This window comes from Candoia aspera, chromosome 3 (genome assembly GCF_035149785.1).
Source record: "Candoia aspera isolate rCanAsp1 chromosome 3, rCanAsp1.hap2, whole genome shotgun sequence".
NCBI lineage: Eukaryota > Metazoa > Chordata > Lepidosauria > Squamata > Boidae > Candoia > Candoia aspera.
The window spans coordinates 108902601-109025343 of NC_086155.1; the positions used below are offsets into that span (position 1 = coordinate 108902601).

The following is a 122743-nucleotide window of genomic DNA, read 5'->3' on the forward strand; positions in this document are numbered from 1 at the left end:
CAAAATTGTGATGAAATGAAGAATTGTTGGGCTTTTTGAAGATAATTGTATTGTATTTCAAGAAATATAAAGTGATATGATGGCTATTATGATAGAAAAATGGTGGAAATATACTCTTTGGATCACCTGTTGAGATGGAAATCTGAAAATAAGCTATTAATGGGAGATTGGCCTAAACAATTAAGAGAGTGAAAGTTGGCAATTTGAAGTAAAAAAGAAGAGGCTAGTCTTACTCTAGTCTTATTATTTGATAGGCTTTGTGGGAATAACAAAGATTACCATTTTTAAATGAACAGTTACATATTTTGTTGCAAGTCCACTGCAGCTCTGTTAAAATATATTCCCACATATCTAGGGCTAAACTTTAATAGCAGTCACAGGTATAAGTACCTTGGTATACTGTAGTTGAAGATACTGGATTATAGAAGAGAATGCTGGAATAGAAAGCTAACATAATACAATAGTTAAACTGAGTGATCCACAAATGCCTTTGCCTTAAGCAAGCTTAAGATCGACTGGCACAGCTCCTGCATGGAGCTGCATTCTTTGAGATCCCTTTTCTATCAGTCTCTTCTAAAGTGGTGAATTCTCTCTCCCTCATCAAAACTCTCCAGAGGATTTCAGTAAGATTGAGATAGTTTACAATAAAGATCTGGAAGAAATAAATAGGTCAAAAAAAGCACTGGTGGTCTAGTGATATACAACCCCTTCATCCTCACTCTCCTTTTATTGTTAATAAGTTGTTTTGGTTATGTGTGCTTGGATTTGATTTATTAAATTCATATTTTTTTATAATTGACTGTACAGGGGGTCACTGATGGCCAGTCCCTTAAACAGTGCATATCAGCAAGTCTTGGCCATCAATTTTCTGTAATAATTTTAAACCTGGAATGTGCACCGTGATTCTCTCTTTTGCCCAGAGAAGCAAAGTCTTGTAACTGAAATAGTTGCTGGCAGCCCACCGATGAAAAGCTATACTACTGCACCAGGACACTCCCCTTTGGGTACCCTTATATAACATTCTATTGATCCAGGTTAAAATATATGACATGGGACCTTTGTTGGCCAACCCATGTGCTCAGGCTATCGTACTGGAGTCAAAAGAAGTCTCTTGTTAGTTTTTAATGCAGCCCAGCACTGGGTATTTGTTTATGAATAAGATCTGTTGGCTCAACTGTACCTACTCGTAGGATTTTGGACTCTGGTAGAAACCCAGGAGGTGAGTATGGAGAATGTGACCATCTATTCTGTGGAGCAAATCTGGTTTCAATCCTTTTTCCTTATATATTCCCACAAGCTCAAAGATTTTACTTCGGAAGTTACATTTACCATCTAAATCTTTACCACGGCAGATTAGGTAGATGAAGAGATTATACCAACAAGATATGGCCATGTGTTTTTGATGGGCTTTTATAGTGGCCTTGGAAATACACTGTTTCAGAACCTAAGCAGATTAACTTTTGGAAATGAGGTATTAGTACCTTTCCAACAACTCAGTGGGGAAAGAAATAAAAATGGGAAGTCATTGCCTTGTTATTCATCACATATAGGGCCTTGTAAAATGATAGGATTCTACAACCTGTTTTGGGGAAATGTTTGAAGGGGCATTCCAAGAAGATCCATTGCCTGTGGGAGGAGCAATACTTACTGCCTGAGGCAAGAGAAAGATCCATAATTTCCCTATTGCTGCTCCCACCTCTCTTGCATTCACCTTCCTCAGTGGCAATAGAATTATTATTGACTCTCCAACTAGCAGTTAGTTAGCCACTGTACACAAGTCCAACTGAGGGGAAATCTCAGAATAATGTATTGTTACATTGCCAATTGCCAGTGTTCTAATGACTGTCTCAATCAGTGCTTATAGAGTAGCTGGCAGGCCATCAAGCTCCTCCAGAGATCTATATGCCTCATGGACAATGAAATTAATGCTTTGGGGACTAGGTCAGGAGGGCAGTATGTAGAAGACTTGGTTCCAATGTGTTGCCTGTACTAAAGGAGGTGTTTACTCTGCCTAGTAGTAAAGCTAGCTCAGAATGCTTAAATGTAGTAGGAGACTGTGCATTTTTAATCTTAAGAAATGGTATTCATGCCTTTGCAGGAATCTGCCACAGAAGTAGAAGGAAGCCTTTGACTAAGCATTTATAACCATAAATAAAGCAACCTAAACCTCATATTGTTGAAGTACTTTATTACTGGTATTGTTGTAACATTTAGGAAGATTCTAAACAGCTGGGGTTTTGACAATGGATCCAGGACTCTCATCAGGAGCTATTAAAGACATTTTAGACATGGGAATATAAACATCGTAAGGAAATACAATGGACCATAAGGAAGGCTGAGATAAGGAAGATAGATGCTTTTGAACTGTGGTGTTGGAGGAAAATTCTGAGAGTGCCTTGGACTGCAAGAAGATCAAACCAGTCCATCCTCCAGGAAATAAAGCCAGACTGCTCACTTGAGGGAATGATATTAAAGGCAAAACTGAAATACTTGGGCCACATAATGAGAAGACAGGACACCCTGGAGAAGATGCTGATGCTAGGGGGAGTGGAGGGCAAAAGGAAGAAGGGCCGACCAAGGGCAAGGTGGATGGATGATATTCTAGAGGTGACGGACTCATCCCTGGGGGAGCTGGGGATGTTGATGACCGACAGGAAGCTCTGGCGTGGGCTGGTCCATGAAGTCACAAAGAGTCGGAAGCGACTAAACGAATAAACAACAACAATGAGGAATGTGTGATATGTATGGTGATAATACATCCTTTATTATAAAGGACAGCCCCTTATTTCAGAAAGCTGTCCTTTAGATTTATTTTAGTTATTTATTTTCTTGGTTTTGCTCTTTGAAATTTGTAAAGCAAAGTTATAAACATAAACTTTTTTTTTAATCCTTATGAACCTCTTTCAGAATTGCTCCTTTTTCAGGTTTGTCCTTTATTTTTTTCTAAGAAAATATGGTCACTACAGTGATATATGATTTGAACTGTACTCTGGATTTAACTCTATGCTGTATGCATTCTGAAATGACTCCTGATCTATATAAACTCTGTCTTTTGAGCTATGATCCTCTGGTCCTCTCACTTTTTTCTTTTTCTGTTGCTTGGATCATACATATGATATATCCAATCTTTTCTCAGTTTTGCTGTCACCTGGGTGTCTTTCTCAAAAGAAACTTACACCTATTGAGGAGTATGGTATCCTCCTTTTCCTGGAAAAGATGCAGCTTCTCAGAAAATTTTGGGTTCAAATACATACAACAATAGAAAGAATTTTAAAGACTAATATTCAGCTAAAACCAGAACATTTTTTGGCTGGGACTAATGGACAGACAAGTAGAAAACCTGTGGAGTCCTTTGCAGACGTTTACCCAACTAGGTAACATCATCAGTGTGAGTGAGTGTGGAGTTTGATCCTTGTTTATATACAGTAGCTTGCTCTGCCAGTTTTGGTGGGGGTGTGGTTTTCTCCTTGGTAGTCTCTTGATTAGGGTATTGTTTTCTGTTTGATTGTTTGCCTGATGTTAATCCCTGCTTATCTGGGTGTTGGCTGCTGGAAAGGATGTGTTCTGGTCTTTTTGTTTCCTTCTTAGCTTTTTATTTTCTCTTCTCTTTTTATATTCTTTTCTCTTCTATTGGAATTAGAAAAGAACTGCGAAAGATTATTTTTATATATGATCACCACTGAGAGCTTATTATATGCACAAAAATGGAAAGGCTCTGAAATAGCCACAACGGGAACTTCCAGGGGAGGTATGGCAAACTGAAAACGGCTCTGCGAAAGCAAAGCCAATGACTGTGGCAAAGACCAAGGAATCAGTGAGTAGACCAGTCCCTTAGAACCTCTCTGGATAAGGAGAGGATGGCAGATTGCCCACATGTGCTCCAGATGGCTGTTCCTTGTGAGGAGACCGCAGGACAGCAGTTTTCCACAGGTTTGAATGCCAGGAGACGATGGGATCATCTTGCTCACAACTGCGGTGGAGCCTTTTAAAGGACACTAAGTTCACAAACCTCACTTTTTAATCACTTTCAGAAATTCAGAAACTACCTATTAACTATCTTAAAGCTATTGGAGACCTTCGGAATGACAAGTTTGAAAAATCTTCATCGGGTGAGTTTATCTTCAACTCTGAATAAAAGAAAAATTAATTACAAGCTTAAGAACTTAAAGAATTTGAAATAAACAGCAAAAAGATAAATAAGATTTTGATCTAAGAAAGTTATAAAGAGATTAAGAATCCAGATAAATTTGGAATATTGACTTATACTATAAGACTTTGGAATTAACTATAAAAAAATAAGCTTCTCGTGGGAAACAGACTTATTTTGGCTATCCTGGTTATTACAAGTCATAACAAATAAGTGATGATTTTAGAAACTGGACACTAGAGAGGACTAAAGATTTTAAGCAGAAGAAAAAAAAATACAAGCTTGATGTCAGTTAATACTGGGACTTACAAAATGATACAAAATGTTATAACATCGGAAATATTAAAGGAGAACTTTGAAGAATGGAGCCAGAAGTTGGTAACTACAATATCAACACTGTGAGTAATGATGTGTGCTTCTATGGATAGACTATGTCTAAAAGATGTTTGTTTGTTTGTTTATTTTTCAAATTTCTATCACCGCCCATCTCTCCTGAAAAGGGGACTCTGGGCAGTTAATGAAGGAATAACAGATGTGGAACCAATTTGATCTGACAGGATAGAGAAAGTATAGATTGTGGAACTACAAGTGACAGGCCAAGAGAATGATTTGTAAAAGGACACTTTACTGGATATACAAAAGAAACTGGCTGAAGTTTTAACCTTTAACCTTTATGATGTAACCTTATAGAGAGGGGTAAAATATACATGTACTTATAACTGCTGTTAAGAAGATCAGAAGCCACTTCTTTATTTTTCTTTCTTTCTTTCTTTCTTTCTTTCTTTCTTTCTTTCTTTCTTTCTTTCTTTCTTTCTTTCTTTTTCTTTCTTTTCTATTTGTTCTCTTTTATTTCTTTTTCACTTTCTTATTACTTTTCCCTATTCTTCTTCAATTCAAAATTTGTATTGTTTTTATTCTGTTGAAAACTTATTTAGTAAAAATTATAAAAAAAAGAAAAGATGCAGCTTCTTTTGCTTTGAGGTCCACTGAACATGCCTACCCTGGATCACAAGACCTTTCCCACTTTGGATCCAAATAGCTGCACATCCCTATTTATTAAATATTACTTTAAGCTTAGGAGATGCCCAAATTGGAGGGGGGGGGGTAGAAGGAGGAGCAAAGAAGCCAGCCTAGAGGAACCCAGGCAGAATCCTGAAGTGAAACCCACCCCATTCTTACAGCAGTGCTCTACCTAGTGAAGGTGTTTCCCACTGGCTCAAACCATATTGAACCATGAACCCAAAAGAAAATTAACTCCGATCTTAACGTCACCTTACTTCCAAAAGAATTTTAAAGTGCTATCCTGGCACATAGCCTAGTCTATAATATGAAATAAAGGTTCAAACTGATTTTAAAAAAATACCTAAAAGCCAACCTTACCATTAATTTTTCCTGAAGATCTTAAGAAAGCCTAACCCTAACCCTAATTCCAGCCTTATGCCAATATAAAGTTTTGACTGTAAAACTTACCCTTCTTTAAAAAAAAACACCTCCCAATAAGCATAAAAAGTTGGCCTGAAGCTTACTTTCACACTAAACTGAACCAGAGCTCAAGGAAACTTAATGCTAACCTGACTTCACCCTATTGCCAACAGTTTTTTTTTAATCTGAAAAGTTACCCTGGGATATAATCCACTCTGTAGCACAAAGGTGAAATTACAACTAAGTGGTAGGCACCAGTATTGCAACTGAAAACTCTCCTCACAACCCGAGTTCGATCCCAGAAGGTCGACTCAGCCTTCCATCCTTCTGAGGTTGGTAAAATGAGCACCCAGCTTGCTGGGGAAGGTGACGACTGGGGAAGGCAATGGCAAACCACCCCGCTATAGTCTGCCAAGAAAATGTCGCAAAAGCAGCATCCCCCCAAAGGGTCAGACATGACTTGGTGCTTGCACAGGGAACCTTTCACCTTTCACATAAATGTCACCGAAAAGCTAACCCTATAATGCTATTTTACCATTGAACTGACAAAACTCTAGCCCTAACTTCACCATACTCTCAATAGCCATTCCATCCCAAAATGTTACTCTAGTGTGTAATCCATTCCATAACTTGAAGGTAAGACTCCCACTGAGTTTAAAAATTCACCTAAAAGCTGACTCTGTCATCAAGTTAGGGTTCAGTTTCCTCGAGGTCTTACTTTTATATTATGGAATGGATTGCTTTTCTGAATAATTTTTCAGGTTAAAAATTGTACTGGCAGTAGAGTGAAGTTAGTAACTTCACTCTACTTCCAGTACAGTGTTTTAGCTTATTATTTACCTTAGCTAACAATCCCCTCTTTATTTATTTATATACATTCATGCGTGTGCGCACACACACAAACATGCCACTAAGCATAAAAAGTCACATGAACATGTGAAATGGAAGCACCAATCCTTAATCCTAACATCACCTTAGTGTCTTTTTTTTTGCCCAAGATGGCAAGATACCACCATGAGCCATCTTATTTCCTCCCCTTTCAGTCTTTTTTAAAACTTGTATTTTGTCTTTTATTTCATGTTGTCCTTCATTTTGTGTTTAACTTGCTGATTGATTTCTTACCAGTCTTGATTGGTTTTGTTTTATCTTAAATATCCTTAAATCTAATGGGGAAGAAGAGGAGGATTTGGACAAGCACCTGGCAAATGACCCCAAGAAAAGCCCTGAAACAATTAAAAATAGACAACTTGGGTTCTAGAATTGGACTGTGTGCCACTAAGTGTGGAAGATTCATTCACTTTAAACCACGGCTGTGAACTTCTCCATCATTAACAAGTGGGGTCACTCATGAGGCAGAGGTAGAGATAGAAGCAACAAATACGGTATGAGAGGATGGGATGTGCCTGCCTCCCTCCCTTTACAAGAAAATGCTTTGCTGAATTAATAGATAAGCAGCCCCCCAAATAACAGTGCATTCGGTACTCTGCTGATAGGTTCTTCTCAGGTTAATTTTATGGCAAATCAATGTCCCATTATTGCTGACAAGAGTCTCCCAGTCAGATTTGGATCTAAATGCCATCAGTGAAAAAATTGGACTCTCTCCTACGTCTTTTAAGACATCCCCCAAAAGACATTCCAATAGATAGGGAAATCAGCCCAACTTATTTTCCCAAGATGAATCCATCTCTGTTATGAGCAACCAGCTCAAATCCATCCAAAATAGCAAAGGGAACATCTATAAATGGGACTGTGAAAAAGCAGCTATTTCCACATCACATTTAATATCTCTATAGTTCTATCTATGTTAATCATAATGAGGAACTATCTGGCTGCTTTTCAGATTTCTCCTAAGGAAGTCTTCAGAGACATGACAACTAAGCCTATGCTAGCGCCTTCTGTTTCTGGCTCATTGCTAAGAGCAGAACTGGTGGAAAAGACATAGATAAGGCCCTGACCCCTATTCCAGAGTGGCTGACCTCCGAAAGACAAAAACATGATCCATGCCAGGATGAATAACCCCCTCTTCCTCTCCTGCTCTGACCAAAGGGATGGGAGCCAGGAACTCCTTTTGCTCTTCAGAGGTTAGAAAGCTTAAGGCAAGAGCTAGCTAACCTGCTTCTCAATGGCTTTACAGGTATTGTTCCAGCAAATCTGAGCCTGCCTTCTAATAAGCACAAAGGGAGCTTGATCTGAGCAGCATTGTAATGGCAACACAGCTACTCGCACTTGCAGTTTACTAAGAGCAACATCTTTTTCCCAGTCAGCAGACCCCTTCTCCATCCCATCTATTCTGCAGGGAAGACCTTCTGAGACCAACTGCTCTTGAGCATCTACTACTACATCCCACAGATTCTAATACAGTGGCCCTACCTGTGGATACCTCTGTATGGACTCCTGCTTCTCTGTCTCAGCAGATATTTATCTTCATGGGCCTAAAACACAGACCATAAGTCCTTTGACAAAAATCATCATACACGTCCCTGTTCCCTGTCAGCTCAGATCCCATCTGATGTTCCAGATTCAGTCCCTACTAATGTTTTATTTTTTGCCACATGTGCTGTCTCTCCAAAATGTCTATTTTCCTCCACCCCCACCATACAACTTTTTTCCTGGAACGTCGTGGATTGGTACTCTAAATAATCCAGCCCGGTATGGGTGGACTATTTAAGATGCTATGAGAATTTATTCCTGCAAGTGACCTTGGACACAGAGCCTCTACACCTTAATGGGCATATTTTCTTTCTCCCTCTTGGCTGGTTCTAGTCAAAAGGGTAGCCAACTGCTTGGAGGAGTTAGTATTTTAGTCTCTGCAATGCTGCATGCCCACATACCACCCAGTATTTGTTGTTATCAACTTTTTAAAAATTGTTCAATTGTGTCCAATTCTCAGAGGCTGCCTGGACAAGTTTTCCTGGCAAGGTTTTTCAGAAGTGGTTTGCCATTGCCTCCTTCCTAGGGCTGAGAGAGAGTGACTGGCCCAAGGTCATTATAGCTATTCCCTAAAAGTTAGTGTAACTAGTTTTCTCTTGATAATATCTCCCAGAGAGCCAGTCTGGTATTGTGATTAAGGCACCAGGCTAGAAACCAGGAGACTGTGAGTTCTAGTCCTTCCTTAGGCACAAAGCCAGCTGGGTGACCTTGGGCCAGTCACACTCTCTCAGCCCTAGGAAGGAGGCCAGGGCAAATCACTTCTGAAAAATCATGCCAAGAAAACTGCAGGGACTTGTCCAGGCAGTCACCAAGAGTCAACACTGACTTGAAGCCCACCCCCTCTAGCAAAATCTCCCAACCTAGAGCCTCTTGAATTAACAGTGGATGGGATTACCTTGAATCCTGGCTCCTAGACTTAATCCCCCAGTTCCCAAATTCAGCAGTAATACTCACTGGTGACTTTGACACTAGGATGGGAACTAATTATGAGGTTCTTTTCCAGCATTACAAATGCCATGCTCTCCCTCAATTGGGATGACTTTATAGAAACCTAAAAATATTGGTATTAATATAGCAGGTGGAGATATTTTTACTCTCAATAAAAGTTGATCTGAAGGTATTTAATGGATTTATGCCAGGTGATTCTGAGGGTGAACTAACCCTTTGGGGTCCTAGAAGGGCATCTACATTATTGCAGATAGCAATTCTCACTGAAACATGACTTTAAGGCTAACCCTAACTATAAAAACTCACTCTAAAGCTAATCATCACACCAAACTGTATTACAGACCTCAACAAAGCTTGGGTTAGCTCAACCAACCCTAACCCTAACTTCAGTCTTTTGTTTCAGGCTGAGCATGCACATACCAACTTGATTTACAAATAGGTTACTAGTGAGTAGGAAGCAGTCACACACAAAGCAGGCCAAAGAAATAGCCACAACCACAAGCTACCACAAACACAAAAAAGGATTCAAATATACATAGAATTTAGTAAAATAAGTAATCCTTATTGCCTGTCCACTTATCCTGAGGTTCACATGACAATTGTATGGAATGTAAGAGAATGCAAAATTTTTGCATGAGACTTTTGAGATTTGTGCACTGTCACCTGAGGTAACTAAACTGTTGCAGGATTTTGTGATCTTGCAAGATTCTAGCTGATGTTGGGAGATTTAAACCAGGCCATAGCTGAGCTTGCATGAAGGTGCCCAGCCTTAAGGTTGTAATTTTATTTATCTGTATGAGAATAATATGGCTGGTTAACAAATTGTATCCATACTTAAATGAAATATGTTGAATTTGCTAACCAAATCACTAAGTTGAATAAAGGGGGACAACCCACTTTCCTCACTGATCACAGGCCAGGGAAAAAGGGCAATTCCCAGCCACGGGAAGCAAAAGTTATCTCAAATTACTGTTAGCCATCTATAAACCATTGTTGTGAACTCTTCCTCCTGAACTGAAGGGAGGGAGTATGACTAAAGCAGAGAATTCCGGACTGTGACAATGCAAGAGAGCCAGACAGATTGGAGACTGTCTATACTAATGCCTATACTATCCTAAACTCCCTGGTGACTGACTGATGGGAATCATTGAATTATTACCTTCTGTTAAATGTCACACATGGCAAGAACATCTCCCAAGCTTAGAAAAAGGAAAGCAAATATTTCCGCATCATCTTTGCATTCATCAAAGAATCATTTCTAGGGGGAAAAAAATTAACAGGGCGTATTTAAATTCATCTTTATTATACACAAAAGAGTAATTTGTTAATTTGTTGTACCAAAAACCGTTTAAGAAACACTTTCTTAAACACACAGGAAGAGCTGCCATTTCTTTCTGCTCTTCCATTGTTATCCCGCTCTTTCTGGAAATAATAAAAAGAAGTTTCCTTTTCCATATATCCAAATTTTGTTCAGAGCAGGAAAAGCACTTTTCTGGGACTCCAAGGAATTTACAGCCTAAATCGTTCCTAGTTTCAAAAAAGAGGAGCCTTTTTTTTCTGGAAAGCAAACTGATGTTAACAAATGAAAGTTATGCCATTAGAGATCACTACAGATTGGATAAACATTTGTCGAAGATGCTTTAGTAGATCTAGTGCTTAGCAAGGGATAGACTAGATTATCCCTACGGTCCCTTCTAACTCTTATGATTTCATGAAGCTGATTGTTCATTTGAAGTTTATTTATGCTCCTAGACCAATCATTAAAAATACATCAAATACGGCAGATGAAACGGATATTAAAAAAAATCGTAAGACAGGCTTGAAGAAATCAGTGATATGAAGAGGGCATCAGAAGGCTTCTATAAGCTATAGCTATAGATAAAAATTTTGCAACCTTCTTGGAGGTAACTGAAAACTGGTTGCAAAAAAGGAGAATGGTCACCTCATGGTCACAAAAGGAACCAAGTTTTCTAACAATAGGTAGTGCAAGATCTGTTTGCCATTGTGTATAAAGTGGGCATTTTAATAATACATGTGGTAAAGTTTCAACCGCTGTATCTGAGCATACACAAGTGCAATTTTCACAAGGGAGGCTGGTATAGTTGCCTATTGTCATCTGAATAGGCAATGCATTGATTCAGGCTAGGTGTCAGGCTCTGCCTGCTACTCAGTAAAACACAGACACTAGTGTAGGCTTTAGGTTCTGGTTTTATTAGAGTATAGAATGCATGCCCTAGGAAAAGCTGAGAGTGAGTGGAACGCGCCAGAACGGGATTTAAATAGCCCGCGCCGGTCAGCGCTCCACCCCTCCTTCTCCGAGTGTCCCCGAGCCCCGTTGCCGGTAGGTGAGGGGTTGAGCAGCCCCTCCTGTGCCTCGGGTGTCTCCTTAATTGGTTTTCTCCGGCCGGTGATGGGCCATTGCCGGGCGATCCGGTTCGTAAGCTTTCTGACAGCTCGGGCGTGCCTCGTGGTCGGGTGTTGTCAATTATTTATCTTGCAACATTGTATCTCTTCCTTCCGTGCCTCTGGCTAGGATCGATACTTTGTTGCCAGCACCTGTTGCTTGCTTTTGTTAGTTGGTTGCCTTATCCCTTAATCCGCCCGGTGCTCATTTCTTTGTATTGTTATGTGAGCCATTGTGATGTTACAAGCATCGCAACGGTGATCATGACATGCTGCCCCCCTTCCGAAAGGTTAAGCCGCGGGTTTGGAGGGGTAGGTGGTGTGGTAGGTGCAGATCAGGTCCAGGGGGAGCCTGGACGTCATGGGCAGCGACCCACTCAGGATGTGGAAAGTGTTTCCACTTCACGAGGTATTGGAGGGAGCCCCGCCGCTTCTGGGAGTCAAGCACCTCTTTTACCTCAAAGTGTTGCTGTCCGTCTATCATCACTGGTGGGGGGGGGCGCGCGTGGGTGCCACCAGAAGGGGTCACTTGCCGGCTTGAGTAAGCTGCAGTGAAATACCGGGTGCAGTCTTTTAAGATTATGGGGCAGGTCCAAGCGCACCGTGACTGGGCTTACTATTTGTGTTACCCGGAACGGTCCAATAAACTTGGGGCCCAGCTTTTTTGACGGTTGTGGCGATTTTATGAATCTGGTGGATAAATAGACCATGTCTCCCACCTGAAATGTTGGTTGCTGGCACCGGTGTTTGTCCGCTTGGGATTTGTATGCTGTTTGTGCCTCTTTAAGCGTGTCCTTGATGACCGGCCAGGAAGCTGCAATTTTCTCACCCCAGTCACAAGCAGCCACTGTTGGAGACGGAGGCTGAGGTAGTTCAGGGATGGGGACGAACTCCTGGCCCGACACCACCCCGAATGGGGTTTTTCCGGTGCTCTGGTGTATCGCGTTGTTGTATGCGACCTCTGCAAACGGGAGGAGGTCTACCCAGTCGTCTTGGTGATAGTTTATATAGGAGCGGAGGAATTGCTCCAGTGTGGCATTAAGGATCTCTGTGGATCCGTCCATCTGAGGATACCAGGAGGTTGACAGGGCTTGCTGGGTACCTATCAGCTTCAAAAAAGCCTACCAAAACCTCGAGGTAAATTGTGTGCCCCTATTGGTCACCAAGTGGGAGGGGCATCCGTGTAGGCGGTACACATGAACTAGGAACAGTTTTGCCAGCTGTTGGGCTGACGGGATCGAGGCGCAGGGGATGAAATGCGCTTGTTTTGAAAGTAGTCTTTTACCACCCAAATGACCATTTTCTTTTGGCTGGGCGGTAAGTCGACTATGAAGTCCATTGAAATTTCATCCCAAGGGCGGGAGGGTTCAGCCACGGGTTGCAGCAGCCCCTGGGGTTTGCCAGCCGGTCGCTTGGCCATAGCGCACACTGGGCAGGATGCCACATACGTCTTGACGTCTTTCCTCAGCGAGGGCCACCAAAATTGCCTCCGAGTTAGGTGTAGGGTCTTCAAGAACCTGAAATGACCAGCCTGTTTGCTGTCATGCGATCTGTTGAGGATCGCCTGCCATTGTGAGTCGGGTACATATAGCCTTCCTTCTGCCCATGCGAGATCCTGGTCCATGGTGACCTTGCTGGGGTTGGTGAGGAGCCAGGGGTCAGTTTTCGATGCCGTTATGAAGTCTGCCCATAGCCCGCCCGGTATTTGAGGTTGTCTGCATCTGGGGGCAGGTGGCGTTGTAGTTGTTTGTGAGGGGGGGCCAGGCTGTCCCCAAGCGCGAGCCCGGGTGACTGCTGCCATACCCAGCTGGGAGTCAGAAAGGACCGTCCCTACGATGTCGGAGATAGGCTCCGCATCCTGGGGTAGTCGGGAGAGTGCGTCTGCCAGGAAGTTCTTTTTGCCTGGTATGAACTTCAGTTGGAAGTTGAACTGGCTGAAGAACTGTGCCCAGCGTATTTGTTTGGGGCTGAGGCGTCGGGGCATACGGAGCGCCTCGAGGTTGCGGTGGTCTGTCCAGACCTCAAACAGGCAAGTCGTCCCTTCCAAAAGGTGCCGCCAAGCCTCCAGTGCTGCTTTAACTGCAAACGCCTCCTTCTCCCATACGTGCCACCGCCTCTCAGTCTCCGAGAATTTCCTTGAGAGGTAGGTGCATGGCTTAAGGATTCCTGCGGAGTCCTTTTGCAGTAGGATGGCGCCTATTGAAAAGTCAGAGGCGTCCACCTGCACCACAAAAGGTCATTCGGGGTCCAGGTGAGCTAGGATTGGCTCCGCTATGAACAGCGCTTTCAGCCTGTCAAGCGCAGTTTGACAGGTGGGAGTCCAATTAAATACGCCCCCTGGGTTTTTAACCTTGGCGGTCTCCCCGATGCCCTTGGTCTTAAGTAGATTGGTTAATGGTAGGACTATTTCTGCGAACCCCCTCGCGAAGGACCTATAGAAATTCGCGAATCCAAGGAAGCTTTGAAGCTGGCGCCTGGTGCGTGGGCATTCCCAGCTCAAAACTGCCTGGACCTTCGCGGGGTCCATTTCTACACCTTTGTCAGAGATTCTGTACCCTAGGTAGTCCAAGCGCGATTTGTGGAATTCGCACTTGGACAGCTTAGCGTAGAGTTTGGCTTTTCGTAGTTTGGCGAGGACTTGCCTCACCAACCTTTCGTGTTCTCTCTGCGTCCTCGTGTAGATGAGGACATCATCCAGGTACACCAGCACGCCCTTGAATAGGTGTTCATGCAGCACCTCGTTTATGAGTTGCATGAAGACCCTCGGAGCCCCCACAAGGCCGAATGGCAGTACCTTATATTGGAAGGAGCCCAAGGGACAGTTGAATGCTGTTTTCCACTCGTCCCCTTCCCTGATGTGGATTCTGTAATATGCTTCGCAGAGATCGAGTTTGGAAAACACCCTACCCTTTGACAGATGTGCTAGCATGTCCTTTACAAGGGGTAGTGGGTATTTATTGGATAGGGAAGTGGAATTTAATCCGCGGTAATCGGTGCATAGTCTTAGGGTGCCGTCCTTCTTTTCTCGAAATAGGACGGGTGCTCTGACCGGCGAGTTCGCTGGTTCTATGAAGCCCCTGGAAAGGTTTTTATCCAAGAATTCCCGCAGCACTGCTAATTCTCTCTGGGTCATGGGGTAGATCTTGGGTTTGGGTAATGGGATGTCTGGGAGCAGCTCAATTGTGCAGTCTGTCTTGCGGTGGGAGGGGTAATTGGTCCGCCTCCTCTTCTCCGAAGACATCTGCAAAGTCTGCATATTGCTCTGGCAGTCCTTCTGGGGGGGGGGGGTGTCGTTGTTGTGGACGACGGCTTCTGCCCTCCCCACTGTCGGAGTAGGTGGTTTGTCCGGTGTCGGTGCCTGGTAGACCCCGTCTTTGAACTTGATGGAGCGTGTCCTCCAGTCGATGTGTGGGTTGTTGCGTGTTAGCCATGGGATCCCCAAGACTATTATGGGTTTCCCTATCTGGGTCACCACGAAGTTTATTGATTCCTTGTGGGTGCCCATTGTCAGGGTGACCACTTTGGTCCTCTGGGTGGCCGGTCTCCCCCCTGCTGTAGAACTGTCTAGTTGGTGGAACGCCAGCGGTTCAGGGAGGGGGGCACAGGGCAGTTCGAGTGCGGTGACAATGTTCGGGTGGATCAGATTTCTGGAGCATCCAGAATCCACCATAGCTTCGGCCGCAATGACTCTGGGGCCGTAAGCGAGTTTGATTGTCCCTGCCAGGATGGAGCAGTTGTCACTCACCCTGGGGTTGTTGCACCCCTTCTTCACCACCTGCCCAGTGGCGCTGCTTAGAGCAGGTGGGGAGTGTTTCCCGCTGGCTGTTCTTGGGCGTCGATCGCGTCCCCTGCGAGGTAGGCGTCCGTATCCTCGTCCGGGGTTGCTAACGCTCCTGTCAGCCATCTGGGGGGGGGGGTGTTGGATGGTTTGTGTGGCGTCTTCGGTGTGGGTCTGGGCGGGCAATCCGTTGCTCTGTTCGTGAAGCAATCTGCCGCTCGGTGGCCCGTTTTCCCGCACTTGGTGCACTGTCCGCGGGCAAGCCTCCGTTGTTGGTCTGCATGCCAGGTTGGCCCCATCTGTGGGACTGGTCCTCTTGTGCTGGGCAGGATTTTGTCTTCTGCGGTTGCGAGCAGGAACGTGCGCTGCGCGTGCTCTGCTTTGCCGGCTAGATAAATCCACCCGTGAAGGGAGGCTGGGTCGTCCCTGTAGAGTGCCCATTGGAGCACCTCCCGGTTGAGGCCACACTTGAACATGTCGATGAGGGTGGCCTCCAACCATTCTGTGATTTTGCCCGCGAGGACCTTGAATTCGAGGGTGTAGTCGGCCACCATTCTCTTGCCCTGCCGCAGTGTGCACTTTGCCCTTTCCTTCGCCAAGGGGTCCTCAAAGTAATGTTTCAGCTTGGCGAGGAAGTCATGGAAGTTGGTCAAAGCTGGGGCTCCAGACTCGTACATTTGTACGTACCAGTTCGCAGCCCTATCCTGGAGTCTGGTGGCCACCGCCGAGATTTTGGCGGCTTCTGTGTTGAAGTAATGGCCGTATTGGGCCATGTAGCCCCTCGTGTTAGTTAAAAAGAAGGGCAGTTTCGTGGGGTTCCCATCAAATTGCACGGTGAAATCTTTTGCGAACCTCCCGTGTTGCGGGTCCCCAACCCGTGGGTGTTGAAGGATGGCTCCCACTGGCCTGGGGGTGCGAATCTCTGCGGTAGAGTCTTGAGCTTGGCCCCTCCCGCTCGGGGTTGTAGACGGGGTGGGTATGTTGCCCCGGTCCCCTCTTACCCCCTGTGTTGCCTCAGTCTTGGAGCGCTCACTGACGATTGTTGCCAGGGACTGGAGCATGTGTTCCAGGTCTCGTACCTTGGCTTTCAGGGTCGTGTCCTCATCTGCCACTGGCGGGGACAGGAGCAGGTGCTCAAGGTATCGTACTCTGGCTTCTAGAGCTGTGACCCTGTCTGGTGTGCCCTGGTCGTCTGACGTCGGTGCTGCCAGATGCTGTCTGGTACACAGTCTTGTGCCTTCCTGCTCAGGCGTTTCGGGGTAGCAGAGCCTCCAGCTGGGGTAGGGTGTTCCCGTCTGGGATCCAACTCCGTTGGAGTTGTTGGTCCCCGACCTCGTCTTCTGTCGGGGTTCTCCCGTCTGGGTTGGGGCTCCAGGTCTGGAACTGGGGAGCAGTGTGGGCAGGGAGGGTGTCCGCGTCTCCTGTGGGGTGCGCCGCCTCCAGCCGCCGTCGGGTCACCTCTGCCTCTTGCAGGCCATCCTTCACGCCTCTGGTGCGAAGTGCTGGCTCCATCGCTGTCCCCGGTTCCGTTTCTCGCCAGTTGGTCTCTCCCGCGGAAAAATTTTCATCCAGTGGAGCTTGGCGATTTTTGGTTTGGTGCCTCTCAGCTTTATGTCAGGCTCTGCCTGCTACTCAGTAAAACACAGATGCTAGTGTAGGCTTTAGGTTCTGGTTTTATTAGAGTATAGAATGCATGCCCTAGGAAAAGCTGAGAGTGAGTGGAACGCGCCGGAACGGGATTTAAATAGCCCGCACCGGTCAGCGCTCCACCCCTCCTTCTCCGAGTGTCCCCGAGCCCCGTTGCCGGTAGGTGAGGGGTCGAGCAGCCCCTCCTGTGCCTCGGGTGTCTCCTTAATTGGTTTTCTCCGGCCGGTGATGGGCCATTGCCGGGCGATCCGGTTCGTAAGCTTTCTGACAGCTCGGGCGTGCCTTGTGGTCGGGTGTTGTCAATTATTTCTCTTGCAACATTGTATCTCTTCCTTCCATGCCTCTGGCTAGGATCGATACTTTGTTGCCAGCACCTGTTGCTTGCTTTTGTTAGTTGGTTGCCTTATCCCTTAATCCGCCCGGTGCTCATTTCTTTGTATTGTTATGTGAGCCATTGTGATGTTACAAGCATCACAACGGTGATCATGACACTAGGGAGAAAAATCTCCTGTGTGGGGCGTGTAAAATGTTTTTTAAAAATTTAGGGATAATCGAAAAGGGAGGGAAATTGCATTACAATGAAGGTGGGAAACACTGGCTCTCTCCAACTGGAAGACTTGGTCACAAATCCTCTGCCTTATTTTGGCCAAAGTTTTATAAAGGCCAAGAGTGGATATTGCTAGGACTGAAACGCTGCAGTATGCAAAATCATAATTTATTTGTCTTTTTAACGAATACCCACATGCATTACAGATAAAATGGCTGCATCATCAGCATATAGGAGATCAGCGATGGGGCAGTGAGCAAGAGATGGAAGATGATGTTCTGGCTTAGCAAAGACATTAACAATATTATTAATATATAAATTAAACCATAGCATCCTTGTTTTATAGCCTTTTGAATAAGTTTGGTTAAATTATTGCAATTGCCCTTTCTTTGAGTGGTGGTGCCAAGATGCAATGCTATTATCAGTTTAAGGAAGCATCGACCAATCAATGTGGCAGCTAGTTTCCTACAAAGTCTTCCATGTGGTTTTGAATCAAAGGGTGCCCTTAAATCAATGACAGCAACATAGAAGGTACCTTTTGGTAGGCTAGAGGATTTCTCAGCCAAATCATGATACATTGGTCCATTGTTGAATGTTCAGGCCTGAATCCAGCCTGCTCAGGGGCCAGAATTTTCTCTGGCTGTATCCAATCCAATTGTGTATAATATAGGAATCTGGTGTATAAATTGCTAATTACAGAGAGACTAATTGGTCAATAATTAGTGGGATCAGACTTATCACCTTTTTTGTATATTGGGATGTGATAGAATTAAGCCAATCTTTGGTGATACCGAAAGAGTGGATAGGACAGATGCCCACAGGTGGGATTTATTTTTAGAAATTCTGGTAAGATTAGATCTTTACTTGGAGCTTTAAGGACAGTAAAACTGGGAGGATACTAGTTGAGAGAAGCATGTGTTGCTCTTGGTGGAGGTAGCTATGAAGTCATTGTGGTAGCTGCTTTCTTGGATGTGCTGGGGCCGTTGCTGTGAAGCTGTTGGGAAGCAGGTTATACTCTGCCTCACACTTTCTAGCATCGAAGTAAAGAAACTTGTTCATTCCTAGATAGCAAGACAAAAAAGTTCCTGACTTCCATCTCTGCTGTCAAGGCAGGAAAGCATGAGGGGTTAACTCATCCAGGAGAGAGTTCTGCTTGTGTCATCTCAAGGCAACCTCAATAAAATACGGACCAGGTTCTTATCCGTATCTTTTCTATAAATTCTGCTCTTGACAACATATCCAGAGTTGGAGGGTGCTAATAGAGGCTTGATTGTCAGGTCTTTGAAAATTTGGTTGAGGAAGGTTTTAAAGGAATCCAGATAGAAACATAAACGTAAAATAATGGCAACAACTGACTCAGGTTGTTACTATACATCCATTTGTTCAAAAGCTGTTTTAAAAAGTAAAATTGAATTCGAATTTGAAAAGATTAAATAAATATTCAAGATTCTGGTAATTTCTCTGGACCATAATAGGCATGAAAGCCGGCTGGGTGACTTTGGGCCAGTCACACTCTCTCAGCCCAACTCACCTCACAGGGTGGTTGTTGTGGGGCAAATAGGAGGAGGAGGAGTATTAGGTATGTTCAGCCCCTTGAGTTATTTATAAAAATAATAAAGGCAGGATAAAAAAAGTCTAAAATAAAAATAAAATAATATCAGAAGAAAGCATTTTATGATTTCCTGCTACTGGAAATTTGTTCTCTGCTTGTTAACTGACAGCATCTAGCCAATCTTGGCTGATCTCAAAAAGCTAAGCAAGGTTGCACATGGTTATTATTTGGATGAAAGACCACAAGGAAGTCCCAGGATTGCAGACTAGACTGGGAATTAAAAAAAAAAAAATCCCAGAAGGCAATGGCAAACTGCTACATTGTTGCCAAGAAAATTCCTGGATGTACCTAGGACATCACCTGGAGTTAAGCTGACTCATGGGAGATTGATGTAAGTGAAATCTAGCTATAAATATCAGGGAGAAAAAAATGCAGTTTGATGAGAAGAAATCTGGAATTGGTATAATTGTTTGTGTGTACATGTGTCAGTGTATAATTTTTAACACCAGCACATGCTTCTCTAGTTTTGATAAGCTTGCAAGGAAAAATATAATTTGTTGGAAGTTTTTTAAAATGTTACAGTAATATTTTTTCTGGCTTATCAACAGACAAAGTCTTGCTTGGCCATGCACAGGAAAGGTATTTCTGAGCCCAAAGCCAACCATCTGGTGGAGTTTCCTTCCTTCTTGGAACTCCACTGATGAATTTTTCCAGTGGAATTACTACAAGTCATTTTCAGAGTTCCAGTCAACAAAGTGAAGTCTTAAACTAAGCAGCGCCCAACAAGGAAAGTAAAATTAATACAACCTTTAAAATGCACAAGTGAGTTTTCAGAAGTTCGACGTAGCACTTCATTAGAAAAAAATCCTGGTAAAAATTATGATGTGGAATCCCTAACTGAACATTATACTTGTGAATGTGTGATGCAAGAGTTAAAGAAGATTCCGCAATTATTGCTTAGCATTTATATATCACCCTCCCTCAGAGGCAACCTAAATATCATATGGAAACCTGTGTTAAGGTTTGGTTAAGGTGTTGGGTTAGGGCTGGCAAGACCAGGTTCAAGACAGGGTGACTTTGGGCCTGTCAGACTCTCTCGACTTAATCCACTTCACGGGGTTGTTGTTGTGGGGAAAAATTGGAGGAGCAAGTGCTATGTATGACACCTTGAGTTCCTGGAGGGATATGAATCTAGCAAATAATAAATAAGCCCCTAAAAGCAGTTTCAGAAGAGATTGAGTTTATCATGAATTCTAGAAGAAAAGTGTATGCCCTCTACATATTATTCATCCACTGAAAAGTCACATTCTCCTTTTCCTCAAAGCAGGAACTTGGGATAGGGTTCAGAGAAAAAAACAATTTTCTAAAGGAAGGAAGGACATGAGAGAAAGTCAGACAAATATTGGGATGCACAGTAGAGGAATACAGTAATAGGAAATAATACCAAGTTTGCATGCTATGTGTAGACTGTTATGTTCAAAGCGTGCATGACTTACAGCAGCAGTGCCTGTAGAGGAAATGAAATTGAACGAGATGGCAGATGTGGCATCATGTCTGTGCTCCCACACTGATGCATGTACATAGAGACAGTGCTCACATTGCAGTACCGTATCAACCACCGTGTCTATTTGGACTCCCCTGCAGACACAGAACCATGGAATCAAACAGTTGGAAGGGACCTTAGAGATCATCCACTCCAACCCCTGCGCAGAAGGGAGGGGCTGCTTAGCATGGCTTGTGTGGTGAGATGTATACTTTGTGTCAGTATCTGAATAGGGCTTCTGTATTGGTTCATTCTAGAAGTGTCTCTTGCTAGGAAGCTGCTCCTACGGTTCCATATGTATATCTGTTATCTTTTTCAAAACTTAGGGACCTCTTTTCTTAAGGCCAATTTCAGTAAAAGCATGTAAACTGAATCTGTGGGAACTGCATTTTAATGATCCAGCTCCACCATTTTTGTTAGAAGGCATCATCAGGATGGCAGTAAATTTATATCAATGACACATTCTGCTAGTGCAATAAAATGGTTTTTAGGAATAGCCCCCGTCAGGTTCAGCAGAAATTAGAACTCATTCAAAACCATCCAGAGATAGTACACCTCATTTGCAGTATTAAATAACATTTATAGTACTGTAAGGCCTTTACACTTGAAAGGGGATAGCAAGACAGAAATCTTTTCCTGCATGTGATGTGAATATGAAATGTTAGAAAAAGTTTGGAGTAACATTTTTAGGGTATGCTAAAAATACTACAATGAAACAGACTATACAGTCCAAAAACTGTTTTTCTCTGTATCCAGGGTGGGAATTCAAATAGTGGTGAGCTGCATGATTATTGGTGAACAGATGCTGACAGTTAAAATTTTTCTGGAAGAGCGCAGGTTCTACCCCTCTGTATTTGACTGCCAAATGAGAACCATAAAGAAATGTTAAGAATTTATGTCTGTAACTGCAGGGGAAATTTTAGAAGAAAATTGGAAAACAGTAGGCACAGTCAATTCTGAAATATAACCTTTGAAGAAAAAAGTATGCCCCTAAGAGTGGTAAAACCAAGAAGCGAAGAACTTTAAAGGAAATTCTGTACTGTTTTGTTAACCATACCAAGAAAAAGGCCAAAAACAGTATTACTAAGCATACACAACATACTGGTAAGAAGCTTTCAGATATTCTCAAATTATTGAAAAATTCCCCTGTGAACAGACTGAAAATCCTTATGAGCTTCATTTCAAATGAGATCAGCTATAAGTCTTGCAATATTATTTGCTATAGTTATAAATTATAATACATTTGTGGAAAAAAAAAAGAGAAATTAAGTTATTATATCTTTCATTCAAATCATAAAAATATTATTATAGTGTTAGGCCATGGCTAGCCTTAGAACAGGAAATCCTTAAATCTGAGTATATGATCCTGCACATGGGGAGGCAATAGATCCTGACTGTGTCTGGAATTACAAAAACAAAGTTCCAAAATCACTATGGGGGCAGCGGTCAAGGTAGTGACTAGAATCAGGGACAGATAATTTCAGGTACTGTACACACAGCCACAGTTACTTACTGGATGAATATGAGTCAGGCCCTATCTCTCAAACCTAACCTATCTCACAGGGTTTTATGAAGTTAAAATTAGAGGGGGGGGGGCTATTTTTACTGCCCTGAGTTCCTAGAGGAAAGGATGGATGGGTGGATTGGGGGACTTATAAAAAAGGAATGACTCCACCTCCATAATTAAACAGAAAAAGAATTGTTGAAAAACAAATCCTTGAAATGAGTTCTTTTGTTAACTGCATTTACACATATCACTATTCGTCATTCACTTCTGCCAATGGTAGGCAAATTCCTTAAAGCTGCCATGAAAGAACTCCACATTTTTTTCTTTTCAAGGAGGTGCTGACGGTCCTTTCCATCTCTTCATCTGAATCAAAGAAATGCCCATGAAGATATTTCTTCCATTTGGGGAAAAGTTGGCACCAATTCTGGACTGTATGGCATTTGGGGTAAGATAGTGAGACTTTATAATTGCCTCTTGAGTAGCTTGTGGAGTGTGAGGACTAGCATTGTCATGTTGCAGCAAAATTTCTTTCTTGTGCTTCCAAACTCTGCTTAATCAATATTTCAAAGTTTTGAGTGTTGCAGTGTAATGCTCTCAGTTGACAATGGTGCCAGGTTCAAGGAAATCCATGTGAATAACACTATCTGCGTGCCCAAAGCCTGTAACCATGAATTTTCCCGCTGAAGCTTTATCTTATCTTATCTTATCTTATCTTATCTTATCTTATCTTATCTTATCTTATCTTATCTTATCTTATCTTATCTTATCTTATCTTATCTATCTTATCTTATCTTGCTGTATTTATTTTTTGCCACAGGTGAAAGTTGGTAATGATTTTTTCTTACTTTTCATTCAACCCTGATGATAGCTAGCTAGCTAGCTAGATATGAGAGAGATAGAGGGGGAGGGAAGGAGGGAGGGAGGGGGAGAGACATTTGAATGAGAGAAGGGGTCTAGTTACAAATTTAGGTTACTTTTACCATAGATTAGATTCTGAAAGGATCCAATGTTTCAAACAATTATTCATTACATGCACCAATTCAACATGTCAGGTTATTATAAAATATAGTTCTATTTATTCTAAGGTATTGACTGAAGCATACAACTTTCACCTGGGTATCGGAGAGCTACAAGATAGATGTAGATGTAGATGTAGATAGAACATTTCCCCCCCAAAGTTCTGGAACTATCTATACAAATATTTTAAAAAATGATTTTAATGCAAATGAAATAAGTATACATTATGTGTAAATTTAGTTCACTGGAATAACTTATTTTAATTATAAAATTTGAGTTTTCTTATTACAGTAATATTCTTTATTTTTATGTAAGGATAAGCCCAGTTCCCCGAATAGCTCCATCAACTAAGAAATTTGAGCGCATCATTTTTTTTTAACAAGGATTAATTAAAATAAACATTTGCGTCCAGGAATTCAAATCAGATATTCATCAAGACGAATGTTTTCAAACGGAAAAGACAGGGAGGCGGTCTCAGTGCTTTTAACAGCACAGATATTCCAAGGAGATTTTTTTTCTACTGAGGGAAATTCTCACTTTCTTCCTGGTAATATCCTGTGGGATGTGTCACGGGATTTCCAAAGAGGCAGGAGAAGTGGGACTCCTATATTAGGCTGTGGGCTGAGCAATAAGCCGACAATCAACAAGTGAAAGCTGTAAACTGTGTCATCCTAAAGCCTGAAGTCCTGAGTTTGCAGAGGAGACAACTACTTTGCTGAACTATTTAGAACTAAGATTTCACATTCCACAGTCGCCTTTGGTAAGTAAAAAAACTTTGAAAGCTTTTTTTAATTTTCAAAAGATGCCAGAGGGAAAGTTGAATAGAAAAAGGCCATGTGAGTTAATGACAGCATTCATTCTGTCTTAAAACTACAGTTTGCTTAATTTCTTTTAGAAAATATATTTACATTGCAGGATCAAAGAAATGAATATATTATTTATATTATTAAATATATATTACTTTTCACATTAATCTGCCTTTTAAAATTAAACTATAAATTCAACAGAGAACCAATGCCAATATATGTTCCCTTAAAAATATACAAGTCTAACATACAGTTTGTAGGCCTCACTTTGTAATGTTCATATTTTATATTCTTAGATATTTCCAGAAAGTGATCTTCTCCTAATGTTTGGAATTGCAATTCCCAGAATTCCCAGCCAGCATGGCTAATTCCCATTCAATATAGCCAAATGCCAATCTAGCTGGAAATTGTCACTTCAGTGCATTTGGAAGGCAGGTTAAGGAGAAAGGGGAATAAACTGTTTTAACTCTACACTTAAAAAAAGTATGCATGCAGAATACTGGCCGTGTTTCCTCCAGTCTTTCTAGCCCCAGTTCTGTATTTACAGCACCCAGCCTTATCTTGAAAGTGTTTCAAACAGATTCAGTCTAACTCTCCTGAAAATGATCAGGGAAAGAGGATCAGTCATCTCTCTAAGCAATTTGTTACTGACAACTGGGGTGAGGGGAATGTTTAAGAGGGGGGAAAAAAGAGTTTTGTATGTCAGAAGGCAGGTGAGTTTTAACTGCTACTTTTGTTTTGATTTCAACTTTAATGTTTATTAACTGCATCTGAATTGTATGATTTTATTTGTACACACACACACTTGAGAAAACCCATTACTTCTTTTATCAGTTTACAACTATCTACTATTTTAATTATTTTTTTTATCCAGCTCAAACTTCAGTACAGCCAACAAGAGACTAAAGAGAGGCTTTTAAGATTGTTTCTGCCGTGATGAATACCTTTTACTTTCTCTCCATCCTTAGCTATGGTAAGTGAGTGTTTCAGAGTAGGCAACCTTCTAGACTAGGATGGAAACAACATTTCTTATTGTGGGTTTCTTTTCAATGAAACAGGAATCTTATTTTGCAGTTTTTTTTAAAAAAAACTACACTAAAAATACAAACTAGAAAAAATATTTTGACTAAAAACAGAGAGCAAATTAATGTAGAAAGTACAGGATATTTTGTGTATTTATGTTTGTGTGAGGATGAATTGCATAAAAAATCTACCAGGTTCTCCTTCATGAAGTTCCCTCCTAGTAGTCTGCAAAGTCTCAGAAGGAGAAAGTTATCACCAGGTTCATTTGCCTCTTCATTTTCATTATTCTGAAAACTCAGACCATCATTCTTGTCTGTTCCCTCTTTCCATCTTTTCTAGAGTACTTGTTACATTGCGTCCACTGTCTTGTTATTCCATTTTCTGAATCAAGTCCTTTGGATTCCACTAAAAAAGCATTAGGTTCCATTCCATACTAGAAGACCATTCCGGGCATATGGCTGGTAGCTTTGTGCTCTCTTCCTTTTTCAGCCAGTTCGTAGGAAGGCATGGTTGTCTCTCATCCCATTTTTAAACCATACCATTCCTCCCCGCTTAGTTATCCTCTTAAGTTAGCCCTCTGCCTTTATTTCTGCCTTCTTTTAGCATGAACCACATTTCTGGCCTCTAGGTCTTATGTTTCGCTCAGGTAGCTCAATCCTAATACAGCAATTTGTTGTTATCTCTTGTTTTAGGGCTTTTATCATTTAAGGACAGCAACGGCTGGACGTACCACTCTTCAGAGGAAGACATGGATTACCAAAATGCAGAGAAATGGTGTAAAACCCATTTTACCCAGCTGGTTGCTATTCAGAATAAAGAGGAAATTCAGTACTTAAATGCAACGTTTCCTAGAAATTCAAATTATTACTGGATTGGAATCCGAAAAATTGAGAATGAATGGAAATGGGTTGGAACAAACAAGCCACTGACTGAAGAAGCTAAAAACTGGGCTGCAGGTGAACCAAACAACCAGAAGAAGAATGAGGACTGTGTGGAAATCTATATAAAACGAACCAAAGATTCAGGAAAGTGGAATGATGAACCATGTCATAAAACTAAAAGAGCTTTGTGCTATAATGGTATGGATAGATATCAATTTGGTTAATATTTATGCAACTAAAAGATTTCCTAAGACTGCCTTTTCTGTAGGACTATTTTTAGGACTGTTGTGAAGATTGAAAAATAAGGGGTTAGATCCAGATTGAATCATATTTGATGTAAACCAACTAGTAAGTCTCAATGGGCCTTTTGTAAGAATATGACTATATTTGGAATAATTTCATTGTATGGAAACTGCTTCTAATATTCCAAAGAGCTATATTAATATTTTTTAAAATGTCAGATGTAATAATTGTTGGTGGCTATAAATGGAAGTCCAGTCAAATTAACATAGGACAGTTATGTTCAGATGTATCCTGTGATGTGCAATGATATGGGGTTAATATGGAGAAGTCATATGAAAGAAATTGTGGAAAGAGTTTTGCATAAAAGCAAGAAATTGGAAAAACCCTTGTAATTTATGAAAATGGCTGTTTCTCTCCTGTTTTTTGTTTTTGCATTGTGGAAAATGTTTCCATTGAAATTTATACAATATAGCAGAGAACTTTAAAAAAAGAAAAAAGAGCACCAAAAGGATAAAAAGCCAAAAAGAGGAAAATGAATCTTCAAGATAGAAGCATAGTTTTCCTCCTTCCTTCCAAAAGGGAAAATACCTTATTCTACTATCCTGTTATAATAGAAAATGTTGTGCCATAATATCATTATTGTATCATTTTCATAATATAATCTGTTTTATTGTCTTGTAGCATCTTGTACTCCAAATTCCTGCAGCAGTCGTGGTGAATGTATAGAGACAATTAACAATTACACCTGCCAGTGCAACAAAGGGTTCTATGGGCGTGACTGTGAACATGGTATGATTAATTAGTCATTTATTTTTGCAAACTCATTGTGGATTTTTAATTCTGTCCATTTAATATATTAGCTTTGGAACAAGTCCCTTATCCAAACTCTTCTGTTCTTTTGCAGTAATTACTTGCAATCAACTGGAAGACCCAGATCAAGGTATCTTTACGTGCAAACATCCAGTACAGGATTTCAGCTTTAATTCTTCTTGTGATGTTCAGTGCAAGGAAGGTTACAAACCAACTGGGACAGAATCAATCACATGTACCTATTCTGGAAAATGGTCTGCACCATCTCCATCCTGTAAAGGTAAGTAAATTCGACCACTGAAAACGCAGTGAAAATCAATGAGAATCATCTAACTCGGTGCTGTTGAATTAGAAGCATTTCATTGAGAGATCAAAATCATTTTGTGCTATTTTCAGTTGAAATCATAAGAATGTGTCTCAGGACACTCTGAACCATCCTCTCATTCACCAAAGGTGGATTTTATTTTGCCACTACACTGAGGTTTCTCAATATTTTCAATTTAGCAAAAATAAAGCTTTGGGAAAGGTGGGGCAGAGAACAGACACCCACCTCCACTCAGTGACTGTATCCCAGAGACTAAGCATATTCATTGTCCAGGCTGTCTGGTTGAAAACTGAGAATGGGGGAGGGAAGGGAAGGGAACTGAGTATCTTTGGAAAAGGCATCATTGGCTACCTGAAGAAAAGCAAGCAAAAATACAAAAGCATTCTATGTTGAAACATTGTTAGTTAGCTAGCTGGTTATTTCTGTAAGTTAGTTATTTCTGTTAGTCATCAGAGTGGAAAGATTATCATGTTAGATTAACATGGGAAGCTAGTAACATAAATTACGTTCCATCATCTGTCACTTACTGCAATCATTATTATTGCAATAAATGATAGATAATGGAATGTAAATTTCCTCAGTACTGTGATGAAGAATTCACAGTTTTAGTTTAACTTCAGCCGTTATACATCTTGTTGACCGAGGAAGATGCCAAAATCTAATATAGTACAATTCTGGTTTTAGTTGTGGAATGTCGTGTACTGCAGAAGCCTGCTCATGGTTTCTTCAACTGCTCCAGCCCCTCTGAAAATTATGCCTGGAATTCTTCTTGCAATTTTTCTTGCAAAGAAGGTTTCTTTTTGAAAGGCTCCAATAAGCTCCAGTGTGGTGCATCTGGGGAATGGGATGGCCAGGAGCCCACGTGTGAAGGTAAAGGTTTGATCTTATTGGCTTACCTGCACTCACACGCAGTTCATTCTTTGGACTTCCTTGACCATGTATGGAATGACTTACAGCATGATCTGCCTCTCTTCCAGTGGTGAAATGTAAAGCAGTACCTCAGTCAGAAGGAAGCATTGTGAATTGTTCCCATAATGACACAGAACTGAAGTATGAGTCAACCTGTGATTTTGCTTGTGCAAAGGGCTACACTTTAAGAGGGTCACCACAGATTCAGTGCTCGTCAGGTGGACACTGGACACAGCCAATTCCTGTTTGTGAAGGTAAGAGACAGAAATCAGACTATTCAGTAATATATTTTGGTTACTGGTGTCAGGTGCATCCCTGGATTCATTGTCCATATTTATTGTGGTGACAGGGATTTTACTAGGATTTTATGAAATAAGCACCTTTTTGATGTGGAATTATTGTATTTATAATTTCTAACCCTTTGAAGCATGACTACATGAAAGTCAGTAACTTCCTTTCCCACTTATACAATCTTAACCCCAAACTCATCGTTATGTGTATACTTATATATATTCTGGAAATATAACACACACCATATTTTTCACTCTAAGTCATAATCCAAACTCTGTCATTTACAGCTGTGCATTGCAGTGAACTACAGCCTCCAGCTAATGGCTCCATGAACTGCTCTGGTCCTTCTGCAAACTTTGCCTGGAATTCAACCTGTAAATTTGCTTGTGAAGAAGGGTTTAAACTGAATGGATCCAGTGAACTCCAGTGTGGTGCTTCTGGACACTGGGATGAATCACAGCCAGAATGTGAAGGTACCGTCTATCTTAGTTCCTAGTATGGTTTTCCCATGGGATTCATTTTTAAATTTATAGAATTGTCCCATTTATTATCAGAGTTAATTGTAGTGTGGGCTGTGTTTATTTCCAGCAGTAAAATGTGCAGCAGTTCAGCCGCCTGAAATGGGAGAAGCCAAACATTCCTCTGCTGATACAGATCCAATTTACAACTCAGTCTACGAATTCAGTTGCATGGAGGGTTACACCTTGAAAGGATCATCCCGGATTCATTGTTCATCAAATGGTGAATGGTCTGATCCAGTTCCTAAATGTGAAGGTAAAATTTAAAAGCATTGAGAACATGCCATTTTTCTCCTCAATACATTTGCTCAAATTAGAGAATACCGTATAAAAAAAATGTATTATCAAGCAGCATTGTATGATTTCTTTGATTCAGGCTGACTCTATACAACAGTGGGTACATATGAAAAATGTTTATAAAGAACCAGAACCTTTGAATTTTGTACCCTTTTTTAGGAAAGAATGTGCAAATAAGATATAGAATGTAGTATTTCAAGGGTTATATTTTCAGCATGGAAAAAAGTATCTTACAGTTTAAACTAGACAATTCCCTTTGATTCCACTGATAGATCATCCCTTAGATTATTATGAATTTCAAAGCATTGGAACTATCAAAAAAAGACATTGGAATTTAAGACTTTTTATGGGGAATTTATCCCAAAATCTAAAACAGCAAGAGAAATCTTGTTAGAATACAATTTATATTGGCTGCAGTAAGCACAACTGAACTATGCTGCCCTGAAGTTAAGTCTCAAGCTCTTCAGTTTATAACTCTTTTTGAGGAAATTTTGTTTATTCGTTTAGTCACTTCCGACTCTTCGTGACTTCATGGACCAGCCCACGCCAGAACTTCCTGTCAGTTGTCAACACCCCCAGCTCCCCCAGGGACGAGTCCGTCACCTCTAGAATATCATCCATCCATCTTGCCCTTGGTCGGCCCCTCTTCCTTTTGCCTTCCACTCTCCCTAGCATCAGCATCTTCGCCAGGGTGTCCTGTCTTCTCATTATGTGGCCAAAGTATTTCAGTTTTGCCTTTAATATCATTCCCTCAAGTGAGCAGTCTGGCTTTATTTCCTGGAGGATGGACTGGTTTGATCTTCTGGCAGTCCAAGGCACTCTCAGAATTTTCCTCCAACACCACAGTTCAAAAGCATCGATCTTCCTTCTCTCAGCCTTCCTTGCTCTCGCAGCCATATGTTACTATGGGGAACACCATTGCTTTAACTATGTGGGCCTTTGTTGTCAGTGTGAGGTCTCTGCTCTTGACTATTTTATCGAGATTTGTAATTGCTCTTCTCCCAAGAATTAAGCGTCTTCTGATTTCCTGACTGCAGTCAGCATCTGCAGTAATCTTTGCACCTAGAAATACAAAGTCTTTCACTGCTTCTACATTTTCTCCCTCTATTTGCCAGTGATCAATCAAGCTGGTTGCCATAATCTTGGTTTTTTTTGAGGTTTAGCTGCAAGCCAGCTTTTGCACTTTCTTCTTTCACCTTCATCATAAGGCTCCTCAGTTCCTCTTCACTTTCAGCCATCAAAGTGGTATCATCTGCATATCTGAGATTGTTAATGTTTCTTCCAGCGATTTTAACTCCAGCCTTGGATTCCTCAAGCCCAGCATGTCTCATGATGTGTTCTGTGTACAAGTTGAATAGGTAGGGTGAGAGTATACAGCCCTGCCGTACTCCTTTCCCAATCTTAAACCAGTCCGTTGTTCCATGGTCTGTTCTTACTGTTGCTAATTGGTCGTTATACAGATTCTTCAGGAGGCAGACAAGATGACTTGGTATCCCCATACCACTAAGAACTTGACACAATTTGTTATGGTTCACATAGTCAAAGGCTTTAGAATAGCCAATAAAACAGAAATAGATGTTTTTCTGAAACTCCCTGGCTTTTTCCATTATCCAGCGGATATTGGCAATTTGGTCCCTAGTTCCTCTGCCTTTTCTAAAGCCAGCTTGTACATCTGGCAATTCTCGCTCCATGAATTGCTGAAGTCTACCTTGCAGGATCTTGAGCATTACCTTACTGGCATGTGAAATGAGTGCCACTGTTCGATAGTTTGAACATTCTTTAGTGTTTCCCTTTTTTGGTATGGGGATATAAGTTGATTTTTTCCAATCTGATGGCCATTCTTGTGTTTTCCAAATTTGCTGGCATATAGCATGCATTACCTTGACAGCATCATCTCGCAAGATTTTGAACAGTTCAGCTGGGATGCTGTCGTCTCCTGCTGCCTTGTGATTAGCAATGCTTCTTAAGGCCCATTCAACCTCATTCTTCAGGATGTCTGGCTCTAGCTCACTGACCACACCGTCAAAGCTATCCCCGATATTGTTATCCTTCCTATACAGGTCTTCTGTATATTCTTGCCATCTTTTCTTGATCTCTTCTTCTTCTGTTAGGTCCTTACCATCTTTGTTTTTGATCATACCCATTTTTGCTTGGAGTTTACCTCCGATGTTTCTAATTTTCTGGAAGAGGTCTCTTGTCCTTCCTATTCTATTGTCTTCTTCCACTTCCACGCATTGCTTGTTTAAAAATAATTCCTTATCTCTTCTGGCTAACCTCTGGAATTTTGCATTTAATTAGGCATATCTCCCCCTATCACTGTTGCCTTTTGCTTTCTTTCTTTCTTGGGCTACTTCTAGTGTCTCAGCAGACAGCCATTTTGCCTTCTTGTTTTTCTCTTTCTTTGGGATGTATTTTGTTGCTGCCTCCTGAACAATGTTGCAAACTTCTGTCCATAGTTCTTCTGGGACCCTATCTACGAAGTCCAGTCCCTTAAATCTATTCTTCACCTCCACTGCATATTCCTTAGGAATATTAGTGAACTCATAACTAGCTGATCTGTGGGGCTAGTTGAACTCATCCTCTGTTCCTCCCCAGTAGCATTCTGACCATCTTCCGACCTGGGGGTCTCATCTTCCGATGGTATACCGACATATCTCTGGTTGTACTGATCCATTTAGTTTTCATGGCAAGAATACTGGGGTGGGTTGCCATTACCTTCCCCAGGGATCGCATTTAGTCTGACCTCTCTGTCATGACCTTCCCGTCTTGGGTGGCCCTTCACGGTTTAGCTCATGGCATCATTGAGGTGCTCAAGCTCCAGCACCATGACAAGGTAACAATCCTTTGCTGAAGGAGGAAATAGTAAATTCTTATTTAACAATGTCCTAGGGTATCCAGAAAAATTATACATATTGATACTAGACTTTGAAACAGACAATAAATAATTAATTGGGAGGAGAGTTCAGGAGTTTGGAAGGTGACAGGTCCCCTATGCAAGCACCTAGTCATGTCTGACCCTTTGGGGGGACGCCGCTTTTGTGACATTTTCTTGGCAGACTATAGCTGGGTGGTTTGCATCTGAAAATTATAAGGCAGCCATTTTGCCTTGTAAATCCTCCCCAAATGCAAAAAGCAATCCAAAGCTCTGGTTTTTCACAACACTTACTTTGGACTGGCTTCCCAGAACAGAAGAGGTTGCTGATGGGCCACAATTTTTGCATCCATGCTCCTAGGGAAGATACATGAATTTTGGAAGATCAATCTCATACAGTAAACAGAAGTTTGTCTACTAGAATAATATACATAGTTCCAAGTAAATTGTTGCTGTGGGGGAATGCCATCAAAAAGTAAGGGGAAGCAAAACAGATTTGTTTAGAGAAATAGATGCAAAGTAAGCAGATGGGATTTGTATAGCCTCCTAATTTATTCCAATTTTAAAATTTTAGCTTCTCCAGCACTTGGGAGTTTCTTAGCAATTGGTACATCAGTCATTGGAGTCTCTGTCCTGTCCGTGGTATCATTCATCATCTGGATCCTAAAGCATCTTCAAAGAAAAAGTAAGACATTTTCACATCTGTTGTTGCAAGGTAATACCCAACTGAATTTATAACTGCAAATACCATGCAGAAATGGCCAAATTAAGGGATAAATCTCTCAGCCTAATCCACCTCAGCATAACCCACATCACAGGGTTGTTGTTGTGGGGAAAATAGGAGGAGGAAGGAGTATTAGGTGTGTTCATCACCTTGAGTGTTTGTGTGTATAAATAAAGGTGGGATAAAAATCTAATAACAGTAACAATAATGAATGTGCATTAAAATGTAATGTGTCTGCTTTAAACAAATACAAATAATATAAATTGTTACATGCAGCAGACATAAAGGAAAAATTGAACTTTTTTTTCACTCTTGCTGCAATTTTGTGGAAAGTTTCCCCTCTGAAATTGGTGCAGTATGTGCATATAGACAAAATCTCTGTTGGAACCAATGGGAGATTTCTTCAAATTGTAGCAAGCAATGGAAGGATTAAATTTCACCTTCATGATGGGTGCAATCCCAGTTAATATCTGCCCAGGAACAATTAGGCTAATAATAACTGGGATTATTATCTATTTTTTAGAAATCTCTATATTAAATATAAATTAAATTAGTAACTAAAGTACTAACACATCTAACTCTTTGAGTGAGTGTTATGAGAATGGATTTTCACCTTGATAACACATGAGAGGAAAGTTAATTTAAAAAGTGAATTATGAGAATACTTTTGATATATATTCTTATACATTACAGAATGTAAGAGGACAGCTCAGATATGTTTATATTAACAACTGCTAAGAAATGGGAATCTTGACGCCTTACTAATTTTCTCTTTTTCTTTCTCTCTGTTTCTTCATTGTCCTTTTCTCTTGCAGAAAAGACATTCACTCCTGCAAGGTATGTTCCTTTTCCAGATTCTTGAAAATTCCAATGCAATTTTTGGCTGTCAGCACATTGTTTTAGGGCCCAGTAACTTATATTATTTTTCCTATATTTTTCAGCAGTTTCCCCAGCCTTGATTTAGAAGATAGTTTCCAAGCTCAGTTGGTTTAATCAAGTAAGTTATGAAGAAAGCTACAGTAGTTTATTTCTTTTAATGGTACACAGAATGGTGGATCATTGCTGGAGGCCAAGAGCACAGTGCAGTGGTAGAGTGCTTACTATATAATGTGAAAACAGCCAAGAGAAGATGCTAACATTTCCAGTAAGGAATGTTAAGTAGTAAGGCTGAAAAAAGAAGCTTTGCCTGAGGCCCAGAGAGCTTCTAGTCACCAAAGTAGACTGCATGTATTTTATGTTAAAGCGCATGTTTCAGTAAAAAGGTGAACTTTTTTTTTTTAAATAATGCTTGAAGATTTTACTTCATGGCTGGATATTGATTTATGAAATAGTTATATATTGCTTTCCCATCAAGTGGCAAGGTTGACTAAGAAAGTATTACACTATTTAAGGGACATTTAAGTTAAAGCCATGAGCCCTTAGAAAGTAGTCTGGAGCTTTTAGTATTCCATGGGATAGATTTTTCTACCTTCATTCAGGAAGGACCAGAGCAATGTGGGGTACAATGGGCTGATCTGTTCCATTTATGATGCTTTATTTAAATGATTTATACAATTTTAGATTCCATTTAAGCCTATACCTATTTCTCCAGGAGTACAGGTAGTCCTCACTTAGCGACTACAATTTGGACCAGCAATTCCATTGCTAAGTGACACAGTCGCTAAGTGAAACATCATATGACCATGACAGACTTACAATGTCACTTTCCATTTGGATGTTAAGTGAATCATCACAAGTCGTTAAGTGAGACATCACATGACCATGACTTGCAATTTTACTGCCAGCTTCTCCATTGTCAGAAGCCGGTTGTGAAGCATGCAAATGACGATCATGTGACCATAGGATGCTGTGATGGTCATAAATGCCCGCTGGTTGCAAAGTGCCTGAATGTTGTTCACATGACTGCAGGGATGCTGCGACAGTCGTAAATAGGAGGACTGGTCATAAAGTTACTTTTTCAGTGCTGTTGTAACTTCAAACAATCGCTAAACAGGGCAGTTGTTAAGTGAGGTCTACCTATATGTGTGCAGAACTCAATGAGCATCTACAGAACTGCACTAACAAATAATGGAGATTTTTTTTTCTAAAATAGGTACATGTCTGATATTTTAGAAATCTGGCTGTTACTCTGAGTTCTAACTGGTAGTGTTCAAAACCCTGTTTACTTGACTCACTTTTGTTATTTATCCTCACCCCATGATAGCTTTTCCCATTGCATGTTCACCATCATGTCTGAAGAAAGAAAGGATAAATAATAGCTAATTCATTAATTATTCTAGTAATCTGCCTAATATTGCAGAGTTCTTTCGGCAGATTTCAAAATTAGTCAAAATATTAAAAATAGTAGAAAGGATAAAATAATAAAATACCTTAATAAGTAGTGCAGGAAAGATACAATAAAAAAATTGAGTTAAGTATCCCTAGTTAAGTTAATAAAATTGTCTGAGCATTAAAATAACATTAAAAATACTTGTGGCACAAATTCATATGTGCTTAGTCATACAGAAGTTTTTTCGTTTTCAGAAAACCACATCCAGGAACAGATGCTTTAAGTAGTGACGAAGGGTGGAAATTGACCTAAATAGAGGTCAAAAATAGTCTGCAGAACAGAATAATTTGACATTATTATGTCAAATAATACTGTGTCATACTAGCCACAGAAATATTTGGATTAAAAAACATGCAAAGTTTCTCCTGAATTCAACTTTTAAAAACAGCAAATACAATATGGTTGTAGCCATAGGATTTTGATCTCTTCTTACCAATATTTGGAATATCTAAGGAAGGAAATTGAAAGGAGGAGCATCCAAAGCTGTTATGTTTTGCTATTTTTCAGCCAGTAAAACTGGACATCCAGCCACTCTATGGACTGAGATAAGCTGCCTCTGGAGAAGCCTTTCCGACGTGGATGAGGAGAAGGTCGCTTGACTTGAGAAGAGGCATCCTGTTCCACCACAACAATCCTATTCCTCTAGTGGCAACACATCAAAGAAGAATACAAGCCATCCAAGCAGCATGGAATATCTTCCAGCCTTGCACACAGTCTGCATGGAATATCTCCTGCCCTCTGATATTTTGAGCTCTGATAGCTCCCTTTCATGTTTGTGAATCTAGTACAAAGATGGTGGCCCTTTATTCAATATTCAAGATGTCAAATGAGTTATTTGTAAAGTGGTTAAAGGTGTATGTAGACATTTTCATGTAGCATTTTGCATTTTGACATTTGTGACCATGTTTTGAGAAGAGACTTCTTGTTTCAGCCCAGAATCATAACTGTTAGTCATCAGGGAGTAACTAACTAGTCTGGTACAAAATTTAAAGTTTTTATAATCATAAACCATATTTATCTACAATACTTTTAGGAAACAGTTCTCTTTTGACGTAGAAAAGGCAGGTGTTAATTGTTTTGGTATAATTTCTACAGTTCTTGACATTATCAAAGTAACGCTGAAATTAATTTCAGAATGAGAGAATTCATTATTTCTGTCAAATCCTAAACTTGCAGATATGTACTAAAATGTAGTCCTCTAATGTCATTAGTGTGTTTCTTGAAATGAGTCAAGATTTTTAAATGTTTCATCCCTATGGGATTTAGCACTGTATTATCTAAATTATTGATAGTATTTATTTCTTGGATAATTGTGTGCAATTTTGTGTGAATCAAAGATGACTGAACCTGTTCTGGAAGCAAAGTGTAGGTAAAACAATTCTTTAAAAAATCCCTAAAATAAACCCAGAACTATCTTTTAAAAAAAATAAATATGGAAATTTGTTTGGAAGTATTTATACATCAGATGAAGAAATAACTTAATTAATAATGCAGAAATATCTCTAATTATTAATTTAGGCCCATAGTTAAATGCTCCTGCGGGATTGACACTTCCCTCCTGAGAAAAACTGCAAATCTGTAGATGTAATCTAGAATTTCTGTTCATTTTACAGTTCTGTAATTTTGGTTATTTCAATTGTGTGACTGGTTTCACACATTGCTCTAAGCAATCAAATGGTTTATTTGGCTTAACATGAAATGTTTTAGAAAAATATGAGTGTCTAAGCCCACAGTGGCTTGTATTTTCCTTATTTTTAAATAACAGTTTATTTAAAGGAGATTTAATATGAAACATAATAAAATTGTGTTTTAATATGATATATATGTATTTAATTTATTTAAAATTAATTAATTCCAGTGATGTTTTGTGCTTTAAACTGTAAATGTTTAGATAATAAAATCATTCTAGAGCTAAATAATGTTGGAATTTTGTATCATTAAATCTGAATGTATGAGTTGTCTTACACTGTCATGACCAATCGAGACTTGGTTTATATCATTTTGCTCATCTGCTCTAAACTCCAGTTCAAAATGAGCACTTTCCTATGATAGGGGCCAGAGATACTGAAGGCTCTTTTGTGGATGATGCACTTGACTGATTAATAGGAAGAAAAGACAGTGGCCAGCAGATGGCGCCATTTAGAAATAGCTACTCATTGGTTAGCTTAGCACTTTGTGCTGGGATGCTTTTAAGGGTACAGCATAGTATTCAGTAAAGGTGAAAGCACTGGACATCACAAAATCTGACACTAGATCAGTGAGATGCCAGGCTATAGTCAGTCTTTCAGGTGGGGCTTTACAGAAGCTTGTAATGAGGCCTTTATGGTACTTCTTGGATTCATTCCACAACTCTACTGAAGATCCATTGATTGCCTCCTTTCTTTCCTTCAAATGAAGTGAAAAGAATGAAGGGATCTTTTTTCCTTTCCCCTTCACTAATTTGGGGATTTTTTCCCCCCAGCAGAAATGGCAGGATTACTAAATTGGACTTTCCTTTGTCAATCCAGCAAAACTCCTTTGCACACTGCTCCAAGTTTTTCTGACCTCCCTTTACACTTTGAAAATTTACACTTTGAAAATTTGACTACTTTGAAAATCAGTCCAGTAGTCAAATTTTCAAAGTGTAAAGTGTATTGAGTCTGTAGCTTCACCTACTACAATGTATCATAAAGTACTTACTTTATGTACATACGTACTTACTTTAAAGTACATACTTGCTCCATTCACATAACACACTATGCTAAAATTGGTTGCTTAGCTTGTGATCCAAATACAAACCAGCATGCGTGAATGTAAGCATACATCTCTGTTTCCATCTTTGTCTACATGTCTGTTAGAGAATTGAGCCTCTTTTAAAATGTCATCCTAAAAGCTAAAACAAAGGATAAAAGGGGGACACATACTGTATCTTTGCCAGAAGTTGGACATCGACCTGAAAAAAATAGGAAGGGAGAGACAGATCACAAGCTGATTACAGCTGATGGAAAACAAATTATCCTACAATCCTTGCTATGGGAATTTGAGGTTTAAAAAAATGTTCATCTCCTCCTCACTCACTCAACCAGCAATATGGAAAGCTAATGTCTCCTTCAAGTAGAATGCAACTTCTGGTGATCACATAGACATGTCCATGCTGTTTTCTTAGTGACAGTATGGACATGGTCCACTACTACTTTCTCCTGAGAAGTTTTTTCAATTTCCCAGTCTAGTTTACAATCCCAGGTTTTCCTGGCAGGTCCTCCTCCATGCACTAACTACTTCTGTCCCTGCTTAGCTTTTTCGAAACCAGCCATTCTGAGGCTGGTCTCAAACTGGGGGTACCTCTCCAACTTGTGGGCAGGATCAGGACAAAGAAGGGAGGACCACTAGGAACAAAAAGTAAATGTGAAGAGTAAATCACATTTCAGCTTTAAACTGAATTGAATTAATACTGTTCATCTGATTGATCTCCACACCTTTAGCAATGTTCTTCTTCTGCCACATTCTTGGATGGAGCAGTGGAAGGAGCAGTGCCGTGGCAACCTGGCAATTTGATTCATGCTTTGGAATATTTAACTGCACATACCACCTCTGCAGGAGGGTCCTGCAGCGACAACCCTATTTTGGGTGGAATAACTATGATTTCCTTCACATTAAATTGGGGCTCATTGTTTCCCCATTGTAGATTAAGGGGAAACTTGTAGACCTTTGTCAATAAGTAAGTCTTCCAGGAGCAGGAGTTACATTTTGGTGAGAAGTTGGTTCTTGGGTTACCACAGGAAGCATTTTCTTCCTCGCTCTTCCACTCATCCTATAGAATGACCTTTTGAAATGTGCTCCTTTCAAGCTTCCCTGTCCCCGGTGAAAGCATCATTTCTGAAACCAAAGTTGTTTGGCATATGAATGCTTTTGGCAGCCCAACTCCAACTGCCTCTCCATATTTGGAAACCTCAGACTGTTGCTGTAGAAATAAAAGTAAAAACTCTGAGTCTAGTCAAGAACTGAGCTTTATGGAACAAGCCAGGATGGGGTGGGGTGGGGGGACTTTTGAACTAACCTTCCAGATCAAACAAGCTTCTTATTTCCAAAAGTACTCAGTCCATGGACCATTCATTTGCAGAATACAAATAATCCTCACATCAAGTGTATCCTCTCTTCAGCCTCAAAGGAATTTGAGTTATGTGCCAATGGCTTCTTGAACTTTTCTATCCTATAGGTGGGTGGAGAAATGGGAGAAATTTCCCCCCTTAAATTTCATTTTTGCTTGTTTGTTTCTTTCACCAATTTCTGTGCCAGTACCTAGCCACTATTGTTCACTCTCAGTAATACTTTGAACTTGGCATTTTTCTAAAGCATGGGGTGGGGAGGGAATGATAGCCACCACGAATATTCTAGAAAGTGGCTTTTTATTCCTTGAGAAAGGGAAAAAAATAAAAAAAAATTGCTGTAGTCCATCCAACAGTATTTGCATAATTTTCTATATATAAACATTTCATGCTTATTCCAAAGATCGGGAGGAATGAAGGAGAATGGAGAAACGTTTGTATTTTAATCTGAATTTACAAAATTTATCAAAACATTGTTATGTTTCAGTATTTACTTATTTTCCAAGTTTTGCAGTGAAGTTCACCAATACAAATTTAATCTAATGTATGTATTATCAATAAATTTGCATAATTAAAGAAATGTGCACAAAATGTATATTAGAAAATAATGTACAGATTTGTGAAAATAATATGGATTATATATTATGGAACAATATTTCATATTAGAAAAATTATTTGAAGAAATGCAAGTAGGTAGAAGAATATGTAAAATTAACTTTCCCGTACAAAAACAATCCCACAAAGGCTGGTGAGAGTTGGGTTCATATACTCTTTCTGCATATTCACTTAACCTTCATGAGAAATCACAGAACTCCCAGGGTTAGCACTGGGTGCTGCCTCCAGATTTCCTGGCTAAATGTAGGGGTGCACTCATGGAGAGCTCTTATATTCCCCCTTTTCATTACAGTTCCTTGGGGGGCGGGAGTGGGGTGGGGAGATGGCAGCAACCCTGGGCTTAGAGTTTAAGCTGCTCCTGTCCTGTGCTCATGCCAGATTGACTCTAAACCAGATTAAGCAAATCCTGTCTGGACTCAGACACTTTGGCAAGAGCCGGCAAAGTATTCAGTCTGAACTGCAGGTTACTCTGCCCTCTCAGTGGGCAATTCCTCTGTTGCTGTGCCCTCCCACCTCTCTGTTCCATGAAGCCTTCCTGAGGGTGAGTCTTCCTGGATGTATAAAATTTTATACATTACACACACACACACACACACACTACGACAGTTAGTTAAATTTGTATATACTGAGCTAAAGAATCAAATGCACATATATGCATAAACACACAACCACCACCTTTAAAATAAAAATCCCTTTCTTGTAGCTTATTTGCACTTCAATAAGATCTAGACCTTCACTCAGCATAGTTAAAGTAGCATAGTAGTGAAGAATTTTGCTTTGTACGTAAGAGGTTGCTGGTTCAAAAGCCAAAAAAAACCTTTTTTAAACAGCTGATTTCTCTTTTTTCACCTACCTAGCTTTCCCTAGCTGGCTGAGGGCTTTTTCAGATGATTAAGTGCAGGCTTCCAGTGTTTCATTATTTTTTCAGTCACTTGAGGTAATTTCACACTTCTGCTAGGTTTTGAACAGAAGAAGGGGGAGGGGGAGGGGGAGGGGGAGGGAGAGAAGAAGAAGAAGAAGAAGAAGAAGAAGAAGAAGAAGAAGAAGAAGAAGAAGAAGAAGAAGAAGAAGAAGAAGAAGAAGAAGAAGAAGAAGAAGAAGAAGAAGAAGAAGAAGAAGAAGTTGTTTTAGAAGCTCATCTGTTAGGACAACTGTTGCCTCCTCATTCCTTCATCTGCAAAGTAGTCAGTGAACTGCTATAAGGAAGGAAAGTAGTCCAGCCATAACCGACAAGAGCACTGGAGGCAATGTAGACTGAAAAGACTAGTTTCAAACCACAGCAGGAAAACACGCCGGAAAGTTGAATTTGTGATGAGAGGGAGATGAGTAGAGGACTGACGTCATCCATTTTTGCTCTCTCATTCAGGGCAGCTTGGCAGGGTGATTAAACCCTAAGTCTTCTATTTCAGTCGCTGTAAAATTTAGAGGCTTAAATTGATTATTTAAGATAAATGATCCCCACTTGATGAGGAAGGTCCATAGCTGAAATTAACTCAACAATCCTAGTTGTTTCTAAGGTTTCCTGGGGCTTGGATCTCCAGAAATAGTTTGTGTTGTCTTCTCCCTCCTCATTAAGATAGTTTGCAAAGTACCCTCAGAATATAATTCTACAAGCGAAACCTAAAAAGAAAAGATATGGCTAACTAAAAGTAGCTAACAACTAAATTAAAAAATGAAAAAGAATTGTATAAAATATAATGCACTAAGTAAAAATAACTTGGTATGCTGGAAAGAGCTAAGCCTGCTGCTGCTTCCATGCCATCAGGGAAAAGACAGGAAAAAACTCAGGTGTTTTTGAAATGATTGCTGGAATTGGGGAGGTGATGTGTGAGAGAGGTGTGTGTGCACGTATGTCTGTGTGCGTGTGCTTAATTCTTTCCCTGTTCCAACTTGCCCCAAGTGACTCTCTTCCTCCATGGCCTTCCAAATATGATTGAAATGTTGGGGGGGGGGAGGTTGGATTTGGAAAATAAAAATAGTGCTGAAGCACCTTCCCCCCACTCTCCTCCAGTTCCCAAAGTGTCTTTGCCATTTGAAGTATTGGGATGGTGATAACATGCATGTCTCATTTGCCCCTAAGTATCTATCTAATTGATTCTGCTGTAGGGCATTGCATTTCAGATGTTACGTTATTCATGCTTTGGATTTCTAATAACCCATTCACATAAATAAAATGTAATGAGTCAAGTGATGAATATGCATATATGAATGAGATGTCCAGTGTACCCCTAATGACTACATGCTGGTAAAAAGAGAAGTGCCAAGATATAAATGACTTTTACGTCCAATTCTGCCTTTTTAAAAGTAAAGGTTTGTGTTTAGGCTCTTGGGTGTTCCTTTTTTTCTGAAGGAAACTGGTTGAATTCTATTTGGGCCTTCTTTCCTTCTCTCCTCCCTTCCCTCCCTATTTTCTATTCATCTGTCCTGTTGCCTCTTACTGTTATTGTTGCTCTTGTCCTCTTTTGCGGCACTTGTTAATTTCCTTGGGTGTTTATTATATTTACATCCTGCCTTTCCTTCAGGGGCTCAAGGCAGCAAACATAGCACTGCTTCCTCCTTTGCCTTTTCACACTACAACAACCCTGTGAAGTAGGTTGGGTGGAAGGACAGTGACAGGCCCAAAGCCACTCTGTGAGCTTCTTATGGCTAAGGGTAGACTTGAATCTGCATCTCCCCAGTGTCAGTCTAATACCTTAACCCAGTGTTTCTCAACCTTGGCAGCTTTCAGATGTGTGGACTTCAACTCCCAGAATTCTGGGAGTTGAAGTCCACACATCTGAAAGCTGCCAAGATTGAGAAACACTGCCTTAACCATTACACCGCACTGGCTACTGGGTGTTGTAGTTCAGCAAACCATTTCACCGAGGCAGGGAGAAAAGTCCCTCACCTCTGGCTTACCACGTCCCATCCCTCCCCCTCAGTTCCTCGAGCTCCTTCCTTAGACAAGCGCCTACAGAGGTACCCAAAGCGAGGATGGGAGGGAATTCCTCCCCTCCATGATAAAAGAAGAAACCCATTTTCTTTAAGGTTGGATTGTGTGTGCAAGCTTGATGGATAGGCTTAATTTGGGTTTCTTATGATGGTAGCCATTAATGAACACGTTCAAAAATATGTAAAGAATAGAATTCTAATAGGATACAATTGCAGCATCTGCTGGTGTGTGTGTGTAAAAAAGGGCTAAGATGGTAGTTGTGGCAATGTGATTAAAGCCAAATCCTTTTGTCTGAACTTCAACGTCACACCCGTGTACAAAGGGGCAGGGCTTCAATCATGCGCTCACAACTGCCCTCTTAATTTTTTTATCCCCCCTCCTCTCCCCATAGTGCCACTGGACACAACCTTATATATATAAAAAAACAACAACTAAGGACAAAAAAAGAGAACTACTTAACATGACTACCCAAAATTGTCTCTGACTGGAGCCCTTGCTGTAGTTAAATACCCTTTTTTCTTTTCAGAGCAGAACTTACTACCTTTTTTGGTTTGCTAACCTTTTTTCATAATCCAAAATATTGCCAATTCTCAACAGTTACTCTTTTTATTTCAGAACTTTCCCACCCTCTTCCAGTTGAGACAGTGAGGTAGAACAAGCATTATTCTTTTATTGGTTCCAATGATCATCTCTCATCAGTCAGGTCTTTTTAACATTCCCCAAATCTAAAAGATTTGCCTAACCATATAGGAGATAAAGAATTGGAGAAATTAGTGTATATTCACCATATGGGAATTGTCTATATTGTATATACCACTTTCAATTTCTTTAAAAATACACCATCTGACTCCTTGTACTGGCAGAAAAGTATATTAACATAATCTGTGTTGCCCTCATGGCTTTTATTTTTCTTGCTGTTCTATGGTGTCCAATTCTCAGCAGCTGCATGGGCTAGCCCCTGCAGTTTCCTTGCAAGGTTTTTCAGAAGTGGTTTGCCATTGCCTGCTTCCTAGGGCTGAGAGAAAGTGACTGGCCCAAGGTCACCAAGCTGGCTTTGTGCCTCAGGAGGGAGCTAGAACTCACGGTCTCCCAGCTTCTAGCCTGGTACCTTCACCACCAGACCAAACTGGCTCTCTCATGGCCTTCAATATGGGACAATTTCAGGGCAGCAATTGGAGGATTCCCTGGCTTCTTTTCCCTCCCATGTAGCATCACTGATGGCAGGAAAAACAGTCATCGATCACTCTGTCTAATGTGTGACAAGGAAAGGTTTGGGACTCTGGCTGCTCCCTCCCATTACATCACATTCCCCTCCTATACCCCACCATCTAAGCAGTTAGAAGGAAGGATGGATGGTGGATGGATGGACAGACAGCCAGGCACCTACCTTCACACCATAGGACTATGGATCTCACAGGAAAAAAAGACCTTTCAGTTACAGGCTCGTCAATAACAGTTGAGTCTATTACTGAACTCTTTTCTGTTGGTCAGAAATAAACAGAAGATTGGTATTAAAGTCCATGTCCAGAAGGAGCCTACTTGAGCACACCTGCACAAAACAGTTCTGCAAAGCAAAAGCATCAGGCAGCATTCTAGCCATCTGTCAAAACCTGCCTTCTCCCCACATTAAGAACAGCAATTGGTGGATGCTTTTCCATCAGCTGGTGATGTTTAGTGCAAATGAAGCCAGGGAAATCCACCAATCCCTTTCCTTAACTTGTCCCACATCAACACTGTAAGGAGAGCACCAATCTCCGGCCTTGCTACTGAGGCAAAATAGGCTTAGCAATGAGAGCAGGGCAAAATGTTTCTACTGAGTCAAGGACTGGAAGGAAGCACTTTAATACAGGCATAAGGAAGAGTCCTGTATTTGCACACTTTACTCATGGTTTACTTCACTATGGTTCACTGATCTAATCCAGTTATTTGGGTTCATATAACATAATAAACTATACATTTACCTCACTTGCATGGGTTTCACAATACAACACGCTCTGAAGCACAAGCCAGCCAACTCCATTCTGCTTAACATGTTGTGCAAATCATTCTCCAAATGGTGACTGCAGTCAATGAAAGACTAACCTGGCAGTGGCCGCTGGCCAGAGCAAGAAGAAACAGCCTTCCCAACTCTTTCCTATCCAACCACCCCTTGAAGAAATGAGGGGAATTTTAGCCTCTCCTCCTCCACTTTCATCCCAACAGGAATATCAGAAATATAAGTTCAGCTTGAACCCAACTACAGCATGTAAAAATATACCTTAAAACTCTTTGCTTTCCTGAAACCTTTGCACTGATCTCCCTTCTTGTTTAGTCCCTCTGCTTTCCTTTCCTTGCACTGCAAATTTTGATGGTGAAATCTAGAATGCAGCCTGCCTCTCAGGAATCTGCTTTTTCTCCCTCTTTGTGCTAACTCAGGGCATTAGGGGAGGTGTTTTTATGAAACGTTGATAATCTGGTTCTCCAAACAAGCCCTATAAAAGACATGTGAGGTCTAGCGTATTCTTCCAACAGCAGAAGTTAAATGAATAATTTAAAATGTGCTTTACATTCTGTCTTGCTGACTGGAAGATGTTATGGCGCTGTCTGGACTCCCTCCTTGATCTTGCTTTGCCCAAAGTTCTCTCGCAGGCCTGGGTTGTGCAATTTCCCATGCCCACGCCTGGAGGACTCTCACCCAGCCCATGCCCCCCTCTGAAGACCAAGAAGTAGAGGCTCCTTTTCAGAGATCTCGCTTGGCTATTTCTCCTCCTCTTTCTCAGGGAACGTTTGCCTCATGCTTTTCCATTACGTGCCTGATTCTGACCTTTCCTCTCTGGCAAGGAAGACTTAGCCAAGCACATAGGCTCTGATTCTTCTGCTCACACAAAAGATTGAATTGTTGGCAGCCTGTGGCACAGAGAGCATCTAATTGACTCAACTTTCCCTGCCTGGGCTCTGAATGTGTTTTCTGCCTCAGGATATATCTCAGCATTATAGTGGTTCTCTTTTCTCCCCCTCCCCTCTTTCACGCAATTAGGAGAAAAAGTGCATTGTTGAACCAGAGACTGAAACTGAATGAATGTGCAGGCAGCCTCTTGAATAACTCCGATCATATTCGGAACAAATCTCTCTCACACAGTGCTGGAAAGCAAAACACAGAGAAGTCTAAGTGAACAAAAAGCATTGAATTAAGAACTTGGATGAAAGAGAAAATCCCAAAAAGTCCATTACCTTTCCTCCTGCTCAAATAGCATGAATGTCAAGAAGTTGGAATAGAATGCAGCTACAAACAGTGCAAATATCTTTTTGAGGAAAAAAATCATACTGGGGTGGTGGGGAGCAGGGAGTTGGTTCTAAATAATTCCCTGAATCTCATGTAGCTCTTTTTCAAAACAGCAGCACCTGGGCAACCTCTATTCTTTCCCTTAGAAACATAATAATCAATCATAATATTGCATTCAAATGTTTTTCAATAAATTGATTAAATGAAATAAATAGTGTGACATGGAGGCATTTTGGAGACTGGGGGGATTACCAACATTACCATTACCTGAGGTAAGTTTTGTGTTCTGATATTGCCACATCCAAGAAAAATTACAAAGATACTTCCCTACTATTGCTTGCAAATGAATGATAAAAATGGGGGCCAGCATTATCTATCTATCTATCTATCTATCTATCTATCTATCTATCTATCTATCTATCTATCAAATTTGTCACTGCCCATCTACTCCGACCAGAGGGACTCTGGGCAGTTTAAATATAAAATAATAAATATATCATAAAATTCCAATAAAATATCCTCTAAAACAATTTCTCAACTACCAAATATAATAAAATCCAGATGGCTGTGGTCTCATTCAGTCATTATGTAGGAGGGGCACTTCAAGGCAATAGCCAACCCCAAGTATGATGATTCTCCTCTCTGCCCTAAGCCCAGGGCTAATCTCTGCCCTAAGCAATGGGGCTAATCTCACCTCCAGGGGCAGCATGTTCCACAGGGAGGGAGCTACTGCAGAGAAGGCCTGCCTCCTGGACCCCGCCAAATGAAGTTGTCTTAAAGACGGGGTCCGCAGCATGCCCTCTTTGCACGATTATGGTTTATTATAGCTGAAACTCAGGGATGTTTTGCACCCAAAATTTCAGAGGATTGGTTTCCAACAGCTGACCTAACTTTTGCTTGATATTTTTTCAGTTGAAAAAGTTAGGTCAGCTTTTTTACTCTGAGATTGCTAACCTTTCCATTTTGCATATTTCTTACATATAAGGTGATTAAAGAATGCTGCTGCTCAGTTTGTCTCCCCCTGAGTAATCAGCAGTGAAAGTGGTGAGCAGGAGAGGTGAACCTCTGCCCAATCTACCACTTGCTGGACTCATACTGTTCATGCTGAAAGTGCTAACACTGAGGATGACACTGTGGAATAACCTTTGTGTCTTGCGGATTGTCTTGGGTACATGCTGAGAAGAAGTGAAATCAAAGTGGTATTTCTCAATTTCCATGCAAGAATTGGTTCCTTTTATGTTGTGGATATTTTCAACATGACATTGCCATAGGTGTTAGATTTTTTTGACGGGTGGAGGAGAGAATGAGTGTTAGATTTGCTGAGCAAGTTCTTTGTAGTACAAAATACTGTACTTTTCTTCTCTGAAAGTACATGCTCCTAACTAAGCTACAATCATGATGTGGCACCAATATTAGCTAGCTGCCAGCAGAATGGGGCCACTGGACTATTCTGCCTCTTGACTAATTACGCGGATGTACATAAAAGAAGGGGGAAAATTATAAACATAATTGTGGAAACTGGACATAATGTAATTCTAACCACAAGAAGAAGATTGTAAGAATGGTAAGTTACTATCTATCATTTAATCTGAAAGAAGGAAGGAAAGAGTTGCAATCCTAATTATTAGGACTCATATCTTTGTATGATAGTAATATGTTAATATAATAATATGAGTCCTAATATTAGTCCTAATATTATTATGACTCATTGTAGAGCTTCAGCAGTGATAGGGAGTGAAAAGTAAACACTGAATATGCAGTGGTACAAAACAATTAAGCTGCCTCTTTTTTTACCCACTCTGTGTTAGGAGTACTATCATCTGTGACCCATGATGGAGGCAGTTTACAAGGAAAAATAGGCAGCAGACCTATCATAAAGTACATCTGTTGAAGCTTCTTAAGTAGGTATAAGATGACTCAGTGATGCTACTCATTAGTGTCCAGTCTCATTAAGGTCTTAGCACTAAAGATATTTATTTATTTATTTTGTATCACTGCCCATCTCCCCCCAAAGGAGGGACTCTGGGTTGTTAGATATAACTAACTGAAGATCTCTTGAGGTTTAAATACCCTCTGAACTGGCTTGCTTGCTGGGGACAGATTGCTCTGGAAATGCATTTTCTAAGGTAGGAAACTTTTAACATCTCCCTAGGATGTTATTTTATTTATGTATTTATAGCTGGAGATATTTGTTCTAAACTAGGAAGAGCAAAATAGGATGAGCTATCTTAGTAAAGATATGCTTTAGCAGATGAGTACTTGGGGAGAAGTATATTCTGCAAGTGTTCTTAGGATGTCACGTTTAACTGCTGCTGTTGGTAATTGAATTAGTTGCTGGAGTTTCTGGTGATAATTTCATTAATATTTTCAGCAGGTATCTATTTAACATCCATGTTCTAGATACCTTAAGTGGAAGGAAGAAGCAGGCTCCTTTGAAATCAAACTAAAATATACATATTAAATCCTAGACTCCATCCACTGCCCCACTTACATTTTGTTTCTGTGCTTTTGCAACAGATAAATTTGGTGGCAGAAACAGGTAGCACATAAACACTTCCCTTTCAGTTTTGCTCTTCTACATAATCAAGGACATACCATTTTAATACAGGTATTTAATATTTCCTCTTACCAGCAAGTGTCAGCACCTGGTTTAGCTGCTCTGGGCCAGAAACCACACTGGTTTGGCCTGCTGGGCAACTGAATGGGGGACTATGAGGAAATCTAGAGCCATGGGCTTGACAGGGAAGTCCAAAACATCCTGAAAGCAATAATGGCAAACCACTTTTTTTGGAAAGAGAAAGAATGCAAAGAAGAACAAGAAAGATGGCAAGGGGCTTGAAAGCTAAATCTTACAAAGCATAGTTAAAGAAATTTTGTACATTTAGCCTAAAGAAGAGAAGGGTGTGGGAAGACATGATAGCAGTCTTCTAATAACTGATGGGCTGTCACAGGGAAGAGAGTGTGGATTTATTCTCCAGAGCTCCTGAGGGTAAGACAAGAACCAACAGGTGGAAGCTTAACAGAAAGAGATCCAAATTTGAAATAAGGAGGAATTTCTTCACTGTGACAGCTATTAAGCAGTGGAACAACCTGCCTCCTGAAGTCATGGGTGTTCCATCACTGGAGGTTTTCAAGGAAAGATTAGACAGCCATTTGTCTGGGATGGTATGCTAGTATGAGGATTCCTGCCCTGAATAGGCGGTTGGACTAGAAGACCTCCAATGTCCCTTCCAACCCTATGATTCTATAATTCTATGATTGTTGCTGCAAAAACTATGTGGATGTGTCAGTAGAGCTGAAGTCAAATTTATTACCCCAAACCATATTTACATATTCAATTTTCCTTATTAGGTTCTTCTGTTATAAAAGCAGTTTGAAAGTAGACTTCCTTCTAGCATACTTACAAGATACTCACTTCTTACCAGGTCCTCCAATATACTTTGGTGATCTGTGGTTCTGTGCTTTTTATTGAGGTTTTCTTGTTTAGTTGCTAAGACATAAGGCTGGATGGGGCAGATGATATTAGTGATGGGAAGAGATAATTCTCAAAAACAGTAATAAATTCTGTAGCCAAATGGCTGAGCCCCTAAAGTGGACAGCTAGAGGTTTAAAATATCCCCTCTCAGAAGCCCCCTGGGTCTTCATAGCTTGGCTATGCCTCTTGATTTGGATGGCAGGTTGGTAATTCCTGCTGCCATCACCTATTTTCCAGGGTGTGCCTCACCTGATATACTGTGCTTAGGTTTCTCACGCCCTGTGCTACCTTCCTGGCAATTAAAAAAATAAACCACTAAAAACTGGAAATATTTATTTATTTATTTTATCAAATTTATCACCGCCCATCTCCCCCCAAAGGAGGGACTCTGGGCAGTTAAACAATTGTTATAGTGCAGTCTCCTGGCTGTGCAGCTTAGAGTTGTGTGGCTGGAGGATTCTCCCTTTCTTGGGAGATAATTCAATCTAAAAAGAAATAAAGAAAATCAAATGTTTCTTTAAAGATAAGATAAAATACAAAACTCCTTTTTAACTCTGACTGTTTCAGGTTTAATATTTAATGTTAGTAATGATAAAGCTGTTCCAGTGAGGGCCAGCAGTGTAAAAAAGAGTTATAGAATAAAATGCAATACTTCAGGGAAATCACAAGATGATGCTGGTTTGCTACAAATATCTCAGTTCCAGCCAGAATCTTTCTATAAAAGAGACTGAAGAAGGTTCAGAATATAATTACACATCCTAAGAAGTTTGTAGAGAACACAATAGATCTTCTTCAACATACCTGAGGTTTGTTTCAGGGCTGACTTAAAACCCAATTTTCTCTTTGCACAGGCAAATAGACACAAGTAGACTTACAGTAACTTAGTCCCACAAACACACAAAAAAAGATAGAATGCACATTCCTTGTTTGACTTGGTTACCTCTTTCTCAAAGGTAATGCTACCTGAAGCATCTGCTCCTCTGCTTCACTTCTATGCTTCAGACTTTCTCCAGGATTACCTGTCCCCCACCAGGCCCTTCAAGTCTTCCAAATGTCTTACCTAAACCTAATAAAAAATGGATCTTATGGACTCATATAGAACAATAACATTAATTAACAAAAATGTCCACATTTTTGCAAGCATATTAGCAAAATTTACTTCCCAAATATATTCATGAAGACCAAACAGGATTTATTAAAAGCAGATTAATTGCACATCTGATATGGAAAATTCTTAATGCAATCTATCCGGCTAATAATCAAAATAAGCAATTATTATAGTTGGATGCAACAAAGGGATTTGTTGGTCATTTTCATTTTCTACCTTAGAATACATGAATTGTGGAGATCAGTTTTCTAGAATAATTCAAAATAGATATCAAAATAGATATAAGAGTTAATGGTTGATTGATTGATTGATTGATTGATTGATTGATTATGTTCCATCAAGTTGGTGTTGGCTCTTAGTGACTACATAGATAGACCTTCTCCAGGGTGATCTGTCCCCAACCTTGCTATTCAGGTTTTCCAGTGGTCTACCCATTGCTGCTGGCTCTCATAAAATATACTAGACAACAGGAAAATATCATTTAATTTAAAAAGTGAAGCTAAAAACCCCTGGCACGAAACAGAAAGCATATATGTAAAAAGTGATTAACTATGTCCAATAAGTTATTACAAAGGAGCTTGTGCTCCCTGTTCTGTTCAGGGTGCTCTTCTTTGGCAACTGGCATGGCCACAGAGAAGTGGGACAATCCTAGTAAATCTTAGATCCCAGCTGCCCAGCTAAAGCAAACAGGTACCTATATTGGGCAGCAGAAGTATAGGAAGATGATGCAGATGGGTGATAACTTTAATGACAATGGCAAAGGCATTAATTCATATTGCATGGGAGAAGGCAATGGTAAACCATTCCTGTGTTTTAACAAGAAAATCACATGGATAGACAAGATAAAGTGATGGATGATACAGAGCCAGATGTTAGCTCCTCAGGTTGGATGATACAAAGCATGTTCTGCAAGTTCCAGGTTAAGGTAAAGTGGAAGAAGAGACCAACCAGTTTTCATGATATAGTCTTGAGCATATAACGACCATTTTCAGAGGGAATATCAGGAATCACTATGAAGTCCTGAACTGATTACAGTGGCAATGGGTGCACTGTTGGGAGACTTGAAGGGCCAGGTTGGGGACAAATCAACCTGGAGAAGATCTATCTAAGTGGTCACTAAGAATCAACACCAACTTGAAGGTACCTAATCAATCAAGAAATTCAACAGGTCTGCCTCTTCTAAATATGCAGGTGCAGATTGTGATGGAAAAACATTTACTTGTTAGTTGCTGTTCTTTCTTGTTAGACAGAGAAGTCCAACTAACAAATGCTGGCAGTGCTAAAATAGTCACAATCATAGCGTTCACAAATCACAAAAAGCTCCCTATAAGGTAATTGATAATATTGTCTAATTTGTATCTCACTGAGATCAGCACAGAAACATGTAACTTTAGCTATATGTCATTATTACCTACTCCACACAGCACTGACCCTTTTTAAAAAATGAGGACATCAAACAATGCCCAATCCACTCTTATTCTCACTGAATTCCCCCAGCTTTTGATTTGTGACCTATACCAGTATTGTGATACACTGACTGGTCTTCTCACTGATGAATTCAGCTACCAGGATAGCACAGAGTGAGAATCAAGCTCCATTCAAGGGAGATTTTAAGTTTGCTGCAAGCAGAGGAAGGGAGGGGGAGCAGCTCCAACTGTTTCCAACCAGTTAGCCAGTAGCTGCTCTTGCTGTCTTGTGGTTAAGCAGGATATGCTTCCACATAATTTCTTCTCTGCTTGAGGAGGCTGCTGTACCCTGGAATTGCTGGAAATCACTGTCTTTGGGTCAGGTTTGATCAGGAGAAGAGAACATTTTAAGGATTTTTGAAGCTGGAGACACTGTTGCTGTCCTAGTGAGGTGATGGATTGAAGATTAAACATGTACGGGAATCATCCACACTTCATGAAGTTTCACACAGACTTTGTGAGTAAGTATTTCATGCACAATTCCAGATTTCAGGTTTTCAACACAAATAGTGAGTTAGGAGCCTGTGCACAGATGAATGCAAGGTGGGAGGATGGGAAACAGGCACTGGATTTATGTTCCTGTTGAGGAAAAGCAAATCAAGTTTCTACACCTACCAGGGTACTTTCTCATTGGGAAGATGCTTCTTCATCATTATATTACTGGAGCTCAGGAGATCAGTGGGCTTTTTAAAAAAATGCAAGGTGCTGCTTTTAGTTGGTATATTGTAAGTTTATTTTTCAAATTTCAGTTGAATTATGTTTCACTATAATCTTAAAATCTCATAGGAATTCTGTCACGGAATTCTGTCACATAGTTTTCAGAAATGCATGAATAAAAGTCATTGCTTGCTTTTTTTTACCTCATCCAAACCCTTTTTCTCTAACCCTTGTACGCCTGCTTTCAGCATTTATAGAGCCTATAGTTTATCACTGCATTGTTAAATGGGTGCGTCTTATTGTATAGGATGCACGCCTTCTCTATTTCTCTCTCTCTCTCTCTCCCTCTCAGACACACACACACACACACACCTATCGGAACAAAAGAAAAAGTTAGTTTTTCATCTGGAAGGCCTCATTCATTTTATGGGTGAGTATTCAATCTTATGAGCTTGAAGTAGGGTAGCCCACACAGTGGTATAGCTCCTCAGTAAAGGCCCAAGAATGCAAGCAAAGGAAGAGAATAGCATGACTTTGTTTGGCTTAAATTTACCAAGATAGGACAATGGGCTGTATGAGTATGCAACTTGCTTGCCTCAGAAAACAAAGCTCAGCCTAAGCATTGTGTGCATTGTGTGTAAGAGTTGGAAACTGACAACACACATGGACTGTTGGATGGAGATATCAAAGATTTTGGCCCAATGTTGGATCTAAAAAGGTAGCTTAATAATTGAGGGGCTTGGACTGACCTCTCCACTATGTCTCTCTGCCCCTTCTTCCTTGAAAATGGAAGATGTACTCCATGTCATGACAGCATGCAATTAACAGGGACAACAACAATAAAGTGATATTGTCACATCTTGTACTTATCCTAATTTTATGAGGATGAAGCCTGGAGATACCTTGAATGGTGGCAGATCTGCATATTTCATAACATCTAATTAAGTAGCTATCTTGGCTCAGTCTTACTCATCTTCAGACTATAAACCTGAAAAGCTATAAAATGGGAGTGCCAATCACCTATCTCACATGATTTTCCACTTTAGAAAAATTACATACAATTACACCATTATTTTTGTCAGTGGTGAAGACTGGGAGCTATGTGAGGCAGACAAGGCATAGTTTTTGGAAACAGTTGCAGTAAGTACTATGGTGAGCAGCTGGTAGCTAGGAGGAGCTAGATTTCACCAGATTACTTCTGCAAGAAATTGACCCAAACTGTTATGGTCCTAATCACAACAGGTAATCTAATTAGACAATGGTGTATTTAAAAAGTATTACTGTTGATAGTTGAGCCTAAAAGGCAGAAGCTATCCACCACTTCAGTGCCTTCACTGTCAATTCTAAGGTTGGTTGCTTTACCTGTTGCAATTAGTTTGGCCTTTATATTTAGGCATAGTCCCCATTTTTCTATTGTGTTCCTTTACCTTCATTACTAAAGCTTGGAGTTCATTTCCATTTTCAGCTTTTAGAGTAGTGTCATCAGCATAATGCAGGTTATTGATATTTCTTCCTTCAATTTTAAAACTACACTCATCTTCTTCCTGTTGGAAGTCCTGGCAAATCCAGCATGCCTCATTTGCATGTGAATTAGCATGTAAATTGAGTTGTCCCACAATGCAAAGCTGTTTGTTGCCGCTCCCACTTCCTCTTTCTCTCTCTCTCCTCCTTTCACCCAGGGAGAAGCAAGCATGCTGCTCTGCTCTCCATTCATCAGGACCATGTGCTTGGGCCTTGATGATGAATTCTGCCCCTTTCTTCCACACAGCTCTTGGCAGCTGTAGGGCTGAGAGTTTAGGGCAAAACTAAGTATTTAGAAAGAAAAGAAGAACAAAGGAACTTCATCTTTTCCACCAAGATGGATGTAGCAGAAGCAACAAAGAATAAAGTCAGTAAGATTCTTTTTTCTTGTTAACCTAATGTGTCTAAGAGTGTGATTCTTTATGCTTGGGAGGGCTGAATGTGTAAGATCAATAACCTGTGTTTCTCTGGCATGCTCATTGAAGCTATCTAAGATAATTTTCTTTTTTCTGGGCCAGTTTCGCAGTTGTGTTATAAGCTCTGCTCCATTTCAGTGGTTCTAGCAGGCCACTAAATTGGCTTCACTTCCAATCCAATTTCTCTCAATAAATATTCATAGGTTTAATAAACAGGGAGGGATTATACACCTTGTGTCACTCCTTTGCCAACCTGTAGCTAGTCTGTTTTGCCATGTTCTGTCCATGCTTCCTGACCTCTGTCTAGGTTTCACATAAGGAGAACGAGAAGTTATGGCATTCTTATTTTACTATAGACATTCCACAGCTTTACACAATCAAGGCCTTTCTGTAATCAGTGAAGCACATGTTGATTTATTTGGGGTATGCTTTGGCTTTTCAATTATCCAGCTTGCATCAGCAATAATGCCTCTTGTTCCTTGGCTTTTCCTAAAACCAACTTGAACACTGGCATTTTTCTTTCAATGTAGGGCCTGTTGTGTGTTGGATAATCCTAAACATTATTTTGCTAGCATGTGAAATTAAAGATATTGTGCAGTAGTTTGCATGGTCTGTTAAGTCTCCTTTCTTCACTATTGGTAGGTAGATTGACCTTTTCCAATCTGTTGGCCACTAAGTCATTCTTCAGATTTGCTGTCATAGCTTAGTTAGAATCCTTACTGATTCTTCTTCTGATGCTTGTCATATTTCTGTAGATACAATCAATTCCTGTTGCTTTCTGACTTGGTAATAGCTGGAGTGCTATTCTTGGGAATCAGTTATTCTCTGTCCATTGGTGTCTTTCAAGGCTGGAAACTCCTTCTGAGTTCAGAGATCTTTTGGAAGACTTTCCTTGTTTTTTCATGTCTGTTTCCATCTTCAATGTCTTTATAGTTTTTTAATTAATTTTATTGCTTTTTAATTAATAGCAAAAAAAAAACAAATCACAAAAATAAAAATATTAAGATACACTATCAAAACCCCCCCATAAAAAGTGCTATTACAAAAAAGTGAAGAAATATAATGAAAGAAAAAAAACTTGTCATAGTATATAGTTATAGTTATAAATCTATATATATACTTATCTAATGTAAATATTCAAATGCATATATATTTCTAATACATTTATATATATAATATATATGTATATTATACATATAGGTAATGGTAAAGGTTTCCCTTGACATTAAGTCCAGTTGTGTCCGACTCTAGGGGGCGGTGCTCATCTCCGTTTCAAAGCCGAAGAGCCAGCGTTTGTCTGTAGACACTTCCGAGGTCATGTGGCCAGCATGACTAAACGGAACGCCATTACCTGCCCACCAAAGTGGTACCTATTAATCTACTCACATTTGCATGTTTTCGAACTGCTAGGTTGGCAGGAGCTGGGACTAGCAACGGGAGCTCACCCCGTCACGCGGATTCGAACCGCCGACCTTCCGATCGGCAAGCTCAGCAGCTCAGCGGTTTAACCAGCAGCACCACCGTGTCCCTATATATTATATTATATTATATTATATTATATTATATTATATTATATTATATTATATTATATTATATTATATTATATTATATTATATTATATTATATATCCTACTGTATTTTGTATAAATGAGTCCCATATTTCATTATACTTGTCCATACAAAATCTACGTCAATGTAGATGTTGTTGTAGTACTGCTCTTTGTCTCTTTCTGAAAGTTTGTTCTTTCTTGGTTTTGGCTTCTCTTCTTGGAAATTTCCACAGTTTCTTCTAATATCCAGTTTACTTTTTTCTATTTCTCTTTTCTGTAGTCTCTTTTCACATTCATCCTTTACAACTTCTTTAAATTAATTCCACAGTTCCTCTGTCCATGAGGTTCAGGACTTCAAAGTGATTCCTGATGTTCTCCCTGAAAATGACGGATATTTGCTCAAGATTATATTGAGAAAACTGGTTGGCTTTCTTCTTCCACTTTAGCTTGACGTGGAACTTGTACATGAGCAGCCCCTGGCCACGTCTTTACTGTCATAACTGAGCTCTTCTGTTTCCTTGTACCAGTAATATACTGTAGTCAGTTTGATTTCTGTGTGTTCCACCTGGTGATGTCATCTATACAGGCATTGTTTTGGTTGTTTGAAGACTGCTAATAGCACTGAAGAAATCACTGGATTAGCAGAAAATGATAAGACATTCTCCTGCTTCATTTTGGTTTCCTAGGCTATATAACCTTCAGCAAAGGATCATTACCTTGTCGTGGTGCTGGAGCTTGAGCACCTCAATGATGCCATGAGCTAAACCGTGAAGGGCCACCCAAGACGGGAAGGTCATGACAGAGAGGTCAGACTAAATGCGATCCCTGGGGAAGGTAATGGCAACCCACCCCAGTATTCTTGCCGTGAAAACTAAATGGATCAGTACAACCAGAGATATGTCGGTATACCATCGGAAGATGAGACCCCCAGGTCGGAAGATGGTCAAAATGCTACTGGGGAGGAACAGAGGATGAGCTCAACTAGCCCCAGACGTGATGACGCAGCTAGCTCAAAGCCGAAAGGACGGCTAGCGGCCGACGGTGCTGGTGGTGAACGGCGAATCCGATGTTCTAAGGATCAACACACCATCGGAACCTGGAATGTAAGATCTATGAGCCAGGGCAAATTGGATGTGGTTATTGGTGAGATGTCAAGATTAAAGATAGACATTTTGGGCATCAGTGAACTGAAATGGACTGGAATGGGCCACTTCACATCAAATGACCACCAGATCTACTACTGCGGACAAGAGGACCACAGAAGAAATGGAGTAGCCTTCATAATTAATAGTAAAGTGGCTAAAGCAGTGCTTGGATACAACCCAAAAAACGACAGAATGATCTCAATTCGAATTCAGGGCAAGCCATCTAACATCACAGTGATCCAAATATACGCCCCAACCACAAATGCTGAAGAAGCTGAAGTAGAGCAGTTCTATGAGGATCTGCAGCACCTACTGGACAACACGCCTAAAAGAGATGTTATTTTCATCACAGGAGACTGGAATGCTAAGGTGGGCAGTCAAATGACACCTCGAATTACAGGTAAGTATGGCCTGGGTGAACAAAACGAAGCAGGACACAGGCTGATAGAATTTTGCCAAGACAATTCACTCTGCATAACAAACACTCTCTTCCAACAACCTAAGAGACGGCTTTATACATGGACTTCACCAGATGGACAACACCGAAATCAGATTGATTACATCCTTTGCAGCCAAAGGTGGCGGACATCTGTACAGTCGGTAAAAACAAGGCCTGGAGCTGACTGTAGTTCAGATCACAAACTTCTTCTTGCACAATTTAGGATCAGACTAAAGAGATTAGGGAAGACCCACAGATCAGCTAGATATGAGCTCACTAATATTCCTAAGGAATATGCAGTGGAGGTGAAGAATAGATTTAAGGGACTGGACTTAGTAGATAGGGTCCCGGAAGAACTCTGGACAGAAGTTGGCAGCATTGTTCAGGAGGCGGCAACAAAATTCATCCCAAAGAAAGAGAAAACCAAGAAGGCAAAATGGCTGTCTGCTGAGACACTAGAAGTAGCCCAAGAAAGAAGGAAAGCAAAAGGCAACAGTGATAGGGGGAGATATGCCCAATTAAATGCAAAATTCCAGAGGTTAGCCAGAAGAGATAAGGGATTATTTTTAAACAAGCAATGCGCGGAAGTGGAAGAAGACAATAGAATAGGAAGGACAAGAGACCTCTTCCAGAAAATTAGAAACATTGGAGGTAAATTCCAGGCAAAAATGGGCATGATCAAAAACAAAGATGGCAAGGACCTAACAGAAGAAGAAGAGATCAAGAAAAGGTGGCAAGAATATACAGAAAACCTGTATAGGAAGGATAACAATATCGGGGATAGCTTTGACGGTGTGGTCAGTGAGCTAGAGCCAGACATCCTGAAGAGTGAGGTTGAATGGGCCTTAAGAAGCATTGCTAATAACAAGGCAGCAGGAGATGATGGCATCCCAGCTGAACTGTTCAAAATCTTGCAAGATGATGCTGTCAAGGTAATGCATGCTATATGCCAGCAAATTTGGAAAACACAAGAATGGCCATCAGACTGGAAAAAATCAACTTATATCCCCATAAGAATGTTCAAACTATCGAACAGTGGCACTCATTTCACATGCCAGTAAGGTAATGCTCAAGATCCTGCAAGGTAGACTTCAGCAGTTCATGGAGCGAGAATTGCCAGATGTACAAGCTGGCTTTAGAAAAGGCAGAGGAACTAGGGACCAAATTGCCAATATCCACTGGATAATGGAAAAAGCCAGGGAGTTTCAGAAAAACATCTATTTCTGTTTTATTGACTATTCTAAAGCCTTTGACTGTGTGGACTATAACAAATTGTGGCAAGTTCTTAGTGGTATGGGGATACCAAGTCATCTTGTATGCCTCCTGAAGAATCTGTATAACGACCAAGCAGCAACAGTAAGAACAGACCACGGAACAACAGACTGGTTTAAGATTGGGAAAGGAGTATGGCAGGGCTGTATACTCTCACCCTACCTATTCAACTTGTATGCAGAACACATCATGCGACAAGCTGGCCTTGAGGAATCCAAGGCTGGAGTTAAAATCTCTGGAAGAAACATTAACAATCTCAGATATGCAGATGATACCACTTTGATGGCTGAAAGTGAAGAGGAACTGAGGAGCCTTATGATGAAGGTGAAAGAAGAAAGTGCAAAAGCTGGCTTGCAGCTAAACCTCAAAAAAACCAAGATTATGGCAACCAGCTTGATTGATAACTGGCAAATAGAGGGAGAAAATGTAGAAGCAGTGAAAGACTTTGTATTCCTAGGTGCAAAGATTACTGCAGATGCTGACTGCAGTCAGAAGACGCTTAATCCTTGGAAGAAGAGCAATGACAAATCTCAATAAAATAGTTAAGAGCAGAGACATCACACTGACAACAAAGGCCCGCATAGTTAAAGCAATGGTGTTCCCTGTAGTAACATATGGCTGCGAGAGCTGGACCATAAGGAAGGCTGAGCGAAGGAAGATCGATGCTTTTGAACTGTGGTGTTGGAGAAAAATTCTGAGAGTGCCTTGGACTGCCAGAAGATCCAACCAGTCCATCCTCCAGGAAATAAAGCCAGACTGCTCACTTGAGGGAATGATATTAAAGGCAAAACTGAAATACTTTGGCCACATAATGAGAAGACAGGACACCCTGGAGAAGATGCTGATGCTAGGGAGAGTGGAAGGCAAAAGGAAGAGGGGCCGACCAAGGGCAAGGTGGATGGATGATATTCTAGAGATGACGGACTCGTCCCTGGGGGAGCTGGGGGTATTGACGACCGACAGGAAGCTCTGGCGTGGGCTGGTCCATGAAGTCACGAAGTGTCGGAAGCGACTAAACGAATAAACAACAACAAGGCTATATAACCCTGCTACATTTTTTCCTTAATATTTCCAGTTTTTACATTCTCATCTCCAACCACAGGCAGAACATCTTGCTTCCACGTTCTATCAATTTCAAATTGAAAATTGAGCCACTACCAAGGCAACAGTGAGATAAGTAGAATTTGAACCCAGGTCAAGAAACTAATGTGAGAAAACATCTCAGAAAAGCCCCTCCCTAGGTTACACAAAGATAAAGTGAGGGAGGGGAGAAGCACATTCAGATTTGCGCGATTCTGTTACTATAACTCTTACAATAAAAGTATTTCTGACCCATAGGGCATTGGTTTTAGTCTGGTCAACCTTGTAGGGCTGACACTAGGTCACTGAAGCTACTGAGCCCTCCCACTATGTCTGGTTAGCAATCCTTTAGAGATTAGTATGAAGCATAGGATCAACATTTAAAATTAGGACCATACAAAGCTTTGGTGGACTTTTTCAATTAATAAGCAATTGTATCAAAGCAGATCTGCAAGGTGGCACCCAGTTTTCCTTGCTTTGGCTCCTTAATTTTGGCCAGTTTTTTTTTTATTATCCCTTTGGTGATCTATATCTATAGCTGGCATATGAGCAAAAGTCATCCATCTTGAAAGAAAGAGGTCTGTCGAGACAAATTGCCTCCTTCCTAATACTTCACAAGGCAGAGAGTACATTTTTCTTGATGCCTCAAGTGAAGTGCCAAAGCAGATAGTGCCCAGTCTATTCTAAAAATCCTTCTGAATCTTGACAGGCTCTGGGTCCAATCCACACAACCTTGTGACAGAGGAGTGAGGAAAAGAATTACATTTTCAGTGGAGTCTGTTGCAACATTATTTGCTATATATGACAGTTTTGGTAAACTGGTAAACAGAATGTTTCCAAATAGTGAAACAGCTTTGTGTTTTGTTTTGTTTTGTTTTGTTTTGTTTTGTTTTGTTTTGTTTTGTTTTGTTTTGTTTTGTTTTGTTTTGTTTTGTTTTGTTTTGTTTTGTCATCATGGCAGCAGATGGCAATTCCATCTCAACCCATAAGAACATTTGCTGTTACCCAGACATCAGTATAATTTATACTAAAAAAATCACTTCAAGGACAGAAATGATCCATGAAGGGCATAATCCAAAAATATCCTTCTACCATAGCCAAGGGAAAGGCATTGAAACAATCCAAGATGTAGGTCCTTCTGGGTTTGGAACTTCAGAATTTGATAGGAAGCAGATACTACCCATATTTTTTGCTAATAGGAAGTTTTGGCAGTCTAGCCACGTCAGACTGACACTCTACATTCACTATATGTTATTTTCTGAGAGCTGTAGCCTAGTCATATCAAAGTAAATGTTGTAAAGCAGTCCATGGTCAATAGTGGATTGGCCTTCACTGAAACCAGTTTGTTCCTCTGCTAAAATATTTTCTTGATCCCACCAGTTCTTCCATTTCCAAACTAGCTGTCTGGCCTAAAGTTTACTGATTGGGCTGAGTGGCCCAATAGGCCTATAATTTGCATGCTGTCCCTTCTTTGCTGTAACAAAGAATTAACCCTCCTTTGCTTTTCTACCAAAATACTGCAGCCTGGCAATTCTCACAATTTAATCAGCCATAGTAAACTTTCTTAGCCATATAAAATGTTGATTTTGGAATTAGTCTTTAGCCTATGATGGTGCCTGGGCTTTAGGTAAGGCAATGCCAGGAAAACAAAAAAGGTTCAGTGTTCAAAATGCACTCCCATAGCTATGGTGTGAGACAGCAGGCTGTGTATTGCAGTGCCAAACTGAGTAGCGGCTCTGCCTGCCTGCTTGGTCTGGACCATCTCAGCATGATGTCCTGATAGCTGCCAGTCTCCCCAAGCCAGAACCAAGGGCATCTTCATGGGGAAAGAGGAAAAGCCCAAGGGGTTGCCACTATCCCTGAGCCCCACCATAAACCACTTTCTGTAGACCACACTTGTAATAGTAGGCAGCCATGAAGCTTCTCTTCTTCCCTGGAGAGTCAGGCTGAATGGTAACTCTAACTCTTAGACATTTGAAATTGGTATAAGGTTGCTATTTTTGTTTGCTTACAAATACTAATAACTAAGGCTGCAGAGGGTAGGGGAGGCATTTCATTATTTTTGAAACTGCAGAATTTGGTGTCTTCAGTCTTTGTGAATTTCCATACAAATATTGTGTTGTCTACCAAGTGACCTGGGAAACATAGGCAGATGTAAGGTGAAGAAGTTCTGTATAGCCAAATATCAGCCTAGATTGGCTGGCTATGTAGAGCTATATGAAAAAGTCCATTTGTGTTCAGAGCTTCAGTGCTCCACAGTGCATAAAGGCCATGTCAAATGATCTTAGACTGGTTTCATGACTGAGAAAGTATATAGATGATGTGCATTTCTCAAAATGTTGGGACAACAAAAATTATGGGTGGAAATGAGGTCCACTGAATCCTGAACTGAATTTGGCTGAAGAGGGATGCTTACAAAGCAGACCAGATCTAACTTTGAGCCTCCAAACATGTATAGTGATTTAGAACATGAAGGAATATAGCAATTCCCTGTCTGCAAACTTTGCCATATTTCCTTCTCAGCTGTCCATGTAGGGAAAATGCCAGGGAAAGGGGTTGGGAGAAGAGGAGGTATAATGTTGAGGTCAACAGCTCTATATTTTCATGATAGTAAACATCATCATTTGGATTCTCTGAGGAAGAGATGTGAAATATTGCAGAACTGTGTTGATGTTCAGTAATTTTTATTAATTATTTCCTAAGGGCATAAATGTTTTTTAAAAATGGTGTAATCTGTTGAACCTGAGAAAATGGAGCATTGGGTGCTTGCTTAGAAAATGCTAGAAGAGGCTTTTGCCTCTTGTCAGTGTTTTGTTTCACAGTTTTTTTTACACTTTTTGTTTTACACTTCTACCCTTTTGGTGATTGAGCAGAATGCATGTTTTGAATATTCATTTCATAGCAACAGGTAGGAATGTGTTTCAATAAATTTATCTCTGAATTGTCTTAGAAATTATGTTAGCAAACATAAACAGCATAATCCTTCCAAGCTGTTCCTCTCAGGAAACAATGTGTATGTCTACTTCAAAAAATAAAAATCACTTTACAATTTCTATAATTTAAAATCTTGGATACAGAATGTTTCCAATGATGTTTACATGAAATCTAAAAGAAGTATAATCAAGGAACATGACAACACCAACTGGCCATGCCTTCAGTGTTTGCACACCAGTGCCTGTGAGAAGGAGGCCTACATGAGTGCAGGCTTGTGTGTGTGTGTATGCATGTGCTTGTGCATGTGCATGTGCACATGTGTACAGGTTTCCTTTAGATAATTCTTAGGATGCTGTTGCTTACGTAGAAGGGTCTTCTGCTGATGTTCAAGCGTGGCTGCCCAAAGTTGTTGGTGGTAGAGCTCATTCCCTTCTTGCCTGTGTAACAGAGGTCTGCTCTACACCAAAAGCATACAGCCATTCTATACAGTGAAAGCCATACCCCATTAGGACAATTAAGAAGTTATTTGGAGGGGAATTTTGCTGGGATCCTAAGGGACATAGGAGGGGTTAATTCACCGTATCTTAACATGTCCTCATTAGATGAAATAGCGCACATTTTCTTTCACCTAGTTTCTCCACGAAGGCTGCTTAACCGAAAGGTCAGACCTGGCCTGCTTCCTTTCCTGGTGTATGGGTGCAAGTCAAATCGGGTACATTCATCTGTCCTCCTGCCCTGTCTACCTATTGATCTACCACTGTAGGAACTGGTCCTTTTATTTGTTTTTTACCTGAGGTAAGAGTCAAATCCGATTTAAAGAGAATATGTATAAGAAAAGGTCAGCTTGCTAAATCACATTAAAAACATTCGTCAGAGTCAATGGAGTCTGGAGTCCGGGCAAATTTAATTCTGCACATGGAACAGAAGCAGCAGCTTCGGCCTGCTCATCTCTCTCTCTCAAGTCCTCCTGGTAAGCACGGCCAGCAGAAGAAGTGACCACAACATCCTCCCTGGGAGCCTCACCTGCCTCCTTGGCTTAGCGTTCTACGGAATGTGAATAGCACAGAAGACTTGCCTTTTTTAAATTAGGTCAGTAAAGAAGTTATATAAACAAACATAAAAAAGAGACAAAAAGAAGGGATAAAAAAAGCAAAATACAAATGAATAAACAAGAGATGTAAAAATGTCATGATAGTTATAGTTTTCCAGTATATCATTTGTTAGTTGTAAATAACTGAATATGTAATATTGATTTAAATGACTAAAGAACACTACTAGCTCTAAGTTAAATATCATGGTCAACACACCATAAGTCATCAAGTAGAATTGTAAAATATGATAAATTTAATCCTTACAACTAAGAATCTGTTCTGATTTAGATATCCTGTAAAATTGAAAAATAGTCTTTATACATAGCAAATTTTAGATGTGATATAAATGCGTGAAGTTGTAGTGCAGGAATGATTTATATCTGAATTCTATGTCAGATATATTTCTGCGATATGAAGTTATTCTAGACATTGAAGCATAATCCCACAACTTGGTTAGCTATTTTTCCATGGAAGAGATCCAATGACCTTTCCAGTAAAAAGCATGTAATATCCTTGTAGCAGTTAGTATATACAAAGCTAATTCAGCATATATTTAAAAGATATATGGTTCAGTAATGTTTAATAAGAATATTGCAGGTTGAAGTGAGAATTCAGCTTTTAACTTTTGTTTCATCCTATTATAAAACATTTTCTAGAATTGTTGAGCCAAATATGGAAAAAATTATCTGACCTGCTCATTACATTTCCAGCAATTTTTAGAGAATGAATTGTCCCTTTTAGCAATCAGGACTGGAGTAACGGGCCAGCAATAAAACATCTAGTCCCAGTTTTCTCTAAATATAATATTTGGGGTAGATGTAATGTTTTTCTAGCACTGAAATTCCCATTGTTGCATCTGTCACTGCATTCAAATTCTCCATCCATCCATCCATCCATCCATCCATCCATCCAATCAGTCAAGTTTCGCAGTGTTTCCCCCCTGCCTCTGCAATTCTTTTAGTACTGTGCTACTTATATGAAGTTATTGCACCATTGTGAACTAATCAGGTAGACTGCACCATTGTGAAATAAGAGTCTCAGTCGTCATCTTATTAATAATTAAATCTTGCAATCTGAACAAATTATTAACTCTCCACTGAGTGGTTTTCTTAGTATTTTCCTTTTCATAAAAGTAAATATTTAATAATGAAGCAAGAGAGGAAAAACTATACTTTTTCTATATTTCTCCTGAGCATTCAATACATTACTTCTTACTGCATGATCTTTTACAGTTTGTTTTGTTTGCACCAACCTAGGGATATTTATGCGGAGTGGAAGTCCTGCCCCTTCCATAGAGGTAGCTGGGCAACAAGAAGATGCAGTCACCTTTGAAATCCACTTTAAGCAATTAACGTTGTAACACAATGTAAAGTTTGGAGAAGACCACCTTCGTCTTTTGAATCTTGTAAAATCTTGATTTTGATCCTTGTTTTTTTATTGAATCATAGGTACTTGCTTATGGTGGTCAGTGAATACCTTATTTTCGATATGTATTGAAATAATTTAAGCAAGAAAAGTCTTGGTAAAATATTCAATTGTACCTAGCCGAGACATATTTAGTTTTCTCCATCTGCAGATATCTCCTGTTATACTCATCCAACTCGGAAAATACAGTAGTTATTTTCAAATATTCTTTTGGTGAAATTCCTAAGTATTTAACATTTTAAAAAGTAATGTTAAACCCCTTAAATAGATGCAGGTATTGCTTTTCTTCTTTTGCCAACTCCTATGTCAGCATTTGAGTTTTTACTTATTAATCCGATAACCTGGCAAAAAACTATATTGCTGTACTGTATATGTTCCATTAACAGTACTAAGGAATCTTCAGGTTGAGTAAATGTAAATTCAACATTGTCAGCATATAATTTCAATCTATGTTCTTATGTCGCTAATTTGGTGAAAAAGTGAAAGGTCCTCTGTGCAAGCACCGAGTCATGTCTGACCCTTTGGGGGGATGCTGCTTTCGCAACGTTTTCTTGGCAGACTATAGCGGGGTGGTTTGCCATTGCCTTCCCCAGTCGTTGCCTTCCCCAGCAAGCTGGGTACTCATTTTACCGACCTGTGAAGGATGGAAGGCTGAGTTGACCTGAGCCGGCTATCCGGCTTCCCCTAGGATCGTACTCGGTTCGTGGGGAGAGTTTTCGGTTGCCATACCGCTGCCTACCACTCTGCGCCACACGAGGCTCTATGTTGTTAATTTAGCTCCTGGGATTTTACTGATGTATGATCATTGCCAGTGGTTCTAAGGCCAGTAAAAATAAAGGAGGGAAAAGGGAAAATCTTGTCTGGTCCTCTTCAGTATAGGACATTGTTGTGATGCCGTTTATGATTGTCTTCACTTTTTGCTCTTTATAAATAATCTGTACTACATGAGAAAAGTAGTCCCACAACTCATCTTTGTCAAAACCACAAGCATAAAAGACCAATCCACATTTTTAAAAAAGCCTTTTCTGCATCAAGAAAGAAAGATCATTTTGTTGTTTATTCGTTTAGTCGCTTCCGACTCTTTGTGACTTCATGGACCAGCCCACGCCAGAGCTTCCTGTCGGTCGTCAACACCCCCAGCTCCCCCAGGGACAAGTCTGTCACCTCTAGAATATCATCCATCCATCTTGCCCTTGGTCGGCCCCTCTTCCTTTTGCCTTCCACTCTCCCTAGCATCGGCATCTTCTCCAGGGTGTCCTGTCTTCTCATTATGTGGCCAAAGTATTTCAGTTTTGCCTTTAATATCATTCCCTCAAGTGAGCAGTCTGGCTTTATTTCCTGGAGGATGGACTGGTTTGATCTTCTGGCAGTCCAAGGCACTCTCAGAATTTTCCTCCAACACCACAGTTCAAAAGCATCGATCTTCCTTCGCTCAGCCTTCCTTATGGTCCAGGTCTCGCAGCCATATGTTACTACAGGGAACACCATTGCTTTAACTATGTGGGCCTTTGTTGTCAGTGTGATGTCTCTGCTCTTAACTATTTTATCGAGATTTGTCATTGCTCTTCTCCCAAGGATTAAGCGTCTTCTGATTTCCTGACTGCAGTCAGCATCTGCAGTAATCTTTGCACCTAGGAATACAAAGTCTTTCACTGCTTCTACATTTTCTCCCTCTATTTGCCAGTTATCAATCAAGCTGGTTGCCATAACCTTGGGTTTTTTTGAGGTTTAGCTGCAAGCCAGCTTTTGCACTTTCTTCTTTCACCTTCATCATAAGGCTCCTGAGTTCCTCTTCACTTTCAGCCATCAAAGTGGTATCATCTGCATATCTGAGATTGTTAATGTTTCTTCCAGAGATTTTAACTCCAGCCTTGGATTCCTCAAGGCCAGCTTGTCGCGTGATGTGTTCTGCATACAAGTTGAATAGGTAGGGTGAGAGTATACAGCCCTGCCATACTCCTTTCCCAATCTTAAACCAGTCTGTTGTTCCGTGGTCTGTTCTTACTGTTGCTGCTTGGTCGTTATACAGATTCTTCAGGAGGCATACAAGATGACTTGGTATCCCCATACCACTAAGAACTTGCCACAATTTGTTATGGTCCACACAGTCAAAGGCTTTAGAATAGTCAATAAAACAGAAATAGATGTTTTTCTGAAACTCCCTGGCTTTTTCCATTATCCAGTGGATATTGGCAATTTGGTCCCTAGTTCCTCTGCCTTTTCTAAAGCCAGCTTGTACATCTGGCAATTCTCGCTCCATGAACTGCTGAAGTCTACCTTGCAGGATCTTGAGCATTACCTTACTGGCATGCGAAATGAGTGCCGCTGTTCGATAGTTTGAACATTCTTTAGTGTTTCCCTTTTTTGGTATGGGGATATAAGTTGATTTTTTCCAATCTGATGGCCATTCTTGTGTTTTCCAAATTTGCTGGCATATAGCATGCATTACCTTGACAGCATCATCTCGCAAGATTTTGAACAGTTCAGCTGGGATGCCGTCGTCTCCTACTGCCTTGTGATTAGCAATGCTTCTTAAGGCCCATTCAACCTCACTTTTCAGGATGTCTGGCTCTAGCTCACTGACCACACCGTCAAAGCTATCCCCGATATTGTTATCCTTCCTATACAGGTCTTCTGTATATTCTTGCCACCTTTTCTTGATCTCTTCTTCTTCTGTTAGGTCCTTGCCATCTTTGTTTTTGATCATACCCATTTTTGCTTGGAATTTACCTCCAATGTTTCTAATTTTCTGGAAGAGGTCTCTTGTCCTTCCTATTCTATTGTCTTCTTCCACTTCTGCGCATTGCTTGTTTAAAAATAATTCCTTATCTCTTCTGTCTAACCTCTGGAATTTTGCATTTAATTGGGCATATCTCCCCCTATCACTGTTGCCTTTTGCTTTCCTTCTTTCTTGGGCTACTTCTAGTGTCTCAGCAGACAGCCATTTTGCCTTCTTGGTTTTCTCTTTCTTTGGGATGTATTTTGTTGCCGCCTCCTGAACAATGCTGCCAACTTCTGTCCAGAGTTCTTCCGGGACCCTGTCTACTAAGTCCAGTCCCTTAAATCGATTCTTCACCTCCACTGCATATTCCTTAGGAATATTAGTGAGCTCATATCTAGCTGATCTGTGGGTCTTCCCTAATGTCATGCGCTGTCTCCCTCTGAATAACACTCAGACACTGGTTTGCGAATCAGGCTCTGGTTTATTGCAGGGCAGGTACAGCGTCGGTAGAAAAAAGCTGAGAGTGACAGGAGCGCGCCGGTGCGGGGTTTAAATACCCCGCGCCGGTCAGCGCCCCCTCGCTCACGGTCACGTCACTCCCCTTTGTCCAATACGTTGCCCTGCCGGTGGGTGAGGGTTTCCGGGATCGCCCATCATCAGGTTTCCCATTCCTCTGCTGATTGCTTTCAGCTGGGCGATCCCCGTTGTATTGCCGCTGATGGCTTGGGTGGCTCCATGATCCGTTTAGCTATTGTTTGTTAGCCGTTAGTCGTTGTGGGTTGATGGCTACTTATCTTGTACCCCTTCACCTATTTCCTTGTCATTGTCATGTGTGCCATTGCGCTGATGACTTTAGCTCAACGGCACTCATGACATACTGCCCCCTTTTCGAATAGTGTTCTCCCCCGGTTTTCTGGGTTTTCCCCGTGGAGCTGTCAAAACGCCACATTTTTTTTTTTTTTTCAAAGTTCCCGCCGGAGTAGTTGTCGCCCCTCCCTTTGCTCCTCCCTCTACCACGTGCCTTCCCAGGGTGTGTCCATGGTGCGCATGCTCGGGTCCTGACCTGGCGTGCGCATGCTCCAACCACACCCTGTTTGTTTGGCTCAGTTCGGCGAGGCGAGAGGCGTGGCTGGTCGGGTGCTTCTCAGCTCCAGGTAGGGCCCTTCTTTTTCTTATTTAAAGTGCGTCGCCTTTGTTGTGTCTCCTGGGCGTTGCCCCCAGGTTGCCCTGTTGACTTGCTTGCCACTCCCCCGCGGCCGGGGGGCGGGGGGAGGGTGCTGGCGAACGTTTGTCACCACCCCGTGGGCCCGGGGCGGGGGGAGTGAGTCCCGGGGGGGGGAAGGTCCACCCAAGTCGCGGGCTTGGGGGGGCCCTTTCCCTTGGGGCACGGGAGGCGGGGGGGGGCCTGCGGGGGGGGGTTTGGTTTTGCTGACCTTGGTTGCGGTTTGTCGGGGTATGCCCGGTGAAATGCTCTGGTCAGGTCAGGCGCGTTAACGTTGTGCGCTGCCACCCATTCCGGGTGGGGGAAGTGTTTCCACCTGACCAGATAGTGTAGAGTTCCTCGTTGCTTGCGGGAGTCGAGAATGTCCCTTATCTCGAAGTGGTGTTGCCCGTCGATCATTACCGGTGCGGGCTGTGGCGTGCTTGGGTGCCATCGGGAGGTGGTTGCCGGTTTCAGGAGGCTGGTGTGGAACACCGGGTGGAGTCTCCGGAGGTTGTGTGGCAGGTCCAAGCGTATTGCTACCGGGTTCACTATTTGCGTGACTCGGAACGGCCCGATGTACTTAGGCCCCAGTTTTTTCGAGGGTTGGGTTGACTTTAGGAACTTGGTGGATAGATAGGCCATATCCCCCGCCTGGAATGTCGGTTGTTGGCGCCGGTGCTTGTCGGCCTGCTCTTTGTAGGCAGCCTGTGCATCCTTCAGCGCCGCCGTGATTACTGGCCATGCTTCCGCGATCTTCCGTCCCCAGTCGCTAGCGTCCACCTGGGGTTCCGGGGGTTGAGGTAGCTCCGGTATGGGGACGAAGTCGCGCCCCGAGACTACTTCGAACGGAGTTTTCCCCGTGCTCGTGTGGACGGCGTTGTTGTATGCGACTTCGGCGAACGGGAGCAGTTCAGCCCAGTCGTCTTGGTGGTAGTTAGTATAGGATCGTATAAATTGCTCTAAGGTGGCATTAAGAACCTCAGTGGCTCCGTCCGTCTGAGGGTGCCAAGCCGTAGATAGGGCCTGTTGGGTCCCCGTCAGCTTCAGGAAGGCCCGCCAGAATTTGGAGGTGAACTGTGTGCCCCTGTCGGTCACCACACGTGTGGGACATCCGTGTAGCCTGTACACGTGGATGAGGAAGAGTTTGACTAGCTGTTGTGAGGATGGGACCGACGTGCAGGGGATGAAGTGGGCCTGCTTTGAGAAGTAGTCCTTCACCACCCAAATGGCCGTTTTCTTCTGGCTGGGTGGGAGGTCCACTATAAAATCCATAGAGATTTCCTCCCATGGGCGGGAGGGTTCTGCCACCCGTTGCAATAGCCCCGCGGGTTTGCCTGGTGCCCGTTTGGCCCTAGCGCACGTTGGGCAGGACGCCACGTAGGTTTTTACGTCTCGCCTGAGCGCGGGCCACCAGAATTGACGCCGTGTTAGGTGTAGGGTCTTGAGGAACCCAAAGTGTCCCGCTTGCTTGGCGTCGTGTGACCTATGCAAGATCGCCTGGCGTTGCGAGTCCGGGACGTAGATTCTGCCTTCCCCCCATGCCAGGTCTTGTGCCATCGTTACCTTGTCGGGGTTTGCCAGGAACCAGGGGTCGGTTTTGAGGGTGGCGGCGAGGTCCGTGCGCATTCCCCCTGGTAGTTGCGGTTGGCTTCTTTCCGTCGCCGGTTGTCCCGCCGTCGGCTGCGCCGTAGAGTCGAGCTGCCTCCGTGCGCCGCTTCGGGTGGTCACGGCCATCCCCAGTTGCGAGGCGGATAGGACCGTCCCAATGGTGTCTGGGGCGGGCTCTTCGTCTTGGGGCAGTCGGGAGAGGGCGTCGGCCAGGAAGTTCTTCTTGCCCGGCATGAACTTCAGCTGGAAATCAAAGCGGCTGAAGAATTGGGCCCATCGGACCTGTTTTGGGCTAAGGCGTCTAGGCGTTCGTAGGGCCTCGAGGTTCCGGTGGTCCGTCCAGACCTCGAATGGTTGGGTGGCTCCCTCGAGTAGGTGTCACCATGTCTCTAGTGCCGATTTCACCGCGAAGGCTTCTTTCTCCCAGACGTGCCATCGCCTCTCTGTCTCGGAGAACTTCCTTGACAGGTAGGCGCATGGTTTCAGGAGTCCCGTGGGGTCTTTCTGTAGCAGGATGGCTCCCAGGGAGAAGTCTGAGGCGTCGGCTTGGACCACGAACGGCCGTTCTGGGTCCGGGTGCGCGAGGATTGGCTCCGTAGTGAACAGCGCTTTCAGCTTGTCGAATGCGGTCTGGCACGCGGGAGTCCAATTCAGCACTGTGCCTGGGTTCTTGGCGCGTCGGGTGTCCCCCACCCCTTTGGTTTTGAGGAGGTCCGTTAAGGGGAGGGCTATCTCAGCGAACCCCCGGGCGAATGACCTGTAGAAATTCGCGAATCCGAGGAAGCTCTGTAGTTGCCGTCTGTTGCGGGGCCGCTCCCAGTTTAGCACCGCTTCGACTTTTGCGGGGTCCATTTCGATGCCGTCCCCGGAGATTCGATACCCCAGATAGTCTAGGCGCTCTTTGTGAAACTCGCACTTTGTAGGCTTTGCATAGAGCTGCGCCCTTCTGAGCTTGTCGAGGACTTGCCTGACTAGGGTTACATGTTCCTCGTGCGTTTTTGTGTAAATAAGGACGTCGTCGATGTAGACCAGGACCCCTTTAAACAGATGTTCATGCAGTACCTCATTGATGAGCTGCATGAACACCCCAGGGGCCCCCGCGAGTCCGAAGGGCAGTACCTTGTACTGGAAAGCGCCTAGGGGACAGTTAAACGCCGTCTTCCATTCGTCCCCCTCCCTGATTCGGATGCGATAGTACGCCTCGCGAAGGTCCAATTTGGAAAAGACTTTGCCCGTGGACAGGTGGGCGAGCATGTCCTTCACCAGGGGTAAGGGGTATTTGTTGGACAGGGAAGCCGCGTTTAGGCCCCGGTAGTCGGTGCAGAGCCGTAGGGTCCCGTCTTTCTTCTCCCGGAATAAGACGGGGGCTCCGACCGGTGAGCATGCTGGCTCTATGAATCCCCTGTCTAGATTTTTATCGATGAACTCCCGGAGGGTTGCCATCTCCTTCGGGGTCATCGAATAGATTTTTGGTCTAGGTAAGGGGACGTTGGGCAGTAGGTCGATCCGGCAATCCGTCTTGCGGTGGGAGGGTAGTTGGTCAGCCTCTGCCTCTCCGAAGACCTCGGAGAAGTCGGCGTATTGTTCTGGTAGGTCTGCTGTGGTGGCGGCGTTGTCTTGTGTGGTCGCCTCCACTCGTCCTACCGTGGGGTGGCTTCTGCCCGCTGGAACTGGTGCTCGATACTCGCCGTCGCCGAATGTGAAGGTGCGGGTCTCCCAGTTGATCCGCGGGTTGTTTGTCGCGAGCCATGGCATCCCCAGGACTGCAATGGGCCATCCGATGTGCGTGACTACGAACGATGTGCGCTCGGTGTGAGTGCCCATTTGCAGGGTGACCGGCTCGGTTTGTAGCGTGGCTGGTTTCCCTCCCGCTGTAGAGCCGTCCAGCTGGTGGAATGCCAGCGGCGTGGGGAGGGGGAAGCAGCGGAGGTCGAGTTTGGCGACTAGGTCGGGGTGGATGAGGTTTTTTGAGCACCCCGAGTCCACTAGTGCCGCGGCCGTGGTGGCTCCGTTGCTGGCAGAGAGTTGAATTGCTGCCAATATTACGGGGCTTTCGTCGTTACGTTGAGGTGGTCCGCGTTGCTGTCCCACCGCCTGCCTCGCCACGCGTCTCAGGGCAAGCGGGGAGCATTTCCCGCCGGCTGGTCGGGGTCTGTATTGTCCTGTTCCCCCCAGTAAGCGTCCCAGCCCTCTTCCGGTGTCGCTGTGGCCACGGTCATTCGGCGGTGAGGAGGCGGCCCCGGGTTGGGTGGTTTGGGGCTAATTTTCGGAGTGGGTTTGGGCGCGCTGGTCGGCGGTCGGTTGGCGAAGCAATCCGCCGTCTTGTGCCCTAATTTGCCACACCTCCCGCAGGGCTCCCGGTTGAACTTCTTTTTTGGGTATATGGGGCCGGCCATCCCCCCGTGTGGTGCGGGTACCTTTTTCTCGGCATAGTTTGTGTCTTCCGTGGTTGTCATGAGGAAGGTGCGGTGCGCGTGTTCGGCTTTCCCCGCGAGGTGGATCCACCCGTGTAACGTTTCTGGGTCGTCGCGGTAGAGGGCCCATTGGAGAACGTCGCGGTTGAGCCCCCTTTTGAAGATTTCCAGCAGGGTGGTCTCGGACCAGTCGCTGACCTTCCCCGCGAGGGCTTTGAACTCCAGGGCGTAGTCAGGGACCGTGTGTGTGCCCTGTTTAAGTCTTTGGAGTGCGCTTTTCGCCCGTACTTTGGCTAGGGGGTCTTCGAAGTAGTTTTTCATCTCTTTGATGAAAGCAGGGAAGGTGGCGAGGGCGGGGGAGCTGGACTCGTACAGTTGGACGTACCAGTCCGCCGCCCTGTCTTGGAGTTTGATCGCCACGGCGGCGATCTTGTCGGCCTCGGAGTCATAGGAGTGTCCGTGCCTCCCCATGAACTCCCTAGCGTTGGTCACGAAAAACGAGAGTTTTGTGGGGGTCCCATCGAAGAAGATGGGGAAGTCCTTTGGGGCCCGGGCGTTTTGTGCGGCCCCGCCTCTCGCTTCCCGGGGTGTGGTGTCGGCCGCCTGTGCCGTCTGCTGGTCCTCCGCTGGCCCATGTGGGTTCGGTGCTTCGCTCGGGGTGTGGGCTTGTGCGGGGACGTCGTTGGGTGGCGCGGGGGGCATAAGCGCCTGGAGCATGGTCCGGAGTTCCGTCAGTTGAGCCCGCATGGCCGCGAGTTCAGCTCGTGCCTCCTCGTCCACAGCCCGCGCCGCCGCTGGGGCCGGTTCCGTTGGCGCGTCCTCGGGGGTGGGTTGCCGGCGGGGTTCATCGTCCCTCTGCCGCGGGTCCGCTTCCTCCGCCGTCTGATGGGTGTCTCTGTCGTCCTCCTCCGTGTTGAGCGCCGTGGGGCTGTCGCTCCACGCCCGTTGCTGGGGTGCGATGTGGTACGCGGGGTCCTCCGCCAGTTTCGGAAGTCGTGCTGCTCCCTCCCGCGGTCGGGTTGCCTCCGTCGCCATCTCCCCTTGGGGTTGGAGCTGAGGCTCGGGTCGGGTGGGGTGGGCGTCCATGGCTCCGGGAGTCCGCGGTGCCTCTGGCCTTGGTCGGTCCTCCTCTGTCTCTTGCCGCGCGGCTCGCCCTCCTTGCCCGCGCCGTTCCGGCCTCATCTTGCTGGTCTTCTCGCCGTCTACTCCTCCCGCGGCTCGTTGTCGTCCGGTGGGGCTCGGCGAGGCTGAGTTTATGACTCTCAGCTTTATGTCATGCGCTGTCTCCCTCTGAATAACACTCAGACACTGGTTTGCGAATCAGGCTCTGGTTTATTGCAGGGCAGGTACAGCGTCGGTAGAAAAAAGCTGAGAGTGACAGGAGCGCGCCGGTGCGGGGTTTAAATACCCCGCGCCGGTCAGCGCCCCCTCGCTCACGGTCACGTCACTCCCCTTTGTCCAATACGTTGCCCTGCCGGTGGGTGAGGGTTTCCGGGATCGCCCATCATCAGGTTTCCCATTCCTCTGCTGATTGCTTTCAGCTGGGCGATCCCCGTTGTATTGCCGCTGATGGCTTGGGTGGCTCCGTGATCCGTTTAGCTATTGTTTGTTAGCCGTTAGTCGTTGTGGGTTGATGGCTACTTATCTTGTACCCCTTCACCTATTTCCTTGTCATTGTCATGTGTGCCATTGCGCTGATGACTTTAGCTCAACGGCACTCATGACACCTAATCTCTTTAGTCTGATCCTAAATTGTGCAAGAAGAAGTTTGTGATCTGAACTACAGTCAGCTCCAGGCCTTGTTTTTACCGACTGTACAGATGTCCGCCACCTTTGGCTGCAAAGGATGTAATCAATCTGATTTCGGTGTTGTCCATCTGGTGAAGTCCATGTATAAAGCCGTCTCTTAGGTTGTTGGAAGAGAGTGTTTGTTATGCAGAGTGAATTGTCTTGGCAAAATTCTATCAGCCTGTGTCCTGCTTCGTTTTGTTCACCCAGGCCATACTTACCTGTAATTCGAGGTGTCATTTGACTGCCCACCTTAGCATTCCAGTCTCCTGTGATGAAAATAACATCTCTTTTAGGCGTGTTGTCCAGTAGGTGCTGCAGATCCTCATAGAACTGCTCTACTTCAGCTTCTTCAGCATTTGTGGTTGGGGCGTATATTTGGATCACTGTGATGTTAGATGGCTTGCCCTGAATTCGAATTGAGATCATTCTGTCGTTTTTTGGGTTGTATCCAAGCACTGCTTTAGCCACTTTACTATTAATTATGAAGGCTACTCCATTTCTTCTGTGGTCCTCTTGTCCGCAGTAGTAGATCTGGTGGTCATTTGATGTGAAGTGGCCCATTCCAGTCCATTTCAGTTCACTGATGCCCAAAATGTCTATCTTTAATCTTGACATCTCACCAATAACCACATCCAATTTGCCCTGGCTCATAGATCTTACATTCCAGGTTCCGATGGTGTGTTGATCCTTAGAACATCGGATTCGCCGTTCACCACCAGCACCGTCGGCCGCTAGCCGTCCTTTCGGCTTTGAGCTAGCTGCGTCATCACGTCTGGGGCTAGTTGAACTCATCCTCTGTTCCTCCCCAGTAGCATTTTGACCATCTTCTGACCTGGGGGTCTCATCTTCCGATGGTATACCGACATATCTCTGGTTGTACTGATCCGTTTAGTTTTCACGGCAAGAATACTGAGGTGGGTTGCCATTACCTTCCCCAGGGATCGCATTTAGTCTGACCTCTCTGTCATGACCTTCCCGTCTTGGGTGGCCCTTCACGGTTTAGCTCATGGCATCATTGAGGTGCTCAAGCTCCAGCACCACAACAAGGTAACGATCCTTTGCTGAAGAAGAAAGATCATAGCTGCATTTTAAAAAATTATTTCCGTTGTCAATAACTTATAATGTTTCTCATACATCTCTTTGGAACAAGACCAGTTTGATCAGGATGTATAACTTTGGTTAAAAATAATTTATTCGCTTTATGAGTATGCTATTCCAATTATTGATTTTCTTTTTTAAGTCAGGTGGGTAGGAAGCTTGGCAGGCACCAGTGATAGCATTTGCAGGTACACCATCCTACAATTCACTTTTTTATTGTCCTGGATGCCTTTTAATTTGGGGACTCAGTTAAAGAGTATACATTTCAAAAACAACAGTCTGTTTCCAACCAGCTTCTCTCCACATGATGTCATCTGATGAGGACCAGTTTCACTGAGCAAAATTATATTTAACCCTTTACATATGCAACTTGGCAGCTCATAGCTATGTAAACAACAGCAGTTTAGGCTGAGACATCAACATTGGGGTGACCTGGAAAAAATGACTCCTACACTGCATTCCCAGCAACCATGTGCTATTTATGAAGGCATTGTTTAGCATGGGAAATCAGCTGCCATTACTGTTAGACATCATTTTGTAAACCTTAATGCTCCCCAGCGCTCTCTGTAATAGCAGACTGGGGCCAAGATGATTCTGACTACTATTGCAGAGTGCTCTGGATGCAGACACACCCCAATTGTCTATGTCCTGACAGCATTGGACTGGCAAGATGGAAGTGGGAAAGAGAAGACGTTGATATTAAATCATACCTTTCCTGAATTAAAACAAAGGTTGACCTTCCATTGTGAATAATGGTAGGGAAATCACTGAAACCAGCTGTTGAGACCTGGAAGCCCCTCACACCCTGCCTTACCTCAGTCTAGCAACACCTAGTCTGAGATTTCCCAGCAACAGAAAGACAGCCTTGGAGGGTGGCTGGAAGAGAAAATCCAGTACTGGATTTTCCCATCTGAAAGGAAAATCTGTGGGGTGTGTGGAGGTGGGGGACATACATTTGCAACTTACAGTCTTTTAATTTAGGGACCTTTTCTGTTGTTCCATATTTTCTTGGATGCACTTTAACATCTGTTTTTACAATTTAAAACTCTGAGTGTTATATGAGATTAGCCTTGTCCTCACAATGATCCATTCTTTACAAATGGCTAATTAGGATACAACCATCATCAGAAGTTGGATTTTTTAAAAATAAGATGGTTTCTGAATAGCAGCCATATTAGAAGTACTAGTCCTTGAAGCAAAAGTTTTACAAAGAACAGTCAGAAAAGGTTGTCCCAGAAGCTGCTGTATGCTAAAATAAGCCTAGAAGAATTCCTGTAAAAGCCTGCTCATTCAAGTTAATTCAGAAAGCATGTAACCTGTCTTCCCTCATCTTGCCTGTGCTGTAATTTTCTTTAAAAGTGGGATAACTCTTGAGAATTTCCCTTGGAAATGAAATTTCTGGTCTGAAATGCTCAAAAAGAACACAAAATTTCCCTAACAACTCTTTGTGTGTGTGTGTGTGTGTGTGTGTGTGTGTGTGTGTGTGTGTGTTTTCTGGGAGGTGGCAAGAATTTGGAAAATTATTACAGTTAGATGTGTGTATCTGGAATGTCATTGCCAGATTTAGATTATGTTTTGGAAAGTATTTACTATAGTTGAACAAAATTGAACAGGCTACATGGGAGGTGTGTAGAGTATGCTAACGTATACTTTTGCAAAAAGGAAAGAGATTTTGCTTTGCCATTTTACTACTAAATTCAGATTAATTCAATAATTCAGATTAATTTAATAAAAGGGTAGGGGAGAGGTGAAGTTAAACTTTTTAAGCTTCCCAATTGCTCATAAATTGGAATGCCATTAGTATCAAAAGGCTGGGAACAGCAGACTGTAATACAGGAATAAGCAGCATAGGTGAGGAAAAGTGGGAATAGATGCAATTTACCCAATTCATTATAAGTCACTACTTGTATATAATGTATAGAAGTTATGGGCTGGGTTTGATAATTGAAAATGGGCTAAGCTGATCTAACGAACAATTCATGGCATCACCTTTAATGCCTGAACAGAATCTTTATGCAGCTGCTTGAACACAACAGTGTTTGAGGAAGGGGTGGAAAACAGCTGTGTACCATTCATCACTTCTGGGTTTTGAGCTACGATGCAGATCAGTACAAAAAGATTGGGTTCATATATCATGCTAGGCCATGATGGTGTCTGCTTTTGGTTAATGTAATATGTGAACCAAGCACCTGTAGTGTGTAAGCATGAACTAGAGTTATATATAACTTAGCATTATATGTATGAACCAGCCATTGTGGCTTACTTAATAAACGCTGCTTAAAAGACTAGTGACTTAGCCTAATGTATCAGTCCAGACAAAGTGGCTGCCAATTTTAGCAGGAGCAGCTGAAATTGCAGTAAAATTGTTGCTCCTTGGTGCAGGATTAACAGTTGTGCTGTCTGCTGTAGGTTGCTTCTTGCTTCTACACTTCTCTGTTTTAATATTGGCAAAGGTGACAGAAGTCTCCAGTGTCCTCTTTTTCCCCAAAGGAAACTAAACCCTGTACTTCTGTTCATGAACTTCTTTCTACTTAAGGAATGAGAGAGCATGTGATATGGAAAAATATGCTGTTGTCTTCCCTGCGAATTACCCTCTTTCTTTCTTCTTTCAGATACCCTAGTTCATACCAGTTCGGTACCTGGAAATCTGTCACCAACCGGGAATTCTATAAACAGTAAATCCAACTATCTGGAAGCACCTCTTGGTGCAGCAGGGACTCTGCCCTCCCCCATGAACTCTGTAGGGTCTGGCAATGCAACAAGCTGTCCACTTAGGGTAATCACAACCCCGGTTGGGTCACACGTCGTTCCTTTGACTTCACCTCCAGACATGAGTTTTGCTGTGCATACCGGCCCACAGGTAGGCATGAACTCTCATCCTTTTTTGTTTAGTATAATAAAATTGATGATTTTATTAGTATTTCATATCCCCAGCATAATTTTAAACCATGTGTGGGGTTCATTCTATCTATGAGTTCTTTCCTTTTTCTAAATGAAGATTTAGAAGTTCTGTTTCTGTTCCAGATATACACCTGCCTTGCTCCTGTATTTCTACCGGTTACATCAGTACAAAGTTATTTACAGTTTTATAGTGGAATACAGCTTCTGTTCTCTTTCTCACCCACTCTTTGCCGAAGCTCTTAATTTTTAAAGGAATTTCTTTCATAGGTGTTGAATGACAAAAAATACTGGCCTCAGCAAACTTGGGATTAACAGATGCTTTTCAGAATGGGGACCAATGGCTAAGATCGCAAGGTGTGAGGCTCCAAATATGCCAGATGGGTCCGCTTCTTGGTGTTGACTGGGCATAAGGGAACAATATCTAGCTATATCTAATGCTATACTCTAATGCTCCCTAGAACTAACTTGGAAGAAAAATCAGGGATTGCAGCTGGTTCAGAAGATACCACAGGCCAGCACTGGATCTGAGGAGTTTGTGACTTCCTTATTACAACAGCTCACCTCTGAGCTGCTTTCTAAGTGGCTTTATTGGTTGTATTATTTTCTTCCTTGTATGTCTCATATATGAGGAATAAGGTAAAGGTAAAGGTTTCCCTTGACGTAAAGTCCAGTCGTGTCTGACTCTAGGGGGCGGTGCTCATCTCCGTTTCAAAGCCTTGGAGCCGGCGTTGTCCATAGGACACTTCCGGGTCATGTGGCCAGCATGACTCACGGAACGCCGTTACCTTCCCGCCGAAGTGGTACCAATTAATCTACTCACATTTGCATGTTTTCGAACTGCTTGGTGTGCAGGAGCTGGGACGAGCAACGGGAGCTCACCCCGCCGCGCGGTTTCGAACCGCCGACCTTCCGATCGACAGCTCAGCGGTTTAACCCGCAGCGCCACCTGGTTCTTAATTGCCATGAATTTAAGAAAAAGCGGATCAGGAAACATACATACATTAAAGGAGAGGTTTAGGGGAGGGGAGGAACCTAGAAGTGTGTAGAAGAGAGTAAAAAAAAATTTAACTTGGGGCAAAGCACACACACTACAAAATTTTTTTAAAACCTATGGCACATGCACATGCTTGATGTGGGAGAAAGCAAAGAGAGGGAGGAGGAGGGGGAACAAACACATGTGAAATTTAACAGGACAATTACCTGATCCTCCATCAGAGATCAAGAATATCTTATGTCTCTCTCTGCTTAGCCACTGTCCTTAGTTTCACTTGTCTCTGCTGGGATAGACAGCCTTCCCCAGTGCACATGCTGCTTGGTTCCATGCATGAGCGCATCCAGAGAAAGAATGATTCTGTTTTCCTTACTGACTTCACACATCACACTGAGGCACAGTTGGTTGACTAAGCCAAGATAGGTTGCATTCACATGTTGCACTGACCAATAAGTCATGATTACCCAACCACAATGATTCACACAACATGCTAAGCCAAATCCAAACAGCATTGTGCCTTATTGCAATGTATGAGCCCAATCTCTGGGGAAGGAAAGAGGAGGGGGACAGAGGAACTTTTTATTTTCTGGGTAGGTTGTCAAACTTTATTTTCTAGTAATATCAGTTTTTGCATTCTGAAACTTAAGAAAATCAGTATCTTAAAGGTCAGTAATTTTACAAACTCTTACCTGGGAAGACATCCTATGGCTTCCTTTGATATTTGAGAAATGTTTTCAACAGGGAAGAAACTAAAATAGAGCAGATTTCTTGGGATTCTTTTAAGTTTATGTGGGTTTTTTTACATAAAATTCTGCTGCTAGTTGCAGAGGATATTCAACTGGGAGTCTTCTGATTAAAGGACAGTGGAGATGAATGAATCCGCCTGTTTTGGTTCATTGATTTTGTAAATATGTCAAATTTGGGATTCAGTTATGCATCGTTAAAAATGCAAAAATTCATGTTTTTATTCACCTGTGAAGTATGCAAATTTATCCTCCATCACTGGTCATAGGAGATGGGAGTTGTAAACCAACATGGCTGGAAGAAGCTGCAACAGAGCTAATCTAGCAAATCCATGTGACTCCCAACTGCCTCTGCCACTGGAGACCAGACTCTTTCTCTGCTTTAGGCCACCTGAACCCGCCCCAGCTTTAAAGCCTGAGGTGACATCTCATCTTTCACGGGATCCCATGTAGCAATACCCTAAGAGTCACTTTGGAGAACAATTTGGAGAACAGCAATACAGTAGAGAGTGGAAGCATAGTCGGTCAGATCAGTGTCAATCCTTTCCTCCATCCTTCTGCTGAAAATTGCCTTTCAATGGTTCTAGGGCAGTGTTTCTCAACCGTGGGAACTTTGAGCTGTGTGGACTTCAACTCCCAGAATTGCTGGCTGGCTGGGGAATTCTGGGAGTTGAAGTCCACACACCTTAAAGTTCCCACGGTTGAGAAACACTGCCCTAGGGAATATTTTTGCTAAAGGATAACTGATTTCTGAACATTTTGTGAAGTGAAAAATTGCAGAGGAGAAATGGTAAGTAGGAAAAGAGTGGAACTGCCTTCTTTTGCTGCTTTTCCCCTCAAACTGCCCTCTTGTGTTTCTTCTTAGTGCAACAAATGGCATTCAAGGTTTTACTTTTTTAAATTCCTTTTGGCATGTAATGTAAACATATTTATCTATTTATCTATTTATTTATTTATCTATCTAGATATGCTACCTTCTCTTAGTTGACTCATAATAAAATTACCTTTATGTGTAATACAGAGTCAGCTAGGATACTGGGCTAAACTGAATATTCATGCTTAGACTGAGCACTACTGAGCTGTGGAACATTTTATTTTTGTCTCCTGAGCATCTATTGCCCCAAAATAACCCTTTCTTTGGCCCACCCACCCTGAGGAAGGGAACAGTAAAAATTGTAAGTCTGAATATAAAAAAATATTCACCAGTGATGCAAAGCAAATTGTGTAGTCTGTAATCTGAAATGAGCTGCTGGTGGTTCAACACCAAGCAGAAAAAGAATGAGTTTTTTAAAATGGAAAGGGGAGAAAAAAAGATTAAAAAGTACACTATGGTACTTCAGTCAATATAGTTTTGTTTTCATTCAGTTTCAGCAACCTGATGAACTGAAATGCAGCTTAATAAATGGAACTTACCATGACAGAACTCTTCTGGAAAAATCAAGAGCCCTTCCCTGATGTGATTCCCTTTGCAGCATCGACATAACTTATTTTTATGTCCTTTTGATAGCATAGCAAGTTTATATTCATTTTTCTCAACACTGTTCTTCCTAGTGCTGGATCACTTGCGTGTGGAAGATCCTCAGTCAAACCAAAACAACCCCGATTTATTTACCAAATTTAGGTCCTCCTAGTTGTCATGAAATGGCTTTCCAAACAGGGCTGTAATGCCAAGCTGTCATGTTGAGTAGTTCAAAGAAGTGCGCTACATTTGCTTTTCCGCTAATGGGATGAGGCAGCTGGTCCTCAGGGATTAGCAAGCAGCCAGCTAATGGATTTGGGTTCAAGCTGCTGTCCCAAATGTCATACATCACTGAACTTAACATGCAGGAACCAGACTGCAAAGGATTTTAAGGAAATGCCAACAGCCTCTACACCAGACTTTGGAAATGCAGTACAAGAGAAACAATAGGAACAAAATTGCGCCTCCTCCTCTTTCTTTTTCGAAGTATCAAGTGTGCATCCTAGAATCAGTGCAGGAAGAAGGGAGGAGTCCAGATTCAACTAAAATGGGTCAAGTTAATGGCTACTTAAAGTTTCCCTATCTCTGCTCTTGATTTTTCATGTATTGAGGCTGGCCAATTGCATTCACTCTCTCTCTCTCTCTCTCTCTCTCTCTCTCTCTCTCTCTCTCTCTCTCTCTCTCTCTCTCTCTCTCTCTCTCTCTCAAGAAAAAAGTCTAAAGATGCTGGTAATAACTCTTCTTTCAGGAAGACTAATTTATATGTTTACAGGCATGTTACTATTATAATGATCACTTGCAATGATTAAAGATGCTTCAATGACTTTCTCCTTCTTGCCACTTAGAGTAGCTAGGCTGTTTATAAAAATGAACAGAACAAAATATCTTAAGGAGCTCAGAAGAGAAGCTGCTGCTGCTCTGTCGCCATCTTAGCTCCACTTCTGCCATTTAGAGTAGTTCTGTGTCCCATCTGTCATATATATGCCATCAGATGCCCTAAGGAAACACACTGCCACAATTTCTACTCCCCAAGCACTCAAAAGCATTTTGGGGAAAATACATACCAGTCTTCCCTTCTATCAGTCTCAAAACCTTGAGAACAAAGAGCAAAGAACTGCTGCCCTGCCCAGTACTGCCTTTGGACCTGGGGGAAGAGAATACTACAGAGCTGTGAAGCTAACTTTTCTCCTGAGTCATGAGTCCTGGGAACCTGGAGGCAGAGGGGTCAAGAGTTCCTGCAAAGGAGGAAGCGGACCACCTATATAGAGGCCAGCCTTTCAAAGGAAGGCTAGTCTGTTATAATTTCAAATATAACACAGCTGAGCAGGAAATCAATCAGCTCAGCCAATGTTGTGAGATTACAGAGGTCCAGAGCTGCTTTCCAAGAGATGCCTTATATGGAAGGGCCCTAATTCAGTTACAAGAAAATCCAGGAGGAGCTGCCAGTCAGGTATAGATTGAGCTATCTTCTAGGACGGAGGAAAGCAGGGCCCTTTCCCCTCCAGTCACAGCAAGTGGAATCAGACCACTGGCAGCTACTACTGCCCTATCCAGTGTCAGGGGAGCCTGAGGGAAGGCATGGCATGCAAAAGGTCCCACTAGTGGTGTTGCTCTGCCATCTCCTGGTCCCCTCCCCTCTTCTGCAGTTCGGCAAAATGACTAGAAACCAAGACATCTTTCAGGGCAATATAAAGAACAAATCACTGCTTTCCCATTTCATGCAAGAACCTTAGTCCAGTAGTCCTTTCTTTCCTCAACCCTATCTTTTTAAACATTTGTTTTATTAAGATAAAGAAAACATCTCATATAAAAAGAGAATAAAACTAAAAGCACATAGAAAACTAACACAGAAAATGGAGGGGGACCCCACAGTTTCACCACTGTTGACAGGAAAGTGTTTTCTATAAGCTTCAGGTACAGAACAGGCTGTTGTAACATGCAGAGGGGAACACCCTGAGAACTGTGGCTGTGACCTCCCATCAACCATCCTCCGAAGCAGTTGCTGGTGATCAGGGACTTCCAGTCCTAAGGCAAGACTAATGCTGTGTCTTGCAGTGGGATGACTGTACCAGTGAGGATCAAAAGTACTTTGGGCTGGGAAGCTGCTGTCAAAACTCCATGTTTTCATTTCTTGATTAGATTTTGGGGTATCCAGACTGTAGAAAAGAAGACTGAAGGGTTCGGGTACATAGGAGGGTGCCATAAGAAAAGTGGACAGGAACTATTTTCCACTGCCAAAGAAACTAGGACCGGAAATAATGGGTAGAAGTTTCAGCTACCTAGGTTTCATAATATAAAGAATGATACTCAGTTCTTATAATTCATGTAATTTAATTCAATATAATTATAATTCTTGTATTTAAAAGAATTATAATTAAATTGTGAAGGTCAGATCTGCAAACCAGTAAATGGTCTACCTATGGAAATTGTGTGTTCTCCATCTCTGAAGAGTTTTGAGAAGAGGTTGGACAGTAATCTGGAGGATATTTTTCTGGTTTTCCTGCAAATTGCAGAGGGATCCTTGTGTTCCCTTCCAATTCCACAATTCAGTTGTTGCTCCTACTAAGAAATCAATGTGGAAAACACACTGCTGCCTGTTATACTTTAGTGTAATACGTTTCTCTCTTTTATCCCTTCCTTGAACAAGAAGTAGTCTAGTAGTGTAGTCTATTAGTGTGCCAGATTACAGGAATGGTGCCTGTTTGCCTGGGCTGTCATCCTCACTACAGCTGCTGACTTTTTATCTCCCACCTTTAAAACATACTAGCTGAAAGTGCCCTGCTGGGAAAAAAATAAAATACAAAAATTAACATGTAGTTATCCAGTGCCATTTTGTTTTCTTATCCAAACTGGCTGAGTATGGTTGCTTCTAGTACCTCATCTTTTGGTGCCTTGCCCATGAAATCTTTTCCTGTGAAACTTACGTTTAATATTTAGAATCAACAATCAGTCTGTTCCACCAGTTTCTCCTGTGTTTGTAAATTTGTTTATTTTAGCATTTTTAAATTAATTTATTTATTTCAACCTTAGCGCCACTCGACTCCAGACTGATTTTGGGTGGCTCAAAATATAAAAAGCAAATATGAATACAATTAGAGAAATAAAAAATACAGTAAGGGAAATAAACAAAGTGGCAAATCTGGACAACTAACCTCAAAACATTTGCAAAATATGTTCCACCCATCCTACCCCAAGTCCTGGGAGAACAGCCAGTACAGATCAGGTAAAGTCACAGGAGAATTCACAATAATCAAATTCCATAAACTTGAATAATTATTTCTCAGTTATATTTATTTTTATGGCCACTCCTTGCTGCTTTAAGCAGACTATAGCAGGAAGTGGACTTTGAAGAAGCTGGATAGAAAGAATATTGATGATATTTCTTCCTTTTGGGAAAATGCAGTATTTAGTAGCACTTCCTAATCATTGTTGCTCTGTTTTGTGCCTCATGACCTCTGAATTGATTAATGGATTAATTAGTGCATGAAGGATATTGCATTAAGATAGTAGAGTATACATATTTTTCCATCTGTATACAGTAATAGGATAAACTTAATCTATCACTCAGCCTTGCATCTGGACCCAAAATGCAAGCTTCTGAATTTGAAAAAGTGGTCTTCAGACCACTTTCCATAGAATGGTGGTTCTTTTGAGATCTATTAAAATTGCACTCCACTGGAGCAAATATAAACTCCCTGGTCTTATCCATGTTTATTTATCTGGACTTTAAGAATATATATCATGTCATATCAGCTGAATATTCTTGAATGTCTTATCACAGTGTTATTAAAAATTGGCAAAACCAAGCAAAGAAAAGCTGTGTTCTGTCATCACATAGAGACATTTAGAGGTTCTGTGGATCAATAAATAAAGGGCTTCTCTTTTTTTGCCCTGCCCTGCCCCTTTCATCCCCACATTGCACAAAGTTGTGTTCCTTGAATTGCCAGGTTATAATGGGTATATTCTAAGCTTACATTAACAAATATTGTTGTGAATGAAGTCTGCTTGATCACAGAAAGTACGATGCTCATGTTTCAGCTTCCATGTGGAAATGCTAACTGGAGACTATCCCTTAGAGCTCTGTCCTAAATAGAGGATCACAGCTGGAACATCAATCTGAGCTTGTGTAATCCATTTTCCTTTTTTTCCTCACATGCCTCCATTTTAGTCCAGCATCATGAACAGCACCGGCAGCTCTGAAGATACCAAGCCTTTGCCAAGTTTCCAACGGATGGGAGCAATGAATTATGTATCCCCAAGTGCAGGATCCCTGGCCAAGCACGTCTGTGCAATTTGTGGAGACAGATCATCAGGTACCCACAGCTTGCATGCGAAGGTGACTGGGTAGGCAGTATTAAATAACTATTATGAAATAATATTGTCTTAGGATTCTTCCCATTGTATAGCACTTTCAGTTGGTCATGACTGCAGGAAGTATCTCCAATGTTTCTTCATTCGGAGCAAAAATACTTCTTAATGTACATAATGAGAGCATTTGGCTAATTTTTTGTTTGAGGCCAAGTTTCATGAGTGAGGGGTGTTAACAGTTCTTCCAGACTGACCTACAGTGCCAAAACATCCGTGTCTCACATAATTACAAACCCTTCCCTTGTTTGTTTGTCCTGAGCTTGAAACAAAACTTTCAGGACGCCTGAGTTTTGATTTGTGCCTGGAAAACACAAAATAGTAATTTCAAACTTAAAACATTTTGTATCTCCTGTTTTATATTGTGTGAAAGTAGGCCATACCGTTTTCCACATAGAAGGGAAAACTCTTTGGGATAGTGGTACAGTTTTGATTAGAAAATTGCTTGGGATAAAAGTGTTAAGTGCTCCCTCCTGCCGGCTGATGTTCTGCTGACATATGGGTTGCTTCACAGAACCCTGTATCACATCCTGGCCTATATCCTATACAGTTCTGTTAGTCCCCTCAAGCAAAATTGAATGGCTCTGTATTTATTTATTTATTTATTTATTTATGTATTTATTTATTTTATTATTCACATTTCTATCACTGCCCATCTCCCCCTAAAAGGGGGACTCTGGGCGGTTTACAATAAAATCCACCTTAAAACCTAACATCATAAAATCACCAATATTAAAATAATAAAAATATAAATATAAAATCCAAGTGGGAGATTTCCATTCCATTTCCTCACCAGCCACCCCCAGAAAGAGCTATTGCCCTTCCTATCCCAGGCGAGGCGGCAAAACCAGGTCTTCAAGCCCCTCCTGAAGGTCCCGAGAGAAGTGGCCTGCCTCACCTCAGTGGGTAGAATGTTCCACAGGGCGGGCTCCACTGAAGAGAAGGCCCGCCTCCTGGACCCCGCCAGATGAAATTCTCTTATGGACGGGGTCCGCAACATGCCCTCTCTGCATGATCGGGTGGGACGGGTTGATGTTATAGGGATGAGACGGTCCCTCAGGTAGCCTGGCCCTATGCCATGTAGGGCTTTAAAGGTGATAACCAACACCTTGAATTGGACCTGGAAGCAAACTGGAACCCAATGCAGCTCACGCAGTAGAGGTGTTACATATGCTGATCTTGGAGCACTCATCACTGTTCGCACAGCCGCATTTTGGACCAACTGAAGCTTCTGGATACTCTTCAAGGGTAGCCCCATGTAGAGCACATTGCATAGTCTATATGGGAGATGACAAGGGCCTGAGTGACTGTCCAGAGGGCATCTCGATCCAGGAAAGGGCGTAACTGGCGCACAACCTGAAGTTGTGCAAAGGCCCTCCTAGCCACGACTGCCACCTGCTCTTCGAGCAGGAGTCATGAGTCCAGGAGGACCCCCAAGTTACGCACGGGTTCTGAATGGGGCAGTGCAACCCCATCTAGAACTAAAGATGACAACTTCCCAGATACCGAGGAGCCATCAATCCACAGCCACTCCATCTTACCAGGGTTCAACTGAAGCCTGTTGCTCCCCATCCAGGCCCCCACAGCCCCCAGGCACTGCGAAAGGGCATTGACCGCATCACTTACTTCACCCAGGATGGAGATATATATCTGAGTATCATCAGCATACTGATGGTACCTCATCCCGTGGTGACGGATGACCTCACCCAGCGGTTTCATGTAGATGTTAAATAGGAGAGGGAAGAAAACTGAACCCTGCGGCACCCCGCAGTGGAGAGGTCCAGGGTCGGATCTCTCATCTCCTATCACCACCAACTGGGACCGGCCCTGGAGGAAGGAGGTGAACCAGCGCAGAACCACGCCACCCACCCCCAACTCCCTGAGTCGTCCCAGAAGAATACCATGGTCGATGGTATCGAAAGCTGCTGAGAGATCAAGGAGAGCGAGGATGGATGCACTGCCTCCATCCCGCTCCCGCCAGAAATCATCCATAAGTGCGACCAATGCAGTCTCTGTCCCGTATCCCAGCCTGAAACCTGACTGAAAGGGGTCTAGATAATCCGTTTCATCCAGAATCCTCTGAAGTTGTAACGCCACCACTTTCTCAACCACCTTCCCCAAAAAGGGGAGGTGGGAGACTGGACGTAAGTTGTCCAGGACAGTAGGGTCCAGCAATGGCTTTTTGAGGAGGGGGTGTACTAGTGCCTCTTTAAAGGCAACCGGAACCACTCCCTCCCTCAAAGATGCATTAATCATCGCCTGGACCCAACCACATGTCACCTCCCGGGCTGCTTTCACAAGTCAGGAAGGGCATGGGTCTAGATGACACGTGGTGGCATTTACAATCCGGAGGATCCTGTCCACTTCCTCAGGCCCAACAGGATCAAACTGTTCCCAGATAACAGGGTAAGTACGTTCCCTCAGCATCTCCCCAGACTCTGCCCCACGCTTAGAGTCCAACTTGGACCGAATCTGAGCGATTTTACCCTGCAGATGCTCAGCAAATTCCTCCGCATGGCCCTGTAGGTGGGAGACAAAGCCCCCCCTACCTAATAATGATCACATAATTTTAAACAGGGCTGTTGGGCAGCATTCTGCGGATGCAATAAGAGCGTGGGAGACAAAGCCCCCCCTACCTAATAATGATCACATAATTTTAAACAGGGCTGTTGGGCAGCATTCTGCGGATGCAATAAGAGCGGAGAAATATTGACGTTTTGCCGCTCTTACCGCCACAAGGTAGGCCTTAATAGCAGCTCTAGCTTGTGTTCCGTCAGATTCAGTCTTTGTCTTCCTCCAGCGGTGCTCTAGGTGTCTCTTAACCCTCTTCAAAACCCTCAGTTCCTCTGTAAACCACGGGGAGTGCCGGGTTTGAGTGGGCAAGAGAGGCCACACAGGCACGATCCTGTCCAAGGCCCCGGCCGCTTCTCTATTCCAGGTTGCAGCCAGGACCTCTGCTGGACCGTGCAGTAGATCCCCAGGTATAACCCCCAGCTCCTTCTGAAACCTCACTGGGTCCATCAGTCGCTGGGGGTGGACCAATTGAATGGATCCTGCCTCCCTGCGGAGGGGGGCAGCACAAGAGAATCTCAGGGCCACCAGGGCGTGGTCTGACCATGACAATGGGGACAGATCTACCTCTCCCCTCAGATCACATTGCCACTGCTCCAACAAGAAAACCAAGTCTGGAGTGAGGCCACTGTCTCGAGTTGGGTCCCAAATGATCTGAGACAGGCCCATGGCTGCCATGGTAGCCATGAACTCCTGAGCTGCATCTGAGGCACACCCCAGGGAAGGTAGATTGAAGTCCCCCGAGACCATAAGCCTGGGGAGCTCCACCACCAACCCTGAGATGGCCTCAAGCAGCTCAGGCAGGGAGGTTGCCACACAGCAGGGAGGCTGGTACAGCAGCAACACTCCCAACTGTTCTTGGGTGCCCAACTTGAGAAACAGTCTCACAACCAGCTACCTGTGGAGCAGCGCCCCTGAAGGCTACTAGAGATTCTCAGATGACAACTGCCACCCCACCTCCCCTGCCCCGGTGTCACAGCTGGTGCCACACCTGAAACCCAGCCGGGCACATTTCTGAAAAGGCTACCCCCCCTTCCTGACCCAGCCAGGTCTCGGTGATACATGCCAAGTCTGCCCCCTCCTCTGCGATCAAGTCACTTATAAGGGGGACTTTGTTGTTGACTGACCTGGCATTCAGAAGCAGTAGCCAGAGACCAGGGCCCTCAGGGATCTGCTGACCAGGACCTGGGTATGAACCTGGAGGGCCGGAACACGCTACCAGTAACAGACACCAGGAGCGTCTTCCCCAGAAATGGCCTGCCCTCCAGTTCCCGTCGTAACATCCCCGGCCCGTCACCACCTCAATAGTGAAACCCACCCTACAACTCCCAGAGTCGCCAGGCCCAGTTCCTGAACCACCAGCCACCCTGGGATAACGCAAGGGTCCCCTCCCCCATGCACACATCCTCCCACCCTCAGTCAACCTCAGGTGGAGGCAGGCCCTCCAGCGCACCAGCTCCTGCTCTCGGCGCTGTTGGAGCCTACCTCCCCATCCACTCACTCACTGTGTCCACCCTGCCACCACCCTCACTGGTCACGGGGGGGCACCCCACCCATTCCTACCGACCTCCTGTCTCTCACTCAGTGGTGGGTACTCTTACACACCCCACTCAATCTTGGGCTCCCTCCGTGTATTCTCACCCCTGGAGGTAAGCCCACACTCACTCTGAGGGACCCACCAAACCACTCTGCCGCTTCTAACAAATGGGCATTCCCCAGACCCCCAGACACAGAGCCTGAGAATCGCAACAATCCCCAGTCCACCGATGTCTATGAGTGTTCCACCAGAGTCCTGCCAGAGATCACAAGGTCCACCCAGGGGCCTGTGGTCCTCTGGTCCACACCATGGGACTCCACCTCCAAGGCCTCCAGTCTTCTGCTACCTTGTGGAGGCCATCCAGACCTGCCAGGGTCTCTTGGGTCTGGCAGGGTCCACCCAGGCCCACCAAAGATCTCCTGCAGTCAACCTGGGTCCAATGCTGCCCCAAGGAAGCCGTGTCCACCGTTTCCCACGAAGGGAAACCCCCCAGGGCCCGCCGCGTTCTCTCCAGAATCTTGCACACACTGCCGTGTTCTATCAGGCATCCTCCAGGGCCTCCGAGTCCAACCAGGCATCCAGGGTCCACCCGGGTCCGCAGAGGTCTCCCCAAATCCACGGGAGGCTCCCTCATCCATGGAGGCTCCACAGAGTCAGCGGCTGCCCCAAAGGTCCGCCGTGTTCCTCCGCTCCACTCTGCCGCGCTCTGCTGCTCCACTGGGGGGGGGGCTCCCACTGCCTCCAATGCTGGCTGCAGGTGTCAAGGCCAGAGAACAGCTGCCCCAGAGGTCCGCCGTGTTCTACAGCCACCCCAAAGGTCTGCCGCATTCCTCCGCTCCACTCCGCTGCGCTCTGCTGCTCCACTTGGGGGGGGGGGGCTCCCGCTGCCTCCAATGCCAACTGCAGGCGTCAAGACCCGAGAACCCACAATTTCAACAGGGTCTGTCTGTCCTCCCCAAGCCCCCCACGAGGGAAGGGGCTGGTAACAAGGCCCGCGGGGCTCTCAGCGACCTGAATCCTCCCCCCCCCAGGAGCCACGATCAGCATCCGCTCCTGGTCACCATCTTTTGTCACAATTTAACCAGTTCCAAAAAAAAAAATACCCTGACAATTTGAATGTCCCAACTCAAAACTGCAGAAAACATTTAAACTTGCTCAAGTATCCCAGCTGGAGTGTGCTGATGTATGTTGCTGTATTGCTAGGGAAGCACTATGGGGTATACAGTTGTGAAGGCTGCAAAGGCTTCTTTAAGCGGACAGTAAGAAAGGACCTTGTCTACACATGTCGAGATAACAAAGACTGTCTGATCGACAAGCGTCAGCGAAACCGTTGCCAGTATTGCCGCTATCAGAAATGCCTAGCCACAGGCATGAAGAGAGAAGGTATGTTACTAAGATATACACATTCATACAAATATATGGATATATATAAGGTTCCCTAGGGGGACGCGGTGGCACTGCGGGTTAAACCGCTGAGCTGCTGAGCTAGCCGATCGGAAGGTCGGCAGTTCGAATCCACGTGACGGGGTGAGCTCCTGTTGCTAGTCCCAGCTCCTGCCAACCTAGCAGTTCGAAAACATGCAAATGTGAGTAGATTAATAGGTACCGCTTCGGCGGGCAGGTAACAGCGTTCCGTTTAGTCATGCTGGCCACAACGGAAGTGTCTACAGACAAACGCCGGCTCTTCGGCTTTGAAACAGAGATGAGCACCGCCCCCTAGAGTCGGACATGACTGGACTTCATGTCAAGGGAAACCTTTACCTTTACTTAAGGTTCCCTACCAGTTTTATTTTAAGTCTGGAATCAATCCTCCACCAGCTGAAGGTCAATTCACTGCTATGCAGAACTGGAGTACCCACATAAGGCAGTCACTGCAAGTAAAAGGAAACAAGATGCAATTTGTAAATTAAAAACTCTTTCCAAGCAGGGCACTTGGTATATAGAACGAAGAAATTTGCCAAGTGTTAAACTGATGTGGCTTTTTTCCCTAAACCGTCACTTCCATGAGCATACAGGGTGAGCTCTGTATCTAAATACTAGTACAGCTAGTGAAGACGGTATCATGAAAACATGCAGAAAACAAGATGTTGCCAGCAGGTTAAGTTTGTACTATGATTAGGAGCAAGTGGAGAAGGCCTTTAACTTCACAGAAATAGCCATCATTCCATTTTGAGTGGAACTTTGATAGAGATTCTGTGAAATGTTGCTTCCCTTGAGTAACAGATGGGCAGGCCATACAGTCCCCTAATTTACTAGATGTGAGGAAGCTGTGTCTCAGCCTGCCTATAACTGTGAAATTTGCCACTGTATTTGCTTCTGAGTTTATGTACTGAGGCATACAGAACAAACAAGAACTTGAAAGCCTGATTTGGAATGATAAGCATGATTTAAACTACACTTAATAGAACAAGACTCCTGACTGGAATATAGAAATTAAAAGCTATCCTTTTGTTAAAAAGAATAACAACAACACCCCTTCCCCAAAGGGTGGCAGGATAGCATAGTATATAAAGAATTTTTAGACCTGCCCAGAAAGGTGTGGTTTTCAGAGTAGAAACTGAGTTGAAAGCATCTGTGAAAGGACAGAAGGAGAAATATGCTGTGCTAATGTACTGGGGTCATTCAATTAGCTGGAATTTAATATAGTTCTTTCCTGGAGCAGATGACAAAAGTTTCAGAGAGGAAAGCCATGGTAGTAAAGAGAGGCTTCATCAACTCGAAAGACTAATTCTGTCACAAGTCTAATTCTGTTACATCATGGAACACCTGACAATACTGTTGGCAGATGCTGGGAAAGCCTTTAGCCCAGGAGAGGTCAAAAAAGTCACACACCAAGCATTTCTATAAAAATAATTTATTTACAGAAAACAAAACAAAAGCAAAACACATTTAAAGGACTTAGCTCCCTTTGGAGCAAGCCTTGCTCGGCTACATTGCCGGCAGAGAAAAAAGGAATTATATTCAATTTCAAGTTTAGTAGAATGATATAAGGTACAGTATGTTTCTGTTAGCCTGGTCATTTTTGGGTGCTCTGCGAAGATGGAACACCAGGCAATGATAGGGGCTGTTGAAATCTAGATCAAATCAAGCCTGAATCAAACTCATGCTTTAAAGATGCTGTGAACAAAGAATCAGGACTTCTAGAAGACAGATTCTGTCAGAACCTGAATCTAATATGTCCGGCTAGGTCTAACCAGGAAAGATAGCAGCAGCAGAAGCCATCCTGTAACAATATAGGGTTAGTTGATAGACCCTAGGATTTAATCAACAGGTAATGAACATTCAGTGTTGCAGAGGCCAATGGCATTTGGGGTGCCATGAGAAATATAATGGCCAATTGCTTCATTTGCTATCCTTTCAATGAATGGACAATTTTATGTAATGTTTTCACTGTCCTTCTGTGAATTGTCACCAGTATACCTATCATTTAAATCTATTTTAAATCTATTTTCCTTGGCAGTGCAAACTTAATTTAGTGGTCACCATCCATCAGCTCATTGGAGCAGCTCAAGATAAAGAGATGATAAACCCAGTTTTCAATTACAGAAAGTCTTAGATGCTTCAAATGAGTTCAGATCTTCAGGACAAGATGGCTTAGACCCCAAGTGCTAACCAACATTGTCCTAAATCATAGCAGCTTACAGCAGTATGTGGTAAGAGTCCAGAGCTGCTGTTTAATCTTGGAAAAATGTTGGCAAAGGGGTGTGATACCAATGAAAAGGTTGGGACAACTTTGTCCCATTTTCATTAAAAGGATTTTTTTTTAATTTGTTCAATCATGTCCGATTCTTGGAGACTGCTTGGACAAGTCCTTGCAGTTTTCTTGGCAGGTTTTTCAGAAGTGGGTTGCCATTGCCTTCTTCCTAGAGCTGAGAGAAAGTGACTGGCCCAAAGTCACCCAGTTGGCTTTGTGCCTCAGGCGGGACTAGAACTCACAGTCTCCCTGTTTCTGGCCTGATGCCTTAACCATTACACCAAACTGGCTCTCAAAGGGAAAAATAATCAAGAGTAAATCAAACCAAATTCTACAACTCGTGATTGAGGGACTGATTTGTGAGCAACTAGAAATGGATGAATTGATAACCAGAGTCAGCAAGAGTGGCTGATTGAGTAGCGTAACTGATACATGTTGCAGATATCTGCATTCCTTTGTGCATTTTTTTTAAACTAAAAGGTCACAGTCGTCACTGAGGGAAGTCTTATTAGAATAACTGCCTGAGAATAGAAACGAACCTAAGGAAGAGGAGAACCCTTTTCTGGACTTAGGTGCACCACTAATGGCTGAGAGTCAGAGAAAATGTAAGGAAGTCACAGTATAAAGGCAGGATTGTATTTCAGGACCCAGGGTGAGGTGTGACAAAATTCTTGTGGACCTTTTCTTTGTGCACATAGCGGTTCAAGAAGAGAGGCAGAGAAGCAGAGAGCGGAGTGAGAACGAAGTGGAATCTACAAGCAGCAACGGTGGGAGTCTCGAAGACATGCCTGTGGAGAGGATTTTAGAAGCTGAAATGGCAGTTGAACCTAAAACCGAATTGTATGGTGATGTGAGTGCTGAGACCTCGGTAGGTGAGATCCATTTTGATGCTGTTCCTTAGGCTGTTGTGAGTAGCACTGAATAGGCTGTATACAAACCCATGATTTCACGCACATTCAGAAAAATGGCCTCTCTGGCAAATGCACGGTAGGTTCATAATCTAAAATACTTTTTTTCACAACTGCTAATGATAAAGACCTTGGGTCTTCTCACAGCACACACAAGCAGAAACTTGAAAGTTAGGACAATAGAACCTGTCCATTTTGGTTTCTCGCAGTTGCTCTTTGTCTAAGAGAGTACTAATCTGAGGTTTGTTTGCTCCCGCCTCTTTTCCCAGGCACACAATCACGGAGCACATGCTCTTTGGATTTGCTCCTGATGGGTTGTAATTAGCTAGGAGCTAAGCTTTTCCTAGTTCTGAGTTCATTTACTTTAAATGAATCTCCTTTCTGCTTCACTAATCATTGCTCTGGCTGGATTCTCACTCTCAGGAATGTCCATGTGCACAAGCAAGGGCTTTTCTTTCAACATCATAAAACCTTAACCTCTGCGCCCCCTCCCTCCTGACCAAAGCCAAAAAGGAGAAGAAAATTAAGAGTTTTAACTATGTTAGTATCTTTTAACTGCCCAAGAATTCTGTGACACTTGCACTGAGGGCAAGCACAGGCAAAAGGGCAGTAGTTAAATTCATAGAGGTCATCGTCCATCCAGCTCAGGGGGAGATTTCCTGGATTGGAACCAAACTGTCCCAGGCTGGTCTCCTAGGATGGAATGGAAGAAAGATGACCAAAGTTCCCTGCCTTGGCTGTTGTTCCTACAGTGTGCATGCCTGGCAATTGGGCAGTGTTTCAGGTTCCTAGGATGCACTTTTGCTTGATATGGATTGATTGGACCTGCTCCAGAATCATGCTCCGTGGTTGGCTTTCATGCATTCCTCAGCAGCAGCACCAATCTTAAAGGAAGAAGAAATGCCAAAGGCAGGAAGTTTAGAAACTAATGCTAAATAGGCACCTCTGGCAAGACAAGCTTCCAGAGATCCCTGTGGAATTAGAATACACACACAATTGATTTGTAATCTAATCCTTCTATCATTAGTATGGAAACCCAGAAAAGCCATTGGCTAAATTCCTGAGCAAGCACAATTCTCTCCCACAGCTAAACAGGGGATTCCTAATGCTTTTGTGTTGAAACCTTCTGGAGTTAACAGCAGTAGGTGGGAAAATGGAAGTACATTCCAGGTTATTGCGGAGTTAAGTAGGGCACCAGGTTTGTGCCACAGAAATCAGGATAATTACTAGATGGCATTAAATAATTAGAGAATATTCCTTTTGCAGCCATATAGTGGTCTTATTGGAGTGTTACAGTCCAGATGTGGTAGCCCAAATGAAAGACTTTCAGAATTCAGGAAGCAAAATCTGGCACACCCAGACTTACAGATACAGTAGGAAGTCAGACAGAGTGCACAAGAGATTTTATTCTATTCTATTTATTTCTATTTATTTCTATTGTATTCTATTTTTTGATGTGCCTTACCCAATCTTTACAAGCTATTTTCCTTGAGACTAGTTCTCCATTTTGGATGGACCTCCTGATATTCTTTTATTTAAAGTTGCTCTCTCAATCATTTTTAGTCTAAGCCATGAGAAACTCATTTCTGGTGCCAGTGTGTGTCTTGGGGATTATAATCTGCTAATGTGCTTCAGAAAGCCTAGGCCTCCGTTGATTGGCCACCAGCTACATGTCATGGTCTGCCCTTTAGTCTTTTCAGTTAAAAGAAAGGCATTTCATTCTTTTTTCTTGCTGTTCTACCCCTAGATGGGGGGGGGGGGGAATGGCGGTAGCAAATACCAATTGAAGACAGGAACTGCTCCATCACCTGGACCGTCCTTCTTGGGTAGACAGGCAAGATAGTGAGAGGAAGACTCTTACAAGAGTTTAGAAGGGGAATTATTAGTATCTAAAATTAGGCTTATAGAAAAAAGACCAAACAGGGTATTTTTGCTAGCTTATGTACTTGTTTCTCCCTCAGACCAATGATCCTGTCACCAATATTTGCCATGCAGCTGATAAACAGCTTTTCACATTGGTCGAATGGGCCAAGCGGATTCCACACTTCTCGGACCTGACATTGGAAGACCAAGTTATCCTCCTCCGAGCAGGTAATGGTTTGTAGGCTTCCCCTTTGCCATTGCTCTCCTTGAATCAAGGGCTGTTCATAATCGACACAGCAACCAGAAACTGGAGAACTTGCATGATGCAGCCATAGGTTGCAGTTGATGGATTGCTGCTCGCCTGTTATCTCATCAAAAGAAAATACGCCTTCCTCTAAATTAGAAGGAGCATTTTGCGAGTTTTGTCCTCCCAGAAGAGAAAACCTCTTCTCATTTTGGAAATAGTGTGAACCGAATGTGGCTACAGACAAGGAAGAAATGCTCAGCCCTTCAGAGTTTGGGCAGCTAGTAAGCTTCCTCACATTTTCATATAACCAGATCCAGTCTGCAGCAGGACCATGTCAGGAAGCCTGTTCCATGTAAAAAGAGAGCTCCCTACCTTCTCCATGACTACTTTCAGCTTGAGAGTTAGGACCTTTCAGAAGGTTGTAAGATCCTCTCATCCCAAATCCCAAAGGGATGGGATTTTGAATCTTACTTCATGCTGCATTTCTGAAATATAGCATAAAGCCCAAAGGTAGATGGTGAATTTGGGAATTGTGTACCATAAGCAAACCTCAGAGCTAAACAAGACAGAATGGTGGGATTGTCCTATCTCAGGGCTTCATCCTGCCAGCCAGAGGACAGCAGAGCCGTTGCTACCATGAAGGTTATGGGTAATATTGTGAACCTCTGATCTATTCCCCTAAATGGACTACTTGAAAAAGCCATGTACTTGGTTGGATGTGATTATGCAACCACATGGATACTGTGTGTTGTCATGTGGGTTATGTCATCCATGAACTGTAGAATCACACGTCAAGTAAAACAACTGTCGTTTGTGCATTTCTTTACAATGAGTTTGAAACCGTTACTAAAAGTATAAAAATAAGAATAATTTGATGGTCTGTTAAAGAAAGAAATAGTGTATAGTTAAATAGCGACTGTGCTGGGGAAAGAGTGTAATTCAAACATTTCCTCAACACACAAGTTTTGGAGATTTGTTTGTCTTTTTAGTATTGGAAAGTAGTAAAATACATTCTTCTCCATTTGAATTCCAAAATGGTAAAGCCCAGCAACTGATTCTGGAACTTTTATTGGTAGCCCTTCATTTTGCATACAGTATATAAAGCACACTGAGCTTTGCTGCATCTTCTTAGATGGTAAATGTTTCTCTTTGGGCTGCCTTCCTGGTGTGTTGGCCATGCCTGGTGGGATTTCAGAGCTGTTCCAATCCCCCCTCCCCTCCCCTCCAATTCCAATCCCCCCCTCCCCTCCCTATAACCCTGGAGGTGCAGGGACATTGGGAATAGCAGTAACAAGCAAGAGACTCCTCCCTTGTTCCTGTCTTTTTCTGAGCTCTGCTTCCCCCTCACTGGAAAAGGTTTAGCGTTCTCCCTTCAGTCTGCTTCCCACAGGATAAAATACTTCCTTCTTCATCTCCCCAGTGTGAGGACAGAAAGCTCAGAGGAGCAGGCTGTAGTCCTAAGATGTGGCTTCCTTTGGACCTTCAGCTTCTGGCTCTGGGTACTCTTAGTGGGCTTGGTTCTACTCACATAAGTCTACTTTCTAAATAGGGAAATGAGTAAGTGAACTAGAGGAGTCTCATTAAAGTTACATCAACTTTTCTCTTACTTAATGTTTTGCCTCCTCTTTTAAAGGAAAGTTTTAAAATTTTGGCCACAAATTTCTCAGCTACATATACTTCCCATTATGCTTTTCTTGCCTCTTTTCTTTTCTTGGTCCCATTTCATTTCAAATGCACAGATACACACCAAGACAGCTGTACAACTGTCATGTGTGTTAATTGTACAGACAGTTTGAAAAAGAAGTGAGCTGACTTTAGGCTACGGAAGAGTTCTCTAGAGTAATAAAGATGGTATAGAAGCTGCCTGTTTGTGATGTTTTATGTTTGCTTTGTGGTTGGATTAATTATAATAAATAATCCTGTGATTATTTTGTAGGGGTTTTTTTACTTGTTTTGGTTAATTTTTATTTTTACTGTATTTTGCTGTTTTTGTTATGCTATTGTTGTAAGCCACTCAGGGTCAGTTGGAGTTAGGTGGCATCTAAATTGAATATCAATTAATTAATTAACCATTACAATATTAATTAATTAATTAACCACTACAACGCAGCTGCCTGATTATTGAGATGGTGGCTAGATAATATCATAAAATATTCATCCTTATACTATATTGCTGTCCTGGTTCCCTGAGAGTTCCCTGAGAGTTGCTGAGTCCATTTTAAGGCATTGGCACTTTCTTTAAAATTCTCAAGGGCAGGCAGCCAGGCCCTGAAAAGGTCAGCTCTCCCCTAAGACAATCCAACCTGTGCATTAAGATGAGCTGGGGACGCCCTGGCTGTGGTCCTGTCAGTGCATTTGGCAGTGCTCAGGGATAACGGCCTTCTCAATAGCAAAGCCCCAATTATGGCTATCTCTCTCTCAAAGGATGCTTGGCTGGCCCTGCACTCTTTTCTTTCAAAAACCAATTAAAGGCATCCCTGTGCACACAGGTATTTGTGGGATAGCAACTAGTTCAGGATCAGACTGTCTTCTGCCTTGTTACTTATTTCAGTTTCTGTTTTTAAAAAGGGTTTTCTTTATCTTTGCTGCTTATAAGCAATAGTGGGTTACTTGTTCTGTTGTAAACAAACTGGACTCTCTGAATGGAAGAAGAGTTACAGCAGTGTTTCTCAACCTTGGCAGTTTGAAGATGTGTGGACTTCAACTCCCAGAATTCCCCAGCCAGCCTAGCTGGCTGGGGAATTCTGGGAGTTGAAGTCCACACATCTTCAGGTTGCCACGGTTGAGAAACACTGAGTTACAGGAATGAAATGAAATGAAATAAACTTTGCATACTAAATTGCCTAAATTTAATAGCCTAAATTGGTCCAGTCAAGTCAACAGCCAGATTGTCAAAGAGGAAAATTGTTTTAAAGGTTCCAGAAGAAAATGTGTGTATCACTCTTATTTCCTCTTTTAGGTTGGAATGAACTGCTGATTGCTTCCTTTTCCCATCGCTCCGTTTCTGTGCAGGATGGTATCCTACTGGCCACCGGCCTACACGTGCACCGGAGCAGCGCACACAGCGCTGGGGTGGGCTCCATTTTTGACAGGCATGTTTTTATTCCTAGTTCCAACATTTGCAGTTTCCTAGATGATTTCTAACTGAGTTTTGGTAGAATAAGAAAAGCTTAAATAAGGATAATGCACTTCCAAAATCTGTGGAAAAGGAAAGGCTGCTTGGATTTGTGCAGGGAGACACTGGTGAAACTTCTCTGCTCTAATTTTTCCCCTTCAGAAGAGTTTTTGATTTGCAAAAATAGCCTTGGGACTCACTCACATGCCAATATATATCATGTCGTTAGTTCCCCAGTTTTGCATATTGTTCTGCAGCTTCTTATAGATGGCTGGTCTCTAGCACTAATTGTTGTTGCTTTTCTATTGTAAGGGTCAAGGGAAATTAAAACTGATTTTTTTAAACTGATGTTGACATTTTTGACCAACGATGCATTTTTTTTTTCTTACTATGTCCCAAGTGCCTGAAGGGAAATGATTCAGTTGCTGTGAATGGGATAGAGTGTAAGAATGAATTTAAATTCTTTCTATTTACTGCCCATCAGCTGTAGTCTTGGGCAAAAGCCCCATCTTAAGAACCCCAGCTAGATTCTAGTGCCATGTACATGTTTGCTGAATATTCATATACTTAGTAAGACATACATAAATACAAGTAAATACTACTCCTTTATGAAAATACTAGTGGTCACTTTATTAAAACTATACTGATTAACAAAAACTTAGCCTAAGATCTTATTTTCTGTGCAAGATAATAAAACAAATAGCTACCAACAAAAGACAAATGGAGAGTGCACAGTTAGATGATCCCTCCAGTCATGACTAGAGATGGCCAGTATTGACTAAGTCTCAATAGGTATTTATAGCCCCAAAGTAGCCAATTCAGAGAAACTCCTTCCATTTTCTCCGCTCCCCCCCAAATAAAATTTGTACTGATAAGGGCGTATCTGAATTGCATGTCCCATTCCTCTGTGATGGAAAGGTTTTTGCTAGAGAACCAAACGTAAAGTCAAGTCAGTGACCAGCAGCCAAATTTCTTGGGGACTGAGCATGTTTTGCCTCAGATCAAAAAGATTAACACTCTATAAGTTTTTAATTTGTGGCTTTAGTTATAGCTGGAAAAAAATAATCTTTTATCTACTATTGCAAAATGTCCATAAATATAGTATTGATGGAATACTGCATATTATGGGTAGAAGCTTTTTTTTCCCCCAAAACAATCTGTGAATTTGTGGGGAAGGGTTTCTCTTACACTTGCTGAGAAAACTAGAAGAAGCTGTTGAAAACAAAACAGTGAACAAAAGGTACAAAAGATTGTCTTTATAAAGCAAAGGTGTCTCTGAAGATTAGCCTGAAAATTAGGGTTGCTTAGGAAGGACTGTTTGCCTAGTAACCATTTTAGTAATGTATAAACAAAATTTGTTTTCCTTTTCTTTCCTTCCTGTCCCAGTTACTTGCCTCCGTGTTATTTCAACACTATTTTATTTCCCACTCTTTTTTTCCTTCTATACCCAGTGCAAAGGAAAGCACACACATAAACACACACTTATGTGCACACACATATACAAGTGTGTCAAATGGCTTATACATTTATGAGGAGAGTGTAGCTCCAGGACTGATTTCAGCTGGAGTTGACAATCCTGAATTAACAAGGCAGGAAGCTGGTTGTCACCCAGAATGTTTGTCTCTGTAGGGTCCCCCCCCCATCTACTGTTCCTTTAGGATCATCCTCCTTTGGAATAAATATATAAAATAATTGGGACAAAAATATGAAAGACATTGCAAAGTAGTGAAGGTCTGATATCACCTGCCTGATATATTTATTTACTGCAGTGATTTATTTACTGCATTTTTATACTGCCCCATTCCCAATAGATTTCTAGTGATGTGCCACATAAAACATATTCAAACAGAATAAAAATTACAGAGCAGTCTCTAAAATTGCCAGAATCATACAGTATGAACATAGGTGCACCCAGCTGTAACATCTATCCATTAAAAATTGTATTGAAAGCTCTGTTTCCACCAACATCCTAAAACCAGGTGGGGAAGGTGACATACCTATCTCTGTGAGGTTGGGGTCTATTCTAGATGGTTGGGGTCCCCATAGAGAAGCACCAACTTCTGGCCGTCCCCCCAAATTTCTCCCTAGAGGAACCCTCAGTGGCTCCCTGTAGGACATGCAAACTGAATGAGCGGGTTTTAGTTGAAGCAGAGAATTCTGCAGGTACCTGCATCCTAAGACGTACAGGGATTTAGTATATCACCTCTTATGTTGAAATCCCACTGTCTGAAAAAGGATAAAAGAACAGAACAGAGCATCCATTTCCATGAAAATTACACTATTCCCCTGTTTAAAAAAATCAGAGTTTCTGCAACCCGAGAATAGATGGGACAACAGCAGCAAAAATACAATATGACTGTAATTAATTATAGTGTCATGTTGATGCTCCATTAAAAAAAACCCTGACAATTCTGCACTCCTTAGCCACCTCTTAAGAGTAGAAGCACCAGTGATGCATGCTGTCTAACTCATTCATCCCCCTTCTCCCTTGTCTCTGTATGCAGGGTTCTTACTGAGTTGGTATCCAAAATGAAAGACATGCAGATGGACAAATCCGAACTGGGGTGTCTGCGAGCCATTGTCCTGTTCAATCCAGGTTAAGTAACAAGGCCTGGGAAGGCTGCCATCTTCCTTAGGCAATTCTCATTGGCCTCTGTGTACACAGCCAATTTAGCCATTGAGTATTATCCTGGATTCTGAGTAGCAGAGAGCATTTTTTTTTCTGGCGACAGAGGGCTTTTCATAGCTGACTTCTTTTTGTCCTCTTCCTTCAATCGGCTTTCAGTACTTGCCATTATCATGTTCCATTCACTGAGGCAGCAATGATCTACAAGAGGCAGTAGAGGAAGATATGTGTGGAGGATGAGATTCAAAGCAATATGAGGAATAGAGTGCTACATGGAGAAGAATAATTGAGCAGCAATGGGGGTGGCAGGGGAAAAAGGAGTCCAGTGAGAAGGGATTGGCCTTCACAACATGGAAGGGAAAAATGGGACTCCTGAGGCTGTCCCATTGTTCGGTATTGGCCATGTAGTGGTCTCCTCAGGTTGTAACAGTAACTGTGCCATTGTGTTATGAACAGTTACACGCCTTCTCATAGACTTCTTAAAGTAGGTAATTAAATTTATTTACAGTATATTTTGTAGAACTGTTAGATTTTCCTTGGATAATACGTAATTTAAGAATCAGTATGACTATTCCTGATTACGTTACTCCTTGTCCTAAATGGTGCAGCACTTTCATCTCTAAGGGTGATTTCAGCTGTTTTGTTCATTGGATGCCGTAGCCTATATTTCAGGGACTGGAACATTTGTCCCTCTTTTGAATTGTTTTTCTCCCCTCTATTGTCACTGCACCAGATGCCAAAGGCCTATCCAGTCCTACAGAGGTAGAATTGCTACGTGAGAAAGTTTATGCTACCCTGGAGGCATACACCAAACAGAAGTATCCTGAGCAACCTGGAAGGTAAATAGAAATTGCTTAGGCTGCTTAATGCATAACAAAGTTGAGATGTTAAGAGAGCCAGTTTGGTGTTGTGATCAAGGCACCAGGCTAGAAAAGAGGAGACTGTGAGTTCTAGTCCCGCCTTAGGCATGAAAAACTTTAGATTGTGCAGTTGCCTGGCTGACTTTGGGCCAGTCACTCTCTCTCAGCCCAACTCACCTCACAGGGTTGTTGTTGTGGGGAAAATAGGAGGAAGAAGCAGTCTTAGGTATGTTCACCGCCTTGAGTTGTATATGAAACGAAAAGGCAAGATAAAAATCTAAAAAGAAAAAGATGTTACAGATTTCCACCCATCATGATGCTCTTGCACCCTTAGTGGGAGCTTCTTTTGAACATTACATTGAGCTATCTGGAAGAATATTGAGTTATAAATGTAATCAATAAATGTTCTTTTTTTTTCTATGACTGAGCCTTCAACTCCAAAAGTGCAATATTTAACTTTTTATGGCATTGATATTTTAGGTAGCTTCAGGCAACCTAAAGAGAGAAAGAAGGGAGGAATAGGTTAGGCTGAAGTAGAATCTGAGGTAAAATTGCCCAACTAGCCTCATGGCTAAACAGAGATTGGAACCCAGTTCTCTTTGATCAAATGTTAGGAGTCATATCAAACATTTTTAAACATCCTTTTTCAGTGCAAAATACTTTGTTTCTGCTCCCTAGAATGTAAGTGTCTTAAATACACTGCAGATCTGCACTTTTTCTAGCACATAGGAAAAATAGTACTGAGACATTATAGAGATAGATACATACTGTATTTCTTTTGGGTTTCCATTGCTCAAGAAAGAGAATACTATGAATAAATTAACAAGGTCATCCATAATGATTTTGAAGTTTGCCATGTGAGTCAGAGGCAATATTTCTCAGATAGATTACCTTTTTCAGCTGGAGCTGGCAACCCAAAATTCCCTTCCTATTTGCCCCGCTCCAAAGATCTTGTAAGGATATTACAGTGTCCTTACTTTAATATAGTTCCATTTTACTTCTCCAGCTGATGGGTGGGAGTTGCTAAGGAAGGAGATCCTGAAAGCACAGTCTCACAAGACTTTGGTAATCCTACTGCGCAAGATTTGTCCTGACAATGTCAATTTTACAACATTTTGGCTATACCATGAACTAAAAGCACAATCACAAACAATTCCAGAGAGGGGAAAAAATGGAAAACAGCAGAAGAAGGTAATGTGATTAGACAAAAAGCTTAGTGAAAATTTGAAAATAAAAAAGCATATATGGGAGGTGAAAATAGAAACAGAACACCAGGAAAAAGTACAATCCGATAGCAAGAAAGAATAGAGATGGTGCCAGGAAAGCTAAAGCTCAAAATGGGTTGAGTTTGGCAAAGGATGCTAAGAGTAACAAAAAGGAATTAAAGGAAAAAATTCAGTATATCAGAAGTTTAATGAAAACTGTACAAGGACAGCAGATAGAAAGAAGGCAGAACTGCTGAATTCCTCTTTTAGCCTCATCTTCTCTGAGGAGAGGACACGGCTTCCACTGGATAACTGTAGGAGCTGAATGAAGGAGTAGGATTTCAGCTCAAGCTTCCTTGAAGCATAGACATAGACATAGAATACCTACTGACTTTGAATAGGTTCAAGTCCAAATCTGCATTTTAAGGTATTGAAGAAACTTGCTCATATCTGGCTTGACTATTATCCATTACCTTTAAAAAAAATCCTGGATGACATACTGGATGATTGGAGGAGAACAAATGTTCCCATCTTCAAAAAGGGGGTGGAAAGGACTTCCAGTGGGGACATGGCGGACTGAACAGCTGTGCCCACAGACTCAGCGGGCAGAACTGACAACGTGGCAATTTTTTTGGGGCTCAGGCAGGTTTTTCCTGAAGCCCAGGAGTGTTTTACTGGAAAAAGGAAAACACCTGGAATCACCCCATCTGTGCTCTGGATGGCTGCTTGGAGCCAGAAGATTGCAAACAGTGTTTGCATTCGACTGTCAAGAATAGCCAGGAGGCTGGGATGTCATCATTTCCAAGCTGCACTGTAACCTTAAAGGGACACTAAGACCGGCCACCCCATTTCTAAATCACCCAATTTATATTTATTTTAAGTACACTTATCCTAAGAGAGGCTTCCTACAGCAAGGAGACTTATCGTTATTTTTTGGATTAATTTTTTAAAAAATTCTTTTTAAGTTTTGGACTTTGTTTTCCCTCTAAATATTAAGGAGGATTGAGAGTAAATAATTGTCTCCCTGTTATTATTTTTGTACTAAATTTAAAGATATTAGCATTTTTCTACACATTGAGTCAGCTGTTTTGAACTTTCGGTTTTCTGCTTCTACTTTCCCTGGGGAACTGTCTGCATATCTCACTTTTGCTTGTGTAAACACATTCCAGAATTCTTTCATATCTTCAACTTTCTCTGGTTAAGCTCCTAGGGGGTGCCATAATCTACTGCGTGAGACATGGAGGATTTTAAACAGACTTTCTCAGACTTCCACCAAGATTTTAAACAGATTCTTTCTGATTCCAACCAAGTTTTTATGCAAGGCTTTCAGGGCATTGTGGAAATATGAGGTCTAAAATGTGTCATCTGATGTGTCATCTGGTTGGGGATATCATGGATGAAACTGAGGAATTTAACAGTGACAGAAACGTCTCTTCTAAGAGTGAGATCGGGATTTCTATTGAAATGCTGGATGAAGATCAGATAGTCGAGTTGGAGAAATTTAAGGGAGAGAGTGAGTTGCAAGCCACAAGTGAAATTGATCTTCTGGTGGAACACCATGAAAAAGAAGGAATCATTATGTATGGGAAGTTTCCTGAAGAGAAGTTGGAGTTTTTGAGGGGGGCAGTTGGGCTGTCTGATTTCTTTATGAAAAAGGCTCTGTGTGTATTGTAGGGATATGTAAATGCTCTGGTTTATTTTGAAGTGGGGTAAGGGTTTAAGAATTTCTATTTGGATTGCTTTTAGGGTTTGGCTGATTTTATTTATCTTTCAATGATTTGGATTAAGATTATTAATGTATAATAAAAATAATAAATGTCTGGTTTTGGGTTTAATAAGATTACAATTATTAAAATTGTTGTGTTATCAAGTACAATGGCAGACAATTTATATGTTTTTTTAGTTTGATCTTTATTATAGTAGACAGGAATATGTAGAATAGTAGTAGGAAGGAAATAATTAAATAAATGTTATCTTTGGGGGGGGTGATTAGGAGGTTTATATAAATTTTTCTTTTCTTTGTTTTCTTTTAATATAAGGGGAGGGAGTAACGGTATTTAGTGATTTTTACAAAGTGCCAATGGAATGATTTATAGAAATAATGTGATTTTGGTTTAATACAGAGGAAGGGATTGATTATGGAAAGTTTTGTGTATCCTTGCTGTTAAAAGTCAGAAGTTACCTCTTCTTGTAACTTTGACAAAATTTTCTCTTGTGTTTCTACACTTTTTTAGTTTTTCTTTTTTTCTTTGTAGTTTTTTTTGTTTGTTTTTCTGTAGCTTTTATCTTTGCTTGAAATTTAATAAAATTCTTTTTTTTAAAAATGGGGGGGTGGAAAAAGAGGTTCCCAAAGAACTAAAGATCAGGCAGTTTAACACTAAAGATTCAAAAGCAGTCCAAAAGCAATAAATGTATAGTATCTGTAAGTAAAACAATGCAATGATTAGTAGAAGCTGACATGGCTTTGTCAAGAATAATTCTCAGCAGACTAACCTAATCTCAATTTCTGAACTTGGCAAATCATCACAATTCATTCAGTAACCTAGGATGCAATTTAGCTGGCCCTAGAAGTCTAAACTCATTCAAGGTCAGTAGATATTTCTTGCCTATGCTGCTGCCAAGCTCAGACTCAGATCCTGCTCTTTTAATCAGCTCTTCGAGATGACCAAGTGGAACACATATCCTCTTCTCTGAGAAGACTAAACCAAACTAGGAGCTGAGTAATTTTACCTTTTCTGTGTTACCTGCTACCTTTTGGCATCTTCGCTGAATAGCTAGCATACTGCTTCTTTTCTCTTGGTTTCCTTGTGAATGTATCTAAAGGGTGTTTGAGTTTTTCTTCACATGCTTCATTAACTTCCACTCATTTTGATCTTGAGCTTTCCTGACATGATCTCTGCAAATTTGGGCTACCTAAGTGTGTGTTGCTTGGTGACCTTTTCCCCCTACCTATATATGTGTCTTTTTAAATAGATTTTCACCAAAATTTTGGAAGAGACACCCTGGTTTCTTTCTGCTGTCATCTGTTGGATTTGGGAGGGATTTTGCTTTTAACATCCTCATTTTAAGGAACACTTTGGCCTCTTTTTCTTACTAACCTCTCATGCCATTGAATCCTATATAGGTGGGAAATTATTTAGAGCTGATTTGCATGACCAGCTTGCACCACTACAAGTACTGGCCTCTGGCCATTTCTCAAGGGCAGGAATGCACAACATCACCCCGTGCCTGCTGCCAGCCCACCAGGAAGGCAATCTCTACCCACCTTCCTGTGCCACACAAGAAAACATGACTGAGAAACACACACACACACACACAATCTGCAAAGGTTGCTGGTTGCTGCTGCCTCATTCAGATAAAGTTCTCTCCTGCAGGAACACCAGCATTACTCTCACTCAGGCAAGCGTTGTCAGGTGCAGAAATTTGGGCATAAGTGCATCTGTTGGTCAGAAAATGATTTTTTTAGTACCATTTACTATTGTTTATTACTGTTGTAGTATTTGTGAACAGCTGCTAACCAAGGTAGTTGCTAAACGAGGAGTGGCTGTATAGATAAGTTCACTGATAAAAGAGTGAAAGACTGGTCTGGTTCAGTTTAGTTTAGTTTTTTTTTAAGTGAATTTGACAAGAATTCTGTCACTTTCCTCTTCCCGCTCAAGGGACAGGAAAAATGGTAAAACTGTGGTGTTTTCTTTCTGCTTTTTACCCATCCCACAGTGGTAAAGAAATAGGTAGATCCACCAATCAGAGATCTTAATTAATTAGATTTATATTAAGTAATTAGAATTATATTCTGCCTTTCAAAGCAGGATACATAATGCTCCTGGCTACTATTTTCCCCGTAACAACAAATCTATGAGGTGGGTTAGACTGAGAGAAAGTGGCTGGCCCAAAGGCACCCAGACTTTCATGCCTAAGGGAGGACTAGAACTCACAGTCTCCTGGTTTCTAATCCAGCAGTCCAGACAAACATCAGGCCATCACTGGGGTCAAAGCAGGATAATAGACTGAAATTCAGAAAGGGATTTCTGAAGCCAGCTTCATTTCAGCCAGGCAGTGTAGAGCTGCAACGTGGAAAAGCCCTGAGAAATATTTTTAAATAGAATATAAAAGTGGGGAAGGGTCTATATGAAAGGATGATTATAAATATGGCTTGTATTTGGATTAGTACTCCAGTGTCTTTAGCCTTGGAAAGTTATCTAGGAAAGAATACTGTTCTTAGCTTGAAAGAGAATCCCCACTTCTGAGTTGCATTATTCCACAAGCTAACTTTGTAATCCTTATGCTATCCAACTCTGCCATCTGCTGGACAATACTTAGATATGCTGAAATGAAAAACAAAAGCATTTTCAGAGTTATTTTAAAATCCTTTTTGTGTTTTTCATTTCTTTTTTGAGAAGCAGCATTTTGTTTTTTGTTTTTTTCCTGTAAGTACAATTACTGTAGCAGTAAATGGGACAATATAACCGTAGGATTTCATGGTTTAAAATGTATTGTAAACTGTGTTTTCAACGTTACCAACAAAAGGAAACCAGGGAGAATGTTTTAAACAATCCCAGTGGAGTGGTTTATAAATTTATTCAAATCAAGAAAACATCAGGAAAACATCAAAATATTTTTCAGGAAAATCATAGTAAACCACAACAATGATGAGAGAAAAAATAATAAACTGGAAGGCAATGGCAAACCACCCCGCTCTATAGTCTGCCAAGAAAACATCGCGAAAACGGCGTCCACCCAAAGGGTCAGACATGACTCGGTGCTTGCACAGGGGATCTTTCACTTTCACACCAAATTTTTACTGCCCTATCATTGTCCATAACATGTGGCAGGACTGAACCGAGGGACTCTAGTGCTCCCTCCCCTCCATCTTGCTGGATCAGCAGCTGAGCATTTTTGCTTCTTTTTGCCTGAGAACTGTACGATCATCAGAGTAAGCAAAACCAAGACCTGTGAGCTGGGATGGTGCTCCCAAGGAGACCAACAGAGCTCCCTCCCACTCTATCATGTGCCTCCCCCCTCATGTGCACCATCAAGCAGTCAGCTGCAAAATTTATGCTTTTTTGCCATAGGACTAGAGGACCATAGGACTCTAAAACTATAGACTAATCTCCTGGAAGAATGATAGACCTATAGCTAAACAAAATCTGTCTGACAAGACTTCTGTGTGAAAATCAGGTGACTGGGTAGAGAGGAGGCACAGCAGACAGCAGGGCAGATCCCTGGCTCTGATTGTGTCATCAGCAGCCTCCTCCCCCACAAGCATCATATAGTTGTATGGCAAGATTTGTATAGGGAGAAGTGGGACAATGCTATTTTTTACTTGGTGAGCTGCCCAGAGTCAGTTGAAGTTGGGTGGTGTCAAAACTCGAGTGAGTGAGTGAGTGAGTGAATGAAATGCCATTTTAAGCAGCAGAACAACTAAAGATGACTTTAGGGTTCCCCCACTGTAGGCTGGGGATGTGACAGAGATGAAGTCAGGAAGACATGTCCCTTAAAATGATCAGTGAGGCAAGTTGGTGCAAAGGTTACATTGCCTACACAAGAAGTCTAACATCCATCCCTTTTAAAACTTTCTGATGGATTAGTTTCATTTTTAACTCATAAGAACTATATTTCACATTTTTAAATATCTGGACCCGTTGATTTTCTGAAATTGCATAATTCCAGTTCTTCTACAGATGAGATATATAGGTAATACTTACTTTTATTTCACTTTTTAATACCTTATAAAATTGAATTGTTGGATTCCATTCAAATGTAGCATCTTTTTAAGCTAAACTAAAATTACAGGTAAACTAAAATCAAAAGCAGTTAAAGCATGCAGGCCATAGTTAATACAAGTTTCAATTGCATATATTGCCAAAATATAAATTCTCCCCAGCAGTGACAGGTGTGTGATACCCAGATATTTTACCTTCTTCTCAATCTTAAAAAATCTGCTTTATTCATCAATTCTGTTTGATCTTCTATTTTCATATTTTTTGTTAACATCTTTGTCTTCTGTTTATTAAACATGAAATCTGCTAATGCACCAAATTCTTTTAATTTGCCCATTAATGTTTCAATTCCCTTAAAAGGATCCTCCAGAACCAACACCAAGTCATGAAAAATTTAGTATTTGCTGACACTGTATTTAGATAGTAATAGTTCAGAAATGAACATGTATTCATTTCTTGCTATTACTTGTGTCCCTTCATGGTTTTAGTTATCTGATTCTACTCTAATAAATGTAGGCTAAACCACCTGGTGTTATCTAGGGGATTTGGATTACAATCTCTTCTCACTGGACATCCTGTTGGAAAGTTATATGAAGACCAAAACCTCTGGAAGCCACCAAGTTATTTGCTGCAATACTGTAACAGAAATCTTAAATGCAAAACCACTATTCTTCTATGTGCTTTTAATCAAACGATAATCATCCATGAATTTTAATGAGCATTACTATGGATTCCATACCTACTGGTATTAAAAAAGCAATGGCATCTGAGGACCTCTGGAGGAAGAAATGGCAGACTGAAGACAGCTCCATGAAAAGCAGAGCTAACAACTGCAGTGGAATGAAGAGCGAATAGAGCAGCTCTTCAATAATTCCTCTCTGGACAAGGAGAGGACTTGAGATCACCCACAAATGCTCCGGACAGCTGCTCCCCATGAGGAGACTGCAAGATAGTGGTCTCTGGCGGGTTTAGAGCTCTGGGAGATGAGGGAAGAGCCATCTTGCTCAACCCATGGTCAGCGCCTTTGAAAGGAAATACAGATGGAATGGATGGTGAAATTAATGGAGCTGGCAGAGATGGTGAAACTGACTACATTGATTAAAGAAAATAATTTGCCTAACTGTGTTCCTACTTGGAATCCACTTTTGGACTTTTTGCTTGAAACTGAAAAAGATGAAGTTTTGAATTTGGGATTTAACAATTAGGGCTGTATAAGAATATAGAAATAATGTGTTTTATAGTTAAGAATAGAGTAAGAGGTTAATTTATTTTTATGTTTTTATCTGTACAGAAGATGGTCAGAAGTCTCTCTTTTTTCTATGTTGCTTTTTATTTCTGCACTTTTAAGTTTGTTCTTCTTTCGTTCTTCAATCTCTTTCTATCATTATATGTTTTACTTATATTTTGAAATTTAATAAAGTTGAAAAAGGAAGGAAGGAAGGAAGGAAGGAAGGAAGGAAGGAAGGAAGGAAGGAAGGAAGGAAGGAAGGAAGGAAATACAAATGACAAACCAAGAGAGTGACCTGGATAATTTTTTTCTTTTGGATTTACAAAAGAGGTTTGTTAAAGCCTTGAAGAACTCTGTGTGATGGGACAAAGAAGAAAGGAAGAGAAATCAAATCCTATGACAATATTTGAATGAACTGAAGATTAAGACTGTTAGAAGTAAAAGAAAGGAATATAAGGTTGGTTTGTTTGATCAAGGTTGAAATAGATATGTTAGTATTTCTGGTAACACTTAATGGACTTTTGCTGACACCAGGATTGAAATGATGATGCTTTATGGATTTGTTTATAGACAAGAGACGGGATATGGGAAGAAGAAATCATTTGTTGTATTTTAAGAGGAGGTGATAAGTTACTAAAATTGTTTATACTTGTGATGAAGGTGAGAAGTCACTTCCTTATATATTTCTTTTCTCTTTACTATATTCTTACTTTTCTTTCTTTTCTCTCTTTCTCTCTTTCTCTCTTTCTCTTTTTCCTTTTTTTTGTTTCTTTTCTGTATCTTCTACTGTTTCTTTTTATTCTATCTTTTTCAGTTTGTATTAGTTTTTTTACTGTTGTAATTATAATCTTTAATAAAATTACTATTTAAAAAAGCAATGGCATCCAAAGGACACACGGTTTTAACAATGTCAGATATTTTAGTACTTGCATGCAGACGTCCACTGGCTTGCTTCACATCCAGTTCGGAAAAGGTGGATTCTCTTTGACCTTGCTGTTCTCAGCAGCTATTGGTTACAGGATTTCCCTCTCTCTCTGGTTCTTTCAGGTTTGCTAAACTTCTCCTGAGGCTGCCTGCATTGAGATCTATTGGTCTGAAATGCTTGGAGCACCTCTTCTTCTTCAAGCTGATAGGTGACACCCCTATTGACACCTTTCTCATGGAGATGTTAGAGACGCCACTGCAGATCACCTGATTAGGACAGGACACCAACAAGAAAGCACAAATGACACCAGTGAAGAGCTTTTGTTCCTGGCCTGCCTGCTTCCACCCATTCCCATTCTCCTGACTTTCTGTATGGGGTGACTTTCAGAAAGGAGAAGGGACCCCTATAAATGTTTAGCTCTTTAAAAATGGAATGTTGTTCATATGCAAATGTTTAGATGATAGCTAGAAGGAGCAGGTCATCCTGTTTAAATTATTTTTTCACTTCCCAAAAGACAAGAAATAAAATAATATATGAGCGATTGGTGTGGAAGTCACTGCTGAGGTCCTTCTTACTGGCTATGCTGGAGAGTGGAATCAGGGAACTCCTCCCATAACTTGTTGTTCTACCCTTGTATGCTTGAGTTCATATTTTACCCAGAATATATACAAATGATAAGAAATATGCATTGGATTTTGCTGAAATCCAAATTCCAAAATGGAGCAGGATAGTTTGGAATAGACTTCTATTTATTAAGTCTGTATGTTCTGAATCTGGGCCTGTTTTCTTTTTAGATAGCAATGCCACATACATGACTGTAGATTTCCTTTTGTTATTTTGCTGTGACAGTGTTAATAAATAACCCATTCAGCATGTTCCAGATTCACACTGCAACATAACCTCACATGGAAATGAAATAGATTCCTCAAAGGAGCAATATTTCCACAACTGCCTTGTACATATTCCTGCAGCTCCTGCTGCATTTTGTTAAACAGCATGTGCAAGGAGGACAATACCCAAATGTCCAAAACTATAGTGAACCTATCTGGAAGTATAGGGGTATATTCGGTTCAAATTATCATTACATAGAATAACTCAAATCAGAACAGGGAGGTTATGCTATTTGGCCTAAGAATGAACTTTGATGGTGTTGCTTCTGTTCTCTTCTGCTGCCTGGCGAAAGCATTCTTAACGTTTGGCTGGAGGTCTGCCAAACAGATCGTTCTTACATTACTCTTATGAGGCACCAGAGGGCTCCCACGCACAGAAGGATAGCAGAAAATAAATAATTGGGAATGTGGGGGTGGAGGGGGGGAGAAGGAGAAGAGTTAGAATATTTAAAAGCTAAAACTGCAAGGTTCTGGTCTCCATAACAGCCATCGAATGAATGGCAAATACTGGTTGTACGCACCTAGTTGCATATTTTACATATTTTTGCCAACAAAAGGCATGTACATTTCTTGTATTTCCTTATGTCCAGATGTAACGTTTCTTCTGCATTGTACTATTCTGGTGGGTTTTTTAAAATAGTTTGTGGAATTGCTGCTTATAGTCCATCCAGTTCAGTCCTTTTCTACTTTCTATTTTTTAAAAGCTGTGAGTGGAAATTATTTCTTATTTGTATAAAGCATGAAACAGCCCAATCAAAAGACTGACTATAAATCTAAAGTTTATATTATTTTGCACCTGACGTAAACATAGAACTAACACATATCATACATCTCTGTGATCAAGGTACTCTACCCTTCAAGATAGACATAAAACATATAAAACATATAATGAAAATAAATGATTGTATGGAGGAAAATGTCATAATAATATGCTGATATAAAAATTAACCCTAATTGTTGTATCCCATAATTAGCTTTGGGCCATCACCTCAAATCATACATTTCAGGAGATTACTCTAGATATGGGAAGCGTGCATCTTGTCCAGCCAAAGCTTTCTTTACATGCACAGAACGAAAGTGTGTCATGCCTATCTTACTGACCATGAGTAGGAATGTCTACGTAACTGAACTTCTGTGCCCCAGAATGCTCTTAGGCCACTCCCAACTCGTATGTCCGCATATGCAGAAGCATAACCTTGGTGTGACACCACCTCTGTGCTCTCTGAAGATCATAAAACATATGCATCAGGCCTTCAAAGTTTAATTACCTTCAAAGTTTTTGTGAAGCTACAAATTTGTTCATTTTTCTTCTACATTAATACTACTCTGAGTTTGATTTAGACTTTCCCAATAAATTTGGGTGTTTTCCCCCTTGTTCTTTGTGGGAGATCTTTTGTTCAACCAACCAGCAGAATATCTGATTTCATCTTTTTCACTGATAATTTTACAGTTATCTTACTTTTTTTGGAAAACTTTCCTTAATGGTTTGTAGAGTTCCTTCTGGTTTTCAACATATTCATGATTATTTTACTGCATTTACTAAATTTGATTCATCTCCATGGCATAAATGACTTACTTCTGTTCATGTAAGACTATTATTTCTGCTGTTCCAAAGTTTTTTGGGTGCAGAACCATAGCTATTTGTTTTTATTTATTTTCTACAAAATTGTCATGAAGTTGCTGTGAAAGCCCAGCCAGTTTTAGGCTAGACAAGATGCACATGCCTTTCTGAATTGTTAAAGAAGCCACATCATTTTTAAAGTTAATGTGGCTGCTTGGGAATCTGATTCCAGGCATTGCTGCATGCATGGCAATGCAGAATGTTTGCTTCAATTTTTTCACTTTCTCTGCAACGAACTAGTAAAGAAATATCTTACAAGCTCTGGAATTCTCAAAAAGTTCTCAACAGGAATACTATATCTCCTCCTGAGCTAAAGAATGTTGGGAGAGTAGATAATTTAAATCAGAATTTTCTTCCCTACATATTTTTTAAAAACAATTTGCCTGAAATGTATCTGATACATGATTGATTAATTGGCTATAAAAAGGCAGAGACTGCTCTTCAGGCTACAGATACTCTTATTATACAGTCGCCTGAATATAAAAAAATAGATGCAATATTTTGTGTGCTATTAAAATTGGTTTCTATTGATGTAACTGTGCTCATTAAGCTCTCTGGGAAATGTTTAGGAATAGGATGCTCTAAAAATTCAAAACATTTTGTTAATGGCACCCTGATTACAATTTCCACTCCATTACTTAAGTGGGAAGAAATAAACAATTGTTTTAAAAATAGCCATCCTTGGGTATGAATCAAAGTATACAAATTAATCAGAAATAGGAGAGTAACACAGAAAGAATGTTTGCACCATATACGAAATGGACCTATACTAGGCAACAATCACAATGAAAAATAGCAAATCATGTAATCAGAATACCTGACAATTGTTTAACAGCAATTTAATAGCCATGGTTAAGAATTATTGTAAGATACATAAGCAAAATATGGTAATATGAATGGAATTATCACAGAAGAAATTGGTATGCATATCAAGTATCCTACAGAATTTCTCAATTTTTTGAAGAATATGCATCACTTCTTTATATGAGATTTTATACACACACTCACATATATGAGAGAGATTTCTGATTTGATGTAAATCTTCTCAGGAAAATCAATAAGGTCTTTAACCTGGGATCCAAGCACAGAGATATGAGCTGATTTGACATGAATTGCTTTTGGTTTCGACATTTGCCAGTTCTGTAGTTCTTTCCAACTCTTATTGAGAAGATTTGCCTCAAATCAGAAATCTCTCAGGAAATTTCCAGGAATCAGTGTGGTTTTTTTTTTTTTTGCATCTAAATCAAGGCTATTGGCCCATGTGCATACACCATCTCTTGCCACTTGAACTTTGTAGAATTTCCCTCAATGCCACAGGCTACATCGTAACTTAAGAGGTAGACCCTTCCATGGGGGTCTGTGTCAAGGAATCATACAGCCAATGATTCATGTTTAATACAGCTTTTTCTCCTATCAGAGGATCGGTCATTTCCACATCTAGATTTCCAATTAGTTCTCATCACATTCCCCTTGTCACTTGTCACCCTTTCACCTAACCATTCAATATGTCCTCTTTTTTTCTTCATCTTGTCCCCAACATATACCTGAGGCAGCTTGAAGATAATTCTTAGCTGTTGTTATACTGAAGTTGTATTTTCTGCCTTAAACAGGTAACAAGCCATGGCAGTTTCACCATGGATACAACCTGATACAGCATTTCACTCTCCATGTGTTGGTGTTGATAGGTTGTTGGTGGGTTCAGTCCAGCTCTTATTAGAGCACTGTCTTCTGAGGCCATTCTGGTTTGGACAGTGGGAAAATCTGTCTGTTTCCAACCAGCCTCTCCCCCAGAATCTACCAAGTCTCCAAGCTGATCACTAACTTGGATACCTGATTTTTGAAGAGGGATCAGTCCAACTAACAACTGACTGGCATTGGGAAAGGGGGGAAAGGCTTCACCATGACATAAGAGAGAATCTTCCACTTCACAACATACAACCCCACCACCACCCCACCACCAGTCAGCTGTTATTTAGCTCCTATTGAATGTGGGTTTAGTGTGTTACAAAAGAGCTCTAAATTAGTCTTCAAAAGGAGCCAGACTGACATCTGACTGGCACTAGACTGACTTCATGCTGAAGCAGGAGTCTTTCTGCTTCACTGCATAGCTCACCTGCCCCCCAGTATCAGTCAGCCCCAGACACTTCTCTTTTACCTGCCACCTCTCTAATCTTGATGATAGGTAAAAGGAAAAGCCTGCCCTTTTCATTCTGAAGACTCTGATCCCACAGATTAGCTGGTCCCTGGGATAGGTAAAGCAGGAAGAAGCTGAGGCTTACCAGTGCTGGTGGACCCACACAGTGAAGCAGGAGCATTACTATACAGCCACCCACCCTGCCCCACATACACCATGCGCAGCTGTTAGCTGCACTTGTTTTGAACACACCTGCATAAAATGGGCAAACCCAGAAACAGCTTTTGACAAATGGCCAACTGATGTAGCTTCCTTTCAAAAGTCACTTCCTCTCTGAGATCTACCCCTCTCCTTCCTTAAGAAAAGCGATTGGAAAATGTTTCCTGACAGCTGGTGACTTTCTGAGAGGAAAATGAAAGAATGCAGTCCTGGGCTGCATCAACAGAGGGATAGTATCAAGGTCATGGGAAGTGATAGTACTGCTTTATGCCGCATGGGTGAGGCCACACTTGGAACACTGCATCCAGCTCTGGTCGCCACAATACCGAAAAGATGCTGAGGCCCTAGAAAGAGTGCAGAGAAGAGCAACAAAGGTGATAAGGGGTCTGGAGGCTAAATCCTATGGAGAACGGCTAAAGGAACTAGGTATGTTTAGCTTAATGAAGAGAAGACTGAGAGGAGACAGGATAGCAGTCTTCTAATACTTGAAGGGCTGCCACAGGGAAGAGGGCGTCAATTTATTCTCCATAGCACCTGAGGGTAGGACAAGAAGCAATGGGTGGAAGCTCATCAGAGGGAGATCCAATCTGAAAATAAGGAGGAATTTCCTGACGGTGAGAACTATTAAGCAGTGGAACAGCTTGCCTCCCAGTGTTGCGTGTGCTCCATCGCTGAAGGTTTTCAAGAAAAGATTGGACAGCCATTTGTCCAAGATGGTATGAGGATTCCTGCCTTGGGCTTAGGCAGGGGGTTGGACTAGAAGACCTCCAAGGTCCCTTCCAGCCCTATGTTTCTATGATTCTATGAATACCACAGGAATCCATCGATCCCTTTCTTTAACCTGCCTGCACATGGATACACCATCTTTGGGTAGCATTGTAGAGCAGTGGCTGTAGAAGCAGGGATTGGCAGTAGGGGCAGCAGACTTTTATGCCAGTATTGTTTTCTGCCAAAGTGGGTAGCACTCTAACATTTCAATGAGAGGCCTTTCTGACTTCTAAAGAGGAAGTGAGCAAGATGGGGATTTGTACAGGCCAGCAAAGTGAGCAGCTCTTTGCGTGAGACTAGTCTCATGTGCAACTACTTGGGAGGTGGAAGAACTCTAGAGATCAGAACCAGAAGAGGCAGAATCACCCACTCTTTCCTGCTTATTTCATTTTATGTCCCATCTTTCCTCTAAGAAGCTTAAGATGGCAAACGTGGGGCAGGCACCCCTCATTTTTTCCCTACAGCAACCCTGTGAGGTCGGGTTGGACCCAAAGTTACTTACTGAGTTCCCTGTTCAGATGGGGACTTGAACCTGTGTTTCCTCCAAACCCAGTCCAGCACAGAAATCATTACACCATGGTGACCAACTATGCTGGGGGAAGACTGCCTACAGGGAGTTGCTTTAAAAATTGCCCCAGCAACTGAAGCTGCCTTCTCCTGCCATTCATGAGGTGAGATGGCTGGCTGAGGCTCCCTAGGCAAAGGTCCTTCTTAGCCCTGTCACCAGAACCTGAGCCTCTTGCTGTGCAAAGTAAGTGCCTGTTGAGCTATTGAAGCTGGGTCCTTCTTCAGAGTAGTTGCTCTTACCCCACCTCTCTAAGTCTGTAGGTCTAAGGAAAGAGCACCACGTTTTCAGCATCGCTCTCACTTACTGTGAAAATGATGTGGCTTAAGCAGAATCTTCACTAGAGAGCTGGCCTGGAGTGTCTTCTAGAGTTGAGGGCAGGAGGGAGGGGTGCCTCCACGGTGTAAACTGCTCAAGCCTTGTATCTGCCTGGCCAATTTGATCTTGCAGGGTTGGTGTCAGCCTCGCAAGGTAGCCCGGAGAAGAAGCACACCCAGAAGTACTAGCTCTAACTTTATTGTAAGGTTACTTCAATGGAATCATGCAAGTCTGAAAGTACGTCTCTCCCCTTTACAGTCCAAGAAACTAGGGAGGGTCCCTCCTGAGATGTTTGCTACACCCACATTCCTTCTGCAGGCTAAGCTGCCTCTTATCTGACCATTGTCTAGTCTGCAGCTCTTCTTCGTGTCTCCCAAGGTCATTCCCACACACCATTACAGTTGGTGTGCTCTGGGTTCCTTCAGTTAAACAAAGTCATCTATCAGGACCCCAGAAATGCACCTTCTCTGTAGCAGTGCCTGCCTCTCAACTGAGGTTCCTCCCGAGATCCAAGTGGCCCCCACCCTGCTGTTGTTTAGAAGGGCCATGAAGACCTGCCTCTTCAGCCAGGCCTTTGTGGAGGGAAAGTGAGACTCCTTGCTTTGTTTCCATCTGGTTTGTCATTCTTGTTGTATTTTATTTTTATTCCTTTTAATTGTTTTTATTGTAATTTCCTTGTTTTGATTGTTGTGAGCTGTCTAGAGTCTTTGGGAGTCAGGCGGCTTACAGGTTTGATAAATAGATCAATCAATCAATCAAAGCCAGGGATGAGCCAAGATGGCATTTAACACCAGAGTTTGCAGAGTGGATAGGAGTCACATAATGTATCTGACTGGCTGCAGTTTGAGGGGAATTTGAGGGGGGTTTCCCCCTAAAAACTGTAATACACCTATTTTAGGGCTTTTACTTCAGTTTTCATGAGTTTCCCACCAAAAATGGAGGGACACTGTGCTGTCAGTTTTCAGAGGAGATGCTGAAGGCTGCAAAAAAGGGCCTCCGGGAAATGCCCATGGCCCTGGAGCTGCAAGTTGCACACCCCAAAGTTAAGCAGACAAATGAATGGCCACACTCTGAAGAGAGCAGGACTGATAGATGCAGAAAACAGCAGCTGCCTCCTCCAGTTCAAATACAATGGACCAGGTGTTCCTCTGACTCTGCCACTGCCAACAGGAGCCCACGATACCCACAGGAGGTAAAAGATTGCCTGGGCTGGATTCATGTAATGTGCTAATTCCTAAATCCAGGTTCATGAAACACATAATACATAACATGCTAACCCCAAACTAAGTCTTACTTAGTTTAATGGGGTTTTCTCACAGGTAACTGAAGCAGTTTTGTGTGCAAAAGAAGAGGAACAAAGTTGGATGAGTTCAAGTCCTATCATTCCAGGCTTCACTCAGGACCCCTTTTGGCCCCCAGCCCCTCCCCAGCTCTGCCACAAAGAAATGTTTGGGCCATCCCAGTGGATCACCTGGTGGCAAAGGAGATTGCAGGTAGTTCTCGTTTAGTGACTGCCTCATACAGTGACTGTTCACAGTTACAATGGTGGTGAAAAAGTAACTTTGTGACCAGTCCTTGCATTTACAACCTTTTCAGGTCTGTAAAGCAAAGGAAATATGAAGAAAGATTGTAAAATTGTGATGTTTTACTTAGCAACTGCTTCACTTAAAAACTGAGTTGCTAGTCCCAATTGTGGTCACTAAATGAAGACTACCTGTAACTCATAATATGCTGGTCAACATAAAGTGTTCTAATGCCTATTTTGACCTTAAACAATGGCAGGTTATTTTTTCCAATTCTTGATCCAAGCATTTATTGGACCTAAGGGACCTAAGGGACCTGAGAGATCATCTCACCCCTATTACATCAACCTGTCACACCCGCTCAGGCAGAGAGGGCATATTACAGACCCCGTCCATGAGAGACTGTCAATTGACAGGGCCCAGGGCCTGTGGAACACTCTTCCCCCAGAGGTGAGGCAGGCCCCCTCTCTCCTGGCCTTCTGGAAAGGTGTGAAGACCTGGCTCTGCCAGTTCACTTGGGGCGGGAGGAGGGGTAATCAACCCTGGGAGTGGTTAGCGCCCTGAAGTGGCCCCTGTGAATTACATGAATTTAAATTAAGTACTTTTTAACATCTCCATCTTGGATTTTATACTTAGGTTTGCATTTAAGAATACTGTTTTTATTGTATTTTAACCTGTATTTATGTTAATTTTATTGAAAACCGCCCAGAGTTGCTCTTTGAGTGAGATGGGTGGTGACAAAATTCGAAATATAAATAAATAAGCCAGCAACAATTCACCAGAACTGAAAGCACTGCTAACAGTGACTTCACTTTTAAATTTATCTCCTAAACTCCATTGCATGGAACATCAGAGAAGTTCTGGATTCCAGTAACTCTTCTTTTCTGCTAAAGGGTTTCATTTTGTTTTTCTAATCCACAAGCATCTGCTTAAAATAGAGTCAAGTTCAGATTTCTTTTCTCCTTTTTCTCACAAGCAACACTTCCCACTACTATGCTATGAATATAATGAGAATATAATGTTTCTTCCCCAGCCAAGTCCCCTTCAGTGGTTTGTGATGAGATCTCCTGAATCACCTTTGGTAATATTGGCCAGGGCTTCTGGGAATTGTAGTCCCCAGGCATCTGCAGAAGACCCAATTAGGGAAGGCTGAATGGGGGTATGACATTTTGGAACAAAAACCCAGAGATTGCATTTAATGACTTTTAAAAAATACGTATTTAAGATCAAGAGTATTTTGGACAGGCAAATTTAGGTCTTTTAAAGGCCAATGGTTTTCTTACTGGTCCTGGGTGAGACTGAAGCCTGTGCTTCACTCTCCCACCTAAACCACTTGGAAGGGAAAAGGCACCTCTCCATTTAGTGAAATGGGCAGCCAGGAGAGTTCACAAGCTCCTGCAGAATTGCAAAGAGGAACCAGGTGGTACAGCTGGCTCAGGCCAACTCAGCCTTCCGTCCTTCCGGGGTT

General features: G+C 42.1%; 2 protein-coding genes across 2 annotated transcripts; both read left to right on the top strand.

Moving 5' to 3' along the window:
* The first annotated feature begins 25453 nt into the window (after nucleotides 1-25453).
* Nucleotides 25454-33798, top strand: SELE (selectin E). Its single transcript, XM_063300177.1, has 9 exons — nucleotides 25454-25849; nucleotides 26576-26683; nucleotides 26799-26984; nucleotides 27714-27899; nucleotides 28007-28192; nucleotides 28517-28702; nucleotides 28818-29003; nucleotides 32491-32623; nucleotides 33582-33798. The coding sequence occupies exons 1-9, from the start codon at nucleotides 25519-25521 to the stop codon at nucleotides 33631-33633; spliced, it is 1554 nt and encodes a 517-aa protein (XP_063156247.1). The 5' UTR covers nucleotides 25454-25518; the 3' UTR covers nucleotides 33634-33798.
* An 18325-nt stretch (nucleotides 33799-52123) lies between these two features.
* On the top strand, nucleotides 52124-113718 carry RXRG (retinoid X receptor gamma). The gene is made up of 10 exons (XM_063298560.1): nucleotides 52124-52373; nucleotides 78892-79139; nucleotides 86542-86686; nucleotides 92050-92229; nucleotides 95239-95408; nucleotides 97410-97539; nucleotides 100518-100650; nucleotides 103178-103269; nucleotides 104033-104138; nucleotides 113360-113718. Exons 1-10 carry the CDS (start codon nucleotides 52325-52327, stop codon nucleotides 113505-113507), a joined length of 1401 nt encoding a protein of 466 aa, XP_063154630.1. The 5' UTR covers nucleotides 52124-52324; the 3' UTR covers nucleotides 113508-113718.
* Nucleotides 113719-122743: the final 9025 nt, after the last annotated feature.

What these genes read in the sequence shown, in the direction of transcription:
- SELE (XM_063300177.1), top strand. Translation starts at nt 25,519, where the DNA reads ATGGATTACCAAAATGCAGAGAAATGGTGTAAAACCCATTTTACCCAG. An exon ending in TGGGCGTGACTGTGAACATG is followed by an intron (nt 26,684 to 26,798) that starts GTATGATTAATT and finishes GTTCTTTTGCAG; the next exon opens with TAATTACTTGCAATCAACTG. An exon ending in ATCACAGCCAGAATGTGAAG is followed by an intron (nt 28,703 to 28,817) that starts GTACCGTCTATC and finishes GTTTATTTCCAG; the next exon opens with CAGTAAAATGTGCAGCAGTT.
- RXRG (XM_063298560.1), top strand. Translation starts at nt 52,325, where the DNA reads ATGTACGGGAATCATCCACACTTCATGAAGTTTCACACAGACTTTGTG. An exon ending in ATGTGAGTGCTGAGACCTCG is followed by an intron (nt 95,409 to 97,409) that starts GTAGGTGAGATC and finishes TTTCTCCCTCAG; the next exon opens with ACCAATGATCCTGTCACCAA. An exon ending in GTGGGCTCCATTTTTGACAG is followed by an intron (nt 100,651 to 103,177) that starts GCATGTTTTTAT and finishes CTCTGTATGCAG; the next exon opens with GGTTCTTACTGAGTTGGTAT.